The 130,129-nt window shown below is 41.2% G+C and overlaps 7 protein-coding genes across 10 annotated transcripts; 5 read left to right on the forward strand and 2 right to left on the reverse strand.

Annotated features, from left to right (window-relative positions):
• The first annotated feature begins 64,557 nt into the window (after positions 1–64,557).
• Positions 64,558–72,127, forward strand: psip1a (PC4 and SFRS1 interacting protein 1a). 2 transcript variants are annotated; one of them, XM_068322515.1, is made up of 17 exons: positions 64,558–64,697; positions 65,046–65,118; positions 65,732–65,808; positions 66,018–66,156; positions 66,262–66,351; positions 66,672–66,764; positions 67,942–68,001; positions 68,094–68,154; positions 68,286–68,379; positions 68,606–68,786; positions 68,868–68,947; positions 69,084–69,139; positions 69,603–69,673; positions 69,942–70,043; positions 70,133–70,334; positions 71,393–71,489; positions 71,580–72,127. In XM_068322515.1, exons 2-17 carry the CDS (start codon positions 65,047–65,049, stop codon positions 71,608–71,610), a joined length of 1,506 nt encoding a protein of 501 aa, XP_068178616.1. In that variant the 5' UTR covers positions 64,558–64,697; position 65,046; the 3' UTR covers positions 71,611–72,127. The 2 variants fall into 2 exon arrangements, with proteins under 2 accessions (XP_068178616.1, XP_068178617.1); XM_068322516.1 differs by lacking the exon at positions 66,672–66,764.
• Positions 72,128–72,579: 452 nt separating this feature from the next.
• Positions 72,580–76,811, reverse strand: snapc3 (small nuclear RNA activating complex, polypeptide 3). Of its 3 annotated transcripts, none has more exons than XM_068322107.1 (9): positions 76,579–76,811; positions 75,707–75,790; positions 75,528–75,606; positions 75,295–75,399; positions 75,045–75,194; positions 74,720–74,802; positions 74,160–74,318; positions 72,970–73,077; positions 72,580–72,891 (listed from the first exon to the last, which is right to left on the reverse strand). In XM_068322107.1, the coding sequence occupies exons 1-9, from the start codon at positions 76,809–76,811 to the stop codon at positions 72,744–72,746; spliced, it is 1,149 nt and encodes a 382-aa protein (XP_068178208.1). In that variant the 3' UTR covers positions 72,580–72,743. The 3 variants fall into 3 exon arrangements, 2 of the variants coding, with proteins under 2 accessions (XP_068178208.1, XP_068178209.1); XR_011036938.1 differs by having other exon boundaries at positions 72,854–72,891; positions 72,970–73,292; XM_068322108.1 differs by lacking the exon at positions 72,580–72,891 and adding an exon at positions 73,242–73,292 and having other exon boundaries at positions 72,984–73,077.
• A 1,767-nt stretch (positions 76,812–78,578) lies between these two features.
• On the forward strand, positions 78,579–84,260 carry LOC137600459 (tetratricopeptide repeat protein 39B-like). The gene is made up of 18 exons (XM_068322106.1): positions 78,579–78,739; positions 78,948–78,979; positions 80,196–80,300; positions 80,387–80,518; positions 80,640–80,716; positions 80,906–81,035; positions 81,129–81,234; positions 81,408–81,473; positions 81,586–81,694; positions 81,819–81,886; positions 82,032–82,091; positions 82,205–82,366; positions 82,437–82,528; positions 82,618–82,738; positions 82,830–82,938; positions 83,028–83,145; positions 83,406–83,522; positions 83,715–84,260. Exons 1-18 carry the CDS (start codon positions 78,710–78,712, stop codon positions 83,824–83,826), a joined length of 1,746 nt encoding a protein of 581 aa, XP_068178207.1. The 5' UTR covers positions 78,579–78,709; the 3' UTR covers positions 83,827–84,260.
• Positions 84,261–86,835: 2,575 nt separating this feature from the next.
• dnajb14 (DnaJ heat shock protein family (Hsp40) member B14) lies at positions 86,836–94,998 on the forward strand. Its single transcript, XM_068321589.1, has 8 exons — positions 86,836–86,996; positions 89,785–89,959; positions 92,535–92,680; positions 92,856–93,044; positions 93,346–93,431; positions 93,544–93,653; positions 93,803–93,975; positions 94,093–94,998. Exons 1-8 carry the CDS (start codon positions 86,864–86,866, stop codon positions 94,215–94,217), a joined length of 1,137 nt encoding a protein of 378 aa, XP_068177690.1. The 5' UTR covers positions 86,836–86,863; the 3' UTR covers positions 94,218–94,998.
• A 991-nt stretch (positions 94,999–95,989) lies between these two features.
• Positions 95,990–98,574, forward strand: pla2g12a (phospholipase A2, group XIIA). Its single transcript, XM_068322137.1, has 4 exons — positions 95,990–96,370; positions 96,522–96,598; positions 97,205–97,370; positions 98,011–98,574. Exons 1-4 carry the CDS (start codon positions 96,148–96,150, stop codon positions 98,127–98,129), a joined length of 585 nt encoding a protein of 194 aa, XP_068178238.1. The 5' UTR covers positions 95,990–96,147; the 3' UTR covers positions 98,130–98,574.
• A 771-nt stretch (positions 98,575–99,345) lies between these two features.
• On the forward strand, positions 99,346–104,631 carry LOC137600255 (caspase-6-like). The gene is made up of 8 exons (XM_068321774.1): positions 99,346–99,412; positions 99,705–99,749; positions 100,625–100,667; positions 100,745–100,894; positions 101,020–101,096; positions 101,208–101,383; positions 101,472–101,622; positions 101,761–104,631. Exons 1-8 carry the CDS (start codon positions 99,382–99,384, stop codon positions 101,994–101,996), a joined length of 909 nt encoding a protein of 302 aa, XP_068177875.1. The 5' UTR covers positions 99,346–99,381; the 3' UTR covers positions 101,997–104,631.
• Positions 104,481–117,204, reverse strand: LOC137600254 (calcium uniporter protein, mitochondrial-like). The gene is made up of 8 exons (XM_068321773.1): positions 116,878–117,204; positions 107,622–107,691; positions 107,287–107,454; positions 105,926–106,030; positions 105,645–105,805; positions 105,350–105,553; positions 105,108–105,224; positions 104,481–104,758 (listed from the first exon to the last, which is right to left on the reverse strand). The coding sequence occupies exons 1-8, from the start codon at positions 116,971–116,973 to the stop codon at positions 104,681–104,683; spliced, it is 999 nt and encodes a 332-aa protein (XP_068177874.1). The 5' UTR covers positions 116,974–117,204; the 3' UTR covers positions 104,481–104,680.
• Positions 117,205–130,129: the final 12,925 nt, after the last annotated feature.

Genomic DNA, 130,129 nt, shown 5'->3' on the forward strand with positions numbered 1-130,129 from the left:
CTTCCCTCTTGCTTAAAGAGGATTAAAACTAACTTTGTGAAGTATCCTTACACAGATGAGCGTTTGTTCTTTCATAAAATCTAGATACAGTATATGAAGGCTACAGCTAAGGGCAGACAACTTTCTGCATTACTGTGGATTCGCATTTTTGATTCACTGCAACGCAGTCGCTCTCCGTTCCCCACTCAATTCAAACATGTTAATTTAACGTGAGTGCCGTACGGCCACCACACTGTTGTAAAAGTTTAGACTGTCTTGTCAGCTCTTTAGCAGCATCACTTGTGCCTCGCCATGCCATCCAAAATCAATACAATATTTCTCTCCCAATAAATAATGTAGGCCTGAAAAGGTTCAAAAGCACGCATCGACAGTTGGCTGCAATTAGGGGGTGGCTTCAGCAGTAACTGATGACAGTCCCTCCCTCCCTCTGGCTCACACAGGATCAGCAGAAAATGAAGACACGGAGACCACTTTGTCACCGGCGAGGGTGGACCTGGAAATGACTCCTAATGAAAAAAGGGCTCCCTGAGCCGCCACTGCAACTGCTGCTCCAAGCACTTTCTCCGGGCCGATGGGCCAGCCCCAACCAGTTTCCAGCTCCCTTTATCCAAGCCTTTAATATGCTCTGGGTAGTCAGCAGCGACCACAAGCTGAGGTCAGGAGGCATCAGTTACTGGGTTTAAGTGAGTGTCCGGTCTCTATACGTGTGTGTGATGTAAGAATGGATGATGGCAGAAATTGCAACACAAATGAAAAAGGCACATGTGAGATATAGGAGATCAATTAAAGACCACAATGCTCCAGAAAACAAAAGAGCAACTTCATTTTCTTACAGCTTCATGACTTCTGGAGCAACAAATGAAGTTTAAGAAAAATCAGAGTTTAGAGTGGTTATCCTCTGTTGCGTACTAATAATTGGTAATTTCTGCTTCACGTTGAGACTTTCAAATGCAGCAGGAATTTAATCTGAACCAATGGTCCATCCACTTAGGGTAAATACAGATTGATGATCCGATAGGTAGTTGAGGCCAGGTCAAAATCTGTCATCTAAATGTTAGAGGATGAGACAAAATCCTTTTCTGTCATTCAGTCATATTTCTATAAATTTTCAGCTTCCAATTTATAGATCTACATTCCCATCCCTCAACCAATGCCAATAATGTGGCTAAAAATGAAGGTAAGCTCTCGCCAGTTGGGATAGTTTTTTTTTCCACTTCTCGAAGAAGGTATTTTATCGTAGTCTAACTCTGAAGCATGGTGCACTCAGACAGAGTTTGAGCTCTTCAATTACTTCAGGAAATTCAGCAAGAGATAAAAGTAAGCACCAAAGCAGTTTCAGATTATGAGCTGGACTTGCAGCACGCTTGGTGCGACATTCTGTGATTTCCTAAACGGGCTGCTCTGAGAGGGCGACAGACATGGAATAGAGCGTCTCCTGTGTCACTGTGCCCCCGCCTGCAGGTGTCACAAAGTGATGGAGAGGGATCTGGGAAACATTTATATCTCAAATCCACTTTATCGACCGAGCTTCTGTCAGAGCGGGGCTAGCGGTAGTGGGAGGGCTGCAGGAGAGCAAGTGGCTCTTAGCACACACTGACAGCGGAGGAGCCTCCAGCACTCACTCCTCAGGTCTGACTCTGGAACTCTTTATGGTGATTGTTTTATCAGCGTTCCTGTCCATCCCCCTGGAGGCTGGGGGCCCAAGGAGGATGACCCTCATTTTCTGAAAGCAAAGTGTTCAGTATTGATCAGTAGGAATGAGCAGCCCGTGACATGGGTTAATTTACTGGACCTGGGTAGGTTCATCGTTTCCTGTCATTCCTGAACTCAAAACACTGACCTTTACCACCCTGTCCTGCTACGAACACACACACTTACACACACACACGCGCACACACACACACACACACACACACACACACACACACACACACACACACACACACACACACACACATCCGCAAGTACACAATATTCAAATTTCCCCTAGTGTTCTTTACCTAAACACAGTCAGAGAAAACATGAGAGGGACACATTGACAAACCGATGGGTAGATGAACAAGAACAGTTGTGCAAAAGTAAGTGAATCAAAGACAGTGTCACTGAAGGGTTTTATAACTGCCAACCACAGACATGCAATCTGTTATTACGTTGTTGTTATGGTGCTATTAAATTGTTATTACAGATTTATTACAATGTTGTTTCACTGTTACTAATACAGGCAAAACTCTTTATTTAACAAACCCTTAATATGAATGTTTCTCATATTATGAGTAATGATTTTTTAAATAAGTGAGTCTGATGCCATTTAATGTACCTTTATAAAGGAAAAACAAAATGGAAATGTATGTCAGAGATAATCCATTGTATATGTTATCACCTTTCAATCAATTGCAAACTGAAAAAAGCTCGATATCTTGAACATCTTTGAGGCACGATATAATCAATAGACAATTCATAACCTATGTATGAGTATTAAGAATGACAGAGGTCAAAGGTGAATGTCTGTGGGTGAAAAGATCGGTTTAGTTACATCGAAAGGTCAGAGCCTTAATGTGAGGCTCAATTGCAAAACTTATTAGGGGCATGGCCTGACAACATTGCGTGGGGTAAAATCACTTAGGATGATAAACAACAGGACAAAAGAGGAAGAATTTTAGAGCCCCAAGGCTGTAACAAACAGGATCATGTGAGCTCCATTCAGAATCCAAATTTAGTTTTATATAAATTTGGATTATTGTCATATGAAATTTTATCTGATGATAATTAACAAGATTTATAAGTAATTACTTTTGTATGTCAGTACACATAATTAAAAAATCATAAAGTAAATATTTTGCAGAACTTGTGAAAAAATTGTGTGTTAACTGACTAATTTATCAGATAATTAGTAGCTATTTTCCTAATCATTCATTCATTCATCTTCTGCCACTTCATCCGCCGTAGCGGGTCAGATAGATAGATAGATACTTTAATAATCCCGGAGGAAATTGCACTACACAGAAACATGGAAAAAAACGCAAAATTAAGCATAACAAACTCGCTCAGAGCAGAGGAAACTGCAGCCTGTTCATGCATGCGCAGAAAAAGAAGGTCACGGGGAGCTGGAGCCTAACTCAGCTGAAGCGGCAGGGGTCAGGTGATAGAGTAGGTCATCCAATGATCTCAGGATTGGTGGTTCGAATCCCGCTCCCCTAGTCATCTGTCATTGTGTCCTTACCATTATAACATACCTTCTTTGCCTCCAGTGAGGCAGTGTGAATGTGTGTGAGTGTGTGTGAATGTTCCAGCAGTGGTCGGAGAGGTCCCTGGCACAGATTAGCTGCATTTCGGTCAGTCTGCCCCGGGGCAGCTGTAGCTACACGTGTAGTCGACCATCACCAAGTATGAATGAGAAGTGAATAAATAATGGGACCACTGTGAAGCGCTTTGTGTGTCTAGAAAAGTGCTATATAAATATAATCCATTATTATTACCATTATTATGGGGCAGCAGTCGCTCAATCCACCAGATCTTGGGCTGCGGGTCGAGGGGTGGCCCTCCCCTTATATATGTGTGCGTGTATGTGTACGTGTGTGTGTGTGTGTGTGTGTGTGTGTGTGTGTGTGTGTGTGTGTGTGTGTGTGTGTGTGTGTGTGTGTGTGTGTGTGTGTGTGTGTGTGTGTGTGTGTGTGTGTGTGTGCATGCGAGTGTGTGTGTGTATATTACGGGCCTGTATACTGTATATCTACATGTCTGACGAATAACAAAAAATATGATTAATGTGGAGAAATAATTTCCCCTGCAGGGGATCAATAAAGTTCAGTTCTTAATATTGAAAAGTATTCCCTGCTTCTCAGTTGCTTTTATAGGTCTTTCATTAACAGAACTGAGAAATATTGGATTACTATTATGTATTAATATTTAAATGAATTCCATAGCATAAAGATTTACAGTGAGAAGTTTAAAAAAATATATGATTTGCTAAAATTTTATGGATAATACATCCAATCGTTTTATTATGATAAGATGCTAATTGCCCACCATTGAAAAAAATCATTATTTGCTGTCTGTTTTTTAAGCTCCACATATTTTCATTGTGCACACAGAATATACAGCAAACTAACTCTAAACGGTAAAGAAACAGTAACACTAAATTGAGGATAAATATAGTATTTCATCTATGCAAAGCAGCCGAATACAAACAGCTTCAGCACAAAGGCCAGAACTCAAGACGTGGATTCAAAATTTCCATGATCACATTTGCCATGTTTGGTTAACACGGCGTTTAACTTAATTTATTTTGCCCAGTTCATGTGAGATTCTCCCAGTTCAGAATGGAGATTGGGGGGTAATAAATCCATGTGGTGTCATCTTGCTCCCCTTCCCTTTGCCTGGCATCTGCTGCTGCTACGCCACTTCTGATTAGTGCCGCCTTTTCTCCCCAGAAAGCCAGCAGACAGGAACAAACTGATTACTGTCCATCTTCAGGGGATTGGAGACACCTAACAGGAGGATTACATTAACATATTAACGGACGCCTCTCACCTGCAACGCTACTAATATCACTTCCTTGCTCCTTTATATTTTAGGGGAGGGGTGTAATGTACGTGTGGTGTATTTCATCTTCAGATGGGGAGCAAATAAATAGAGAAGGATAGTGATTCCTTCTCTCTCCCAGGGTGCACAATCTGTCATCGATGATAGGTGAAGAGGAGACGGGAGCCTTTGAAGTTTTTTGACATAAAAGGTGCAAATAAACGCAAACACATCCTTTCAGCTACTCACATGAAATTAGGACCTGCTGAAGACGGGGGGTAGGAAGCTGGCCTCCGCAGCCAGACATAATCACTCTGACAGGAGCAAGTACTTCAGTCTCTGCTCTACCGGGAACATCAGAATGAAGAATTAGAAGGGGAAAAAAAAGACCAAAAAGGAGTGCTTTAATCTTCCTCAGCTACTTCGCCACTATTTTTAACATTGTTCTGTTGAAACAAAACAACAAACAAGCAGCAATAAATGAGAAAAGTTTTTGCCGCCCTCTGAAATGAATATGGGATAACTTGGAGTAGGTTGACAGAAGTGTGGATAAAGTTGAGTCTCGCAGTGATATCTTAGATCTTTGATATTTTTACACTGCAAAAAAAAAAATCCTTGCATGAGCCAATGAATCAATTGCAAGGTGGCCGGGATGGTCCCTGCGATTAACTACTTCAGACGGCGCTACTTATCAACACCATATGAGCGAAGGGGGGGGTTCTTTTCGTGATATGATTCGAAGCGCTACTCCTGATAAAATGAGCCAAGTGTCAAAGGAGATGAAGGGATTCAGATATTCAAAAGAATAGAGATTTAAAAATTAATGGTGGAAAGGATTCGCCTTCATATTTCTACATCTTGTAAGCAGAACATGACTTATAAAGAGTCAGGGAGACAAATTGCTTTTTAGAATAAAGTGATGGTGAGAGGGAAAAACAAGCAGTGAATATTTAATGGGCACCACAGCCTCTTCACAAACAAATCAATATGGTGATAGAAAACATAAGGGGAGTCATACCGCGGCACTCCGGCCTGGAGAGGAGGGAGGACAGGTGTCAGAAGGAACAGCCACAGAGTTTAGGTTCATTTTGACATTTCTGAAGGTTAAGAGATTGTAAGTGTCTATCTGTGTCAATCACCTCACTGAAAGGTCACAGCAAGTCTATTTTTCATTAATTATACCCTCAGATGTCTTCAGACACCCAACAAACCAGACTCCCTAAACAACGCCCACCAAAAGGTTGTAAGAGGGGAATGCATACATAAATGTTTTATTCAACATCTGCATTGAAGGGTTTTGTCAGATTTGATTTCAGGCAATTATTCATATTTGCGTAACATCTCAGAACAAATTCCTCACTACTATTGTTATATTATTAGCCTTTATTAACATGATTAATCAATAAGAATGGCTTGATCACAAACAGACCAGCATGAACTTAACAAATCTGTGTCCCTCCCCGCAATGATAAAAGGTGCATTTTTCATTCCTGATTTTCTTGCAATGGTTCAGGATGTTAAAGTAGTATTTCATTCAGCTTAATTCTATTTTACATTTTTTTACATTTTACATTATTCTTATACATCTAGTTGAATTTTCACTTGAAGGAAATGCTAGAAGCTGAAACCTGATGTTGGATGTTTAATGACGTGAAGTCTATCATCTGCTATGAGACATTATCCCTAATGAGTGATCTGCAGTAAAGTAGGACTCCCCAGTCATTCCTATTATTCAATTACAAGGATGGTTTAATGATCAGTCTGGCTTCAGACCATAACATTCAAGTAAACGGGAAACTGCATTCAAACTTTTGACAGGGACTTTAGTTTGAAGGCTATACTATAGTTCCTTTAAACCATGCTTCTTCAAACTGTACTAAAAAAGTATTTATTGTAGAGTTGTCAGCGGATTAAATTGTGGGACTCGTTGCAAGCATTCACTTAACCGATCGCCTCATGCTAGGATTTGATGACTGCCTAAATACCTCAAAGGACTTTGGAAAAAGCAACACATATTTGACCACCAAAATGAAACAGGCGTCAAACTTCGATTGATTGAGTTCAACCATTGGATAGAATGTAACTGAACTGGATCAATAAATCTTGTTTAGGAAGCCGAGGCCAAAGGCAAGAATCCACTGTAAGTACTCCACTTGCCTGTGTATTATGACTTAGGTTGTGAGACAAACTGAACTGGATTTCTACTAGCTACAAAGAAAGCGTAAAGGATGTACCAACTCTATTCAGTCCAGACGGACAATCAGAAAGTTCATCCAGACGCAAAGGCCAATAGTTCCCTCAACATCTCCTCTCAATCATCATTTTTGAACCACAGAAAGTGTGTATCTGCACAGACCCCATGTGTCTAATTTCTTCTCATTGTATTATTACTATTATTTGGATTGTTGCAGAAGTTTCTGAGTATCAGCCTTTGGGTATTGGGCTTGTAGCCCAGAGCCAATAAGTGTCCAGAGTGAGGTCAGACTGTGGGTTAAAACAGGTTTCTGCTTCTCCCCCATGTCTTAGTAATGATGTATGAAGAGATGCAGGTGAGTGCATACAGTAAGTAAGTACAGTACAGTAAGTTTTACTGAGAAGTAATCAGTAAATAATGTTTTATTTCTCTGATTCTCTGCCTCTTTGCTGACACTCTCTCTCCTCATTCTCTGTCTATCTCGTTTGCCCACTACTGCTCCCTCAATAGACCGATCTCCAAAGAAACCCTAACCCTCATTGAGAGAGAAAAATAATACGTGCATCTGGGCTGCCATTTCCGATTCTCTCCTAAATTTAATGAGTTCATCCTTGGCCAATGTTATCGCCCTTCCAACACGTTTCATGAATATCGGGTCAATATTTGTTCTGTAATTCTGAAGAAAAACAGACAAACATATAAACAAAATGGACATAAAGCATGACCTCCTTGCTGGCAATAATCATCATTCTCCAGTGTATTTGAATTTTGGTTTTTTTTTGTATGTGTGCAACGCTCAGCAGAGGTAACCGAAGTGGTTGTCTGCAGGATTGTGTGTGCCCTCCCCTTTCCCCCCACAACAACATAAAAAACTCAATGCTGATCTTGATCATAAAATGAATAGTGTAATATATATATATATATATATATATATATATATATATATATACACACACACATATATATACTGTATGTATTACACTATTGTTTTTACACTATATATACACTGTGTGTGTGTGTGTGCGTGTGTGTGTGTGTGTGTGTGTGTGTGTGTGTGTGTGTGTGTGTGTGTGTGTGTGTGTGTGTGTGTGTGTGTGTGTGTGTGTGTGTGTGTGTGTGTGTGTGTGTGTATATATATATATGCAAAACATGTCAAGGACAGAGTTGAACGTTAGCTTCCCCTTTTAAAAGAAAAGCCTGTTGGCATCTTGCTATTTAGTTGCCTTATTTAGAGGCATGTTATACTATTCATTTTGAATTGCCGTATTGAGTCAGCTTTAGTATTCATTTTGATTGAGAGTCTGCTTATGTGCCTATTTGAGACTCAGCCTTATTTTATTTCAGAATTTTATTTAACTGTATTCGTATTGCATTTTTGAGAAATGCACCAGGCCTAATTGGTTTGCTGATGTGCTTGGCCTTTTTTATTTTGAATTTCATTTATAAAGCACACTTAACCAATAAAAATGTGGATTTAAAATCTTGTCTTCTTGGTGCATTCTATTGATTAGTCATGCACTACAATTTTGCAATTTCCTAGAATTCAAATTCCTTATTTGGGGGCCTTTAGCAGGTATTAGATTAAAATGTGATTAATTATATTAATTAATTACAAATCCAGTAATTAATTAATTAGATTATTTTTAATTAGATTATTTTAATGTGTATATATATATATATATACAGTGTAAACATATACAGTTTATATGTATATACTGTATATATAAAAAAGATAAAAAAGATGGTTTTTGTTAGACTCACCTTCAATGAGTTAAAAAAAGAATATATATATACTATATATATATATTATATATATATATATATATATATATATATATATATATATATATATATATGTATATTCTTTTTTTTTTAATGAAGGTAAGTCTAACAAAATGATCTTTTTTGTTTCAATGTGCTTTACTGTATTTGCCACCTTTGACCTCTTGTGAAGCGTTAAATGCTTTTCTTGTCATACCATGCGAAACAAGCCTGACATAACAACGCGTCTCTTCCACTCGGGGGGCATGTAAGAAAGTGGCACACAACCTGAAGTGAACAATAGTGTGTGCACTCAGAGCATCTCTCAGAGCGTTCCCCAAGCAGGATGCTGCACCGCTGTGACCAAGCCCTAAAGTGAGCGCTGGACTCTTCTGAGGCATTAAATAATAATAACATCCCATTTCCGTCTCCCTGCTAGAGAAGTGGGGAAGAGTATATGAGGGCCTTCTATTGTCACCATTCACTAGAGAGATACAAGTATCCCTGAGACTTTAATGGGGAAGACAATAGGGCTGGCCTGAAAAGGCTTGCCATTAAAATTTAATCAGAGACTTTTGTCTCTGACTAAATGTAATGATGTGTGTGTGTGTGTGTGTGTGTGTGTGTGTGTGTGTGTGTGTGTGTGTGTGTGTGTGTGTGTGTGTATGTGTGTGTGTGTGTGTGTGTGTGTGTGTGTGTGTGTGTGTGTGTGTGTGTGTGTGTGTGTGTGTGTGTGTGTGTGTGTGGCCGTAAACGACTACAGGGACAGGTAACTGCACGCATAGCCCATCTTCATCCCCTCTCGTGTTGTTTGTTTCAAGTTCATCCTTTTTTCGTACCTTGGGAGAGTTATTTGATTTTCTCCCAGGTGTGTCACTATCCTCCTTTAACCACCCAACCACATGGCAACTGCTCAAAAAAATGTTATTGGCAAATTGGATTAACACCACGGTCTATGGTCTGGGCACTTAACAAACACAGATGCACTTAAGGGAGCCCACAGAATGATTTGTGACTGAACAAAGAACTGGAGAGATGACGCCTAGGCATGACCACAGCATTGGTGTAATATGTCATGTACCGGAAGAGCTATCAGCTCAGTCTACTGGAAAAGGAGTGAACTCCCAAGTGCTGGAGGTAACTTATATAGTGTCAGGAGCTTCTGTCCTACTTCAGAGGCTTAGACAACAATTGTTGTCATGAATCCATGAGGATTTTGCCTAGTTAGAACAAATTTGTTTGTAGCTTCAATGGAAGATTTTTCAATTTACTTATATAGCTACACTTATGTGGAAACTTCCTATTGTTTGAGCAGCAAAAGTTCCTTCTGAATCCAGGTTTTTGTGTTTTCTCAGTTCTTTGATGACCACTAGTTAAAAGAATATTTCCACTTTATGTTTTCAATCGTTCATCGTCCTGCAAAAAAAATCAATAGTGGAGGTTAAAGCATTATGATGATGAACATGTTGGCTTACAGCAGGGAGGTCATACTGCAATAAACCTCAAATAAATCCTAACATTACACATTACGCAGCATTGGCCTGTTGCACAGCAGAGCCTCCAGCTCTCCCTGCTTATCTATCCAGTTGTAGGTGTGAAGGAACGATGATTGTGTATCATCTAATTCTGCTATCAATTTAATGGTTGAAATCGGTCATTGTAACTAACACAACAAGGTTAAAGAGCAAACACTGAAGGGTTGCAAAAAATCATCTGCTAAAGTGAATTGGTGATCCTTTAAATGACATTCCGCGCCTGCCAAATGAGTTTACATACTTCTATACATCCAGCTTATAAAGTGCCATCTTTACTGCCTCCTGTGCTGTCCTAAATTGCATTTTATTTCTGTCAAACTGTGGGAAACAGCCATTAATAAATGCTAATACTACAGGGCCACATCAGTTTCGGCCGGTGACATTTCATGGCGAGGTTCAGCCATTGATTACCCCCCTATGCTTTGTAATTGTTTCTTCAAGGTGTTGTGATCCCGAGAGCAAGTGAAGTTCCACGTATGGATTTCTTTCCAATTAAGGTTGGAATTATTCACAGGGGGTTCACCCTTGACGGCCTGCAAACAATGACATAACATTGGAAAAACATTTTTGAACCAATCGATGAGAAACAACCAAATGATGTTGGCTGAATGATAAACAGCTCTACTCCCTAGACCTGCACCATCAGGCTCTTAAGAGGTCTGACATCAAGTGGAGTGACGCACGCACACACACACACACACGCACACACACACACACACACACACACACACACACACACACACACACACACACACACACTTCTGTCCGGCCTGATCTTGCAGTCTCGGCGGCACCTCATTGTGGAAGGATCCTGCATCACCTGGAGAAGGTGAATAAGCAGGTAGGGAGTTTAGACCGATGGGAAACGCTGTTCCAAAGGAATGGCTTTATGGAAATGAAGGTTAAAGGGAGCATCGTTCACCCTCTGATAGGGAGTCTTTGAAACACCGACACCCCCACCACCACCACACCACCCCACCCCGTCACTCTCCAATATGAAACCATGTTATATGAGAGGGGGTCACCGTTCACCCTAATCACTGCCATGACATGACATGCTGTAGGTTGCCCCTCAGTGTTAAATATTTATGTCAGCACCAGTGTATTGCCTTGATGGCTGTCAAGACTTTGACACATGTTCTCTCTCTTTTACTATCTCTCTCTCTCTCTCTCTCTCTCTCTCTCTCTCTCTCTCTCTCTCTCTCTCTCTCTCTCTCTCTCTCTCTCTCTCTCTCTCACTCTCTCTCATTAAAATTCAACAAAAACAAAAAACAGCAGAAAAACACAAAAACACAACTCCAAAGACTTTCCTGTATTTACAACAGTGATTGGTTGTAAGAATTGGAGATACTCTAAATCCAAGGTATGAACTACATTCAGCTAAAACATGCAAACAAGCAACATAACATATGTTGGTTAAGTTAATATTTCAACCCTCTTTGTTAGGTTAGAAATGATTTCACTCACGTGTCCCAGTCTAAATGGTTTTTGGGGGTGACTGAAAACACTGGAGACCGTGTTCACCTCCTCCAGCACTGCGGGTTCCCCCCATGATAGGTGTCAAAGATATTCTAATGAATGTCAGAGTACATTTCAGGGGGCCATGCTCCGTACAAACCATTGGAGTGGTCCATCTTATGGGGCTGCCAAACTCCGAGCTCCCCACCACTCTCGTTCAAGGGTTAAGAAGATTAATCAATGTCAATGTCTTTTCCCTTTTGAAGCCAATAAGGTGCACACTGTTTGGCCATGCCCAACAGAACATCACTTTGTCCTGTCGCACCGCCGCTCCTTCGCTGCCCTCTCTGACCCCCCGGCAGTCCCACTTGTCAAAGTCAAGGGGGCGTTTGGCGTTTGGTAGAGACTGGCCTTCCGCATAGCGCTCAGCTCCGCCCTGGTTGACCTATTCTCTGATATTTGACCACTCGGTTGCAAGACACTTGCTCTTTCGAGCTGAAATGTCACTGGGGCATCTTGTCAGCTCATAGACACCTCAGCCTGACAAGCGATTTTACTTTGGTGTGCTACAAGGCAGAAAATACAGGGCCATGGCCTTGACGCACACAAACTGTCAGCTAGCCAGCAGGGCTACTTCATACCGACTTACTGGCCCTTTGTTAAGACACAGAAATGTTTAGAAAATGTAAAGGGAGGGCGATGTGGCAATATTTGGGGGGGAAATGGTGATCATGCATGAGAGATGAAAGCTGCAGTCATGTGTTCTCCCTGAGTGACAGAATGAGAAAGTATGCAATCCTAATTAAGCGTTTGGTAATTTAATATGATGACATTATACTCAAAGTCGGAGCTGCAGTCAGACACCTGGCACAAAGGTCAACTGATAACCTTTGACTTCATCTGCAGCGAGCTTTACCTCCTTTAACCTCTCGTTCTTCCATCCCCCCCCCCCCCATCCCGTCTTTTATTGTTTTCCAGACCACCTTCAGTCTATTCAGCATTTTCCTAAATCAGCATGCACTTCAGTTAAATGAGGAAAATCACACCCATCTTCTCTTTCTTTGACCGCCAGTGGCATCGCAGCATGAAAGAGAAGGATGGGGATTGGAAGTAGCAGTCACATCATTTCTGGTTTGTGCAACCTGCTCAAAGTTTGCAACTAAATGCTTGTCTTCAGTCGAGCTGACAGGGGAGAAGTGGGCGCTCAGTGAACCATGGCCAGGCTGCCATGAAATGACAGGAATCATTGGCATACATTTCAAACAGCCGTGCGCTATCCTATTAAAGTGCCACATTCCCACTTTAAAACAGACAAGAAGGAATCCGCTTTGATAGATAGAGACTAAAATGGCTTATTGATTTTCTTACTCCTCTTTCTTTGTAAAGAACTTAAAAAAAACCCACAAACTTATCTTTTTTTAATTGCATTTGAAAATAGGAAAAGTGATTTTGTGCAAAGTCACAACTTCCGTCAGGTGACGTTCACTAAATGGTTTACAAAATGATATAATGAAAAAACTACCACAGTGCCATTTGGTGATGCAGAATTGCATATATTCTATTTAATGTTAGTGGAATGAAGAAATTTAGTAGAAGCTTTTTAATATTGATAATTTGACATTAAATTATTACAGCTTAAATACTTCAATTATTTAAACTTTAACATGAATTGGGATTTGGTATAGTTTGATTTAAGTAATGCTTTGATTTTTTGTTACGGATATCTAGATATGATGATGATGATAATAATAATAATAATAATAATAATAATAATAATAATAATAATAATAATAATAATAATAATAATAATAATAATAATAAATATATAGATAAATGGCAAATGAGAGTAAACCCAATCAGGTATTAATGAGCTTCATTATAAAGTCCATGCACAGCACACATGGCTGGATCCATATAGATTTTACACACTGACATGAATTTACCTATTGATAATGCTGATTTATATTTGATTCTATGAATTGCTGGTTTAAAACTGATTAAAACATTGAACAGACAATAAAAAGTCATTTATATCAGAGGCACTGTCTCTGCCTGGACTGCGTTTTAACTTAGCGGCTTAACTTAACTCCTTATAGTACATTTAACCCATTTTGACAGAGGAAATAAAGACATAATGGTACTATAAGCAGTTTACAAAGCTGTTAGTAGCAGAGCAGGGTTCACAAAGAAGAATTAGACAGGAGGCGGACATTTGGACAATGGTATAAATGATTGAGGAATTAGATTTTCTGGCTGTATCTGAGTGCATTAACCTGATGCTCAGGTTTTAGGTGATACGAGTGAGGTCAAAGCTATGAGGATAACTACAGCTTACATGAAATGCTCAGTGAGTGCAAAAATTATCCATCGAAGTTCATCCAACTGTTTCTGTTTCAAATATTATTTTTGAGGATCATTCTTGCTTTTAAATTTCTCCTTTGTAGTTCGGTGAGATGTGTTGCCTCATAAATATTATACTGTTATCAGGATAATCAAATCAACATAATTATTTTAGAGCAGCCTGAGGCGAGCGTTGGTTTACTCAGTGTCAAAGGGCTTGTGTCTAGCTGCAGGGTTGGATCTGATCAGTAATATCCCAAATACCCTCAGCACATTTACACTGAAATGAAACACCTACATTTTGATTTTATTAAAAAAACATTGAATTCATGAATTAACATCACATTTATGAATTAACATTTTTGTCTCAATGAAAAAAGAATTACCTTGACACAAAGCGTACAGATTTAAACTTGGGGGAATAGAGCTGAGTTTCCATTACATGCTGCTGCACTACTTGATACAAACACAAATCCGCATGATTATCCTAATCGGTGAAAGTGGCTGGACAAAGTCCTAACAGCCTTGTCAAATGCTTTGTGCCTTTCAGAATAGAGACTGTGTTCTGGCCCATCAGTTTCATAAGGCCTACATTATGGATCGTTGAGTATGTTGAGACACCCGTTGCAGGGGATCTGCTGCCATGGCTGATTCCCACACTGCTCAGCGCAAATATTACCCACATGGACATAACATGATGTAAAACACAATGATCTAAGGGCCGAAGCCATATTCCTCTCATCATCCATCATTCAATCTTCTCTAATTAGGGTCTTTTTTTGTCGTACTGTGAAAGGGGCACGGAGTAGTGCTTCTGGGGATGTGAACAGTAGAAAAGAGGGGGTCTCATTTCCATCTGACAGTGTGATGGAGATTGAATGTGAGTTGTAGGAAGATAAATGGGCATTCAGCAAACCTCCGACATTATCTGCAAAAGCCGCTCTCTAATGCTCTGTGGGTGATCCCCAAACTGTGAATATTTAGGGCCTCTTTCATTTAGTTCTGCTTAGGTTTGTCAATAATCTGTCAGGTCCCCGCTCATCGGCTTTAAATTAGTGATTCGACTGAGAGAAGTCAGTGAATATGGGAATAATAGTCACAATATGTAGACTATCAAAATCAGAGTTTTAGATTTTAATGTGTTTTTTTATAAATACAGGTGTATGCTGTCAGTTTGTCACAGATACTTTTTTTTTAAAGACAGAATGAGACTTTTTTATTACAGACATCATAATAATTTAACAAAAACATGGTGATACGATTATTCACGTTCCTATTTATTAATTGATGTTTAATGGTTCTAAGCCCGTTTGTACCAATTGTAGATTTTTTACATATAAATGCACACTTGAATTATAAAAAAAAATAGTGGCTCAAAAACCAATTATCACCCTAACTAACCCTAACTATGACTTTATTATCACAGCAAATTACAATACCATTTAAGTTGATTCATTCTTGAACAAAAATAAAAGGTTATTATTTAACCCTCCCTAAAATACTATCTATTTGTGACTGTGGGTATGCGCCAGAGGGGACTACCGAATGTAATTGGGTGTATGTGTAATACATGCAATGTGTGTGTGTGTGTGTGTGTGTGTGTGTGTGTGTGTGTGTGTGTGTGTGTGTGTGTGTGCGCGCGTGCATGTGTGTGTGTGTGTGTGCAGAGAAGGGTCGTCTCTCTCCCTAACAGCCCCAGCGGCCCTGCTTTAGGCCCGGTGACAGGGCTCTGTCTCTCAGCCACACTTGACTGGGTCCCACTGACACTCAACTGTCAAGTCGGCGAGCCCTCAACCACCGCCCTAACATGCTCTACAGCTTCACCCAATTAACTTGCTTTCACTTGACATCGAGGCAAAGAGCTTCATAATAGGTGGTCAAGGTGCAGTGTGTCTGCTTTCACCCCTCTCTGACGACTAGCAGTGCGCATACACACACATTCAAGAGTAGCAAGCCAGTCATCCACCCCTCACCCCCATCCACCACCTCTCAATGCTTTTGTGCCTCTGTGGGTCTAGCAGGCCTCCCTTGGATGCTTCTGCCTGCTCACTGCACTGTGACAGCGGGAGAGCATTGATCCAAGAGAGGGGCTGCAGCGAGTACAAACCTACACTAATCCTACTGGACACAAGTCTTCTCACTACAAAAAAAAATACATAAACCTACAGTACATATGCAGATGCACATCTGTGTGCATCATGCTCGCATGAACGCTCCTGAGGACATGTTAGCATGCATCCATGCATACTTTCCAATTTGGTAGGCATTTGTGCATGATAGCAGTGTGCATTTCCAATGTGACTGTGTAATTCTGCGTGTGACGCATTGTGTGGCTTCTCCCGGCTCTTTCTCCGCTCGGCACTCAGTAAGTTGGACACCAAGCGAAGGAAAACGATTTGACCCCTGACTGCACGTTTGGGGTAGAGGGTCTTGAAGCATGTCAGCTCCGCTCAGGCTCCACTTCCCCTGTGTGTCCTTCCTATTTTTTCCCTAGTGCCAGGCCCAAACTTTGAAAACATCCACCTTAATAGGACCTAGTCAGCAAGAGCTACTCTTCCGTCTATCAAACTGTGATCCGAGGTGTCAGCCCGGGCCGGCTTTGACAGAATGTCTCCAAACGAACAGTACAATGGTGTTTCCCTCTTCAGCACTCGGCTACTCTAGTGTAGCCCCTTGGCTGCCAGGCCTCTCCATCTCACTACACCACCTCACCCCTAGTTCGCCTGCAAGATTTCACCTCATAGAACACCTTGCAACAGTGGGTTGACTGACAGCCACAAGCCAGCCTTATTGCTTTCTTCCCCAATTTACAGCACATTGGAACGCTTTAGTTTTATGTCCCTTCTTACGAAAATGAACTTTTCTTCCCAATGAGGGAGGAAATTCTGAAGCAGCTCATCATTATTTAATCACAATACCTTATCAAACATTTACTGTAGTTGCGCCAGAAAGTGCAACGATAAAAGCGATGAAAACTCACATTGCATTGTATATTTTCCAAATCTTATGTGGAGTTGTTATAGGATGTAGTAGCTAAAGTTTTATGTGCCTGCAGTGATTTTACACAAAACAAATGCCTCATGCTGCAAACCGTAAATGTGCAGAAAAATAAATATTGGGCTTAAATTCCCACAACATAAAAACCATATTCCATCCATTTCTCACTCTGCCCAAAATAACACAAATCAAACTGTCAGACCCTATGGCATCCCAAATTTGAAGAGAATCGATCAGGATATTGACCATTCACTAGATGCAACTCCCTGTTTCTTAACAGCACAGTGTGCTCAAATCGTATCGGCCCTTCCTATTAAGCAATAGGCTCCCCAGTGGTTCGTATGACTGAATGATAAGTAAAAACAAATATGAGAGGTCAAAATTAAATCAGTAACTATGAGATGTGAATAAATTTGAACTGCTTTGAGCACCCAAATGGAAATTAGTGAAATGTTAATGAAGGTAAGTATTCCATGCAATTGCACCACCTCATTTTGTATGAATTTTATAACACTTAATACTCTTGAACCTTTACACCTTCAGTGATGTGCCTCGAGGCATCCTGTTCACTGCAGACATCCACTGATAATAAAAGACTCAAGAGGGACGACTGTTGGTAAGATCTAAATCTTGTTTGGTTTGGTGATACGGCCGCGTTGTCGAGTTTTAACTATTAATACAAAGTTTGGGCTACATGAGAGCAAGCGAGAATCTCTCCAGTGACTTCCAGGGCAGAGGCTTTGTCCGATAAATTAAAAATAACACAACCAGCTATGTGTGAATCTGTGTTTCTTTAGCACCCCAGACCATTTTAGGTAAGGAAAAATAAAGTCCTTTCTCAGAGCCCCCAGTTGAGGATCAGGCATCCATAGTTTCACAGCACACCTGAGCTGCAGCATACAGCTGGTCCCAGAGTTACTTCTCACCTCGGCCTTTTAGCTGCCAGTGCTGTTTGTCATTCAAATTGTATGAAACTGCCATGGATTACCATGAAGAGAAGGCAAACTGCATTCAAGCTACAGACTCTTGAAAGAAGTCCCACTTGATGATGGTTTGTGTGTCTGTGTGTGTGTGTATGCATGTGTGTTTGTGCTGTGCTGGTGCTAGGATGGCAACACTTGCCCCTCTAACCATCACTGAGTCAACAAATGACTCCACACTAGGTACTACTAGAAACCTGTGGTTTCCCAAGTTCCAGCCAGAGTTTGTGGAGACACACTTACACATACTACACATGCATGCACACGCAAAACACACAAATCGAAGGATTTAACAGACAACTGACTAACAAGAACGCCTGTGCGGTTTCAGTCAGGCACCAAAACGTTTCGCTGCAGCATCTTGATAGAGAAGAATGGTGATATGTTATTATAGTTAATGATTTCCTCTTGTGTAACGATTTCTTTACGACTCTGTGGAAACATCAGCCGGAGTCATGAATTTGGTTTTAATCTGGATGAATGTCAAATGTGTCTTCTGTGAGCACGATGCACATGCATGAACACATTTGCACGCATGCACATGCAATGGCATAAACAGGGGTCTCATCATAGAATACATTTTTTTATGGGCCATTAGTTTAGCCTGCATTCCCTCTATTTTTTCTAACATGACAAAAACTTCCTCAATCATACATTTATATTAATACTGAAACTTGCTGCAAATATTTCTGCATCACCCCTTCAAGTACTTCTGCCTGTTTTATGTTTTATGCTTCAAATTTTTTCACGGCTGCTTCCTTAAGTGAATTTTCAATTCATATCAGGATAAGCGGTCTGTTCTCAGGAGTACCATTAGAATAAGATAAGTATTTAGCTTCAAGGAAAAAGCCTTTGAAATGAAGTCCTCGCTGTTATGGTAGAAGTAGTAACATATTTGAGAGGGAAAGACTCATTATTTGATAGAGCACGATGTGGCTAAGGGCAAATTCAGGACAGATATTAAATTCAACGGCCATATTTGACCATCGTCCCAGTCCTTCATATGAATCACGTTGTTCTTTGTTCAGTGCATTTGATACAATTGTGGTCCAGTTGCTGTAATTACTCATCCCTACGCTGACGAAACGCTTAACTCTGACTTGGCTGTAACCTTGTTTTCAGGAAAGAAATAGTCTGGAAAAGAATTACGCAAGAAAGGGGATAAAAAATGAGACGGGGTGAGCAGGAAAAGGAGGGGGTGGCAGTATTTAATGCCTGTTGTCACCACGTAATGTCTTTACTACGACAAAATGCTGAACCAGAGAAACCGGAGAGGACTTTTAGAAAATCCCCCTGCAGCCTCCAACATATCTCTGGGATATTCCACGAGCAAAATATATAAATCTGGGTCTTTCCACATCCAAGTCTCATTCCTGGACACTGAACACACACAAACTGCAAGAAAGAAAGTCCCCTAGGACCTATGACCCTTGTTGGAGTCAACCTCGGCTAGGTTATACTGAGACTATAATAACATGCTTTCATTGAAATGCGGTGTTGGTCACCTTTAAATTGTCCTGTTGCCAAGTTAACGTAGGAATATCGAGTCGTCTAACTTCTACAGTGAAGCTCAGCAGAAAGAATCACATTTACATTGTGTGCAAGAGAGTTCAAGTAATGTTTGACACAGACAGGGAGGTGGGTAATGGGGGGAAGTGAATCCCATCGCCATTGTTTAGTGAGACGTCTCCAACGTTCACCAGTTGCATTCCGTGGTCTTGCCATGATTTGTTTTTAATTTACTTGCTCTTCCCACAGTTTACATTTTCTCTCCGTTCCTCATCTTGTTTTGTGCTTACGAGGTGTGCACGGGCTGCTTGTGAATGAATGCGTGTTCTTGTGGATTTATTTATGTGTTTTGGTCAACCACAAGACGGCAGGCTGAGAAGAACCCATCATTTTGCATGTGCAGTCGTGAAAGGAGGGGAGCGAGGAGAAGACAGAGGGATGGGGAGGGAATAGCTTGAAGGAATAAAGGGGAAGATGCAAGTGGAATGTGTTCGAAAAAGACAGTCACTCTCCTGTGGGGTCCCCAGGGGTACGGCTACAGCAAATGTGGCTCAATTCCCACCTGGATCTTTGTCAGTCGGAATTTAATGGCAGCTTTAACATCTGAACCTTACAGCAGGAAAGGAGGAGGAGGAAGTAGTGGCAAAGGAAATACACACCCCACCTTCTTCGTGTCAAACACAAGTCTGTGTGTGACTGTTCTGTAGCTGCCACCTCTGGGACACATTAACATCCTCTCCCCACAAAGCTCCTTCCCTTCCTCAAGTCACACTTGTACTCATACAGAAACACTGTTAGAAAAATACATAGTCTTGTTCACGTACTCACTGGCTGTCTTTGTTGCATGCCCCTGGAGTCAATTAGGCTGCAGGACCAGGCCTGTCCCCATATGGAGACTCCTGGTCCCTCACCTCTTTGATTTCCTCCTCTGCCTTGCAGATTGAATCAAGCTGGACATTTCTGTGGAGGTGGGAGACAAGGAGGAAGAAAAATGAGGGAGGGAAAGAGAAGCTATTGCTAAACTCAAGGCAAGCTGTGACATACTGTTCCAGTCAAGACAAACTTGTCGTCCTCTTTTTCCATTTAATCTTTCCCTGATTTCCCTCTTTCTATCTTTTATTTCTTCACTACATTCCATGTTTGAGACATGAATCATTGTATATACTGTGTGACTCAGAAACGCGAAACATCTTCTGTAAAAAGAGGGAAAAGGCCACGTCTTTAAAAAAGTCATAAATCTAAATTAGCCCAAAGGACTTGGTGAAAGGAATCAGCAGTTGCTAACACATTCATGGTCACCAAGCTGGGTGACTCAGCAGGGGAGCAGGAATGTGGAACTAAATCTGCCAGCTGGCTGCAGGCTGCAGGACATTCAGCAAAGTCTGCGTCCACTTCAATATTCGCTTGTCCTTCTAGGCATGTTTTTTTTTTTAGACAGAGTTAATTTTGCACTTATTTCTACATTCTGCCACAAAGCTTAAGAACTTGACAATCAATATAAGCAACAGCAAAAGGGATCTATCGATCTAGATTTGTTTGTCTATACAACCCATCACACAAGACTAATGTAATGGTAGAGAGTGATCTGTCAGAAAAATGTGGTTTGTGTGGACATGTAGAAAACAACAGCAGGCTGGGTGTTGCGTGTCTCAGGATGATGACATCACGATATGGGGATTAGGAGGTAAAAAGAGCAGAGCAATAACCATTCATCCCCATCAAACTCTGACTCTGTTATGCAAACCCTCATTGATCCTCCTCGCCACTCTCTGACAACCACAGTGTAATAACATCAAAATGATATTGTTAATGCACACATCCCTAAACAATTAAAATGTCCTGTAAAGCATGCAAAGATCAAGAACAGTACAATTCACAAGACAAAGAAATGGCTAGGTGACATTTCAGTGCATGCATTGGCATTTATATGCATACGAATGTCCATGTGTACGCTCGGAGAGAGAAGATGAAACTCCAAACAGCCTACCATTGTCTGGCCCTTTTTTTTTTTTTTTTTTTTTACTCTGGAGGTCTTAAACTAATTTACACACCAACTCCTTCCACCTCCTCGCATACAGCCCCATGATGTTTAAATTAAAGAGGGAGAGAGGGGCGGCGGAGCGGGGAGCAGCGTAAAGGAGACCAAGAAAAAAGTTTCCTGAACATAGTAGAAAATTATTTTCTCTGGACAGTTTTAAGAGTCGACATCCTGTGCTGGAGTTCTCTAATCATCACCAGAGCAATTTACAATCAGAACACACAGCAAGCCAGTTCAGACCAGCTCATCTGTTGACTTTGGCCCAAGCTGAGCTCTGCGTCCTGCTGCGTGTGTGTGTGTGTGTGTGTGTGTGTGTGTGTGTGTGTGTGTGTGTGTGTGTGTGTGTGTGTGTGTGTGTGTGTGTGTGTGTGTGTGTGTGTGTGTGGGCCTGTCTGTGTGCTGTTGCCATTTGAGACTTGGGTGACTCGGCACTGGGCCTTGACAAGGGTGGGGTGAACCTCTGTGAGGCTGAGGCGACCGCACACATGCATATGCTCCCTCTCTCTCACATACACATTTTCATGCTGGTCTTTTTTTGTGCAAAGGCACACACCGTAAAAAGTCCACTGTACAAACATGGAAATGCACTTGAGCACACATGCGTGCTAAGATTTTGGGTATAATTGAGCACTTGATAAACAGATATGAATGCCACCGAGGGAACTGTTGTAACACACACAGCCTCCAACACGGTTTAAACAGATGTACCGCAGGAAAAAAAAACAGTATCACACCATGCATACATGCAGAGAGAAAGTGCACGCCTCTGCATATCTATAATCATTTGGTGTGGCCTTGACTCATAACACACGGTCCTTGTGCACGTGAATGTAGATGTGCATGCATGTACTGTATGTGTCACACTCAGGATGCTCTCCCACCCACAGTTCCTTTGGCAGGCCTCCACTGAACTCAAGCCCAGTGCGGTGCTGCTGCCTAGCCGCAGGGCTGAACACAGCTCACTGTGTGTCTGCCCCCCCCCCCCCCCCCCGCCCCCCAACAGCCCCACACTGTCCCAACCAATGTGCTTCTGATTAGGTGGCTTAATTACAGCTGTAAAAACAATGTTGATATAAGCCTCAGAATTGCAGTGTGTCAGATACTATTAGCCAACTTTGGACTCCAGCCATTGCGATCCAGCTCCTCCGGTGACCCTCCCCGTTTTTCCCCGGCTCATTCCCTACCATACTTTCTCTGACCAATATTATTTTTTCCTCTCACCTATGCATTTTCTTCACTCTTTCATGTTCCGGTGTTGTATCTTGTGTCACAAAACGCAACACTGGCAAACCAGGAAGCCAGACAGGCGGCAAAATACACTGTAGTGACATGACCGCTGGTCTGGTAACCAGGAGAGTCAGAGGAAGCTTTTGAATACAATCATGTTGGGAAAAATAAGACAATGGAAATATAACAATTGGAAAGGAAAGAAAAGAAAAGGAATGAAGAAAAAGATTACCACTCCCTTCAGCAGATCAGGTGTGAATTACACTTGATTTGTTTAATTGGCTTTTCAGTTTAGGTTGCTTGACCTTATTTAGTGGTCTGTGGTCATTCAAAATAAGGGCTCTGGCTCTGCTGCCGAGTAAGAGGATATTCTATTAGAAAACATTGAGAGGCAGTGAAGGCTTCCAGAGAGGGGAGGTCAGACAGTCTGGGACAGGACAGAAGGCTGTGTGTTGGGCTCTTTGTGTTTCAGTGACAGTGACTAAGGAGCTGAGTATGCCAGAAGTCCAGTCCAGGGAAAACTCAGCAACACCACTGAGTGGAGGCAAGGAAGAAAAGCAAAGTAAAAACCTCAAATATGCAAATCCTGGGTGGTCCGATCTGTAGACTGGTCTGAGAGAAAGTCCCCTTTTTTCGTCTGTCTCCATCTTCAAGGCAACTTCAACATTGATTCTCCTGAGAACCAGGTGTTGCGGATGAACTGTGGACATTTATCAGGCTCACTTACACCTAATGAGCGGTATTAAGACAATGGCCAGCCGGGAGACAAACAGGAATGGGTCAAATTTGACATGAAGGCAATGCAGTACACTGCAGGACTTGCCAAAGGGCTTCTTTCCAAACCTTGCAAACCTCCATGGTGGCCCTGCTGTAGCCCAGTGGCCTCCTCAGCAGCTGGCTGATGTTTCCTTAATGTAAGTGCCAGGATCACCATTGAAATTGGTATAAAGAGCAAGACTACTGTAACGAAAGTGCTGAAGTGAACTACCCAGGCCTGTATTGATTCTTTCGGACCGGGCAGGGTGTGTCTCTGCACTTCCCAGCCTTGAAAGGCTGTCTTGTCACTAAAGGTAGAGGCAATACTGTATGCCATCATTTGAATAATTGATGACTGATTTCTAAGTAATCAGTGTCTTCATAAGACAATGCATTCTGTCTCTCCCTGGTGAAGAGAAAGAGCTCGGCCTGTTTTTGTCCCGATGCCTTTAGAAGCAAAAGGTAAAAGCTTTAATGCACTGAAGCCACTGGAAGTGCTGGCTCTGAAGGACTCCCAGTGGAATCAGCTGGGATGGTGTGTCTCTCCTTGAGGGGGCCTATCAGAGTGGCCTTCCAGTAAAGGGAGTGGGAGAGAAAGGAAGAGAGAGACAAAGTGGTAGAAGATGATAGATTGAGTGAAAGAGTGTGTCGGAGCAGAAAGGCATTCGTTCGAATGTGTGAGTGTACACTCACAAAGTTTGCATTGTAGAATGTATCCTATGGATGAAGTTTGTTTAGGTGTTCACATTAAAGCATTTGTGCTCGTGTACACAAAAGTCTTCACATGTGCCCGTGTGTGAGTGTGTCCTGGAATGTACTGCCCCTTCCTCTAAACAGGAAAGGAGTATAGTTAATAGCATCACCACCCTTTCCCCTCAAACAGAACGGTGGCCAGACCAGATGAACTTTAACTGGAAGCCAATCTGATCCCAGTCTGAACCCTTCTTCAGGGCGAAATCCAACACATCTGATCCATCCGATCAAGAGATTTCCCTCTATTTTCCTGTCTACAAAGACACTGTAGGAGACGTCAAGATAACCCTGTCGATCTCACTGCAGATGATCTGCTACCGATGATGGAACAGAAAACAATGAGAATGAGCCAATAGCTCTATGACCTCTAATCTTGACAAAAGAAAGAAATCAGTGAGTTAGTGCATTGTTTCCTCGGTAGTGGGTCGGGCTGTGTCGGAGCTGTTGGACTGGGACTCTCACTGGGCTTGTGTGCTTTCAGCATGTGGGCCCCACATGGACCATCTCATAGAAAAACCCTGAACATCTTACAACACAGTGTCCCGAAAAGAAAAGGCTGTGACTCCCCAGGACCCATGCTGTTACATGAACATTTCAATCGCTATATTTGTCTTGTTTTAGTATAAATCCACCCAAGATATGTTATGGGAAAAAAATATTCAATAAATCCCCCAGTGGAAATGGTGGAAATGATTTCCACAAGACAGTAAGAGACATCAGTGTCATAAACATCATCAGACAATGATAAAGAAAGTAAAAGTATGCAGTTCTATCCCGTTATCCAGATCCACAATTCTGAACACTACAGCCTCTTAGCCACTTGAAACAATGCGTTTATTCTGATATTTTGATTTACTGTGAATTAATTTTAAATGTTTCACAAATAAAGTAAATTGTGTTATTCTGTTTAGCTTCATTCATAACTAAGATATATTTTGTTCTGACAACCGTAGCATGAACTCTGGGTCAAAACCAAGCTCTTGATCGTGCTGAGGTAAATGTAACTTGCAGCGAGGAAGTTCGCTCACGTTCCTTTTCATCTGCCGGGGTTGTTTGCAGGAAAGCTGCAAGATTATTTCAATATCAAAGGCAGCGCACATTGGCTAAATTTGCATTAAGGAGGGGAGGGTGAAAGCATTTGCAGCAAAGAAGGGGGTCCTTATCCCAATAAATCAAGACGCGTTGCTTCTGCAAAATCACGTAATTAAAAAATGCACAAATATCATAACGTTTCAAAAATATCCAATTATGATTTCTTTTTATCACTTAGCATATGCCTCCCCTGTTTTCATTATGTTGTGACAGTAAAGTGAAACATCATTTAATATTTAGTGATGAAACGGGCAAGAAACTCTCTCCTCCAACGAAACAAAATTGAGGAGACAGTTAGACTCTGAGAGAAGTATGCTGAAAATGTCAATGTTGCATCTTGAATATGGCAAAATTGCTTATTTTAAGATTCAGCCACATCAAGCAGGTTTTTTTTTTTTTTTTCCTGGCTGTTTGTGGAGGAGCTTGCATATTCATGGCCTGTATGTTTTGAGAACCTGTCACTGAGCCTGTTATATAGCTCTCCCTGCCTATCTGTTCAGGATGGCGTTAGATGCGGGGGGGAAAAAAACCCCACTCCTTCAGACGTAACACCGTCAGACAGTAAAACTGACAGCCAAAGGAATCTCGTTCAGACAATGAACTGGACATAATAAACCGCAGACACGGGGGTCACCTTCTGTCACTGCCTATATATGAACTCACTTATAGACACACATAGAAAAAACACACGAAAGGACAATGAGCCTCACATCCTATTGCTATTAAACACTCATGCACTCTCACACACAGGCGTGGAACATCGCTTGCATCCTCCCACTTCTCTGCTTTGGCGGGGTTAAATCCAACAAAACCCCAGCCTTGTGTTTGACCTGCCTCCCTTCTGAGCTGTGTAAAGGCTAGCGCAGGCAGGAGGAGCTGGTGAGCACTGGGGTGCCCACTTCTCAGATGAGGGCAACTATGGATTTATGACTTAAACTTGGCTAGTTATAAGGTCAATACGATATCGAAATGCATGGGAATAATTCCTCTTTTGCATGGACAGCTGCCTACATAAGTCTGAAGGATTAATAAAAACAACTCGCCGAGTGTTTCTGCTGCTATGAAAGTTCTCATTGACAGTGTATCCCCCACCCCACCCCACTCATCACCAATCCCATCACCACCACCCCATCCCTCTTGAGGCACTGAGAAACAGAAAAGGTGTTCAATGGGAGATATAACAGCACGGCTAACACTTGGGTCAGGATTCTTTAATGTCGAAACCAATGCACTGACAGTATTTTATGTGCATATGTGTATACATTTCTGTGCACTTACTGTAGGTATATATTTGTTTTCCATGTGATGACAGTGTTGTGTAAGTGGTGTGTGTGGTATCAATCCAGCTTCTTCCGCCCACGCCATATGACTGCTGCGTTCCCCCTCCTCCCAACCTTTGCTGCACAGCCTCTGTGCACGGAAAAGCTCCGTGAGTCCCCGTGGAATCTCTTGTGTCAGTACATTACCTTATAAGTGGAGGCATTGACTGTGGGGACTCTTTGATACACATTCACATACAGTACAAACACAATTGATCTTGAGCGGAGCATTGAGAGGAGGGGGATGCTGGAGAAAGATCTACACACGTATAGCAGATCACAGGCCTTCTTGCGGAATGAGAACTGTGTGTGCAAGAAGTAACAAAACGCTCCTTTGATAAGGATGTGACAAGGAGCAATCTTTCCCAAGAGTCGGCAGCTGAGCACGGAATGCTATCAGCAGGCTGGTAAATGCTCAGTGTATCACAGTGAAAAATGAACTATTATGCTATCTGTGCAGCTTCACATTGGGCATAATGTGACTGCCTGTATTAATTATACTTTTTTTTTTTTTTTTTGCTTTAGCAGATATTCCCTGTAGGGACTCTTACAATAATGAATCAATCTTTTGACAACATTTGCAGCTCAATTAAAAAGAGTTTATGTCAATCTTCCCTCACGTGGGCGGTGTTCAACACGTACTCGGCAGTAGTAGTGGGATGTTGTCATCAACTAGCCATGGAGTGAAGTAGACCTAAGGTTGTCATGCAAATACACAGGGGTCAAACTCCAGCGCTGACTTTTCTCTCAAGGCAAAAATAAATATTCCATCCATTCCATCCCCGCACTTTTTAGCAAAAGGAATTATTTCTTGTTTTATGTTTTTGTCAGAGATTGGGAAAAAAAACATGAAAACAAAATCAACAAGGGACTAATCGATCCCTCCTCCATTTATATTTAAAATTGTTGAAGAGAGAGGCTTTTGTTAGGTTGGAATAATTAAATTCTCTTAGATGTAGATGCGAGCTCAGACACCAGTCAATGATGTTTGCAATAACAATAAATGAATCGGAGTGATATTTTTTTTGCTCTCAGTGAGAAGAGAGTTAATGAGAGTGATCACAAGCCCAAACGCTTCAAACAAAGACACAGAGGCAGCTTGTTCTTTCATACGGGAACAAAAAACACACTTTAAATATATTCTCTTTAAAGAAAAACCAAACAAAGAGAGTGACAGAAAAAAAAAGATATTGGAATTATATTGTCTGGCAAGGAAAATCTGAACTGGAGTCTCAAAAGCTATTTGCTATTTTCTGGGAAAATAGTCATAATTACATAATTTGTAAAGGACTTTAGGAAATTATGAAAAAAAGTTGCTGTAATTATGACTCTCCCTTCGTGCTACTTACTCTGCACCCTCGCAGTGCTGCATGCGATGCACACTATATTCCACACGCTGTCCATATTTAGATGAGTTGTGCATATAAACAAGTGAGCGAGTGAAAAGTCCTCCTTGGTCTATTTAAACCCTCCCCCGCAGGCAACAGTATTTACAAGGAAACGGTTATCATTTAGTCTCTGTTTCGGATCAAAATGTCAAGCTCCACAGAGATTCTGAACAGAGCTGTTAGGGCCAAGAGCGCAGTTTTAGAGCCCCAGGATCTGAGAGAAAAAGATGATTTGCAAATGCCCAAATATGTCTAATTGACCTGAAATATAGCCTGTGTGCAGGAACTGTTTCAAATCAATGTGAAAAGCAAAAAAAAAGTGTATCCTTAAAGGAAAATTTCTGAAGATCACATCATCCATCATTGCGGCGTTATCAAGTATGTGAGGATTGTGAAAACAATCAAGAAGTCATGAAAGATCATGTGAGCTAAAATCACAGCAGTTGCAGCACATTAAGAGAGTGCAGAACCAACGTATTTCACCTAGCAGAACAATAAAATAGAAGTATACTGAATGCAACAGTTTGATGATATGAATATGCTGTGAAGTGAAAGCCGGGAGGGGATTCACACATGAAGTATTCCCACTGTATTTATGTATTGTGTGTGTTTAGTTGGGTGAATCAATAAACAGCATTCTCAGCCTTGATTGGATTCACCATTAGCTCTTCAAGCGACTCCCCGACAGATTCAGCACAGACAACCGACCCCATTGGCTTTTCTTCACGTCAACTGAAGCTCCACGCCATGGCGCCCAGGTGTCTTGCAGGTAACGGCGAGGAGTTTAAGGAAGTTCCTCCCAAGTGGCAGGTCGGCCGTGACAGCTCTGAGATGCTCTTTGACCTGAGAGGAAGGGAAAACAACATCAATGGTAATTCCCCTTCAAACACATTAACTGGGATGAACTGGGTCCCACTGAGCCCTTCTGAGTGGACTCGCATTGATCGCAGAAATCCATGAATAAATTTAGCACTAATTGATTTTTTTTCCTCCTCAGAAAATAAATCTCTAATTCTGAGCTGAATGAATTGAGCCGACTGTGCAGCCACCGTCCGTTTCTTTTTAATCTGCAGGAAATACATTTTGAGAACTATTTCAGCGACCTGCAGACATATTCATAATAAATCGTCTGATCCAGGATGCCTGCTTTTGCCCGGTGTGGTCATAAAGTGTTATGTATTGTGACTTGTTGAGAGCGAAGTTGTTCAAAAAAACAAATGGAATTTCTTTCTTAGAATTGCAGAAGCAACAAGCCCAGAATTATCACATTAGAATTGGTTTCTCTGGATCTTAGCCACCATTTAATTGCTTTCAGTGGGGATTGAAACAATAGTTTGAGGGGAAATGGTGTCACATATGCATTTTCATGCACCCTCTATCCCTTCACCCAGACAGTTGGAAGAGTTGATACCATCAATATCAGAAGAAAGCAGCTGCGAGATTCAAAGAATTAGGAATACATTTTTATACCGTTGTTAAAAAAGTGGAAAAAGATGTTGAAAAAGTGTTTTCATGAAAGCAAACTGCCAAAGCAGTTTTATTCAGATTGACCGAAGTAACACGGTTCAAGATAAGTGAGAATTTCTGAATATCTACAAAGCCTGCAAACATTTCCTAACTGTTTTTGACCAAAAAAGAAAAAAAAACAAAAACAAAATATCTCAATCAAAAGGATTTTTCGACAGTTGTGGTGTTACTGTGACTGAATCAAGAAAATCAAGAATGGTGGTGTAATATTTTTTCCTGTCTGAACTCTAATTCATTTAATTCTCTCAAGGACTGTTGTGATTTTTCATTAGAAACAATGTGGGGTGTGTCCTTCACAAATTATTATTAAGCCTTACTTTGCTGCAGCACTAATCTTATTCAGTATATATTTTCTGTATTGCTTCAATCACTTCACAGTAAAATGCCACCGCTGTGGATACATGCTTTAATTTGGAAATGCTAAATAGTGAATGAATAGGAATGTTAGTTCTGTAATAACATAAAATAATGATTAAATAGACCCATTTTTGTATATGTGCTGCAGATTTTATTGTATATTTCAAGTTGTCAATTGAAATAGTCAGTGTGCTTATTCTTTGTAATGATTGAGGAACCTTGAGTTAGGAAGTGGTGCAGTCAGGTATCATACTGCCACCTACTGGTGGAGATGTTTCTGCAAGACGTGCAGCCTGTCAGACGGAACTCAAATGAGTTCTTCCTGATTTAAAAAAAAAAAAAAAAAGCAGTAATTTTAGAGAGAGTAACACCTACGTCAATGGCATGTGTGGAAATTTGATATAACGTTGAGTTTTACTTCAAATGTTTGGTAATATCCGCAGACATCTGCATTTACTTGGAGAGGAAATGTCCCTCGGGTTCCCTGAATAAACATCGTGGCCCGGGCCCTTTTAAAGCACATGTAGCTGAAGATGTGGTTATGGTCTATCAAGATTCCCTTCGCTGACAAATCTCAATTGCTCATTCGTGCAAAGAAAAAAGCGTTCCTGAAATGCTCCCTTTGTTTGATGGATGACTTGTACATATAATGGCTGGGCATTACCTCTGCAAATAAACCAGACTTGACATTGCCCTGCATTGGAACATCTGGGACGCCCCAGAGACACGATCAAAGGCCCTGTGCGTCCTTGGTCTCTATCTGTGCCAAACACGCACAGCAAGCTGAAGAACGACTATCCAGCACATTCCAGCCATCATCATTTGCATTAGCTGTGTTTGTTAGTCATCAGCTTTTTATGCTTAATTTGTAACAGTCATATTCCTCCGTGTTTCCGTCATGATAACAGCAGGGCTGAGTATGGTGCAGCTAGACAGCACACTAAATCAATTTATGAAGCTGTTATTCCAGAATAAAATTATACCTTCAGCTAAGTGGAAACATGAATGTGAGGTTGAAAACTGAGGGCTAAACCGACTGATCTTTTAACTCTTTTACAACTCACAAGTCAGAGCGAACAGCGCATCAGCTCCACTCTCATCTGCGCTGTGCTGTGGGAGCATCGCTGCAACATAATTCACATTACAGAGGATTTGTTTGGGAGATGCCAGCCAACTGCATAACCTTAATTAGTCAAGCTGTAGTCATTCAAGTGATTACAATGCATTGCACAGTAGTGAAGAGAAGCATCTGTCACTTCAATCAAATGATTTCTCAATCTTTCCTCTCAGTGGAGGAAATTTATCATGTTCCAGTCTGTGTGTTGTACTTCCTGATGATGCTTTTGTCACACACAAAAAAAATAAAATTTGGCCTTAAACAATTATTGCCAGAACAAATTAGTTTGTAAATAATTTTATTTTCACATTGAATTTAATTTAGTTTCCATGATTTTAGAATGCAGTGAAAAAGTGGCAGTTCTTGTCCCAAATCCTCTTAAAACAAAAGATTTTTAAGAAAAAAATATAATTACCGCAACATAAAACCGATAAAAGCATCAAATCATCACAATTACAAAATGTCATTGTGATGACGTTTTGTAATTGTAATCAAATCATCACAATTACAAAACGTCATTGCGAAAATATAAAAAAAAATGTTCACTTGTTAAATTACGAATTCTCTTCAAAATGTTTATGCTAATTAACTATACTTAAAATCATTAACTCAGGGATAAAATGTGTTAATTCAACAGGCCTGCATAAGGAATGAAAACAAAAAAAATGATACTACTGAATATGTAACAACAAATGTGAAGCACAAGCATAAGATATAGAAACAGCAATAAGATTAAAATAGAGCACTGGTCTCACAGCCTGATGTGAAAGGTTCACTCAAAATACAAAAAAGGTACATTTGGAGCATTATGTTAATTCTATAGAGGCCAAACGGACCAAATGAGGTTAATCTGGGATCACTTTTTTCACAGGTTCTTGAGTTTCATTATGTTTGCCATTTCTAAATCTCCCTAAGGCTATGCATCTGCTGTTCTCCAACGTGCACAACAGGATGTCATTTTTGTGAACCAGCCCTGTTGGAAAGGAGGGAAAATGACGCAATCGTCAGAAAAGTGGTTTTGGTCGTGAATCGAGGGCCTTACACGAGGGCCAGGTTGCAGCGATCGCCCGCACCTCGGCAGATGTGCCTCGGTGTCACTCCACATCCGTAACCGAATGAATCATCCAGCAGATGTTCAACGTCAAGGCCAGGCTGTCACGCCAGCCAAGCACACAAACACACATGCACACACAGATCTGCATACACATTGGACAATTTATTACAACATCGGGAAAGAGCGGCTCCACAAGAGCTCAGACCAAGGCGCTGATGTTCACCTTGATGTGACTTTCTCCAAAAAAAAACAAAAAACTGATTTGGCTGAAACAAAAGAGAAATGTTTGCAGGCCAGGAGGGGAAAAAGTAGAATCTATAATCAACATGCACAACACACAAGCAAGTGCTCTGCTCCAACATGCTGAGTCTCACAAAGTGTTTCCGTAGCAGACGGTGTTTCAGACTTTCCTTTAGATGTCAGGATCCTCTGAGAGTGACACGTCGATACTGAATGACAAATAAACAAAAAAAATGAAAGATATCTTTAGTAGCTTCAAAATAAAAGAAATGATAATATTTCAATAGCCATTTCCACCAAAAGCCAATGTAGCTTTTTACTACAGATGTATTTTTTTATCACCTCTTTGTTTCAGGGGTTTTTTAAAAGCTGTTTCTGGGCGGGGGATGACGAAATGCAACACGACTACAATAAACAAAACAGATGTGAAAGCTTTTTATTGCCACACTACCATACTGAAAACACTACATTTCCACATGTGAGACTTTACTTTACTTTGCTGACAGGAGGAAAATCATGATTGAGAAGAAAGGAAGGAATTTCATTGCATTTGCATTTTTATTTTTTCTTGGTCCAGAGGAGGTCCTGAACAATTAAGCTGAGCCGACACTCAAGGACTTGAACTTTTTTTTAAAATGTATTTAAAGTGTGCCATGGTACCACTGTGTTGAGGGGGAAAAAAGAGCAATTGAAGGTAAGGAGTTTCTTTAAAAAAAAAAAAAACACACAAAAAAAAACAGAGTTGCTGGATCTTTGAGAACGTTCTTGAGGGCCTTTTTGCCTCTTTTGGAGAAACCCAGGCAGATAAAAGGAAACACTCGGGTGGATTAAAGTGTTCAGAATGTATCAGCATCAAACCACTGGAGTTTTTGCCCTCTACATTTTTCAAACACAGTCAATAGATCTAAATATTTTACTGTGCCCTGGCCAATTTATTGTTTGATGTTTAAAAACTTGTGTGGAATGAAAGAAAATTCATTAAAGAAGACGATCCCTGAACGAGGCCCTGCGATCAGCTTTGAAAGTCTAGTTTAACTGGGATATTGATCATTCTCTTTCTTCTGTGACAAAGGCCACCAGGGATGCTGGAGGTGTCGGTGGATGAAGGCATGCTGCCAATAATGCCAGACATGTGTGTGAGTGTATGCACTGTAGGTGAGGCTGGGAATTGCACTACTGACACTGAAAAATCCAATAACTCAAATACGACCAAACAAACATCACATTCTTGATTTCATGCCGGTCAAAAAATGGAAAAAAAGGAAAAAAAAGATTCCATGTTCGCTCTGGTTTAGATGATGCAACATGCATGTGGGGGTTTTGTATTTTGAAAAGCGTGACAGATTATCGTTGCAGCTTTGCATGGACATTGGAAGTAGTGATGTAAAGTCACCTGTGTGTCTGCTTCATCACAATTCCAGATTTTAATTTGAAAATGTCCCCTCCTTGTGAGTGGAGTTTATCTATTCCTGAATAAAGGTTGTTCTGTTTTAAGAAAAAAACTGACTTCAATCTGCAAACGGTAGCAATCACAGAAGCCACTTACTGGCTTGGGTTTTATTTCAGTGGATTTTCCACTTTAGCTGCACAATGCCTGAGGGTAAACTTTAAAACATTCAAGTCCTTCTTCAGGTGTAGCTACACCCTTCATTGGGTTGCAAAATTCTCTCTACACCGTACCATAAACTGTCTGATGGACAAGCTTGAAACACAAAAGGAAGTTCCCGACACAGGAGGAAACACTATCATGGATTTTTCTGAATTATTTGAGTATAAAGTGAAAAATAATCTACTTTAGATTTTCAAGTTTAGATGACCACCAAAGATAATTCTATTTCTGTGCCTATTTCTATATTTCAGGCGAATTCCTTGAAATCATGAGATAGAAAAACCACTGCAAAATTAATGAGCACGAATCTGTGGAATATGCATGAGTTCTTCCCTGATCAGTGACACAAACATGACTTGATGAAATGGAAATAAGACAAAGTTACAAGTTTGGAGAGAATTTTAATAGGCGTCTGTTTTTATTTTAGATTACATCATCTGCCTTTGGAAATCCTACCATCATGTTATCAGGCCAAAAAAATTTAAAACAATGTAGAAAATACATTTTTAATGCATTCAAATTAATGAGTTTATTCCAGACTACAAGTTACAGTGTAAATACAACAGAACTGCAGTATTGACATAAAGTCCTCATGAAACTTAATACCTGCACTTCAAAACATTCTTGGTTCTCAATGCAGAAATCTGTTTCTCTTGTCGTTTTTAAAGAAAAATGAATGAACGGTTGTGATCACCTGACTTGTTTTTCCAGTTGTCTATATTTTTTTTCCGGGTACTTTCTCGCTCCATGTGGCCGTGACCAAAACTACTGTGTGTTTTGATGTGACAACAGCAGAAATAAGTCTCATCAAATCATCAGAGGTGAACTGGATCAAATGTCTGGTCGACACTTAATGGATAAATTCTCCTGTCTGTATCTATCAAAATCCTCGTTCCACTACATATTAATCTTCTTCTGTCTCTATCTGGTCCTCTGCCTCCTCAACCACTAAGGAACCAGCATCCTGCAGCTGAATGAAAGATGGAATAACTATGGAGTAAATAAATCAAGTGAGTAGACACATCTTCATGCTTTATTTTTTATCATCATTTAATCTTTTACATTTCTGGTCTTTTTTTTACTTTTTGTTCTGCTTCACTCAAAAAGTCTTTTTTAAAGAACCCCGGTCGGTCAGACACTTTGTTATTGAATTTGCTTTTTTTTCATCCTCGCTGCCGTGCTGAGAATGTCTATTTCTAGGTGTATAAGTCTCCTTTAGAAAAGACAGGCGGGACACAGCAGGAGGGGAGGTGTGATGTTCTCTCTTTTCATTGACTGACACGGCTGATGGGGGCCCCGTCCTGCACTTTGGCACGAGTGTAGGCCGGCATGCGGAGGTGGCGCTCACCGGGGTATGAGGAGAGGATGACATAGTTGTCCTTCATAGATATTCCATGCGTGGCTTTACCCCGAGCCGCCCTGTCAAGGTCTGCCCGTGCCCCTCTGAGGGGAGACGAGACGGGGTCATGGATGATACCCGCCCCTGCGCCAGACGTGACAGCACAGCTGGACCGCTTAATGACAGAGGGGCCTGGTCCAGCACACACCTGCCCATCGTGGAATAGGGCGGGCGACCTCACAGGGGGGGCGAGAGAAAGGAGCCAACGCCACGTTTCGATGGACAGATGTTCAGGAGGGGTGACGGCAGAGACAGCTGCACTACAGGGACCCCTCCGTTTCTCTTCTCTCTCCAGTAATTGAAAATTATGTAAAAGGTCAATTTTGTGACACACACAAAAAACACACACACACACACACACGTGAGTTGTTCCTTTCAGCTGGTACATGACAAAAACAACACGGACTGGATGACAGCTTTTTGCCTCAATTACTGCCTATTTAACCGCGGATGTCCGTGTAATGACAATATCTGTAAACATTCCCAGCGAATAAATCTGCATACACTAAAGACGTGTGGGGGCCATCTGGAGGACGCCAGCAGAGGTCCCTGAGAGAAACCTAATCATTGGGTACATTACACAGACACTGTTATGACATTTGGACTCCAAATGATGGAGGACTGAAGGAGGGGAGGAGGGTGTGTACAGCACTAATGTACTAAAATTCGATCAACATTTGCTGGATAGCAGGGCCTGTCGGGGATGGGGTCAGCGCCTGTCCCGAATCCCAACAGAAAACGATCCTCCAGTTTGATGAGAAGGTTCTAACCTCCTCAGAATTGCTCTCAGTTTGTGGTGTTTTTAAGCAGAACCAGCTACACAACTGTCACACAACGTCAGCGTCTCTGGAAGGCAGCAGAGGTTTCTGGACCTTGGTAGATACATTAACAATCAAAATATACAACCAGGACTTGTTGAGTAACATCAAACAGTGGAATGACTATCGCGCACCAGAACCGTAACGGTGTGTTACAGTTGTTTTCTCCAGATCCGGGTAAATGTAAGTTTAATGTGAATTGATGAGGTTACGAAAGGTTTGAATGTTTGAACTGCAGCATTTAAAGACATTGTGTCACTAATGACGGATTGACCTATGTAAATGTCCTCACACATTTATTTCAGGAACATAAAAGTTTGAAAAAAGCTGTTACTCTTAATGAGGAACATCTTAGGGCTCCCCGCAACATGTGGTTTGGAAGGAGCGCTTTAAAATTCTAACAAAAACAAGTGCTGTGACTCCAGTACCAGCACAAACAGGAAGGAAACTATATATTCCATAAACTCCCCCCAAATGAGAATGTTATCAATTACGTTTGTGTCTGCAGGAAAAACAAAATGGAGCTCGTCAAGATGCGTGTTTCTGGTTTGACCGACCGTGGTTCCTTTGCCAATAACAATGTTACCGCAATCACGATCCAAACCACACACTCTTGGCACGACGCGCTGTCACAAATTATGTTTTGATTCTGACCAAATGTAACAGCTTCCTGTCTGGTGCTGGTTTCTCTCGCTGTCTGTTGCGTCGCCTCCAACCAACAGCAAACCAAGGGCTGCATTTTCACAGAGGAAATTAAGTGACAAATCAAAATTAATGGAAGACAAACTTTGACTATAAACGAACCGACACACACTGCACTCATTAAACCCACTGAAATGCTTCAGGCATTGCTCTTCAATCATTGACTCTAACTCAAATTGCCCCTCATGTCTACAAAAACTTTGAATCTTGTCCTTAAATGACTGATCATCTTGAATATATATATATATATATATATATATATATATATATATATATATATATATATATATATATATATATATATATATATATATATATATATATGCAAGAAGAATTGTGATTTTCGTATGCCCCTCGTATGCAAGTGTAACTTTGAAACCACATGTGTGTAATGCACCAGAATGCACATTTCAAAGGCAAGACAGCTCCTGGGCTTGCTGAACTTTTTCCTTGTTATCAGGAGCTGAGAGTGAAATGGAGAGAATTGATCTTTTGTCTACTGGAAGTGCACTCCCTTGGGCCGGGCCGCTTGCTTGCTCACTTGCTTGGCTGCGATGCAGAGGGATCTCTTTCTCATCGTACCCCCCAACCACAGTCTTTCTCTTTCTCTCTCTGCCTCTTCTCCAGCTGACACTTGTCCTGCCGTTACTGGGAAAGATGTGCACTGAGCTGCTGACACCGGGATTGATCTCACCCCTTTTCCTCATAAACTCCATGTCAAGCTCCTGGAGACTATAAGGCAGAGGGATGGGGATAAAAAGTCGAGGGGGCGACCGGAGAGGGAGAGGGAGAGGGAGAGGAGGAGGAAGAATATTGTCAACTCAAATCACCTCTTCAAACTAACAATGGTGGTTTGGTGCCGCAGAGAAATAAGGAACACATGGCTGACAGTTTTATTGGTGGTTGTCGAGGGAAGTTAAAGGAAGATACCAATAACTAGACACATTTCTAATGCTTTAAGAAATATAAAAAATTAGGCCTTGCTGCCACTGTGGTCATAGAGGGTAAAATATTTTGGAGGTTGATTCACGGGTGACAGAAATAAAAAAAATGTTGAGATGTTAACCAAACGTTAAATTGTTTAGTCCAGAATGAAGAAGACTTTAGTGTTTCTTCACAGCAACATCCTTTCAAACAAGAAATCACAGCGTCGTCCCCGTAGCGAAGAATAAAACATAGCACATTGGTGAACTCTGTAGTCTTGCTTACATTATGTATTGTTTTTCTGAATAGACTCCAAGGAGGGAGTGTTGTTTATTGCATGAGTTGGGTGGCCTTCGTTTGCAGAAGAAAAAGCACATCGCTGCTTTGTGTTTATTTACGAGCAGCTTCCTGCTAAACTACCTGGGCATCTCACATGTCTCTGGAACTGGAGATGAAGTTCGTGCTGGGTCGGGTCCAAAGATTATCTGCTCTTTGATTAAAAATCAACCCATGAAGATTGAGGTCATGAATAAATTTGTAAAAAGTGCAAAAAAGGAATTTGCACAATTTAGGAAACTTTTGACTGGTTTGGATCAGTTTATCGCAACTGTATGACTTTATGATTGCATTGCAGTATTATATCTTACATTGATTCTGTAAAACATGTGTGTTTTTATTGGGATGACCTTGAAAATAGAGATTCCTCCCAGTCAACCTTTCCTGCTTTATTTTAGGGTAAGACAAGACTTGACATGTCATAATTTACACCACAACACGGCAGACTGAGAGTTTTACATTTAACATTTCTATTCCTATGATTGAGTTTGACTTTCCCCAAAGTTTTACTTTAGCAAGACATCATTACTTTCATTAAAATACAACAATTACAACACTCTATTTTCTGAATATCACACATCAGACCTGAAAGAGAAAACACAGACCACCTGAAAGAAAAAAAACACCACAACCCCTTTGGCAGATTAGAGTAACTATGACTGAACTGACCTTCTTATGTATTTATTTCCTGCATTTCTATTTCATTTTGTTGTAATTTATCTGTGCGAGAGAATGAACAATAAAACAGTAGAGTCAAGGATCAAGACTCGAATATCTTCATCACACGATATGTGTTCTCACACAGTAAAGGATGGAGTCTCAGTGGCTCCTGAGGACTTTGTTGTGATTGTAACTCCAGGCATCTGAGTGGATTTGACTGGGGATCTTTACAGTTATTACGGTGCGTTATTGGCATCAAGAGGAGAGCAGACCTGGGAGGAAGGGTTAAGGGTGTGTGTGCATGTGTGTGTTGGTGGTGGTGGTTATGGTGGAGGAGAAGGGTGGATGGGGGGGGGCGTTGAGCAGCAAACATTATAATTTGCAGGTTAGCCAATTTCAAGAAGCCGGATGGCCCGATACCCTTGGTAAGCATCGGAGAGCAGCGGAGACCGGAGAGGAGCAGGGCAGAGCCGTGCCGGAGGAGGATGAATCAAGTTTAATAACAAAGGGTTCTAATTGCCCCCCCCCTCACCCCTCACCCCACCACCACCACCACCACTTCAGAACTGAACTCTAATTACGATGAGAACCCAGCACACTGTCACCCAATATTAAGTTGTTGAAGACCAGAGCGAGATAATCGATAAACACTTTCGTTGTGGAGGGCGGGAGGCAAACGAGCAGAGAGGGGGGGAGAAGGGGAAAAAAAACTAGTGAGTTGCCCCTTCCATTCAGTGGGAACCGACAGCACCCAAAGCCCTCCTGGCTCATGAGAACACCGCTGGGATAGTCTAGGAATGATTGCAGAGCAATAATCCTGAGCGTTCCCCCCCCACACACTCACACACACCACACCACCCCTACACACATACACATACACACACGACACAACAACCCACCATAAGAACACGCACACACACACATACACGTCCATGTAAGCATCCAGCACAATCTAGAGCTCCAGCTTCCCCATGGGCCGCCTGAGCACCCGTGCATCTGAGAGGAAAGGTGAACACGGTCACCCTAATTACAGGGGCCCCAGCTCTCACACACGAACACACACTCACCAGGCATAACTAAAGACAGACCAATTAGGACGAGAGGGAGATAAGGGAAGTTTTATTTGTATACTAATTAAGCCCCTGATGAAATTCAAAAGGGAGGTGGTGAAGGAGATTGGGGGAGGGAGCCAGTGGGTAATTGTGTGTTTGAGAAGAGGTTGCTTTAGGTGCGGTTATCTGAGAAACGCAGCCTTGAGATAGTTGCCCCCCTAATCCCACGCTGAGCCCCCAGCACTGCACTGCAAGGTCTCTCGTAATTTTATGTGGTACATATGAAATGACAGGTGCTAACAGCGAGATCATCATCAGCGTTTACTGTCTGGTTGGTCATCGTTGCAGCTAAACATACAAAAGTCTTCATGAGGTCTCACCTCATTTTTTAAGCAATATTGTACTTTGGAAATATTTCAGGCTAAAACCTCTGGACAAGCATAGCTAATGCATTACTAACATATCAATATTTACAATCGAGTGTTCTAGTGTTCTACTAAACAGTTATGGTGAACCAACTCATACAAAACGGGGCCTCACCGAAATAGAACGCAGTCATTGTTAAAGTTATTATCAACACTTGTGCTTATCCTGCTACAAAGAGAAAAAAAATCTAATTAAATACACTATATTTTGCTCAGCGGGTCGTCTGATCATTATTGAATCTCGGTAATGAAGTGTGGTAAATATCAGCAGCCCATTAACGAAAGGTGTTGAAAATGTGTGGTTCTTTGTAACTGTTTAAAAAGCAGACTACTCACAACTCTTTCATCACAGGTGGGGCGCGTTGCTGTTTTTGATGTAAGGAATTTCACACAAAGAGATCTGATTTTTTTTTTCTTTCTCTTATTCTCATTTCCTAACTCAGCTTTGGCTCATGGGTCCACGGTTTGCTCCCTGCAAGGATAGGGCCCACGTAAAACATTCTAACCAGTACGATATCAAACTGAACAGCAGGCTGAAATTCTGAAGTCTTACTCTAGGTGCTGCTAATGAGTCAAAACGTGGAATATAATGGGAGCAAATGAATGACGGTGTAGCAAGGCCCCGATCCATTAGGGCAATTGTACTGCATTGCTCTTTTGTTTTTCCACAAAGAACTTCTTTGCTACTATATACAACCTTTAACGTCGAAATAAAGAAATACTATGAGAAAAAAAAAAGATCAGCTACTACATCAGCAGCTACATCTCATGTTCACATGAGATCCTTCTACTTTTAGTATTTTTTCACAACACTTTCATATAAAAAAAATTCCCAATAACAGCCTGGTTGATAATTTAAGAAGTTTGTGTTTGTAACACGAAAGTCTCAGAATGTGTTAACCAGTGTAACAGTTGTTGATGTGAGGCATGTTTGGAGTGACATCCGCTGTACAAACAAATTTCAGTGCTCAAAGTCGTGACAAGCTAAGGTCTGCCCAGTGATGCTATTTGGCGATCCTAGGGCTGCAAGTTCACCAAATGTTGCTGGCTGTCTGTACACCTAAAAAATCTAGATTCAGACAGTTTGCAAGAAGTCAAGTCAGATTTTTAACCTAAATGATTCCTCATATATCAATGATACTTAACGTGACAACATGAGAGATGAAAATGTCCCTTGTTTTCATTTGTAGCCATAAAGGGTCAATATATGTCCAGACAGGTTTATGGAATCAACTCTTTACATATTCTAGTGCTCAGTCGCAAGGCAACTTCTCATGAGCTCTTTCCTGTCCCCTTCATATCAAAGATAACAATTCTCATGAGACACCTGGAGACAAATTCTAAACAAATTCATAACATATGTGGTATTTGTCATTATTTGCTTAATTATTTTTTTAATAATAATTGTGGCTTATTATTATTATTATTATTTATCTGATTTCTTTGAAATTATTGATCATAAATATAACAGTTGGACACATTTGTTTTAGCATGTAAGGGAACAAAAACTGTAAATAAATGAATGTAATATATAAGACTCCATGATCAGATTGAGGAGAGGAGGGTTCATCATTAACGGTCCTGAATGAACCAGTTTTAAATATAATCATTAACAGTCAATCTTCAATCACTTCTGCAGAGATCGCCCTGGCATCCAGTGGGTTCATCACATGTCGTTTCATCCCTTATTAGAGATTAGCTTCACAGAGACCCCCTGTGATGTCTTGTCACAATAAGCCATGTTGGGTAGCGTATCAAAGTGGGCGCCCCCGCCGAGCATTAGCCAGGCAGCCTCCTTACTGCCCTGGAAGACCAGACCTCACGAGGCGCGATCCTGAAAAATTCAAGCCATCTATGCTGTTCCTCATTCCTTCAACCCATTCTTCTCTGAGTAGCCACCAGTTTGCAGAGATTTTTTTTTGTTTTATATTCTCCACCAGCAGATAAAAATATAGATGATATAATGATTCCACCCCAAATTCTTATCTTGTGCCATGTGAAGTTGAGTGATGAAGGAGAATATGATATTAATGTGATCAGCGAATAGAAGACACATGGATAAATTCACTAGTCCATATTTTACACTTGTAGCTTAAATTTGTGTTACCCACACGAGTAAATTTGAGAGATTTTAGACACGGTATCAACTGTGATTAGTATCCACATAGTAAATGTGTTTTCAGAAGATCTTTAATTATTCTGGTATCCATCCATCAAGAGGAGCACACATTTCATTTTAAAGTATCATCTAGTATTATGTATTGTATATTATTATTTGATATATTAAGTGAATATTGATTCAATGCAAGTTCACACAAGGAATTTCTTTTGGTTCTCAATATTCCAATTAATTTGCATCAACTTGTAGTAATCAGAGTGCGCAGTGATAACATTTAGCTATGACTATTTGTGCATTGTGTATTCACTTGCCAGAGAGAAGCACTGGGGGAAGATTTGAATAATTCATCCAAGTTGAACCCATTAAGAATATCCATGTGGACACTTTTTTTTGATGTTAAAGACAGTGTATGATCTCAGGGTGCTTTCAAACTACATCTGGCCTCGCTTGTGGTGCCTGTTTTCCCCTGAAGCGACAAAGATCAACTGGCTCCTGTGTTAATTCTGTAGAAGTGTACTGTACAGAGGTCTCTCTACAAAGTTGGCAGCGTAGCTCTGCATTTACAGCTCTGCTTTCAGCCTGAGTGGTGTACATTTTTTGCAAAATATATTTTATGCTTGCCTTTAAATGACTTTGAGTCATCAGCTCAAAACTTTGACCGATATCCTTCTTTTACCTCAAAAGTTTGAAAACTTCATAAGATAATCAAAAAAGTTCATTTAAGCATCGCCACTTCCTGCTTTCTTAATGATTCATATGAAATTAATGTTGTTTACTGATTTTCTACCAACACATCAGTCCAATCTTCATCCATCTGATAGGTTTTTCCCCCTTGAATTTCACACACATATTTGGAGGTGATGCAAACTCAGGCAACAACCACAGGGTCAAAACAGGGTTGTGAGATCTCATAAATCATCAAAAATCTCTCACAGTGCTCTGCTGGACTACCAGACAAAGACCGAAGCAAGTGAGCATTTGAATGAAAGGTAATTCGACAACTTGCTTGTCATGGATTGCAAAGAAAAGCTGGTTTCTTCCAGCTCTCTGAGCCTTTTGGGTTTCACCCAGTGGTCACCTTGTTTTTCCAGGCAGACGGCTCGTCTAAGAGAATTGGAGCGTAGGAGGTTTGGTGTACGAAGCAGGTGAGGCAGAGGCCCCCCTTTGGGGCCTGACTGTTCCATCCAACCAAGACATCATGCTTTGTTCTCAGGCAGGACCTCTAAAGGCCTAAGGCATATCTTGAATGCACATTTTGGACATTCCTCTTCCAGCATGAACCTCAACAAACTCTCCAAAAGACTATGAGCTACAAACTACGGCTTGTCGGGCAAGTAGTGGAGCGATGGAATCAGGCCTTGTTCACATATTCCTTGCCGTGCGATGAATCCAAAGGGAAACGAAACATGACAGAGCCGAGAATTGTGACCTGGTAGCGATTCCTTCAGCATTTATTAGCGAGGGGCCACTAAGGAGGGCTCTGGAGAGCTTTCAACACAAGAGCCAGCGACAAGCCCTGCAAAGGAAAACTGCCAGGGAAGCACAATAAAGATAATTAGCAATGAGACCACAAGCCGCCCCGTAGCCCCACCACCACCAGCCCGTATCCCCTGGACATCTCACCCCCTTCATCCTTGAACTGTGCTTAACTCATTGTCTCCATCTCCTCACCACCATGTAACCATGTTCTGTACGATATCTGTCAGACCAACAAGGAGCGGGCTAATGTCTTCAACTAGTGGAGCAGCTAACACGTTACTGTCACAAAATTAATCTGAGGACGTTTTGGGAAACGAGCAAAGAGTTGAGATGGGAGGATGGATATATCTATATGTTCATAATATCTTATTTGTCATCGTAAACAGAACTTAATGTAGCACATAAAGAGGTTTCAACTGCACAAGTGATGCTTTAACACCGATCCCTCCCATTAGACTTTGTGAGGTAAGAAAACACAAGGTCGTTTGGTATTAAGCAACCCATTACCAGACTGACGACACTCCACCGTTACCCCAGCCCTTCATCCATGTTACTTCTGTCTAAAAGCAAGGTAGTGTAATTTACAATGCATTTCAGAGCAATTAAAATTTCTCTGGCACAATTACTTATTCCCCCAGTGGGGCTGCCTCAATCAGTCTATGTGTGTAATGGGTTTATGGCCTTGACGCGGCAAACATGTCCTGCCTATCTGCGTCGTGCACTTCTCAAGGCTGCGGTTATTAATTGTGGCTAAAGTTGATAAATAAAATCACCAGTGCTCTTAATGCTAATTAGTGCTTGAGATAATATTTATGATTTCATAAGCGCATATTTCTCCAAAGGCTCAAGCATTGTGCCCCCTATCAATCGGTCATAGGCTGTCTTGGATGTAATCTATCTTTGGGGGAGAGGAGAGGCCAAAAGAGGGGCTAGAGGAAACACAGGCAGTAAATACTAATAGTACTTAGTGGGTACTTTGGGAGCAGGAGTATTTCAGGCAATTTATTGAGCTGGGCTACTAAAACAAAGATACAGGTTTTTATGGAGGGAAATATGCAATAAATAAGATTGTCCTTAAAAATGGGAAACGTGTACCACTAATAACAAATACGAGGTGCCACGAGTTCACAAGACGGGCCTGTAGGCCTAATAATAGCCAGACAGGGAGAGTTGAATGCTGGGAAATGTACTTTAAAACAGAGAGCAGATAAATATTCTGGATGTAGATCAAACCTGCTGCTGCTGGGTGGGGAAATTTTCATGGGTGCTCTAGGTTTTGGGTTTTTTTTTTCTTTTGCAGCAATCATTTACCTTTGTTGAAACTCTGAAGACAACGGCTGCAGTAGCAGGGGTAGGATGTGGATTTGAGATTCTGGTGATGTATTCATAGCTGATGCTTGGACTAGTTTTTTCCTTGGTTTAATTTTAATTTATTCATTCATTCCTACTTTGTTTTATGTTGCCCACCTTTGTTCGTTTTGTTTCCTCACCTCCTGCCCTTGTGTGATTCTACCCTGTGTGATTACCTCCTGATCAGTTTCACCCATCCCTCATTATCCTTCATTCGACCGTTTTCTTTCTACTTCTGCTTTCTGCACGTTGACTGTCTTATTTTTTTTTGCCTGCGAGATGCAAGCAGAGACATAAAGTTATGACTTTGACTCTTTCTTAATTCTAATGTCTCTGTATCTGTATGTACAAAGAGGATGCAATGTCTACTTCAAAATTTTTGCAAATGTGTCTTAAAGTTGTCTTGTGTGCTCGTCTTTATCATTTTCATCCATTTACAGTGCAGTTTTGTAAGATTCGGTCCGTCGTGACTCTTCTTTGTGGCCTGCTGTGTGCTCCTGAGATGGTCTTGACAGCAGTCACTTCCTCTCACTTGCCAAGTGCGCAGACATTGAGAAGCGTTTCAACTACTTTTTTTTTTTATATCATCACAACATGCTGGTGCTAGTGGCTCACTGGTTTGGACTATTGATTCAAGTCACCACATCAAGGTGAGCATCCGTGCTGCGGAGTTCATTGTGGGACCTCATCCTGAAAGAGAGAGCCGTCCACAGCTCTAGGCGATGCCCGAAAAAGTGGCAAGTGCTGAAACAACTTCAAGAGGGCTAACAGTGCCCTCAGCCCTTTCTAGTCCCTGCTTCAAAGCCGGGAGCAGCCTCTGGCAGTTCACCCCCTCTTCTTTCTGCCCCCCTTACCCACCCCCCACCCCCCATTGGTCCTCTGGGGTAGCTGGTCCTATTTTACTCTCCCAGGGCCGTCAATGTCAAAGCATGAGTGAGTCCAGTCAAAGTTAGTCCCCCCCATCCTTCAATGGAGACACACACACACACACACACACACACACACACACACACACACACACACACACACACACACTTGTTGTTTTTTTTTCTCTCTGCCTTTAAGTTTTCTCTTTCCCTCTGATGCACAGGTTCCATCTCCTCTGCATGACTGGCCCTCGCTGACAAGTGGAAATCACAGAGATCCTACTGGCAAAAGACAGAGAGTGAAGAAGACTTCAGAAACATGTACCCTACAGCTATCAGTGTCCTGAAATCACAAATGAAGACGCCAAGTGCATCTCTGCGAAATACTACAAAAACTAGTGAGATCATGTTGGCAAAAAAAAAAAAAATTAAAGAGGGCTTAGAAAAGACAGAAGGTGACTTTTTTTAAACTTTCTAAGATGAATAAGTGAGAGAAAACAGGGAAGAGAAGGAGCTTTACTTTGCCAAAAGGGACCTTGGGTTTTTTGCCCTGTGGGCATGACAACTTTCATTCTCTTCTTTCCGCCGTTCATATTCCCAGCCGGTTTCCAGAGTTATGATTGAGTTTCTCATATTGGAGTTATATCTAGCAGCCAGACTTGTTTATCGGCTGGAGCTGATAACTGCACTGCGTTTGAATCGGAAATCAAGCAGATGGAGAACGAGAGAGAGAGAGAATAGCAGAGAGATACCAACAGACCAGACATATATTCTCATCATCCTCCAGTCTTCTCTCATTGATTTAGCATGTCTTCATCAACAGCCTGACCCGGGTATGACTTTTTGTCTTTATCTCACGCTTCAGTTTAGACCTCTGTTATGGACTTGACAGGAGCACCTGCTGGGTGTGTGTCAGTCAAAGCAGCCGAACATCGACTTAACACATCCAGGAACATCATTTATGGGAGCGTATGGGTTTGTATGTTAAAGGGTTTTGACACATTTTCATTTAAAAAAAATGTAATTTAGTCATTCCAGAAAATTAACAGTTCAACTTTAAGGTTTATTATATATTCTTAACATAAATCTGGTCTTACAGATCCAAAGTAAGCAGTTAGATGTAGATGAACTCTCAACTGATGCCAGGTATCTTTGGGGGTTGTTTTTAGCACAATGGGTTAAATGAACAAAAATCATCCCAATTAGAATTTACCTGAAACCTCACGTCACAAGGCTTTCCAGATAAGTCTCAAGGACCGGCAGCTGAGTACGGTTAAAAGGAAACTAAGACAACAAGACTTAGGAAAGGTTGAGGGATGGGGAGGAAGATGAAGGAGGACTGAGGGAAAGCGAAAGAGAGACAGCAAGCAGTGCTTGCTGGACCCTGACTGCGTCGAGGCCTCAATTATTCATGCGGCAGTGCACATGTCAAGAGCCCACAGACAAGCACAACAGCAAAGCAGAGCGTAAATCAAACAACGCATCCGTGGGCAATGCCCACAATGCACCTGGAGGAACACACCTCGGCCCATTTCTCTGTTGTTCTCGGATAAACAGAGAACAAGGCTACCTGAGCACTGCCTGATTCTCCTCAAGAGCCAAGTGTTGCAGGAATAGTCTTTGTTTGTCCAGGCCCCCCTCTTTTATTTACCTGCTCTGTTTTTTTGTGTGTTTTTTTTGGGGGGAGAGGATGCTGGCACCTGTGAGTTCCATCTTTTCATGGCTCATCAGCCCACCGTTTCATTCACTTTATTTCTGTGAACTAGCTGTCATGCCCTGAGCGTTGTTCATACCGCCGCTTCTCTTCGCCTGTCCCCAACTGGCTGCTCCATTCTTGTCTCAGTTTGTCGCCCGCTGGGACTCTGTCAACTCGTTTCTCTTCTTTTAAGACTCCACGTACACCCGGGCCTCCTCCCAGGCCCCCATACGGGCTGTTTCACGCAGAATCAGAAAGCACTGCCACTCATTTATGAAACAACACAGGAATTTTTGCCCTGACCTGAGTTTTGATGCTGATGTTTGTTTAATGGTTTACATATCTATATATAATCTGATGCTGCTGTGCTCATTTGAGCTGTTTTGTGTTTGTTCGTGGCTTATCATGCCATAACCAATCAGTAGGTGCTGATATATCCACACTATCTTTGTTTTCTTTTAAAATAGAAGCGACCGTTTTAATGTTAGTATTTTATGTAAGGTATAAATGAATGTACTGTAAATCATTCAGGAGTTATCATTGCTGACTGTTTATTTAGAACGTCTCTCAACCAAGCCACAGTTTTAGTTTGTTCATGATGAAAAATTCCGTTACTCAACGAGTTTTTTCAATAGTTTGAAGCATGAGGATGAAAATTTGTGGCACGTGTGTGTGTGAGTGTGTGTGTGTGTGTGTGTGTGTGTGTGTGTGTGTGTGTGTGTGTGTGTGTGTGTGTGTGTGTGTGTGTGTGTGTGTGTCCATGTCCGACTAACATTAACCTCAGACTAAAAAATAAGGCTTGTGTCAGTGAGTGTGTGCATAAAGAAGTTTTCCTCCCTCTCTAGGTAAAAATTTTATCTAATCGGTTCTAAAACCAGGCTATTAAAGGCAATTTTAATTTATTTTTTTTTGGAAACATGACAGAATGCATAACATATGACCACTAAACAAAGTTCTCTGCATCCCAGGTCCCTCACTGGTTATATACAGTGCCTTCTTTCATTGACTCCCTCCTGTCGCTGACAGGCGCTACTGACCGGTCATCTCAGGTCTGCCCCAGGCCCACTGCATTCTGGGATGCTTGCCCAACATCCTGGAGTGTGACTGTGAAGTCACGCAGCCTGCAGTTTTCAGACGCTTCAGAGATGGGCTGTAACGCATGGACAGCTTTGACCAAACATGTTACGAGTTTGATGAAGACAGATCTCATTTCATCATCATCATCATCATCATCATCATCATCATCATCATCATCATCATCATCATCATCATCCTTTGTGGTATTTCAACCCATGTGACACGAAACGACGGAGCTTTTCTGTTGTCGGTTAAATGTAGTCCTCAGAATACTTCTGACAACAATTTTCCACAACATTTAAAGTCTCTTATCAACCCAATCCTCTGTGTTTGTAACCCGAAATGGATTTTCGCCGGCCTGACCGATGTGAAATGTGCATGGCACAGGTTTAACTGAGGAGCACAGTGGCTGTGGGAAAAGAAATCACTTTCTTGAGACTTCATTTTACCAGTCAGTAAATCTCATTTCTTCCCTCTTTGGTGATTCTATCTTGCAGTAATGCAATAATCTAACATGTATGCTCAACATCAATTTAGAAGTATTTTCAAGGGAAGGCACAAAGGTTCTGAGGGTAATTCTGATTTTACTGTGAATTTTCCTTCCTTGTTTACTCGGCCATTCAACATTAATGTATCTTTATGGGTGAAGTGGCCTTTTGTTTTTTGAGGGTTGGAGAAAGAAGACTGCGAAGATGTAAGCCCTTGTGCAAACATAACAGGGACCGTTTTTTTTTTTGTTCTATATCAGCCCACATATTTCAGAAGAAATTACTTATGATAGCGTTGCTTCACTTTGCATGTGCAATAAACTCTCTCCCTCCATTATTCCAGTGTGAATTGTTTGTTTAATAATGCAGCAAACTTCTGCAGCTGATGGTTTGTAATAGCTGAAGGCTATCCAATTGTCAAAATAATGCCTGATGGTTTTCCTGCTATGCCGTCAAAGATTACACACCTCCAGTGTTCTCATACAGGCTGAGGACTGCATCAACGAATGCAGGTATTCACTCTTCATTAAACAGCATAGGTCACACTTCACATTTACCTCCAAGAGTAGAAAAGCAGACGACACAAAGGCGAAATAAATACTAGCCCTAATATTTATTAGACTGGCTTCCGAGATTTATCGGCAGGTTGATTTTATCCTCTTAAACCCCGAGCTGAGCAGCCTTGGCGTTCTCCGAGGAGGCAAATCAGAAAATCAAATAACGTGAGCTGAATATTACTTTTGTCTTTGTGTTTCTTTTGACATCTTTTGTCAACACCTCTCCACATAGATCCTGACAAACCTGACAAAAAGTGTTTTAGTGGGTTCGCAAGTCCCCTAAATGAACACACAGGAGCAGATTGATTATTTATAGCACCGATGGTAATCTAGCTGAGCATCGAAATTCTGTTTTCTTTCATCCTGGACAGGTGAGATATGATACAAGCCTTGCTGTGTGTTGATGATCCCTAGCATAACCGTCAGGGTGGAGTCCATCCTCCAAAATGTTGATCTGTTCGCTTTCAGAAATCAGCAACACTTTCGATATGATTCGTATTTAAAATTACAGATACTTGCTTTACTATTCAATTAAAATAAATATCTAATCACAAATTTAAATACAAAAGAAAAATTGATGGATGATGAAGCCGGTGAATTTATTAAAATATGCAGAGCACTAATTAGCACAGCATCTGTGAACTGCCGGGCTCAAGTAAATCACAATCTCACTAAAGAGGCATTGGTCAGAAATAGATGAAGGTACACACACATACACAAACACACACACACACACACACACACACACGCACACGCACACACATGCACAACTGCTATTTCCCACATCTCTGCAAGCAAGCAAAGAAAAAAAAAAAGTCCCGCTCCACCATGTGAACACAGTTGGCTGTGTTGGTCTGCTGTGTGGACAAAGAGAGCCAGCGCAGCAGCGCGCTGCCCCGTGATGTCACCTGTGACTGCTTTATCAGCATCCCATCATTTATGTTGTGTTAATTAGGTCCCTGTGGCTGGCTGGTAGCAGTGGCTGGTCCCGTGAAGGGAGAATGGGAGGATGGAGAGAGGAAGGAAAAGGAAGGGGCGGTCACATTAACATGCTCTCAGCAATGGCACCAAACTGAGATACAGGCATGTCATAATTAATGCTAGTGAATTATTAATGCATCTGTCCTTGGTACACTCGCTCGCTTGTGATTTTGCATGTTTACCTGGAGCCTCTTGCGATTCGGAGAGAGCGAAACCTTTCGCTGCGAGCCGCCTCCTTGGCGTTCCCTCAGCCTTAGAGGACGAATGTCATCATTTGGAACCCGAAGCAGAACTCAGCTGCTGTAAGACCCCCCCAGCTCAGCCGTCCTATACCTGCTCATTAGCTCAGGCCGAGGTCAGCAGGTCAGGCAGGAGAGCGCCACAGCCTGCCGGCGCCGTGGTGCACGGGGGCCGGCTTACAGGGAGCCCTGCAGGCCCGCTGCTTCGTTATTAGCTCACGGTCATGCAGCCCAGGGCCGCTGCAGGTCGCACACCACGGTCCACTGCAGCTCCAATGAGGACCCTACACACACTCAAGTATTCAAACATGCATACACACACACTTTAAGCTGTGAACAGTAGAATACAAAATAGGAATACATTCTCAAAGAGAATACTTTCTGGAGAAGGGGGGGGGACTTCCCGGTGCACACACACTCACTGACACATATTGAGCCTACATAAAATGGAAGATCTGAGTGGTATTAAGATCCATATTGACAGAGTGGAATCCCATAAGCACCCCAGTTGTCTCCGTATGTCAAATATTCCTCCAGGTGCAGATCATTCAGTTTTATTACCTTGCTTTATAATTCAATAGCAGAAGATATTTAAGTCCTTTGGTGGAATGAAGCAAACACACACAGACACTCAGACATTCTCTGGAGGTGTTATTGCTGACAATGTGAAATACAGGCTAAAAGAGCAATCCTTAATTTTTGCCACCTTATAAATTTTATCACATTCACATGATCATTTCATCGTTTCAGATTGTTTTAGTGTGCTTTAAGGGCTTTGTGCATTTGTTGTAATCAATCCAGGGTTAATATCGAATTCTTATCAGTGGAGGAAAAAACAAAAACAAATTACAGTTGAATGTATGATAAAACCTTAAAAACTGTACAAGCTAATGTTCATACATTCAATATTCTCATGTTCCTTTGATTTATGTAATTTCATTTCATCTTGCATTGCACTGTTGCAGCACTTGTGATGCACTTTTTTCTAAAAATGAAATGCATCCAGTCAACTACATAATTTATGTATCTGAAGCAATGAGGGAGTAAATATGCCTTTTGAACACATATTACAGAGGCATGGCCTGAGAAGTAGCAGTTTTATTTTTCCTTTTATATAGCCTATGTAGAACGTAATAACACTCCCACTCAATACATTTAAATTGCTAATCACCATATAGTTTTAATATCATAGAGACAATAAATAATTTAGACAAATGTCCACTTGGCATGATTCATTAACTCCTACTCAAATCCCTCTTTATATCCAATCTACCCAACCTTGAAACACTTTAATCCAGTGATGTTAAATGAGATAAAATCATAATTATGATAGTGGTGCCTGTTATTTAAACCAGATCAAGGACGACGAAGGCTGCAGGGATGCTGCGTGGATAGCCATGTAGACAGAGGAGGAGTAGAAGAGGGCTGTAAATGGGCCAAATTCTCAAAGACCCTCGGCACCTGGCGGAGGGTGAATTTAAATCACACACATACGAATGTCTTCATGAGCAGAAAACTCATCTTTAAACGCTCAGACGAGAAAAGTTTAAACATAAATTTAGATTCTCGTGACCCTTTCAAGTGAGTTCAAGCACGCAGTCGCTGATATTTTGAAAGCGTGTTGATTTGTGAGAGCATTTACAATAAATAAAAAAAAAAGCTTCCTCCTAAAAGATAACTCACACTGTGAGGATAAGATGCCATTTTTATTTACAGTAACGTCAAAATTTCTACAATTTGTTTGATGGAACCGCTGGAGCTCGACGCAACCCTAATGCAACACTGTTTACCATTTTGTGCATTGATATCTGGCATTGTCCGAGCATTGGAGCATTTTACATCACCGTTGCATCAGTGAGCTTTGAAAAAACAAGCAATGTTTGTCCTCTTTCTTGCACATGACTTGAGCTACAAGTTAAATAAGAAATAGGTGCGCTAATTATTCAGACTAAAAATAGTGAACCTTGAAAAATGTGACTGAGTGAACAGAACGCTGTTATTTGATCGCAAGTAAAAGTGTGTGTAAACGCATTCCCACCTTGTAGCTGCAACTGTTTTGGCCCTGCTCAGCCACCGTAGCTCCGCAGCAAAAAGCACAGGAAACCCACCCCAAGAATAACATCCAAGATGCTGGATGAAACCAAGTCTCTATCCACAAAAGTCTAGAATCAACATGGAGAATGCCAATGTTTGTGCAGAGGGGGAGAGAGAGAGAAAGACATCTTAAAATATACATTTATTCAGAGCCTGCGTGAGATCAAACAGCAACATTGATCTGCTCTTCCTTCAACCCTCGCTCCCTTCCCTTCTCTCCATTCCCCACTCTCACCAAGTATCGACTTTTACGCACTGGCCATTGCCATGACGATTCCAGCCAGGCCTGCTGTCGCCTCTGTTTGGAGCAAGAACCCCAACTATTATGGGAAAGGGGTTGATTTTGACTGCCTTGGGTTGAGGTGTGTTTGGAGGAGAACACAGAGCCTCGTTCACACACACACACACACACACACACACACACACACGCACGCACACACACACACACACACACACACACACACACACACACACACACACACACACACATCCTCTCTCTCTTTCACCCACACGCATCATCATAAACTTCTGAACTGAGCCTTCTTGTCTTGCAGTAGTTTCTCGGGGGCCTCCTCCAGACCACAAACTACTGTCTAATCAAGAATATGAACTAATGCTACAATTCTCCAGGTCCCTCTTACATCGATCCAACAGGAAATCAGATTACTCACTGTGACCCATCAAATTTAATTAATTTGTCTGTTGCTTTTAATTGCTTCTTTCTCAACACTATTTCGAGCAGGGGAATGTCGGGAAAATTGCAAAATGCTACTAAATGATGTTGAAATGCTATGAAATTAATACATAGTAGGAGGTGACCCAAATTTGAACTTCCTGCTCTGTAGTAACATTTCAATTCAATTGCTTCGGTATAAAATGTTTTCAGACTTTACTGCCAGAGAAAAGGAAGTAACAAGGATTAATATCAGGTACTTCAACCTTAATAGCGACAATATTTAGAAATAAAATACATGTAGACAACAAACAGAAAATTAGGAACGTAGGGGTGGTGGAGGATGATGCTCTGACATACATCTATTTGAAAAAACTAACATGATTCTTAATACTTTGACGTCCAAATCCTGCTTTCCCCCCTCCATCCTAAGACTCCAAGTCAATTCATTTGATACTTTTTAAAAAAGAAAGGAGAAAAGATAACAATGTGGTTGCTTAATGGTTTTTTTTGAAGATATTTTTTGCACAGAGGAAGAGATTCATTAGATTTAACACAGACATTTTTTTTTTTTAGTAGAATGAAATCACTTTCGGGGTTTGTTTTTTTTAGGGGGGGGGGTAGTTGCAGAAAAAAATAGAACACTTATCAGTATGTAACCTTAAGAATATATATAATAAAACGTAAATCAGAAATTACAGACTATCATGTGATTAGGATTAATATCAATTCAATTTCCTGACATGAACAAGGACATAAAACATTGCAGCTGAAGCAACATGAAAGTGATGAATGAACCTATTTATTAATTAACCATTTGTAACGTATAGTATTAAAACAGGAATAAAGAGTGTATGATTCGGAAAGTAAAATAACTGAGTTCAGTTTATTTAGAAATTCATCATAAATTTCAGACAAACACTGCCGGTTTCAAAATGCATTTTATTTTATTCCATAATTGAATCCATGCTTTTGTAGCAAGGAGATGCTAGTTTGGTTCAGTGGTGCAAATATGAATGCTGAGGCAGATGACAAATTGGTCGGGAGGGGGGGTGATCAATACCACCAGGAACAGATCAGGCATCTGACTGACGTAAATTATATTAGAAACTCAGGCACTGATTCTTAAACAAAGAAGTGGAGGAAAAAAAACAACTCTGAGGGAGTTTTTCCAGGATGCGTTGGTCTAAATTTATGGACACACTTTCAGAAATGTCAAATAAATGTATACATTAAATCTGAAGTTTCTACTGTTCTTATCTTAAAACAAAATAAAGACACAACTGAGTCAAGTTGAGTTTAAGTTGAATTGACACAAAGCAGAGTTAGAAATTAAAATCCCTACCATAGTGAACGTTCTTCTTTGAGCACTGGAAATATGTGCATGAGGCGTTCACAAGCCAGGTAAAGGTTAGTTGAACACAGACCACACATACACACACACACACACACACGTGTAATAATAACTACCCAGACCTGCAGCTCCTCCTCTGGCCAGAGCTCATCACCACTGGCTTTATTTCCTTTTCAATACCGTCTGCTGGTGATCGTGATCTGATTCGCTGCTCTCCATCAGTTCAGGCATCCTCGCCAGGCCTCTGGTGTTACGCGACAGCGTGGAAGTCGGTGGCCAGTGGGTGGCCCCCTTGAGATCCAGCCCGGAGGTCAGCCAGTCGCTGTGTCTACCAGGGAGCCCTATGGCGGGTCACCTGCTGCCCACTTTTGCCTCATTATTTATCTCTCCCTGACAGTTAATTCCTCTTCCTGTCAAAGCCCCTCCCCTTCCATCTCCTCATTTTTTTCCCTCTCTTATGCTTAGTTTGGCACCAGTCTTTGGATCCTTTTGCCAGTACCGGCTACCTTGGCCAAGACGTGCTGAGTTGACCCCTTTGCATCACCCCCGTCTAGGTCATATCCAGGGGATGCGTAACACCGGAGACTGGGCCATGGGCCCATAAGTGAGAGTCCACAGTGTGTGAGTTACTTTGGCCGGCTGTGAGGACTCCTCTCAGCGGTCCACTATAGGAGCAATTACTTTCCCAAGTTGGACTTGGAATCGGAACCTCCTGACCCCTCAAATCTCTCCGGACTGACCAGGAGGCAGCGCCTCCCCTTCGTTAGGGGAGCAGCTTATGGACGGGAAGCCTCAAAAACAGACAAGGTGAAGGCCCTCCTTCGGCCGGTGATAAATTGGCTTGCCTCACAGACTGGGCAGTGGGGTGGGGTGGAGAATGACACTCAGAGGACATGAAGGGGATGAGGAAGTCACAAATACAGTGCAGGAGCAAAGGGAATTTGTAGATAAAAATATCATAAGTTAAAGGAACGGATGAAATGCTTTTGTACCCCGTAGCAGTTTGGCCTCTCTTTTAGATGAATCAAGGACAACGCCAAAAAGGTCCACTCAAGTAGTTGGTCCTGCCATCAATGCACCACACGGTGATCACAGGAAAATAATTGCTCTCATCTTTGCTCGATTGCTTAGACACAATTTTCCCAAAGCCGGTTATGAGTTTTTGTACCTTCCACCACCTCCCAGTGATCACAGCCAGCGCGAGGCGACGCAGTCAGGAGCAGAGGAGCAACGCGAACATGTAATTAGCAAGTAGTTTCATATAAGTGCACTTTGATTTATAATTCAGCGTAGCGAGAACGCCTGCTAACCCAAGGCTAGTGCTCTTCTGAATTAGCCCTGCGACTGGGAGAGGCTGCAGCAGGGGTGGGGTTTGGGGGGGGGGGGCTGGCTAATTTGTGTTCTGTTTGAGGTGGGCTTTAAAAGGAAAGGAGACGTGAGTTCCATACCTACACCTGGTATCATAGAATATGGCATAAAGGTTTGAGGATCATGTTTTGTAGGCATCTCTCTCTCTCTCTCTCTCTGACACGATACAAATGTGACCCAGCAGCAGTGATCTTAGATTTCTCACTGATAATCCACAAATGCTCAGGAGAAACTTGTGTGTGTGAACTTATTTTTCATGGAAAATTGATCATTATTCCCTCTTTAGCTGCAACTTTTATAAGCAAAGCTTTCCTGCCAACAGTGGCCTAATTTTTCCTCAGCTCTGCTCGGTACATGCTGGATTCTCTTCGTGTTCCCATGGGTCCAATGATCCCTCGATCATCCTATATTCTGACGCCCTCATAAAGCTAATGTGCTGATTTTACGTTTTCAACCTGCCATGATCCCTTCCAATCCCCTCTGTTCCCTCCAGTTCCGCTTTCACACTCAAGTGAGGATCCGCTACTGCTTTGATCACAGTCCCCCGTTAAAGGTTTAAAACGTCTCAATTCCTGACGATTGTTGGGGCCTCTGTGGTTTACTTTAAGCATTTCCCTATGCCCCCTGTCCAAATTCACAACTCCTAAATGAGGTACCCTCTCTCCCAGCTTCCCATCGCAGCGCTGCTTTCAAGTTCCCCCGATTGGGTGCCGCAACTGTAAGCCCTAGATTTTGTCTCCTCCATCTTTGTCAAGCCCATTTGCCAAATACAAAAAAGACCCAATAAGCTGGGTCTTCATTGCTGCTCTCCAAAGTAATCCCCCGATCTCCCACTTGCTCAAAAATCAATGCAAAGGTTGAGATGAGGTGAAACTCCCTTCTTAACTCATCGGGCTGGGAAGTGATAAAGTCTTAGAATCACTTATTTTTTGTAGTCATTGTGGCTCCATGATGAAACTAATTGTCCTATTTCATGGAGCTGACTGGCTTTTCCAAATGTCCTTTACCGACAAACTGAGAAGCAGTGAAACCAAATGAAAGTTGCTCTTAAAGTTGAGTAAGTTAATATAAATTGAGGTCTGCCGCCTCATGCAGCGAAGGCATTGGCTTCTGTCAGCTTGTTTGCTGAAACTGATTCCCAAAATTCACGTGCAGACTTTTGTTAAATCAACATAGAACTATAACCCACAGGTAAACTGAACAGACACGTGAGTGGTAATTCCTGTGAGGTTTGCCCTTTTTTATTTCATACGAGCCACTTAGTTAATTAACATGTGTATTACCTGTATTATGAAATAAGATTTATTTATTCATTTATTTAGTTTATTTTCTTCAGACACGTTAATATAGCAGACTTCACACCTTCATCATATTTACAACATCAACAACAACATCCGAAAAAACAGGGCAGACGGATAGAAGCCAATAGGCTTGTGAAATTCCCCCAGAATCATCTCTCTCATTAGAATATGTAATCAACAAACTCAGACATTAAATGTTTTCAACCAGCTCATACATTGAATTTTGACAGACGTTCATACCCTTATCCACTTCCAGACATTAGCCTTTTTCCCTAGAGTATTACCATGTTTACATTCTTCCTAGGAACACAAGGTTTGTTAACATCGTGGATAGTCAAAACTAGAAGTTGATCTTGCCAGTGTTCTCCACAAGAATATAATGATCACCTTCACCTCTTTCAGCAGACAGTGTTCATACAAGAATTAACCAGTTTGTTGCAGACACTTTAACAGTTTTACATGGTATTATATTCTGAAAATATATCAGTACGCTCTTTAAAGTCTCAAAGTTAATGTTATCCCATGTTATCACAAATACATATTTTGTTTTGTTGTTTTGTTGTTGTTGGGGGTTTTTTTTGGGGGGGGGGGAGTTTGTTCATTAGTCCATGTTTCTGACATCAATGATGTTGATTTTTTTCAACTGTTCCATGAAATACTTGACGTGTCCAAAATCGTAGAGCTCCCAATATTGAAGTGACTCTGTTGTACTGATCTTTGGTGTAGTAACAATTCTTGTCCGTCTTTATTGCTCATATTTCACCAACTCCTCTGCACGACTGATCACCATTGTTTTCATCTGGTCCGGAGAAAGCCCCTTTGTTTTGATGAAGATCCTGCAGTTGTTTGTCCAGGTGTTGTCGATCAGCCCATTCTTCTTCAGTTGTCGAGCTTTTTTTAGCGATATCAGCATTCTTTTTAGTGAGATTTTCATTAATGTAGACATTTTTTCCTTTCAGTTTGAAGCCTTGTTTCAGAAGAGCTATCTTGTGTTTATGATTGTTTAATTTTATCAGCACTGCAGGTGGTCTCCCACCTCCAGATGGTAATGGATAACATGTCTCAATCTGGTCCAGATCTATAGGTATCTCCAGATCCCTCAGTTGAGAACTCACTTGTTGCTCCAGAGATTCGATGTCAGCACTAGCCACAGCATTTCTGTAATTCCTCGGCTTAATTTTGATTCCAGTGATGATCACATCATTTATGCGAATGCATTGTTCCAAATCATCCATTCTTTGATGTCCCTGTTCCAAGACAACAATTCTTCGGTCTTTTTCATCCATGTCTTTCTGCATTTTCTTCATTTTGACCCTAATTTCTTCCAAGGCGTCTAGCACCGGTTTTAGCTTTTCTTCCAACTTTTTATCGAAGTCCCTCCTTAACTTATCAAAGTTGCTCTTTAACTCACTCTTTAATTCTTTCATAGAGACCATCTGGTCTTTAGTATCCTCTGATTTTCCTTTTCCTTTCAGCATTTTCCGGAGAATAAGTGAGAGTCAGTCTGACGTTCTATTTATGGTCCTGTCTCAACCAATCCCTTTCAGTCCCATACCATGTCTAATAATGATGCTCCACTGAATTCATCCCTCTAACATGTGTAGGAAGCATATGAAAACTTTCATCGTAAGGCCTTCGCCTTCTTATTTTGGAAGGGGGGTATGTGCAAAGAATGGCAATGATATCAATGATGGTAAAACACGTGATCAAGTTTATAGATGTAGAAGTGAAAGCATCAAAGACTGTGTCGGTTGTCGGAAGTCATTGTTGAGAGGAAATACCGATACGGATTTGAAGACTTTGATTTCAGTTCAACACGAATGAAACTGTTGCGGATGTCAGCTTTCATTTAAGAGCCAGCTGTGCTTCAGCTAAAGTTCAAACCGCCACGTCTGCATCGGCGAGGTCTGGCTGGAGGAGCAGGCCGGTGCTGGGACGGCGCTACATCTGCCAGCTAGCTTTTCTAATGTCAGCCTGATGAAGGCTCCGAACCAGTGGGGTGGGATGTTCCTCTACAACCCTCTGCCCTACGGTGGACTGTCATAATTAATATGTTGTTGTATCAAAGTTGAAGCATTTGCCTCCAGAATGTCCCGTGCCCGGCCCCCTTATTGAAGACCTGACCTCCAAGCAGCTGAAGGTTGCGCTACAAACTTGGCACGTCCCCGAGTGAAAACATCTGCTTTCCTCGCAGGCGTGACTGCCACAGCCCCCGGGCCCCGGCTGCCTCCTGCAGCTCAGAGCGAGAGCCCTTCCCCTGTCCTCACACGCTGACCCCCACATTTATAACCCCCCCTGCCACGGCTGAGAACCCCTCAAGCCTTGGGTCCGGGTCTGGACCTCTCCATCACGTCCTTCTCTCCCCACTTGCGTGTAGCAACGTGCCAGTGTGGTCGCTCGACTGCTGAGAGGACTGCTCCTGTCTTGTTATCCCCACATCACACCCTGTCGAGAGGTAAGGAGGAGACGGAGGGGGAGAGGGGAGAGGAGGCATCTGCCCCTCGTTCAAAAAAAGTGGCGACTCTTGGAACGCTGACAGAAGCATCTGTCATCCTCTGCCTTCACACACTCACCTGCTGTCTGAGGGCCTGACTCCTTCTATCTTCCTGCACCTCCTTCTCTCCATGCTCCCGCTCCTCTGATTTTCCCCTGTGATGGTGTGAAGCTCTTTAGAAAGCCTTCATTGTCAGCGGATGGAAGCAAATGTGTCCATTTCCATTAAACACAACTGTTTCGGTTTTATTTCTCACCTTTTTCTTTTCTCTTTTCCTCTTTGACGATAAATAAAACGGCCTCTATGCAGATATGCGTGAGATCGCACTTTTCCAAGTCCTTGCCAAATAAGGCATTATTTATCAACTAATATGGCGATGGCGTTAATGGATGTGCTGACCTGTCTTTTGCGACTACTTTATCATTCTCCAGTGGCACCCCCGTCCATTCCCCAACACGCTGAGGGTTTGCCAGCAGTAAAGGGGAAAGATGCCAATCCGATGTGTATGACACACACACACACACATGAAAAACACACACAAGCTCAAGGACACCATCACTCATTCAAGTGCAGAAAAGGTGCCCTTTCGATGGTACCAGAAAGTAGTGTGAAAAACCCCAAATCCACCGGTTTAGATGGAATTTGATGTAGAAAAATTGGAATATCTGAAAAATGCTCAGATCATATTTCATAGTTTTCTTGATGTAATTATTTTTGAAAATTTACATTGCTTTTCCTATTTATCTGTAAGTATTTTACCATTCTACTCTAAAACAATAAACCAGCTGCAAAATACTTTGTGACTTCAGCTTCCAAATGAAAGTGGTGCCGTAAAAAAGGGATCATTTCCATTTAATATTCAATAGATGTATGAAGTGGCCTGAACTGGAAACGCTCAAGCAAAAAGCATCACCTAATAAATAATACAGTCAGAGACTGCAACATCCCGCGACAATTTTGCCCCCGAAAAATAGTAAGTTGACATTGACCTAATTTTCCCAAGGTGAAGGTCATCATCACATTTTTGTGCCTCTGGCTTCCTGAAAATGTTTCTTTTTGTTTTGCGATTATATCTCATGAGGTTTCAGAGATGTGTACCTACAAAGGTATAAAAGTAAAAACTTGACCGTGACCTATTTTCAAGGTCAAGGTTGTTATGTTATTTTCATCCCCTTGCCTCTTTGAATATAACGCTGTTTGTTTCTTCTTTCTATCTTATCCGGTTCCTGAGATATGTGCAAAAAATTGTACAAAAGTTGAAATTTGACCTTGGGATAATTTTCTCAAGGTCAAGGTCATCATCTCATTTTCATCCCCTTTGCTGCCCGAGTAACGTGCTTTTTCTTTCATCTTTGTATCTGCATCAGCTGATGAACCAGCAACTCTTTCTGCCTGTGATCTCTACTAAATGTTGCTGAACTTGTGAGGATGCCTTTCCTGAATTCTGATGCAGTGGATAGCTAAACACCAGTGATGCTCGTGTTCTTACGACTTATCTTCATGTCTCAGCTGTGCTAACTCGACTTGAATACACTCATCTAGGCCATACGATGAATGCAGTACAAAAACTGAGTCGTTGCTTAAGCTGCTTTTGCTCATATGACGCAAACGTGCCTCATCTCAAAGACACTCTTGTGAACTAGAATCTTGTGAGTCACGGTCAGGAGGCTTCTTTGCTTTTACATAAAGAGACATTTTGTGGGTTTGGGGGTGTTGCATCACAACTAATTTCATCGTGAGTAAATGTGCCTCTATAAAGTAAATGTGCTCTGTCTAATCGATTGTGGGCTCTCAGAGATCTGATGTCGGCACAGCTTTGTGCATGAGAAATAAGTTAATTCGCTCAGCTGACATTTTTTGACGTCATTTTTGAACAAAAATCCCACAACTTGGTGTCAGAGCTGGGATCGTTCCAGTGGATCAGTGCTGAGTCAGGATCAAAGGGACAAACTACGCACTGTCTAAGTCTCGATTCCCAGAGAACCCGACTTCCTCTGGCAAAAAGAGTGGAGTGGGGACTGAAGGGCTTTTCACTTTTTGACCAGACAAGCACTAAAGTAGGAAGTTAACACTGTTCGGATATATTGTGGCTTTTCCCAGTGTTTGTGTGTGTGTGTGTGTGTGTGTGTGTGTGTGTGTGTGTGTGTGTGTGTGTGTGTGTGTGTGTGTGTGTGTGTGTGTGTGTGTGTGTGTGTGTGTGTTTGTGTGTGTGTGTGTGTGTGTGTGTGTGTGTGTGTGCGCGTGTGAGTGTTTGTGTGTGTGTGTGTGTGCGTGCGCGCGCACACGCACACGTGTGCATGTGTGTGAGAAATGCTCCAAAGATGAGAGGCAGCTTAACAAATGAGCTGGGAAGGATAACAGGATTTTGTGGCCCTCTGAGAGTGTTTTGGGATGCTCTGCCAACACCTCATCTTCCGTGGTGAAGGATACACACTCACATCCACAGGCACACACACTGTCATTTCTCTATAGCTCCATCACTGGCCTCTGTTCCAGCAGTATGTTTGAGTAGGAACCCCACTAAGCTGGCTGGGGTCCAACACTGAAGGTCTCTCACCTCACGGGCGCGGCAGGGGGCCTGGTAGCACCTGTGAGTTATTCTTGGGCATGGACCTGGGTTCCACCTTACTTGTCTCCTTTTGTTTTATCCATTTTCCTCTCCTCTCTTCTCCCTCAGCCCCCTCTCTGGGACTCTGTGGCAGATGAGTCTGTCCTTCAACTATCAGTGTCTTCCATTGTCTTTAACACACAGGGTAGACTTGACTACATGAAAGTTTGCTTGCTCATCTGTGTGGCCACAAATGTTGAGGTCACCTTCATGCACCTCCACCATCTGTACTTTTTTATGAGAATAAAGGACCTCAGAACCAGGTGGTTTACTTAAGGAAATATTTGTCTTTTAAATTATTTCTTGTATTAACAGCTGTGAAGAGAACGTTTTGGTGTAGAGCTTGAAACTGAAACAATTAGATGATTAATTGATGAGATGACATACTATAAATAATAATGAACGGCTTATTTAATTTCAACTGTCTACTTCCAGTTTTTCCAGTGTGCAGTTTTGCTGGTTTCGAGCATTATAAGCCACTGAAAATTAAATTTCTTCAGTTTTAGGTGAGGTTCAGATTGTTGTTAATATGCATAAATGGCAATGTGCTTTTCAATAGAAATAAAAAATAAATACATTTTTAATCGAGGAAATAATTGAGCAATCAAACGTTAACTACAATAATACTCATTTCAAGTCTACAAATTAACAGATAAGACAGCATCAATAAATCCAAATACTTGATGAGAAACAATGATGACAGATCCTTAGGAGGGCTGACGCTAAATACCCTATTTTTTTATTAAATAAAATCCAGATAAAGCAGGTTGCAGTTATCTTTGTGGAAGATACATCAAACAAAACTAGACAGCAATCCATCACTTTTGCTGAAATTCCATGTGTTATGTCTCATCCTGCCACTAGAGGTCACTGGATAACCAGTTTAAGCACGGTGAAAAAAAGTCCATACTGTATTTTATACATGTGTTTGTCAATGCTACAACGTTGCAGACCAGTTATGACGCGCTAATCATGAGCAATATATTCTAATTTCATAAATGGACACGATTTATTTAAATTGAATTTGGGATTATAGTGTAACATCGCCAGCGAAGAAGATGTATTTCCGTGACAAGGATGTGCGTGATGTTCATAGTGTTTCAGAAAAGGACCAACATCGGTCCAGATATAAACCTGCATGCTTATGAGAACCGGATCCTACATCGGCCTCAGCATCAGCACCAAACCGATGAGAGGTGCAGCTGCAGACGTCCCACTCTGATCCCATTTTTAGGTGTGGAGGGTCTACGAGTTCCACACTGATAGAATATCCACGGACAGAATATCAAAATTCGGATTCCACGAGTCACATATTTTATAAAGAGAGTGTTACTGGAGGATTCATTCAACTAATGTATGAAACAAACACTGAAAAAATTGTTATTCTGAATGGTAAACAATATGACGAGAGCGCATGCGCAGAAGTCGACGCCCACTCATTCCGGAGAAGTCATCAGACAGAAAGTCTTGACGATCTTTGTAACAACCTGATGCTCTGCATGGTTCATTTTACAAACGCTTACTTTTACTAAATACTATTTTCCGGTTAGTGTTTGGCATAGCTATGAATGGTACTTGAACTTTGAAAAAAAAAAAAAAACATGTAAAATATAGTCCAGTGTTCGACACGTTTAATTCTATCCTTTGATATTAAAAACACAACCCATGGAATAATATGTTGTTAAAATGAACTCCCCCGTCGTTGCGTGAAGTGGTACATTCTGTTGACGTCCTGCGCGGGAGCGGAAAACGTGCATCCGACTCTGAAGGAAAGGACCGCCGTGTGTTCGTATTTGGAACAATAATACAACGATAACACCGAGTCGTCGGTGCCGTTCGGCCTTGTTCTACCCGTTCTCTAGCAGGAGGTGAGAGAAGCGAGTGGTCGCGGCTTCGCTCGTATTAAACAGCTACAGTCTAGCTAGCATGACTGTCAGGTAATTAGACGTCCTGCTAACAGGTTTGTTAACTAGCTATCAGCGACCCCCGTTATTATTGTAGTTAACTGGTTACTAGTCCACGTGGGTGTGGGTGTGGAGCTGGGTTGCTTTGTCAGGCCGATCGTGAGTCACGTTTGAATGAACCGTGGATGTTAACTTCAGGGGGGAGGGACACCGACACGTCCGTCTGTCTAGATGATGAACTCGATCGTTTGACGCGGTGGCAGGATGTGTGTATAAATGGTCGTTATTATTTTGATCGCTTGTCTTTTTCAGCATGGCTCGAGATTGGAAACCTGGAGATTTGATCTTTGCTAAAATGAAGGGCTATCCTCACTGGCCTGCGAGAGTAAGTCTGGACCTTTCACCACAGGCAAAGATGGGAAAACTAGAACCAATGCCGTCACAGACTGCAACATCCCGCGACACCCCCCGAGTTCAAAATTTTACCCTGACCTACTTGCATAGGTCAAAGATCAAAGCTAGTGCTCTGACCTACTGTTGTTGATCAAAGCACCAGCTTTGATCCATGGTCTTACTCACACTGGTCTTCTCCCTCATCTTTCCAATCTTATCCAGAGTGTACAAAAGTTGAAATTTGACCTTCACCTAGTTTTCTCAAGGTCAAGGTCATCACCTCATGTTCATCCCCTTTGCTGCCTGATGTGCTTTTTGTTACATCATTCTATCTGCAACGATTGCGAAGATATTTGGTGGACTAACGGACAAACACTGTCAATTACTATACATCACTACTTTGAAGCGGGATTTAAAAAAAAACAGCATTTCAGATTGTTTTAATTGAAATTGCAAATGCATGCACCCATCAATCAAAACACAACAACTAAACCACAGGCGCACACAACCGCTGATCTGAGGGAAATGATTGTTTACTTTTTGAATGAGTTTTTGTTGTTTTCTACTGTGAGTAAACAACACTTGTTTGTTCATTCCTCCTCCAGATCGATGAAGTCCCCGATGGCGCTGTGAAGCTGTCCAATATCAAGTTCCCCATCTTTTTTTTCGGCACCCATGAAACGTTTGTAACTTACAGCAAACAGACTTTATGTCCTTTGTCTGATGGTTTTGTGTGAAATAATCATTAGTGCTTCACTCAGAGGTTACTGCAGGTGAACTTCACCTGTTGATATGTGGTCAGCATGAACAGTTTTATCGTTGTATTTTTATTTAATTCCTGAGTTTGCCTTAGTCAGATGTATGAAACATGCATTGTTTTTATCCAAACAGTGCATTTCTTGGACCCAAAGATATTTATCCCTACCAGCCCAACAAAGAGAAGTATGCAAAGCCCAACAAGAGGAAAGGCTTCAATGAAGGATTGTGGGAGATTGAGAACAACCCGAAGGTTGATCTGACGGCACCAAAGGTAATTATTCAAATTTGATTCATGATAAGTCCTGTCCTATGTGCATAACTGCAGCTTAGTGGTTATCAGGTTTCATTAAAATCAGAATGTTTCCTCTGTTTAAAGCCGGTGGCCCCAGAGACTCTGACTGAAAAAGATACAGACGGCAGCCCAGAAGGGGAAGAGGAAACGGATGACAAAGGGATCAAATCCAAAGTAAGTTTTTGCCATCTATAGAAAATATGCACATAACCACTTCACTGCTTTGACATGCTACTGGTGTGTCTCTGTGTTGTCAGCTTCTTCCTTCTTTTGCTGTGTTTTCTCTGATCTGTAAAGTCATTTGTGATTAACGCTGAATTCGGCACAGACGATATCTGTCAGATCGATGGTGTCATCTTGTCTCGATCAGTTATTTACACTTGTGTACCAAGTGGCGCTTGTGGAACAGGAGGACACTCGCTAACTTTTTTCCTTTTCAAGACTCGTTTTACCCCACCACGCTGCGTCCTATGCTGTGTCTTGGGTGCATTCAGGTTCCAGGAAGTGAGGCTGAGCAGGAGGAGGAGGAGGAGGAGGAGGAGGATGAAGGGTCTCTGATCTCTGAGCAGGGTCCTCAGAACCAGGATGTACGTACTTTGCATGCTGGGATCCCATAAATAGGTGCAGGTCACCTCGTCCCATTTCCACTGGAAAGCATGCAAACACTGGTGTCTTTTTTTAATCGGTGGCTTGTTTCTGCGCTCTTCCTGGTGGCCAAAAACATGCTGGTACCGGATCAGGATCAGGGTGAGGTTTGCCATGATAATGTGGTGATGGCTGATTTAACAGATTGATTTGAGAAGGCTGTCCACGTGTGTCGCCATTAAAAATAATTTATTTACGAGGTATTGGGTAAGCACAGCTGGGTCTGGATCAAAGCGGTTGTATCAGTGACAGTGTGTGATGCTGGCTAAAATTAGAAAGCAAGTTTTCTTTTCCTCTGAGGCCATCCTGGGTTGGGTTAATGCTTTTCCTGTCTTTCCCTGTCTGTGCATCCAACAAAGCCCCGGTAGTTGATGTACTTTTATTTTTGCATGGCTGTCTGTGTGCTCTTGAGAAAGGTAAGTTTTACCTCAGTTTACGTCTAGAAAGAGTTTTTTATTATTTTATTTTTTTATGATTCCTCACTATGCGTATCCAAAGAATTGGTATAAATACCTGGAACCTTATGTTTCCATAAAGGAAATGGATGTGACTCGCAGCTTGTAAGGTAGTAACGTTAATTGTGAATGGCAAAGATTTCAGAAAAAAAAATCCAAAATGTATTAAATTATTAGTATTTATTGGTTTCCTGTGTCTTTTCAAGCACATTAAATTTTAATAAGCACACTTTTTTTTACATACAGTATAAGTTTCTTATGTCCTTAAATGGACCATTAAAAACCTCAGGTATAAGAAAGATAACAAACATGAAAGTAGGACTTTGTTTGCTAATTTTGGAGATCGCTCATTCTTCAAGTCATTGGTGTTTGTGTGTGTGTGGGTGTGTGTAATGCGGACACAGCTTTTTGATGTGATGGACAGAAAAAAATGCATAAATGCAAAAATACCTTTGTCCACTAGATGGTGCTATTTTACTTAAAAAGTAATATAGTAGTCTGGATTATAAAGTAACATACAATCATCCAATAACTTAATAAATGCATATTTGTCCACTTATATGTCTGCCTTCCAGTTTTGAGCAGCTGTGTGTTCATCTAAAGAGAATTCAACTAAAAGTCTTTATGTGAATTATAATGTAATTAACAAAATGTGTCAATTTAGGGCTCAGCACAGCAGGAATCAGCAGAAGTTTCCAAACCCAAGAGAGGAAGAAAGAAAAAGGTCAGTGGGATTCATTACTGCATTCATATTGAAGTCTTTTTTTTAATTGTATGAAATATTTTATGTCATCTTTTTTGGGGGGGGGGTTTAAGAGTGATGTTCAGCAAGAAACTGAAAAAGACAATGCTCCCACTAGTCCTGCCAGCCCCACAGGTAGGAAGTAATCATGAGATTCTTACCTAGATAACTTTCATTACTTTATTGTAAACCTGTTAAACATTTGATCTTTTATTGCATAAAGCTGTGAGTCTGATTGACAGTGTCTGTATTTTTGTGTATTTCAGCTGCAGAGGGTCCAAAACGGAGAGGCAGGAAACCCAAAAGCGAGAAGTTACTTTTGCTTCAGCAGCAGGAGCAGCAAGGCTCAGGAAGTGAAATGTAAATACATTGAAATGAGCACTACACACACACACGCATACGGATGGCATGTGTTTTGAAGCTATTTGCTGTAAATTAGGATGCTGGGAGAGCTAAATAAAGATTAACAGTATTTGAAAGATCCACTCACTGCCATGGAAGTATCATCAGGTTGAACCTACGTCCAGCTGGTTACTATTTGAACTCCATGCTGCAAGTTTGAACAGCCTACATTTCTCTCATTTAGGGACAGTGCGGAGTCCGACAGAAAGAGAAAGAGAACAGCGGAGGACAAGTCCAAGAGTGGAGAGGAGGAGAAGAGAAAGAAGGAGGACAGTAAAGGAAAGGACTCAGAGGCCAAGGAGCCTGAATCTAAGAAGAAGAAACAGTCCAAGGACGGTACCTCTTCAGGCTCTGACGATGAAGAGGCAGGTGTTCGGTCCTCGCAGGTGTCTCCACAGGTGGAATCCGGTGGTGTGGAACGTGATTTTTACTTCTGTTGTTCTCAGAAAAACAAAGGCAGAAAGAAACACCCAAACCCAGACGGGGACAAAGACATGCGGCGGCGGAAAGCAGATGAATTAAGGGAGTGAGTACACGTGATTTACAGCTCCAGAAAAATAAATAGTTTCATAATTAATAAATGTTAAACGTTAGGAATGTCAGAGGTTACAGAAGAGGAACTGATGTCTGTCTGACTTCTGGGGCTTTTTTTTGTTTTGTAGGTCAAACAAAGATGATGGGAAGAAAAATGAGGAGAGGACAGGAGTCAAGAAAAAGGGTGAGTGTTATTGGTGAACTGTGTGTGCTGTGTTGGAAATGACATCGCGTTATGTTTGTGGTGTGTCGCCATGGAGACCAGCTGCACCAGCTGATGAATCGTAGTCAGGGGGATAAAGCAGAGCTTTAAATCCTGCCTTGCCGCCGCCGGATGTGGATTTAAAACTTGCCTGCTTGTTGTTGTTTTTGTTTTTTAAAAACTGGTACAATCAAGCTTTAGTCAAACATGAGGTTCAGAGATTGGACAAGACTTCTATAAATACATATCATCCACACACAAGGGTCAGGGGTGAAAAAGTCAGAGAAACTTCTGTCAACAAACATTTCTTTCAGAGCAGCTTTTTTTCATGTCGGTTATTACTGAGTTGTAAAGATCCGTATCTTGAAACTGAAAAACCACATTTACTTCAAATTCAGTTAGGTAATTTTCTTTACAAAAATATGGCCGTATTTCCTCTCCTCAGAAGTATCCACCGACTTGAGGCTCCAGAGGCTCCACAGCGAAATCAAGATTTCACTGAAAATCGACAATGCTGTAAGTTGGGTTAATTCTCTTATTTCATACACATTCTCTCATGTTTGCTGATTTTCAAGCATTGGATTAAAAAAGCTGCTCGGATTCTGCATTGTGCTTGCACATTTCATCAAAATATTCATATTCTTCTAGCATCTCTGAATCTCCTCTTGCCAGGAGTCTTCATGATACGATTATATTGGAAAGTGACCGTAAATAATTGGCTGCCGAAACGTCACGCCTCACTTCCTTGATTGTTTTTCTGCCCTTGGTGTTCCCACCTGTTTAGGACATAAAGAAGTGTTTGGATGCGTTGGATGAGATCAGCACCCTCCAAGTCACCACCCAGCACCTCCAGAAGCACAGCGAGCTCATCGCCACGCTCAAAAAGGTAAACGGACTCCGTCAGAATCAAACCCCCCGAACTGCATCATGATGCGCTTCAAGCACAAATGTTTGTTTTTTTTCTCCATCTTCTAGATTCGCAGATTCAAGGCCAGCCAGGACATCATGGACAAGGCCACCATGTTGTATAACAAGTTTAAGAGCATGTTCCTGGTGGGAGAAGGCGACTGCGTGCTCAGCCAGGTGCTCAACAAGTCTTTGGCTGAGCAGCGGCAGCACGAGGAAGCCAAGAAAGGAGCGCTGAAGAGAGTGGAGCAAGCCAAGGAAAACAACTCAGGTGTCCTTCGTGTCGTTATTCGTGTTTGCCGCATCGTTTAAAATGAAGTGGACATTACTGGTTTGCTCAAATGGCCTCATTCTGGCTCCAACACAGATCTGCACACACAGGCAAATATTCTTCAAAACTGCAGCGAGCACAGAAAAATAAATTTGTACATAAAGTTAATCAGAAGCTGATTCTGCCCTGCTTTATAAAGATATTGCCTGTCATTGGATGTTCTGGTCATTTGCTCTGTGTTTTGGCAACGAGACAAGCTTGTAGTAGTTCTGTTTAAGACAGATATTTATTCCGACTTCTCTTTTTGTGCACAAATCATGACTATCATCCACGGTTTTTTGAATAACAAGTCACACACACCTCATTTTGGCGCCGCCTGATTGGTCTATTTCCGATTTTTTTAAGCTTCTTTCACATTAAGTTATTCGCTTCACCTGGAGTAGGCTGCAGATTATCATTTATACACGATAAAGATTATTACAATGTTTGAATGCAAACGTTAAATGAACGTCTCGAGACGTTTAAAGGATAAGTAATCCATAATAGTGTCCAGCCAACCTTTACTTCATTGATTCACTAAAACATAATATCTGCTGGTAGCTGAAATGCTGGTGCGGCCGATGATGAGGCTGTGTCATAAGACAGGTCTGCTGCTTGTTGCTAAATCAATTTGAACCAGCTGGGTCATATTTGAAACCTAATAAAAGGAAAAGAGACATTGAAGCCTTCAGTTTCTTCTGTCCTTTGGAGGAGGACCTCATAGAGTATCTGTGGTCGATGTTCTCAGTAGACGCTTTATGCTCTGTAATCAGACGTCTGCAGCCGGATATTTTCCCCACTGATTCTCTCAATCGATGTACTGATTTTGACCAATCTGTGAAAGGTCTGTTTGTAGAGCAAGGCATGCCAAATGAATGTAAAATTGTGTTAATGCCAGTAAGGCCTGGGCCCTGACATGTGTCATCACATGGTCCTGTGGGTTCTCCTCTGCGGTGGTTCAGGGTGTGGTGTGATGCTCCCTATGACTAGTTCTGTGTTTCTTTTTGTACCGCCTGAAGACAACCTGTCAAATGGTGAGATCAGCCCGGAGGAGAAGAACCAGGAACCTGAGAGAGAGAAGCTTCTTGAGGACACCTCAGCAGGAGAAAACTCCAGGTACTTCTCACCTATTAATCACCATTTGTTTGGCTGTGATGTAGATGATTTAACTCTTAAGTCACTCCTGCTGGTTCTTTTTGAATGAAGTGGCCCAAAACCTCAGGAAGAGTCGGCTTGAGAGTCCCAGCCGGAAGAAGAGACGATGTCTGCTGCTGTTCTCACACCTTTGTCCAACCCTGACTGACGAGTTCTCTCCAATCATTCCTTTATGTCTGGTAGCAATTAGAAGTTTGTCATTTGCTCAAGTTTCCATACGCAGGACCCTCCCCCTACTGATAACATGACTGCATATTTTATTTTTTTACTCTTAAAACTTCATCTTCAGGACTGCTTTGTCTCACAATTATGTCTCCACTACAAAAAGGCCAAGAATTGACAAATCTGGCTCACTGAATATAGGTGTTACACTTTTTTTTTTAATTAGTACTTTGCTCATACGTTTCTTCGGATGTGCAGTGATTTAGTTCTGGTTTGTGTTTATCACACTTCTGTAGAAGTTTGTTCACCCAGAGGAAAATCTAAGGATTAATAATAAACCATCTGTTTTAAAGTCCTTTTTAACATAGATGTAAATAAGAGTATTTTTGTGCCTGTGATGACATGTTTCAGAATAATAAAGTAGTACATAGACCAAAGTCATTCTTTTGTGTCTGTACGTGTTTATATTTTCATTCTTTAAATGCTAATTTTAAAGGTTATTACTGGTACTTCCATTAAAGAAGTTATGTCATCAGTTCGGCTTGATTGATCGCTGGATTATGCCAAAACTAGACTTCTGAACAAAATTCCTCAATCAGTCCTACTCACCAAAATGTACTCACCTCTTGGGTATTATATTATAAGGTCTATCCTTGGTGAAAAGTTATGCAAACCCATCCAATAGTTTTTTGCCATAAGTCTCAGAATTGAATTTTTCCCCCTGTACTGTATAATATTTGAATTTTTATTTTATTTTATCTTTTTTTGAGGTCCACTGAAGGTTCTGAACTACTTCACTGAAATCAGATCAGGAACATTAAATCATTTTGTTGCATTTTACCTTTTAGAAAATGAATAAGACGATACAGGGAAGTTAAATTATTTCCCATTACACATTTATTTCAAACAAAAGGATTAAACCAGAACAACTTCAAGAAAGATTGTAAGTAAAATGTTTCTCAAATGTAGAACATTTCTTACTGAAATATAAAACTTCACTGTATTATACAGCACTGAAATCTTCCAACTCAGCAGCTCACTGAACAAGAAGCATTAGTTAAATGCACCGTGGTCCACATACGGAAAGGCCAGGAAATCCCCCAGCTTGTTTCCATGACTGTCATAGTGGAGCATCCGGAAACACTTGTCACAGAACAGACACGGATCACTGGGAGCAAACCGGTCGTTGGTAGTGAACCATCTGGAGACAGAGAAGGGGACGCTCAGCTTCTGCTTGGCTTCATGTCAAACCAGCTGAAGCACTGCTGAGTCCACTCACCTTCCGATGAAGACGTGACAAACGGCACACTTCTGCGTGGATACCCGGTCCTTGTGTGTCATGAGTGGATACAGCTTCTTGTTCAAGCAGTCGTTCTCATGGGCCAGTCTGGAGACAATGAAGGAGAAGGATGAAAACAGAACCTCTGTCTGGCCTTCGTCATACGGGAAGCTGCAATCATGTGTGGTTACTCTTCACAGAGATAAATCGGCACTTAGGCTCATGCAACTACGTATTACGCATTTCAGGGGACGCCAAAATCAAATTAGCACCCGCGTCATCTGTGTGCAGCCAGTTCCTGTCTGACAATGGAATGCTTCATCCTGAAAGATTGTAGTACAAACGAAAAGTGCTGTTAAAAAGAGAAAATCACAGCTTGTGATCATTTGAACCACTGTTTATAATTGCACAGTAGTTTATTAAGGTACGTAGCGACAAGGACCTGAGTCAGTGAGATCAATCACATGAATGAAAACACCCACGAGCAGAAGCTACAACAGAGAATGTGATGATGCATGTGATTGTTCTCAATTGGGTCAATTAGTCCTTTGCCACTGCGAAGTTTTTACAAACGGAAAACATAGATAGATATATACTTTAATAATCCCGGAGGAAATTGCACTAACATGATCTTCAAGAAAAAACCACTGTCACGTAGATTCTTAGTTTGATCAGACGCAGACTTTTGTGAATTCTTATTTTGAATTTGGTGTTTAATGATCCAGATTTATTCATGTATTTGATACTGTGACTCGGCAGTGACCCATCAGAAACTTAAGCTTCATTTCTTTCAGTGTTAAAATAATATTCGTGATAAAAGACAATCGATTGGCTGTTTCCTCAGATCTGCCTTCAAAAATGTGTTCCGCTTGACCTTCTGACGAGACATTCTGAAAGCTTTGACATAATATTTTTTTTTCCTATTAGTTGTTGCAGCTTCGTAATTTTCCAAAAAAGATTGAAGGCGTGACGCGGCGTGCCAGCAGCAAACCCTTCCAAAAGATTTGTCTTTGCAAAATTGATTGATTACTATAGGAATTATGGAATCATACTCCCTGGTACTTCTAATTTGAGTTTTTCGGTGGGGATATTTTACTTCTATCTAGTTCGGTTGCATTCTTTGACGTTTAATCTACACTTTTGCAAATCCAGTTTTCTTTGTGAAATAAAAATAAACAAGTATCACTAACCTGATGTCTGTGATGATGACAAGATGTTCACAGTCTCCCTGATGACAGTAGAGGTATGGGAAACCCACTTTAACAGTCAGATCCGCAAACTTTGTGTGCTCCATGTCAGCCTGGCTGAAAGTCGGGAAGTTGCGGGTCTTCGCCCATTCGATGATGGTCCTGTATAATAAACACACAGAAGGTATGTCAACATAATGTCCTCTGGAATTCATGCATGTTCACTTTCAAGTTCTACATCAAAGTTTTCCCAGCAAAACTAAGGAGGAAGTAGGTGAGAAATCCACCATAATGATCATTATCCTCTTTCAATTTTTCATTTGTAATGATAAATATTAGCTAAAAAAGACTGAATGTGCCACTTTTCAGTTTGTCCAAGCAACAATGCTAAAAAAAAAAAGTAATGTTTTAAATTGATGGCTGAAGCATAATTGCTTAGCTTAGAATTAATGGCCTGCACTAAAATGTAACACCTGGATGTATGGTCTGATTGTGCATTAGACACACTGTGTGGAGAACTTAAAAAAAAAAAATACTGAAAATGAAGCCATGTAAAGACGTACATGCTGATGTCCCGACACTCTGGGAATCGCATGTCTCTGTAGAAAACGCCCTCGAAGAAAAAGAAAGCCGACTTGAAATGATCCTGAAATACAAAATATGAGATTATTTCATTTCGTACACTCGCAGAACATGACTGAACCGCAAAACACAGGATTCATCCATCCATGTTTTTGTAGACACGATGACTGTAAATGGATTCATTTAGGTGTGCAGTCACAGTAAATACACAGAACCCACATACTCATTGGGTGTGCAGTGACACAAAGCAAATATGTTCAGACCTCCTGGATCAGGGGATTTGTAAATCTCTGTACGTGTCCTTACTTTGCTGATGAAGTCTGGAACCATGTCTGGCGTATTGCTAAACTCTCCACACACTTGCAGGTCGCTGACACAACAGATGCCATCCCTAAGATCTGCCAAGCTGTGAGAGCCCGTCATTAGGAGAGTCATGTGGGGTCTGATGTGGATAAACTGGGGAGGGGGGGAATGGTAAGGAAATCTCAGCTGCACTGAAAACACTGTACTAATGGAAAAAACTTGTAGACTTTGAGGTTCTGGGCGAGAAGCTCACTTTCTCAATGATAGCTGGGTAGTAGACGTTGATCGATAAAATGATCTCTCCTTCAGGGATCATATCATCCTCTGACTCTGGTTTCCCAACAACAATCAGACGATCCTAGAGACCAAACACACACATACAGAGAAGAGATGCATGACAAATTACATGGGTTTTGCACATATTCATAAACACACGTAACTGTAGGCAACTAAACTATTCCAGCGGGTGGATCTTGAGTGACGCACCAGTTCATCTGCGTAGCGATCATGTCGACTCTTTTTGATTCTTTTTGAAGATTTGTAATCCTGTTTCTTTTTTCTTTGTCTGCACAGAAAAGAAAAAGGAGGGCATCGAACTTGTTCCCATGCTGCTGTTTTGTCCGTGGCACAACATTAATGATAGAAAGTGAAGGGAAGAGTCATACATTAGTGTTCTCAAAGTTGCATCTGGAGGTACAACATCGGGGTCAGGCTGCTGATCTTCAGGATGGCAAAGGAGCGAATCAGGACTTAAAAAAAGGAAACAGTCATGTCAGTAGTCGGCAAACATGTCAAAAACTGGAACGAGTCAACACAGTTTATACTTTATAGATATCTTTATAGATGTACTGTACTTTATAGATATCCTGCTCTGGAATCTTTATGGTTTTATAGTTTCTACAGTATTTTTATAAATCTATTATCTCATTTTACATACTTGTTTTCAAAGTGGTGATGTATTGTGATTGACAGTGTTCGTGTGTTTGTCCGTCCGTTAGTATGTCCACCAAATATCTTCAGATTCCAGATAGAAAGATTAAACAAAAAAGCATGTTACTCGGGCAGCAAAGGGGATGGAATTGAGATGATGATCTTGACCTTGAGAAAACTAGGTCAAGGTCAAATTTCAACTTTTGTTAGGAACTGGATATAGATAGAAAGACCAGAAAGACGAGGGAGAAGGCCAGTGTGAGTAAGACCATAGATCAAAGAAAGTGCTTTGCCCTACCCTATGCACAAGCTTTGATCTATGGGCAAGGCTAGTGTAAAGCTTTGACCTACCCAAAAAGGTCAAAGCTATACAGGTACTAGTTTTTGCACCAATATTGTGCTTGTATTACTGCTGCTCTAAGTACCTTCAATTACCCCTTGATGGACAAATTAAGTTTTTGGAAATTAATTGAATACACTGAAATTTTAAAATTCTATTGCAAAAATATCAGATAAAAGTGTCTTGGTTGGAGAAGCAGAATGTTGTGGAGGCTGAAACAAATAGCCTAGCAAACACAGCCTAGCAAACACACGATTAGCCGCGTACCTGCAGACGGCTTTCAGTTCGTTCATGGTCTCCTCACTGATGCCCATGTCGTTCGCAAAGTGAGCGTTAAACGTTTCGTCGTCCTCCCGCCGGTAGGAATAGTCGCTCGGCTCCAGCCTCTTCAGCCACTCGTCCCTGAAAGAACCGACATGAAACGGTTTGCTATTAACGCCAAGGTATTCGTAGTCGGGGATGTTAGCTTCGCTATCTGTTGACATACTGCTTTCCGCCATTTTTTTTGGTCTGACTTGCGCAGTGGATGATGGGTAATGTAGTTTTTACGACAAGCGACAAGGCTCATTCGGGGTAAAAACTTTTGTGGTTTTTCTTTGTTTTATTTTCCTAAATTGAATAAATATACTGTAGTGACGCTTTGATTTCTAGCATGACTGTAAGCCTCTTTTCTCAAAGTGTACAAAATGCTTATAAAATATTTGGACCTGTGATCCATATGATCAAAGCTAATGTGAAAAAGAAAAGACGTTTAGTAAATAAGTTAGATCGACTTGATGCTCATATTTCATGTGGAGAACAGGGATCAAACGAATTTATCATTTATTTATCAAACGTTCATTACGAAAAAGGGAAAAAACCAATTCTGCAGCAACAGGAGAAATAAAAAAAACCCCCACCATGAAGTAATTTGTTAGGGAAGGACGTCAGATGAAAGCGGAAAACCAAAGTGGCAACCCGGCATGAGAGAAGTCCGGCGTTGATCTGTTGGTGTGTAAGGAATTTAGACACTGTAATTAGTCACTATTGGGATGAGTTTCCCTTGTGCGTGACTGTTACCAAACATAATCAACTAAGGAGCATATAAAATAAAATTAATCATATTTCTGTGTATGAACGTTACAAGAAATTGATGCTCCATTCTAGTGAGACGTTAGGAATTATCAAAAAAGAGATTTATCCTCTAACCCTTCCAGATGATTTAAAGTAAACCGAATTACCATCTTAAAGCAAAGACCCTTTCTTAAATTATAGGAGAGAGGGAAATGTGCAACAAAATCTTTCCCCCCTGATCCATTGATCCTCATCATCTCATGATCCTCAGATGAATCGTGTGATCTCCATTGATTCTCTAGGTTAACTATCAATGGAAATTGTTTTTTAAAAATCTAGTACAATAGATGAGAATAATCAACAAAAGGGGTCATTTTAATTTTAAAAAGTAAACAATTTTTTATTCAAGGGGAGCAAAGCTAATTAAAAGTTCAATGGCTTTATTCAAACAGGCATTCTTGATCATGTCCTGATGCTACAAAATCTGTTTTAGCGATGGTGAAATTCAGTATACTAAGTTCCATTCATATTTTTTTGTGATGAATTATGTAGGCCAATCATGCTTTCATTGGAACAACATCTTAATTTTATTCATGGATTTAGATTACATAGTTCTATTATTGTATCTTCAAGTTGATTTCGGGGAACGACAGTTCTAGAACTGGGTGAACTACTTAAACCTTTTCACTACCGAGAGACTGACACACCTCATTGTCTATTCATCAGAGAGAGAGCAGACATGGAGAAAGTCCAAAAAAACAACAACTTCACATTAGTAAATAGACCGAGAAGCAGAAACCGATTCCAAAAATTCTATTTTTTTCTGCCTTACATCAACAGTTTGAGAATACTGTATTATTTTATTGTAAAGTAAAAATATAAGGATCTTGACCTACATTTTTTTTTAACTAATTTTAAACACACACCCGGTCTGTGTGTATGTAATTGGCTCACTGCGCGCCTAAATCGGTTATATCCATATCCACTCCCGATTACGTTACTTTTGAATTGAATGACGTTTTGACAGCCCGCATGGCCCTTTGGTGAATGCAGAAGAAAATGAGGTTCAACGTGTCATGAAAAAGTTGCTCACAGTGCAAGACTGTCAGCTGGAGAGGAGTAAACTATCTGTAAATAACCGTAGTGCGATAAAGATAAGGAGATATTTGTGGGCTGGTCCTGCGAACCTCGGCTCCTCCTGTCGCGTTTCATTATAAATTTCGTGAGATGCAGAATTAGTGTCGTACTTGGAAGACGGTAAAGTCCTGCAATAACACGGGCAGCATAGTACCTGAGAAGGAAAGACATCAGAGAGACATCAGTCTGCTTCAAAGTGACACTAAGAATGGGGACTGTTGAAAAATCACTACAACAGGTAAGTTTGGGGAACTTTTTTTTCTCTCTCTCTCTCTGCAGTTTCCTTTTGAATGAAATGAATGTGTGATTTTAAGTTTAAGGGCATTTCTAAATTTAGATGATTTGGACATGTTGATTTCGACTAAACTTAATGAGTTCTCCACTCAGTGGATGAATCAAGAAACGAAATCAGCTTCACCTGTTTTGTTTTTTCAACTCTCTTTCAGGTGGATCTCAGCAATTCCAGTGAGGATGCAATGTAAGTCTATTTGTCTGTTAATGCAGAGGTAACTGGCATGTGACAATAATTACAATATTGCATGCATTATATTCTTTTGGAGAACACTGGCAAGGTCAACTTCTTGTTTTGACTATCCATGATGTTAACAAACCTTGTGTTCCTAGGAAGAATACGAACATGGTTATGCTGTAGATTATATCAGGGACAAAGGCTAATACTGTATCTGGAAGTGGCTAAGGGTATGAACGCCGGTCAAAATGCCATGTATGAACTGGCTGAAAACATTTAATGTCTGAATTGGCTACAACATATTGTAATGAGAGAGATGTTTGTTGATTCTGGGGGAGGGGACTTTCACAAGCCTATTGGCTTCCACCCATCAGCCCTTTATTTTTTAGATGTTGTTGATGTTGTAAATGTGACGAAGGTGTGAAGTCTTTAATATTAGCATTTTATAAAAAATAAGAAAATTAAAATGTATGGTTTTCAATGCTTTCAAACAGCATTAATGTCAAGAATGCTTGAAACAAAGTCAGACTTTGTTATTTTGTTTGTTTGCTTGACCCATAAATACTAATAGTTACACAAGATTATGAAGCTGTAGGGCAAACTGAACTTCTTTGTTTTGACTTTCTTGAAATTTTCTTGGCTTGATATCTGACACGTGTTTTACATCTGCAATAGGCTTTCAGTGGCTCATATTGATGACACCGTGACAGAATGCTGCATCACAATCAGCCATTGCATGTCACTGCCAAAGAATCGAGAACAAAAGTCTAACCAGTCACATTTGTTCAAACAGCCATCGAGCAAGCTAAAAAGGCACTAAAATAAAAATAGCATAATTGGGTTGCAACACTTTTCATTCACAGTCAAGTTGCACAGTGGATAGAGCTGTTGCCTCACAGCATCCTTGGTTTGATTCCACCTGAGTTTGTATGTTTTCCTTGTGTTCCATCCAGGTCCTTTGGCTTCATGCCACCACCAAAAACATTTAATTTCAACACTTTTTGAAAATTTTGTTGTTCAGTTACCTAGTCCTTTGATTACACTACAAACGCTGGGCTAGCTAGCACTGTGTCAAAGAATGCACTAAACATGACCCAGACTGATTTATCTGATTAATTTTTAAAAAAATACTGTAACAATCAATAATTTGATTTGTTCCAGTACTACAGGAGATTCACTCACAATTCTGAAGGACTCAGGACAATGTTACCACTGTTTCATTCAGGTCACGTAGAACGGATTTGGAGAATGCATTGAAGGATTGCACTGCTGCCCTTGAACTCTTCCTGACCAACAAGTTTTCAGACGCTCTGACTCTCTTAAAACCCTGGTGAGTTACCAACCATTACATTCTCCACCACTCTGTCACTATTTAAAATACCATCACAGTTACGTAATTACATTTGTCCTACTCAGGAAAAGTGAGAGCATGTACCACGCGGTGGGCTACAGCAGTATCTTGGTGATGCAGGCTGGGATGACGTTTGATCCAAAGGACATGGAGGATGCGATGACATCGCTGGGTGAATCCCTGCAGACATGCCAAAGGTTTCAATAATTTGAAGTTTAAAATGTTTAAAACAATCAACAATGTGTGAATTCAATGACTACCTCTTCTTCAAGTGTTGAGTTGCAGTCCCTCTAAATTTATCACTATGTATAATCTTAGATTTCGCAAAAAAGTTGGAATAATTGAGACCATAACCAGCTTGTGGTATCGGACACCAGCTGAGAAGCCCACAGAGGGTAAGTGAGGCGCTGCTGCAGCCTCTCGACTTCACTTCAATGAGGAAATGTTGAGAAAATGATTAACAAATTAAAATGCAGCTGAACTTGTAAAATATTCAGTATTCAGATTGCCAGATTGCTGCTTCATATTTCTTTGTGATGTTTTTGTTTGTTTTTTAACCCTGTGTGCGATGTTCTTGTCAACAGTCGAGATGCATGCAGAGCTCTGCTACGCTGAAGCTCTCATGCAGAAAGCAGTACTTACATTCCTGGATGAGAGCATCATTAGCTTTATCAAAGGAGGGATGAGAATACGAAACAGCTACCTGATTTACAAGTAAGAACATAAAAGGATGTTGTTGAAGACATAATGCTGAGGGCAAATTGGAGAAACATTATATTTAATATGACATGTTGTCGCCCCTACCAGGGACTGTCAGGCTTTTGCAAATATGACAAAAGACATGGAGGAGCAGAGGCCCACATATGTTCATTTTAGGGGTGGCGTCAACATGGGCATTGGATCATTTAACTTGGTGAGATGTAAAAAAAAAAGAAAAAGCAATTACATCCCATTTTATAGCCAGGTTGTATGTACAGACTTTGACTTCTACTGCAGACATCTTGCTGTGGACATAAAAGGCCAATGAAACACCAGAATGAAAACATTTTTACCATTAATTATTATATTTTCCCTTTTCTTTTCCAGATGCTGTCTCTGTTTCCATCCAGAGTCCTCAGGCTGATGGAGTTTTTGGGCTTCTCTGGGGATAGGGTAGGCACAAATCAGTTTATTTACAAAGATGGAATCCATTTCCTCTTTCAATAAAACTCCTAATACTGGTTGTAGTAAGGCTGTTTTTTTTGTGACGTCACTGGTATGACAGGAAATCGGTTTGTCTGAGTTGAGATGGGGAGCATCCAGCAACAGCCTGCGCTCCATCCTCAGCACCATGACCCTGTTAATGTTTCATCTCTACATTACAGTGATTCTGGGTGAGAAAACTGCTGCTTGTCTTTCATTTAATTGCTTCTTTGTTTTTCAATAAACAACTGTTTAAACTCTGTGTAGGTATTTTCAATACTGTAGATATAAATTACTTCCATCTTCCTTTGGTAGGTACCGGTGAAGGGAACCTTGCTGAGGCTGAGGCGCTGCTGGAGCCTTACACTGAAAGATTCCCAAATGTAAACAGTGTTTCATTTTCATTTTTGTTGATACTGATGGAAAATGTTTATTTTTTGGGTTTTTTTTCCTGTTTTGTTTTTCCTCTTTTTTGGCACCCTTCAGTGAAGCTTAATTATTCTAAATTTGTTTTTATCTTATCCACAGGGGGCCCTCATGCTTTTCTATACTGCAAGAATTGCTTTGCTCAAGGGGAACTTCACATTCGTGAGTACTGTTCTAATAATCAGCCTACAGCAGCTTGGTGATTTACAGTCTCTGCTCTTTTATTGTTATTCTAAAAGAAAACTATAAATCTATTATATTCTGTCTCTCCACAGGCTCAGGAGAAGTTTCTGGTGTGTATTGCAGCGCAGCAGGAGTGGCGTCAGATTCACCACCTGTGTTACTGGGAGCTGATGTGGGCTTACTCCTTTGAGCTGAACTGGAAGGAGGCGTATCGATATGCTGACCTGCTCTGCAAAGAGAGCAAGTGGTCACAGGTAACTTGTGCAACATTTGTGTGTATGTGTGTGTTTACCTCTTGTGACTGATTACGCGGCCGTCTTGTAGGCCGTCTATGTTTTCCAGAAAGCTGCCATCTTGAGCATGCTACCAGAGGAAGAAGTGAATAAACTGGGAGAAAATGTGGTAGAATTATTCAGGTGTGCTCAAAAATATGACTGTCATTGCACACAGATTGTTACCAGTATGTTGTCACGATGGAGTAACTGTGCATCCTGTGGTTTTGAAGGCAAGTGGATGATCTCAGACTGAGGATCGCTGGAAAATCGATTCCGACAGAGAAGTTTGCAGCAAAGAAGGCTCAGCGTTACTTTTCCTCTAACCCTGTGAAGTTAGTTGTTCCTGCTTTGGTAAGAATATTTTCTGCTTTCAATTAAAAAAAAACTCAACATGTTATCAAACCAGTTTTCGTTTTTAAATAACCTATTTTCTCTTCCAAAGGAAATGATGTATGTGTGGAACGGTTTCACGGTAGTCGGTAAAAGACCTGAGTTGACTCAACTCATTTTGGCCACATTAGAGAAAGCGGAGGAGCAGCTCGAAAACGAGAGTGAGAAGAAACGGAATTTTAAAGTACCAACAAATATATACTTTTTTTTCCTTTTTAGTGCATGCATTAACTTTTTATTCCACACACAGATCCATCTGAGTATTACGTGGATGACCAGTGTGTTGTCCAGCTGCTAAAGGGGCTGTGTCTAAGGCACCTGGGTCATCTGGTCCAGGCTGAGCTCTGCTTCAATCATGTCATTGCCAGGTTGGTCTTAACAGTAACAGGATTATCAGTTCAGTATGCAGGTTCCCAAGTTAGGAAACACTGTCATAATGTTTCAACACTTTCGGTCATCATGTTGCACTAAATATTTTTTTCTTGCAATGTTTGTGGTTATAAAAGTTATATTGTTTTTGCATTTTAATTTTCTGTTTATAAGCTTAAATAGAAAATTTCAGAACTGAATCAGACTTTTGACATTAATTGAACGTACATCTTTAATAGTATGCATGTGATTCGTGCAGTGAAAATGATATAATGTTCGACAACTACCTGGTGCCATTTACCGTGTTTGAGTTGGGTCTGTTGCACAAGCAGAAAGGTGACATCAAGATGGCCATAACTGTGATAGAAAATGCCAAGTAAGTGTTTTTTCTAGTCCATAGGGCCCAGTGTTGGGTTACATTTGGTAACACATTTGTATGTTGTTTTCCATGAATGTTGTGTAGTTTTATTGGCAAAAGCAGAAATCTATGAACTGCATTGCAGCTCTTGTAATCTGCGTGACATGCACTACAATTTAACAAAGCGCTAACAAGTATTCTTATTTTTAGGATGAACTACAAAGATTACAACATGGAGTCAAGGCTTCACTTCCGCATCCATGCAGCACTCAACGCCATGAACTCTTCGATCAAACACACACCGTCCCGTACATCTGCTTGAAGATAACGTGTGGCTGGAAGCTTTTTTTTTTAAATGACATCTTCTCAATTCTATATGCTGTCCTCAGCTTTGTGCTTAAAATCCTCTAGATCAGCATCTTGCTGTCAGCCTTTTCATTATGGTATACATACTGTTACACACACACATCATTAAAATTGTAGAATTGTAAGGTGTAGCATTCCGTGCTTCTGTAAGAAATATGAAATTCTTTCAGCATGAACAGTGAAACACACTCTGCTGGCTATGTAACAAATTGATTGTGGAAGATTTAGTTTCTTTAAAGTCAAATTTCAAATATTGTGGTCAGAACAATGGCGATGTGAAACCAGGGAGTCTTGTGAATGAAATGGAATGTAAAAAATGTGCTTGGGCCAAGAATGAAACTTTTACTGTTTTCTGTGTCTTTTTCAGTAAGATAAAACATTTCTAAATAATGATGACTTATGTTGTGGTATTACTCAACCATGTCGTATTACTGGAAAAAACAACAACTGTAAATCTTCTCCTTTTGGCTTTTCTCTCCAGGGGTCGCCACAGCGAATCAGTTGCCCCCATCTAACCCTTTCTTCTACATTCTCTTCTCTCACACCAACTACCTTCATGTCCTCTTTCACTACATCCATAAACCTCCTCTTTGGTCTTCCTCTAGGCCTCCTGTCTGGCAGTTCAAAACTCAGCATCCTTCTACCAATATATTCACTATCTCTCCTCTGGACATGTCCAAACCATCTCAGTCTGGCCTCTCTGACTTTATCTCCAAAACCTCTAACATGTTCTGTCCCTCTGATGTACTCATTCCTGATCCTATCCTTCCTGGTCACTCCCAAAGAGAACCTCAGCATCTTTATCTCTGCTACCTCCAGCTCTGTCTCCTGTCTTTTCCTCAGTAACACTGTCTCTAGACCAAACAACATCGCTGGTCTCACCACAGTTTTGTACACCTTTCCTTTCATTTTAGCTGAAACTGTCTTACAGTCCTCATACATGCCCTGCACCGCTCTAACATACTTCTCTGCCACTCCAGACACTCCAGTTCCTCTCTGGGCACCCTGTCACAAGCTTTCTACAGAAAGACAATGCAGCTCTGTCTGGCCTTCTCTGTACTTCTTTATCAAAATCTTCAAAGCAAATAATTAATCCCGGAGGAAATTGCACATATCCACTGCTCAGGTGGATAAATACTGGATAAAAAAAAAACACCAAAGGACAAAACACAAGACATACACTACACTAGCAGACACATGTAGCATTAACAGGACATATACTAAATTATCACTAAAATATAAACAGTATAAAATTTAAATAACAAAAATAAAAAGTGAAAGTGAAAATTAGCAGCATGGGGGTAGGGTACACCCTTCTTACAATGTAAGGCATCACTAATATCAGATCATCTAATATCTATCTCACAATGGTGTAAGTGAAATACTGAATCTGTAGTACTTTTTTTTTTGGCATGAAACTGTACTGCTGCTCACAAATGCTCACTTCTGCCCTTTGTCTAGCTTCCACTACTCTCTCCCATAACTTCATTGTATGGCTCATCAGCTTTATTCCTCTCTAGTTGCTACAACTCTGCACATCTCCCTTGTTCTTAAAAATGGGCACCAGCACACTTCTCCTCAATTCCACGGGAATCTTCTTGCTATCTAAGATCCTGTTGAACAACCCAGAAACTCTACTGCCACCTCTCCTAGACACTTCCATACCTCCACAGGTATATCATCAGGACCAAGTGCCTTTCCACTCTTCAGCCTCTTCAATGCACTCCTCACTTCTTGACTAATCTTTGCTACATCCTGGTCCACAACAGCCACCTCTTCTAGTCTTCTCTATCATTTTCCTTGTTCATCAACTCTTCAAAGTACTCTTTCCATCTTCCCATTACAATACTGACACCTGTCAATACACTTCCATCCCTATCCTTAATCACCCTAACCTGCTGCACATCTCTCCGATCTGTCTTGCCAACCCCAAAAAAACAACTGTAAATAACTAACATATTACATTGAAAAAATGTATTATATATTTGTCTTGGTAAATTTTATTTACTGAAAATAGAAATATGCAAGGTATGAATGTGTTTCATCAAAGCCCATAAAATACAATATGCTCAAATAAACAATATTACAAATAAATATCACATGAAGTGGACATTCCTGCTGTCAGCATGCCAATTGTACTCTCCATCAAAACTTGTGATATCTGCAGCATTGTGCTGTGTGATACAACTGAACATTTCAGAGTGGCCTTTCATTGTGGTCAGTTTAAAGCATGCAATAATAATCATGCTGTATAATCAGCATCTTGTTGTGCCAAAGGTGGGATAGATTATTTAGGCAAAGGAGAAGTGCTGACGATCACGGATTTAGACAGATTTATTAGCGATGTTTGAGAGAAATGGTTATTTTGTGTGTATAGAAAATAATTTAGATGTTTGAGTTCATCTCATGAAAAATTGGAGCAAAAACAAAAGTGTTGCGTTCAGTATATGCCATGAACATTATATAGTTTTTAAAGTGATGCTAACATAGACATTATGCAGTATTTCTAGGTTTAGGAGGAGGTCATTATACACACTTTTAGAATACTGTAAATGTATTCTTAAGTCTAGTTCAAGCCTCATGGTTGACAAATGTCTAGACGTTTCGAAAGGTTTTAGAACCCAAGATTTCCCCTCAGAAAGGGTAAAAAAAAAATTTGGGGGGTCTAATTTTAAAATGAATGAATATGAATGTGAATCATTTACAGACTGGTGTTGTCAATTATCTGTCTCCACCATCTAACCACTAGATCAAGAGACACGAGGATATTGAATATAATTTGAGAATTTTTTTTTACTTTAGACTGATTTATGGAATCTCCCAGTGATGACAGTTACTCCGCGAGGTTTATTTTTTCTTACTTTATTTAAAACAAAACGACAACGCAACTACGAGTTTTTAAATGCGCCCCGCTGTCCCAGCTGTCAGTGCCGGTGACCACGTGTAGTCTGAGGCGATCAGCTGACTTTGCCGAGGGAGGAAGAGGAGTGAAGATGGAAGGGAACAGGGACGAAGCGGAAAAATGTATAAATATAGCGACGAAAGCTTTTGAAGCCGGAGATAAAGAGAAAGCTTTGAAGTTTCTTAATAAAGCGGAGAAGCTGTATCCGACTGACAGAGCCAGAGGTACATCCGCTCGAACTGTCCGGTTAGCATTCAGGGCTAACTTAGCCTTAACGTCAGCTAGCAGCTAGCGTTTGATAACATCACTAGCGGTTAGCACCTTAGCGGATACCGGATAACCAGTGCCGCTATTTGTATTATAGTCAACATTTGTCGAAAATAAAACTACTTAAAGAAGTAAAGCAGTTGACTTTACAGTCCGATTTCTGTCTCTTTAGTCTATCTTGGGCCTGGTGTTATCTGGGCTAACAGGGCTAGCTGGCTAAGCTAGTTTCCTAATGAGAAAGCTCCGCTTGTTGGATTTCTCTCCAGTCTGATGTAACTTGTTAATAATTGTTAACTATCAGTGAAGCATTAAAAAGTTCCAGAGGGACAAGTCTGATAACTGACACGTCAAACTATCAAACAGTCACTTATCATTGTCTGTTCCCTTTGACGATTGAGACAAATTTTGTAGTTATAATATGCTAGTTTAACCTTACCTCATTAATACTACTTTGAAAAGGCCGTGGATTTTTGGATTTAGGATTCGGGTGAGTAAATAACAGGTTAATGAAACCTGGGGATTGTGGAACTGGGGTTAACGTTAGCTGAAACTCTCCTAATCCAATATTTAAGTGCTTCGAGAGTCTTAATGCATTGGATGACTGAAAACTGGTGGTTAAAAACAGTAGAATCTTAATGATGAACTTGTTCACCACCTTTTCTGTAGATGACTTCAAACCTTGTCTTGTTGGAATGGTGCAGACTGCATCCATCCCTCACTGGGGCAAATTTAAAGATTAATGACAGTACATCAAACGCTTTAACATTCTGTCTGTGACAGTGAAGTGTGTTCTTGTTGTAGCGTTCACTCTAGAACTGTGAGGTTCTGTCTCTTTTACAGTGTAACATCCTCGCTGTCTCCAGCATCCTAACATTCTCTGTCTTATCTAGGGTGCACCCCGTTTTTTTTGCCTGTAGCTGTCTCTCACACACACACACACACACACACACACACACACACACACACACACACACACACACACACACACACACACACACACACACAAACTGTGCCACATCATTTCAATTTTGTCAGGCAAAAGCCACCATAAGTCCTGTCCCTAACAGCGATACGTTCCATCAGCATCTCCTCGGAATGAAGGGGATATGAGTGGACATACCTCTGCTTGGTGCTGATGCTGGAGATTTGTACCAATTGTTATAGTGGGTGGAAGGATATTTTAATATATAGGACAGTATGAACACTGAAAGGATATGTGTTGTGTTCTGTTTGGTTTCACCATGACAAACCTATTTGGGATAGGATGGTGGCTTGTGCACACGCAGCGGCTCCTCTCTCCCGCTAGAGCAGTTCTTTTGTGTGTTTTTTTACTGCCTGTGGGTCTGAGAGGACTGTAATTTCATTTGTGCTGTATGTTGTGCATATATGGTACATTTGACAATAAAGTTGACTATGACTATTAAAGGACTCAGTGGGGGAATTACCTCGGTTTTGAGCCTGGAAAGATTGTTCACAATCATTTGAGTGAATGGCTCTTGTAAGGGAAAATACATGCAGGTAGAAGGATTGTTTAAGTGTACTGTATTGTTCTTTACACATCCTGTTAAAAGGCTGGTATAATAACACAAAAAATCCTTTGGAATTAATTAATCATAAGGTTTCCTACTAAAATAAGGGTACTCGCTTATATTGCATGCGTAAATCAGCAGCTATGAAAGTAACTTCTGGCCTTTCTTAGTACCTTGCACCACTTCCTTTACAGTCATACTGTTCAGTGCACCATTGGCAATAAGTTCAATGGTTCTGTGAACTCTGTTTTGTGTTCAGTATGACTTAAAATCAGCCTTACGATTATTTTAACCTACTTTAAATGGCTGATTATTTGTCATAGTATTTTTTTTGTTTGTGCATGGCAATACAAGCATATTATCCCCCAACAATCACGATATACCAACTGGGATGTTTTTTTATTGTTCAACGTCATCAGCACTGAAACTAAAATATGCCCAAATGATACACACAGCTATTTCAGTCACAAGCTCTTCTAGTTGAGACCTACAGTATATATTATTATAATATATATTGTTTGTGCTTGTGTCATGCATGTTGCTTAGAATTCGACTTGGCATTCAGAGAAGACAGTTGCAGCATATAATCACAGGGGTATTACAGAAATGGAGGCCTTTGCCCAAGAGGAATGGGCCAATGTTTCTCAGGGACACCGTCAGCCACTGGTGATGCATCACGTTTGCAGCAGTACAAGTCATTAAAGGGCTGAATATTGTCTAGACCTTCCAAGTAAGAATTCTTGTTGTGGGTTGTCTCCCCATCGCATTGCAGCTTATGCCATGCCACAGTCACCTTTTTGTGGAAAGTTTTTCTCTGTCAGGCAGTGATCTTTTATTCAATCAGTAATCCTTACATCAAAATAAATTTAGAGTTCTGACCGGTGATCGTTCATCCTGGACCATATTTTGGGAAAAGTGCCTCTAACAACAAATCATGACATTGAGTGTCATTCTGATTGTTTATATACTCAAGTTTAAGGTATCAGTATGTGTACAACACAAAGCTGTGCATCATAATCATTACTAAACCATGACAAAAGTATTAGAATTGCATTGAACCAGGAACTTGAAATCCAAAGTCGCATCAAAACTGAAAATTGGCAGACATGACATTACTCCTTTTTCCAACATATTTCATTTAGTGACAATGGTTACTGATTTTGATCATTTAAAAAAACAATTTCTAACTTTTTTTTTTCCTATTTCACTTCCTTAGTTTTGTTGGATGCGCTGACAAAGAATGGCAGCTCAACGGCAAATGGCGCGTATCGTAGGAGGCCAGCAGAAAGCTCGGAAAGCAGCGAGTTTCAGCCAGAACGGGAACGTCAGGAGTCTGGAGGAGGTGACTCTGCTAAAGTCTTCACCCAAGACCAGGTGGACGGTGTACAAAGGTGAACATTTAAGCAATCTGTGTTGTATGTTTCATTCCGTATTTCTCTCTCCACTAATAAATGCCATCATTTGTCCCATTTCAGTCAGCTTTTTTGGTGTTTTCATGCGATTTTTTTTTTAACCAAAACAATGCTGTCAGTGTCGCACTTGGTTAGAACCTTTTCACTTCAAACTTATGCACACTCCACTAATGCCATGGGAACTTCTTCACCATGGTGTCTTGGTCGTGAGAGAACAAAGTGAGAGGTATATAGAGGTGTGTAGCTAATCATTACATGCTCCAGTTTTACATTAAGAGATAGGACTATGGAGAAGCAGATTGCTTTTTAGCTACATCATTCTGCCTCTAATTAGATCATAGAAAGTTATATATTACAACTTCAGTTCATGTCTAGTATTTATCATAATTTGAAATAGTGTGTGAGGTTGCTTTAACGGGAGCAGACGCATTTCTTCTGTCTCCTGTTTCTATAACTCAGTGATTCTCACCAACTCTCTGTAATAACAAAAATGACGAAAGGAAAAGTGGAGGAGAATGAAGACAAGAAGATGAAAACTTTACACCGTATCTCCTCTTCTATAGAAGAGTTAAAGAATGAACATAAGTAGATGAGGAATGCCATGGAAGAAATGAGAAGAAGCAAATTTGGAAAGATATGGAAGAAAAAAAACGCACATTGTTGTCTTGGAACAGGACAACAAAGACTGGATGATTTGGAGCAAAGAATTTGCATGAATGATGTGATCATCACTGGCATAAAAGCCAAGCCACGTACTTATGCACATGCTGTGGCCAGGGGAAGAGGACTAGGAATACATCGCTGACAGATTGCAAAGCAACAGGTGATTTCTCAACTCAGATCTGGAGATAACTAGATGTCCGGACCAGATTGAAACATGTTATCCACTACCATCTGGGGGTAGGAGACCACCTGCAATGTTGGCAAAATTCTACAACCGTAAGCACAAGATTGCTCTTCTGAAACAAATCTTCAAATTGAAAGGAAAAAATGTCTACATTAATGAGAATCTCACTAAAAAAATGCTGATATTGCCAAAAAGGCTCATCAACTGAAGAAGAATGGGTTGATCGACAAATACCTGCAGGATCGTCATCAAAATAAAAGGGGCTTTCTCCGGAGCAGATGAAAACAATGTGCCGAGGAGGTGGCGACATATGATCAATAACGTATAGCCAAAAATATAAACTAATTACAGCACAGCAAAAAATAGCTGTGTCTGTCTTAAGGATCTTAACCAGAGAACTGCTGAGCAAGATAGTTTGGAGTTGATAAATTTGTGGAAATGTCATGACTGACCTAAATGGAATTGTTGACCCTGACAACTTCTACAATAACGGGATGGACAACAGTTTTACTACACCATAGATCAGTACAACAGAATCACTTCAATAGCAGGAGCATGTAAACCAATTATGGACACATTAAGGATTACAAAGAACAATTGAAAAACCATTCAACCTCATCAGTGTCAGAAACATGGATTAATGAAAACAAAGTCATGGATTTCTGTTTTAAGGGACAACATCAAGTTTGAGGCTTTAAAGAGCATGTCAATATCTGTTGATAATAAAATGTGTAATGTGTAGCTGTTGAAGTGTCTGACAATCTGGTTAATTTTCTTGGATAAACACTGTTTCTGCTGAGGGAGGTTACCGGTAATATGATCAGTATATTCTTGTCGAGAATACTGGCAAGGTCAGCTTTTTGTTTTGACTTTGTGGTTTTAACAAACCTTGCCGTTCCTAGGAAAAATGTAAACATGGTTATGTTCGAGGTTATATCTGAGACAAAGGCTAATATCTGGAATTGCAGGAAATTGTTGCATGGATGTTATAGCTACACTGATAAGAGCATGAACGGTTGAAAAAACAATGTGTCATAATGAGTGTTAAAATTCACAGTATGACCTGGTTGAAAACATTTACTGTCTGAGTTGGCTGACAACATATTGGAACGAGAGAGGTGTTTAATTCTGGGGGACGGGCATTTCACAAACCAAATAGCTTCTACCCAGCAGCCCATTTTTTCAGATGGTGGTGTTGATGTTGCAAATGTGATGGAGGTGTGAAGTCTGTTGTCATAACATGTCCAAAATAAATAAAAAATAAATACCAGTGCATTGCAACTGTACTCTATTCCCTGGTGTTTTCAAATTGTACTCTGTTCTTTGAACAGACATCTTCTAAGAACAAATGAGTTGTGCACTATCGTATGCTTTACTCCACCATCGTTGTTGCCTGAAGTGATGAACAGTTGAAAAACAGGTATTGTTGAAGGTTAATTTATTTCTCCGCTTCTAGCAGAATCAAGGTAACCAAATAAAGTCTTTGATAAATTCAGGTCAAACATCCAATGATGGAAAACAACATTAAATAGCTGGCCCAGCTGTAGTAAACCAGAATTTCAACATCAGTAAGATTAGTCAAGCTATAGACTAATTTTCTCTGAGTTGTGAAGTTGAATGCCATTCACGTGTTACACTAAAGCCAGGAGCACGAACATGTTACCATCGTGTCAGTCAGCTGCTTCACTCTGTGTTCTCCTCTTTCAGAATAAAGCGATGTAAGGACTACTATGAAGTGCTGGGTGTCGGTAAAGAAGTGGGTGATGATGAGCTAAAGAGAGCCTACAGGAAACTAGCACTCAAGTTCCATCCCGATAAAAACCATGCACCTGGGGCAACTGAGGCCTTTAAAAGTAATTATGTCAAGATTCTATAATCAGCTCTTCTTTGTCTACATGTCGTATGTTGTTGCCGTAGGAGAAGGGGTGCTATTTCGATATAAAATGTATTTTGCATGATATAAAAATACGGCAAAAAAAACAAAACAGCTCTTCCCAACATTGATACATCTACTGTGTCCTGCTTCAGAGATTGGCAATGCATATGCAGTGCTGAGCAACCCAGACAAAAGACGGCAGTACGACCTAACAGGAGGAGAGGAGCCGAGCAGCCCGGGACACTCACACGGAGGAGGCTTTGAGTTCCACCGGGGCTTCGAGGCAGACATCACTCCAGAGGACCTCTTCAACATGTTCTTTGGCGGCGGCTTCCCCTCCTGTAAGACCCTGTACATTTATTAACAAGTTGCTGTCATTCATCATCCATCCTGTCCCATTTAAATGTCAAATATATTGGTTTCATTCTTACAAGGATCAGTTGATTAAGCAATGACCTTTTAATTTAGAAGGTGAATATATGACATGTTTTGAACGTTCTGTTGAATTCTGAGATTTTCCGGGCCTGATCTTCGCTATAATATACACTGAAAAAACGTGATTGAGTCTTGAACGCTGATCTTTTGGAGTTGGTAACATATTCCACAGCTTAGAGTCTGACCAACATCATATTTTATCTACAGCAAGCCCACACACTTTCAACAACGGCAGAACGAGCTACAGCCGTCAGACGGATCACCGACAAGAGAGAACAGAAGAGAGAGGAGATGTATGTAAATGTTTTTTAATGTTCCATCACACATTAGAATGTTAACTGATGTGTGCCTTAAAGAAACCAATCCTTTGACTGAAGGACTCATTGTATTTTTTTTTTTCAACAGGGTGGTTTCTCCATGTTTATCCAGCTGATGCCCATTTTGGTCCTGATTTTAGTGTCAATTCTCAGCCAGGTGATGGTGTCCCCTCCACCCTACAGCCTCTATTCTAGACCGTAAGTATGGACACTCTGCTGCCACTAGCATCCCACAGGATGAAACAGGCCTCCACTCACATTCCAGTTGACTGACAATTTGGTTTCAGGGAAATTGTGATGGTTCTCAGTCTTTTGACAAAAGCTTGTACTTCTGCCATCCCTTCCAGGTCTACGGGGCAGACAGTAAAACGGCAGACGGAAAACCTGCATGTTGACTACTATGTCACCAGAGATTTCAAGTCTGAGTTTAAGGGCTCAGCGCTGCAGCAGATTGAGAAAAATGTTGAGGAAGACTATATCTCTAATGTCAGAAATAACTGTTGGAAGGAAAGACAGACAAGTGAGTATGCACGGGTGGAGAACTAAGTGCTGCAAACCAGTAAGATTTTCTGCTTTGAACTGTTTGTCCTGACACTTGACTGATTGGCCATATTGTTTTTGTGTTTGTCTCATGCAGAAACAGACCTGCTTTATGCTGCTAAGGTATACAGGGATGACCGAATGCGTAAGAAGGCAGAACTTATGACCATGGATAACTGCAGGGAGCTGGACAGACTAAATAACATTTACAGAGGTGGATGAGAAGGACGCTTTTAGATAATGTATAATAGATGTTTATGTTCATGTTTTTTAAAGAAAGAATTTACACTAGGAGAAAAAACTCGCTGAAATAATTTAGTTCTATTGTTCAAGATTTTAAATGCCCCCCCCGCCCCCCCTTCCTCATGTCCACCTGCCAACTCTTTTCCTTCCTTACTCCTGCCTGATCCTGGGAGCCACCTTGTTACGTCTTAATGAACCAATCTACGTACTGTAGAAAGCCACAGAGCGTTTCTTGTTTTTGCTCTGCTTTTCTTCTGTTTTCCTGTCAACAAGGAGGATGAGGACACCTGATTGTAAAGGCATGTTCTTCAACGCGTAAGAACCTTGGGAGTTTTTCAATGTAAAGATCAACGAACACCTTTCAGCATCATCTGCTTAACATAAACTTAAGATGAGAAGTTGTAGGTCCATCTTGAGTTACATTCCTTCAGCCGATATCCATTTCTTGAACACTGGAAAAAGAAAAAAAAAAAAAGATAAAATTGAATAAAGCTTTGAGCTTTCTGTTCATGTCCACATGTGGGTGAAGATTACAGATTTTGAAGAGACCTGTGATTTTTGCTACAAGAGAACATGTTGTTCATTCAAAATGTGACGTTAATGGGGACTACACGAGAACATTGAGTTTTTCATAAATGGTTGTACATTTTCATTTTTGAATGTTTGAAGTTTATGCAGTTATTTAAGAAACTATAGAGGAAACAGTTTTTTCTTCAGTGCTCGCCTAATCATTTAAATAAAATAAAATTACCTAACACTGCGTGCATTTGTGTCACTGAGTCAGATGTCAGTTTGAAAGAAAAGTGTTGTATCTCAGCTAATGGAATGCAGCCGTGCAAATGGTTTGTTTTATCATTTCGGAGATTACTGCTGCCATCCCAAAACAGTGACGCACTTTTGGCTACAAATTTGTTCCTGTGAAGACCATTGAAAATGAGGTTTCAGTTATCTTGTATAACCAAGGAAAGTTGTTTGAACATCACCGACCCATTATTCGATGATGAAATGCTACTGAATGAAACCTATTGACTGTACAGTATATGTGAAGAGTATTTTGTAGAGATATTTCAGTGAGCTGGGATGATATCCTTCCTGTGTGTATTGCAGCGGAAGCAGAAATCTCATTGATAATTAGACTGATCAAATGAAACCAATGGGGACATGATGCAGTTTTTTTCTTCAGTGTGTACAATTTATTGTTATCTATTTTTTAAAGAGAAAGGGTTCAAATGGTCCTCAGCAGCTGACCCGGGGTATGAAGCTTTTCTACAACAAAGGGTTCCAAAGTGTTTCCTTATTTCCTTCTGCAATGATTCATATTTAATCATTCATTCATTGTCATGTAACGCCGCTGTATTCGCCATAGTGGGTCACGGAGAGCTGGAGCCTATCCCAGCTGGCATGGGGCGTGAGGCGGGGGACACTCCGGGCACGACGCCAGTGCACCGCGGCATATTTAATCAATGTGGCCAAATTTTCACTGTTATTCTTTCACTTGAATTGGAAAAGCAAGACAAGAACTCAATTGATGATATGTAAAATAAGAGCTGTTATTTTTTTAGTAGAACCACAAACCAAACAAGCAAATTTAATTTAAAAGTCTTTGGAGTCTATGTGGAAATGATGTTTTATGGCGCTGAATTTGCATTTTCGATAACTGACGTTCAAAGTTATGATGCCCTTGCCTATTGGTTTACTGGGGGTCACGTGACAATGTCAAATGCGGAAGCAGTTTCCACAACCGTGTCAAGAGGGGGAAGGCTTTGAGTCGCCGTGTCAGCTGGAGGCGAAATGAAAACAACCGGGACCGAAAGTTTAGACGCCAGAAACTTAAACGTTTTGAAGAAAAACGAAATTTAAATTAAACCAATGTTTGGTCACGTGTTGGGATCTGTCTATCAAGCGGACTATGCAGTGCAGCGTTTATTTGCATGTTTTTCTGCTGAGCAGTTTCCTTTGTGGACGTCTCCCTAATGCGTCAGCCTGCAGCAGACGTGAACCCGAGACTCCAGACTGGAGGATGACATTAAAAACTATCCGTAATGGAATACACAAGATTGACACCTACCTGAATGCAGCGCTGGACTTGTTTGGTGGCGATGACGGCCTGTGTCATTTTAAATGTAGTGATGGTGAGCTAGCTTCTAGCGTTCTGAAGTCACGTGTCAGTGATATCTGTAGTGGTGACTGCTTCTTCCTGTGAGTCATGCCTGATGACTTTGTGTTATCATGCTAGAGGGAACTCACAGAAGGATAATCTTCACCTTTGCTTTTCTGTCACAGGTTATAAGCCTTTGCCACGTCCTGGATACAAGAATCCACCTCCCAATGGATGTGGGTCCCCAATGTTTGGGTTTCAGGTAATGTGACAGGTTTAAGGAAGATGGAGGGTTCATATACAGTATTTTCCGCACTATAAAGCGCACCTAAAAAAAACTATAATTTTGTTAAACCTACAGTGTGCCTTATATACGAAATAAATTACACAAATAAGCAATTCGTTAAATGTGTGTCTAATAGTCCAGTGCGCCTCATAGTGTAGAAAATACTAGGTTAATCCAAACAATGGAACTTTCCTCATGTTTTAGTTTTATAGTGTGATGAGTTTTTTGTTGTTGTATTTGATTAAAAAAGAAGAGAGCGTTGCCCAGAGTAATAAAGTAAGTACCTGTTATAGGTGTACCTCTTATAAACATTATTTTAGCTGAGAAATAACTTGGAGGCACAAAAAAAAAAAAGAAGTCTAAAACATAGAGTAGACTATCTACAAGTATGTCTTTCAAAAATGAGTGCATACAGCATGACAGACGGTTTAAGTTGTCTCAGGGGAACACCTTTGGGTAAAAAACACAACCAGCAATTCAGTAGAGGAGATGGAGGACAGAGGTTGATCAGGGTGGCAGCATCCTCCTCTCAGATGCCAATACTGAATACAATACACTGATTAGCAAACTTCTCTTTTCCAGTTTGACATTGGCATTCCATCAATGACCAAATGCTGCAACCAACATGACCGCTGCTATGACACCTGTGGCCGAGAGAAGCACGACTGTGATGAACAGTTCCAAGACTGTCTAGAGACCATCTGCAGGAATGTGCAAAAGACTCTGGGGCTGACGCAGAGTGTTCAAGGTAGAGAAGTTGAACCTGGACTCATTCTGCCAATGAGTTATTCTCAGATGACACCCCACCAGACTTAACTCAAAAATTGTTCAGTAAAATTTTCGCAAAACCTTCTAATCACATCAGTCAGGGAACAGTTTAGATGACTTTTGCTGTCTGAAGTGAAATGCTCTGGTGGGGTGGATGCCGAGTATTTCATGCTAATTGTTTTTTATTTTAGAAATTGGTATGAAGGACATTTGTCCATGTGTTGTTGGAATATCACAAGTTGGATTAAAAAAGTCAATAATTAATTGAAGATGTGCTGATGGAAAGGAGTCACACACACACACGTATGACTTAATAGTTTTCTCATACTTTGTGGGTATACAGATAACTCATCACTTTTCTTTAGTGTATGGGCAGCCCAGAAGTGAAAGAGATGTTACAGCTGATCAGTAATGGAAAAATCAAAATCAAAAAAGAAGTCACGTTTCTTTAGCAAGCATTTAAACTGTTGTAAAACAACATGTCCAGCAGAGGGCAATGTGGAGTTAGTTTTAAAAAGAAAACCTGAGTGCTGCCATTTACACTGTATGTTACCTTCCTATCAAGCAATGTTTTTCTTGTTGTAGACTTCTCATGATCTTCTTGCTTCTCTTCATCCTAGCTTGTGAGTCAGCGATGACCCTGCTATTTGACGCTGTGATGCACTTGGGATGTAAGCCCTACCTGGACAGCCAGAGAGAGTCCTGTGTGTGTCAGTATGAAGTGAAGAAAGAACTGTAACCACGCCACAGGATCAAGGCTCGCAAAAGGACTGATTTTAAAATGCACTACACTGAAGACCACTGAGGGTTCCCAGCAATAATTTTTTTGTAGATTTTCTCAGAGGTATATTTTTAGTATTTAGTATCTAGTATTTAGAGAATTAATCTTTCACATCTTGTTAATTGTTTCTATTTTGATAGATTGATGTTTTTTAATGTTTGTCTAGTGATAACGTGGGAACAGGGTGTTTATCGATAACCCCAAGAGAACATTTTCATTTGGGTAATGCCAATGAAATGCTAACTTGGCTGAAAAGAGAGTTCTTATGTTGTGCAGCTCACCTGTCAAACATAAATTTTGTCCATACAGAAGCACACAGTTTAGCATGTCTGAAGAAAAAAATGTTTATATCGTTTTGTGAATGAGTAAATATTTTCTTGTTTGAATAAAGATTGGAGTTTCACTCAGAAAGAGCCAGTTCTTCAAACTCGGGTCAAATTAATTCTCCTGTTTTTAGTTACATTCCACCATTCTGTCCATTTTTATTTTCAAGCGCTTGACTCATTTGTCTTTGGTGAGGATTTCCAGGCAATTAGTCAAATACTAATATACACATCTCCCATATACTGGAGTGGTGATTTTTATTTATATGTCTCCATTTGGGGAATCAAGCTTTTCTCAGATATGCTGTTAGTTTAAATAACCCGTACTTAGCTGTATTTCTATAGTTACCCTCAAAAGAGCTGTTTTTCTTGTAATTAGCCCCAGATCTGATTAATTATTTCTACAAAAAAGTTTGCAGAAGCTATTTGGAGCTCATGGACCATACAATTAAAACTAAGTACAGGTACTGTACTGTATGTCTTGTAAGCAGCCTCAGGTTCTGGGTGAGGGGCTGGCATCTCTGAATGGGGTCCATTGACCTCGTCCCAAAGTCTTTCTATCGTGTATTTTAAGTTGGTATTATGGGTGAAAGGGAATTAAAATAATGACTGGATTTGTAGTTCGTCTTTTCTTTGGATATGCGCGTCCAAACTCATTCATTTCCGATTGTGATTTATTCAAAACCACCTTAAATATTTCATCGGTCTCTGTTACAATATGGCTAACACGGAAGTTGAGGCTAGCCTGACCTTTAACTGACACGTGTGAGAACTAATGGACGGCTTTCGGTTCTCACAGTCAGCCAATGAACGTAGGAGGGAGGGGCTAAAGCCACAATTGTAGAATTGACGAAACGCAAGTTGTGTGTCGGACTGGGAGCGTCAACATGTCTTCTGTAGGAGAGGACAGATGTGGAGGTAAGAAGTCATTTGTTTTTGCATTAAAGATAAGACATTTATCATAGTGATTAGGCACAAATTTCACCATATCGTGTAATAATTTAGTAAAAAATTAATGCAAATACTTTAAACGTGTGTAACTTGGGAAACACCGCTAAAGCTGCTCACAGTGGTTCACGATTCTTTCACTAGTGCGCTACAAGTCACTTTCCTTCATCGTCGGTCGGATCAGGAAAACCAGCTGAGTTTTCATTGTCATTAAACTGTTGTCAGTGTTGGGACTAGAACTGACTTTGTCTCACCTTCCCAGGAAGTGCTGTTGCCCAAGACAGCAGAAAAGCAACAAAATGGGCGGGTGAGTATTTCCATTCAATTATACTTTTTTCTTTGTTTTGTCATTACATCTTATGTGTGAATGATTGCTCTTATCAAAGGTTATATGAAACACAGTGGAAAGTCTTAAAGAAATGCATAAGTGCTACCTGTAGATAGTTCGAAAGATATAGGTTTCCTGTAATCCCTATCATTTCGAAACTGGATCAGAATGATCGTAAACGATTTATGACCCTAAAACAACCACCCCCCCACACACACACACAGTAAAATTATATTGGTAATCTCCAAATGAAATGCAAATAGAAAATACCCCTCAGGCCATCATGATAAAGATGAAATATAATTCAAGATCAATCCTGCATTTTTTTTGACATTGTTCTTTGCTCAGGTGCTACAGAATAAATTAACAACCAAGTGTGCGAACACACACAAAAAGGCCATTCTAGCAAAATAAGTGTGTATATGTACTTGACAGGCTGTCAGCGGTCCCTGATCTAGTGTGTTTAGCACATAAACCGGTAGATCTGTAGGGTGGAGTTTGGAGGTCTCACTTTTGGCCTCTGTTCTTTTAGCAGCCTTTGCCATCTTGCTCCACCTGTCACACAGCTATTGAAGTCCATGTGGACTCTAAGCTGAGGGAACAATAGCTGCTTGACCCCCCCTCCAACCAGCAGCAGGGAGTCAATTCATGCACCTGTAGTTGTAGTGATAAACAAAGCAGCAAATGCCTGAAAAGCTCAGTCCTCCTGCATTTTTTTAGGATTCTGATTCTGAAAAATAAAGGATTCAGATGTTTTTGGCAACTTGAATCAAATGGTTTGACTTTCAGTGTGTTGTTGCTCAGCGATCGTATTCTACATCATTACAGGGTGTATTTCTGTTTGTTTTCTACAGCATGCTCAGAGAATATAACAGAGACCGATTCCTTCTTCGGCAGGTAACCAGTTTCTTGTTTGTTTTGGAGTGGAGAGTTTAATTTCCAGTACTCCGTCTAAAATGGTCTTTGTTTAACAGTACTCTAGCTTTGGATCCTGCAGAGGAGTACAAGATGGACAACAATCGACGAGGCCTTGCCATCATCTTTAACCAGGAGCGATTCTTCTGGCGTCTGGGATTAAACGATAGACACGGAACCAACGCCGACTGCTACAACTTGGAGAGGAGGTAACTCTTCTCAGCCTTGTGTCTGACAGGGAATGTTGACGTTTCTTGTCTTGAACTTGAAGGTTCTCATGTGGTGACACATTACCAAAATTATATTTGTGTATTAATTTTCTCCTCTCTTTCAGTTTGAAAGACTTAAATTTTGAAGTGAAGACGTATCAAAACTACAAACAGATAGAAGTGTTGAATAAAATCTGTGAAGGTAAACACATGCAGGATCACTTGTGATACTATGATGATGTCAGGAAGCAGCGCTGCTGCCGTCTTTTCAAGATAGTTTAACAAGTCGCCAATGCCACCATCCCCGCCCCAGCTGCAGAGGCCGACCATTCAGACGTAGACTGCTTCCTGCTCGTCTTCCTGAGCCATGGCGAGTACGATCACATCTACACATACGATGGGAAGATCAAGATTCAAGATATGACGGCCCTGTTCAAAGGAGATAAATGCAGGAGCCTGGTAGGAAAGCCAAAGATCTTCGTGTTGCAGGTGATGAAAGATCCGATCGGTGGTATTTCCGTAAACTGAAACCGGAACCTGGTCAGATCCGTGAGAACGTGTTTGCTTCAATCCCTAGGCGTGCCGGGGAGACAGACACGACGATCCAGTGACTCCCTGCGACGCCGTGGACAGCGAGATAAAGACGAACGAGGTGGTGGTTGACGCCAGCGCCATACACACCCTCCCCGCCGGGGCGGATTTCATCATGTGCTACTCGGTAGCTGAAGGTGAGATTGGAAGGTCTTGTGGTGTGATGGGTAATTTTTTAGTTACTCAATACTTAAAGGATGAGACAGTAATCCCATTTAGCAGGGAATTCCCATTTGACCTTGTTTTTGTCCCCCCCCCCACCTGTGTTGTTTAAGGCTACTACTCCCACCGGGAGACCTTAAACGGCTCGTGGTACGTTCAGGATCTGTGCGAGCTGCTTCAGCAGTACGGGACCTCCCTCGAATTCACCGAGCTGCTCACGCTGGTCAACAGGAAGGTGTCGATGAGGAGCGTCGGGCGCAGCACCGACCCCAAGTCTATCGGGAAGAAGCAAGTACCCTGCTTTGCTTCAATGCTCACCAAGAAGCTCTATTTCCGAGCTAAAAAGTAAATTCCAGACTTCATGCTGGAAATGATTGTGTTTTGATGGTGCCTGATAAATAGGGAGGGGTTTTAAAGATTTATTTCTGTTTGATCAATTTAGTCCTATACTGTATGTTTCTCATGCACACTAGTCTTCACATATGCGGTGAGGTATGGGCTCATTTGGCAGCCTATCCTGAACCTAGTGGTAATAAAATAGCAGAAGCCACATGTATAGGCATGCACAAAAGGAACGGAGTAACCCTGGCCTCTGGCGATCCCTCAGCTCTAGAAACACAATGCCAGCTGAAACATTGCTTTTTATTTCTGATGTTTGTCCTGTAGGGGGGAAATGCAATTCTTCAAGTATCCAATTATATTACATTTACAAGTATCCAAGGTAACAATCAAATAGAAAGTGGAAGAGAAACTGATGACCGGCTGCTCAGATGTTTGTTAGAGTTCCAGATTTTCCTGTTTATCTGAGACTGGATTCTCACATCGCTCTGGTTTCTTGTGTGCATACATGCGAACATACAGTGGATGTCATACAGCCCCATTTCCAAAAGTTTTGGGACACTTTTCAGTGCTTTGTAGCAATCGATATCCTTTCCTCCGGCGCTCCGGACATTTATCTGTTTTCTTTCTGTTCTTGACCGATCACAAGATGCTTCGCTCAGAGCGACACCGTGTTCACTAGAGGGTGCCCAATGACATACGCAAAACTTTGTTGCAACATAAGGTGTTGCAACTTTTCCGTCTTCCTCTGATTCGTCATCGTCTGTTCCGTGATTGGATCAGTCGTCATGACGCCGAATTCCATGATTTTAAGAAGCCTGACTTTCACTGACAGGCTCCTCCAGGTAAGTCCCCCACAGACAAACATAATGTATGTCTGTTGACGTCACTGACAGTCAGTGAGTTAATATGCAAATAAAATCAATATGTGATGATTTGCAATGATTTGATATCAAATGTTGAAACTGGAAAAAAAGGGAATTGTTTTTAAAAATGATAACCTCATTAAGAATTTGAGTTCAACAACATGTTGCACAAATTCATGTAACAGTTTTGAACTGAGACCAACTATTGCAGTTGTAGAAGTGGAATGTTTTCCCATTCTTGCCTAATGCAGAATTTCAGCTGCTCAGAAGTTTTAATGTCCATCATCAAAGTTTCCTTTTTAGCTCCCAGACTGTTAACATCATGCTGTTGTAATGAGTTCAGGTTTGGCTAAAATAAACAAGGCTAGCCCTGAAATAATTTTCAAAACACAAACTTTGTATTTTCAACATTTGATGTTATTTTTGCATAATTTGCAATTCAAATTAGGTTTCAATGTTTTTGCAAATCTATCAGATTCTGTTTGTATTTTACACAGAATCCCAACTTTTGAGTTTTTAATCCATCTATAATATTGTAACCCATCTATGGTAAAGTTCATCCAGGCACTGACTGATACGGGAAAAACACTAAAGCTGTCGTTATTTTAATTTTTCTTGCAAACACTTGTTTCTGCTACATGTCACTCTCCTACCATGGGAGTGAATATTTCACTGTTCACTTGTTAAATATCCTGCCTCTAGTATCTTCAACTTGTCACAGTTGAAGATAATTCTGGAATCTTTTTTTGCAGGGTTTCTCTTACCTAGTCCAATCCCTGTAGAACCAACTCAGTTTGCACTTTCTAAAAAATTGATTTTAAACGGCAAGATTATGATGGACCACTTGGTTAGCTGATTTTTTTTTTCTTCGCCTGTTGTCACAGTTTTTGCTTGCTTGTTTATCGAAATACTGCAGTGGTTGACCACTTTGAATTTTTCTTAAATCATGTCAAGAAGACCGAACACTGTCTTACAGGAAGCTGGAAAATGTCACCAGTCTTGTTTTTCTGAACATTAAAGCTAATGCAGGACTGTATTCAAGCCAACCCGCTGTATCGTGTGAGGCAGAGGAGAAAGCATCGTGACAATTTTATCACATTTTGATGATCATGCCTCTAAGAACCCAGAGGAATACCTCTCAGATATTGCTCCGTGGTCACATGTGCATTCCGTTTGTCTTCACGCTCACTCCAGCAAAAAGGGAATTCATGTTTGTGCTGTTCTTTTGTCTTAGGATGTAGGGTACTAAACTTGATCATGCATATTTGCACCCAGAATAGCGACAAACATCGATGTATAAGGTTCCTCGGGGATTAGGTGTGTCATGTTTTTAAAGAACTGTACTTGAAACACGTCGAGCTGTGTCACTTGATCTACGACTCAGGAAAAACTAAGCTACCAGCGATAATCTGTGTTCTTATGGTCACACTGTTGATTCGCTGTATTAAATTTGTCTTACGCAACTTCACTTTTTGTTATGTTGGGGGGTTTTTTGTGGTTAAATGTATTTATGTGCCTTTATTTCACCTTCACACTAAAGATATTTGCAAATGTCCATCTTCTATACATCCAAAGAGTCCCCATGACAACACGTTCCGAGTTTTTCATTGAGAGAAGTCACACAAGGACCGAGGAAATCATTTGTATTTCAATAGCTCCTGGTTTCTGTATGTTTCTACAAGATATTGGAATCATTATCAAGGCTGTAAACAAAACACAGAATGCTATGGATTCTTTGTACAAAGGCACCATTATCAAAATAAATTTGTTTTTGCTTAAGTGTGTGTGTGTGTGTGTGTGTGTGTGAGAGAGAGAGAGAGACAACTATTCATGGTTTTGGCTGGATCTGTTCAAGCGGCAGTTGAAGTCGCGTTGGGTTTCTCAGTCGTCTCAAGTCGTCCTGCACCTGAAACACAAACCAGACGGAAATATGGATCATCGATTCAGGAGGTATTTTTGAAGAAAAGAAATTATTTATCCAGTCCTAAAGTCTGTGGTCAAATATCTGTTTAAGATATTTATTGCTTTTCTTAAATGTTACCCCTTTAAAATACGATGGCATACATCCATGTATGCATTAGCATGTTAATATAGTCGTGTGCAAAAGAGCATTTTTGCATTAACATTGTCCTCAACAAGACACTACACATAGCAGGATTGCAGCTTAGCATGGCTTTATACTTGCAGTCGTATTGTTAATACACAAAGAAGATAACAGGAGGAAAAACAAATCCAGAAAAAAAAAATCAACCAACCTGAGTGAGTTCATCCCTCAGCTGGTTGTATTTTGCCAGGTTAAATTTCTTCTTCCTGGCGCCCTTGTGGAAGTAATGGAGGAACTGTCTGTCTTGAGCGTCTGGGTAAACATAATCCTGTGGGAAAGATTTAGCATCAACTTTAGCATCAGGCATACTACCAGCACGTCTCAAGATCACTAACACCTCGTTTAATCTGGATTACAAAAAAAACTATGTCCTATCCCGACGCAGCCACTTGCCTGTTTGGTCAGGACGTAATAGGCGAACACTCCGATGCTGGTGCCGTAGGTGATGAAGTAAGTGACCGGCTCCATGACGTCCCATGAATATACCCACCAGGTGAGCCAGGCCAGAGCCCCGCCCTGTAAGGATAACAAGGCCATGCCAGCCCAGAGGACCCTGGAGGTGTGGAAGTCCGCCGTCTGGGACAGCTGTGCCTTCATCTGTCACACCGGGGGGGACGGACAAAAAAAACCCACACAATGTGAGAGAGAGAAGGGTTTGAATCCCGTGCAGACGAAATGACATCCCTACCGTCTCCAGGGGAGACAGCTCCTGTTTGAGGAGGTCCAGTTTCTCCAGCAGCTGCCTCTCTTTCAGCTGGTGGTGATCAGGAAGGTGGAGCGCCGTGTGCAGCAGGTGAACGACATACTTCATGTCCTCCAGCCCCATGGCGTGCTCGCTGGATTTAGAGCCTGCAACACAATGAGGTGGGTCACGCCTGGAGAGGAAGTAACCTTTGTATGCATACGATGGAATTACAAAATAGGACAAAAACAAGGAGCCTTTCTGACTGGAGAGAACCGGGTTTGTACCTTTTTCAGGAGCACTGACGTTATAAAGTGCGTTGTTGATGACGAGCTGGAAGTCCTTGTCCAGCAGCGCGTCGATCAGAGTGGTGTTAGCGACACGCTCCCCGTCTGGCAGGAGAAGACACGTCCGAATCAGTCAACACAAGCATGGGTAGAATGAGAGGGACTCAGTAACACACACACATAAACACGTGCTTGACAAGGACTGAGAGTTTCACAATTCCAACATGATTCCTGAAATGATAGAAATCTCTGATTTCAGGATACTATTTTCTTTCGATGCAGCTGTGTGTGTTACATTCAGGCGGCGCCGATTCATAGAACACTTGTCAAAGAAAAAAAAAACAACCAAAACTTGTTTCTCTAGTTTGGAGAATGTTCCAGTCCCACCCCCCTCCTCAGGCAGCTCCAGCTCCAATGTCACCGCCTTGGATACAAGGTAACATACCGGAACCTCTAGAAGACATTATTATTTTTCTAAATGCAATGGCGCACACAAAGACCTTTAAATACACTCTGAGAGGTGAAATGGGCGTTCCCTTGAAGGCTATAACTGGCGTTGAAGTTTGAAAAGTAAAAGTCCCTCACTTTTGAGAGCAAAGACAAATATATTAGTAAATATAGGCTATCATAATTATTAGGTTTAACTGTTCTGTTCTACTCAAATACATTACAACACTTAGGGGCAAGTGTGTCCAAAGTCTGGTCCGTGGGAATCATGGTCCACATGATTTTATATTTCTTGTGCCTTATGTCTAAAAATGTTGGCCCACCAGACAGAATGATAAATTGTGAGCATGCAGTTCCATTACTCAACTCATGGAGGCAGCGTTGTGCAACACGTCCGTCAACTGGTATAAACCTTCCCAGAAGAAGACCGAATGGGCCAATCACAGCGCTCACTGACGCTGGTACTCTGGCTTGGGCGGGGTCGTCACAACAGAGAGTTCTGCAGGCGTTTTCAGCCCTCACTCAGCCGTCTGAATGAACTTTGTTCTGACCCCTCAACTGAAAAGTTGACAATGAAGCTGCAGCTTCCAGAAAAAGTGGAAATTACTATATTTTAACACTGAAAGCTGCTTGATTTGCCATTGGAGTGTTTCCTTCTTAATACTAATGCTGTTAATACGAATACATGCTAAAACATAATAAATTGTCTGAGAGCGACCATGTTGAAATTATACATTAGGCTTTGAATCAAACTGGTCTGTGCCACTTCTCAGCTTTCTCTCCTCCTACCCCTCACCAGATTGCAAGAAAAAATTATAAAAAGAATGAAAGAAGAAAGTTAAACCAGCAGTTAGCGTCAGGGCACCTAAAGTAAAGTGTCTGGTGCATTGATAGCGATCACGCCTCTTTCTCACCCTTGGAGAAAACAGAGGCTATGGCTCCGGGGTCCTCTCTCTGCAGATCCGTGATCAGGTCTCCAACAGTCATCAACATGGGCCGAAGGTAGAACAGACACTTCTCGTTCCTGGACGGCAACGGGACCTCCAGAACCAAACGGCCATATTTGTACTTGAGGGACACGTCTGTAACACAATGACAGGAAACTCTGGTGAACTGAAGTTCTCCTACCGCACCTCTGGTGCAGAAGTGATGAATACAAGATTGTATAATTAATAAGAAGCGATTGTAAAGCCATAGCGCAGCAATGCGACACAGGTTACACAGTTTGGATGTAGTGAAGGCATCTTACCACTAGATGGCGGGGCTGTGCTGTAGAAAAGAGCGTGGGTACTTCCGAGCAGAGGGAGCCTCTGTTGGACCTGGATAAGAAGAGAAGCAAATGAGGAAGCAGAAAACAGGACCATTAACAGCCCTCCTTTGGTAAACTCAGCTGATGTCGGGGAGCAAACAGATCCTGAAAAGACGGAGATCTAAAAAACAAAAACAAACAAAAAAAACCTACTGAAAAACCATTCCGTCATCAAGCCACGTCAATTGAGTTATCTGGGCTTTGGCCTGCGCTCAGGGTGCTTTTAGGCTAATATGAATTCCCTCTCCAGCAACTGCTGGCTTCTGAATGGCCGGTGCTTTCTAAACAGCACGGTATCTTAGCGACGGATGGGACAGATGACAGATTCTCGACGGAAGCCTTTGCCACGACTTTTCATTAGGTTAATGGAATTCCAGGCTGCGCGGCCTTTAACACTTAATGTAACGTCAGCATCATCTCTCCATGGAAAAGCAGGATGGTCCTGATATTAAAAGGAGGCGTTCTTCAACAAAAGCTTGTTGGTCTAGTCACAAGGAGCAGGACTTGGTCTGTCTTTTGGTAATTTGGGTTTGAATCTATAAAACAGAATGCATCTACGAGATTTTTCTCCGAGAATCAAAGGAGTCCTGCTTCGGAGGATGTGACAGACACTTTGTCCTGCCCTTTTGTCCTTCAGTTGGAAAGTCGCTATCCATAAAGTATCAAAGAGGAACCAGGGTGGCTAGTCATTTTCATGGGATGAAAAAGCAAACAAGGCCTGAGGGACAGTGGTGGTGGAATGATAGCCAGATGTGCAGAAGTCCCTTAAACTCGATTAAATGGGAGATGGAGCCTTCACGGGGGAAGAAATATGACTCACATACAGCAATCAATAACCATCCACTTGACAAGCAGCATCTCACGTGATGATATGCATCATGAGGATGCCAGTAAATAACAACCAGAAGCCATACACGCAGGTTGAGAAAGCAATCACAACATAGAAATTTCTGTTACAAGGAACGAGTACACCATACTGGGATAGAAAGATTATTCATAAATAGTCCACATAAAGAAATTCCAATAAGGTTAGGTTTTAGCTCAACTCTGCAGCTGAAAGCCGTCACGGAGCTCGACGTGCGTCAGCACGCCGGCTCTCCCTGGACAAAAGGGGAAAACATGAAAAAAAATCAGTGAAGCATGTAGTGGAACTGGGTACGATCGCACAAACATGGTGGCATCCAAAACACAGAAAGGCAGAATTATCAGTTTTAAAAGAAATGTTTCATTGTGGCTAAAAACAACATAAAACATGTAGTATAGAATAAACCCTTCATCCAAATGTAGGTGTAGAATAATATGTTTGGTCTGATACAGTTCTGTAAATGAACTAGGAAAAATGGCAGAGCTGTCAAACCTGAGAAATGAAAGATTGAATAGAAAATACTTTGACTTGTGAAATTACTTTTGTAAAATAATGAATGGAAATCCTTCAATCCAAGGAGGGGGAAACTAGAAACTAGGAACGAAAAACGCCGCCATAATACCAGAACAAGAGTAATCTGGAGACAAATCCTTTTGACATCCCAATTATACGCAAAGTTCAGTCAGGTGAAGCAAACACCGTCAACCAGCTAAAATATACTGTATATATCGAAGCTTCCAAATTGCAATCGTGCTCCAGAATCTAGTAGTCCACAAGGTTGTGTTTGGCTACACAATCTCCAAGATTAACATCTATTTGTACACCTCAAAAGACACCTGCAAGATCAGTTACTATCCATTAATGTCTGATTATCCTTTGCAATGCACTCGTTCTATGGCTATGATGATAAAACCTGGACACCGGACACGACAATCGTTTATTTTACAGTCGTGATGTGGATTTGTAAAAGCCACTCATATAACAACACTTGATTACACTGAGTGCAGGCGTTGACTGCTAACACTCATGCGAATAAGATGTCAAAAGTATCGTCAATCTCATTAGAAAACCCTCCACGTCCAAGCGTGTTAACAAGGCGCTCAGCCGGGCTACATCTGTGCTCCAGTCATTGGTTCTCTGTTAATGTGAAAACAGCAGCTCTGCAGAGAAGCATGAAGGGCGAGACTGGACTATTTGTCTCTTTCAGGAGAGGAGTGTGTGCTTGTGTGTGTACAAGATCTCAGAAATATTTGGGCGACGGTAGCTCAGTCCACTGTGTCTCGTGCTGGGGACCGGTGGGTGGCCGGTTCAAGGCCCATGTGGACCATTCACCTCCTGAGCACTGCTGAGGTGCCCTTGAGCAAAGCACAGACCCCTACAAGTTACTCAGTTCCCACGAGGGAACTGCCTGCCACTCTACCTCCCAGTATTTGCGCGTTTACATGCCCCTTGTGTGTGTGTGTGTGTGTGTGTGTGTGTGTGTGTCACAGGTATATATTTGTACACACTTAAAAACACGTGTGACAAATACTAATAACTGGAGTGGAAAAATAATCTCCCCTATGGGAATCAATAAAATTCGATCGTTCCTTCCCCCATCCCCAACGGTTGCTAATATGCCACGTGCACGGTTTCATTCAGGAACAACACAAAGTGTCAGAAAATGCATGTTGGAAGCTGCATGATGAGTAGGAACCCATCGCCAAAGCCACGCTCCTGTGTTGTGTTTTTGTGTGTGTGTGTGTGTGTGTGTGTATCTTGCACACAACCGCCTTCTAAGTGCAGGTGAAGATCCTGAAAGCAAACATTTTAATGACTTTGGGACAGCTCCGGTTCAGGAAACACACTGAAATTTTATAAGAGTTTGTAAAAAAAAATAAAAAAAAGCGAACAAGCCCATACACGCCAAAACAAATAAAAGACACCAAACCGGCAGCCACACCCATGCTAACCACCAGACACACAGCTTTGCAGGAAGGGGGCTCTTTGAGTTTTGAAAAACAGTTTGCATCTAGAGAGCTCAGACTATTTTTATTGATCCAGACTGAGAATTTTCAATTAGAGTACTACGTATATGGTTTGGCTGTAGCAGCCCCCATTGCTAGAGGGCTCAGGGTATCAGAACACTAAGTACACGAGAACAAACTCATTCCATTGAAGTCATTTAAAACTCCTTTACTGTTAAAGGTTTTGTTCTCAGCTCTTTAGTGTCAGTGAAATCAGCATACTATTCCCATACTGCTTTGTTTAGCATTTCAAGACAAAAACCTCACAACTACATTTGTGCAATGTGTTTTCTTTAAATTATAGCTAACCAACAGTCCTTCAGCTTTCCTTCCCGTGCAGGTGAAAAACAAACGAGAATGCAGGAATCCGATTCTGTGTCGTCTCATCATCGATATAATTTTTGCGCCGCATGTTGTCATGAGATTTAATAAATCGACAAAAAACAGGAAATCTATGTTGTTAGAGATCGTCTGATGAAGATCACACTGTCTTAGATGAACAAACATATTGTTTACTGTTATTCTTTTGATATTTTTTATCGAAAAACTGGTTTGAGGACGGCTTAACGTTGTGGAATATCACTACGTACAGCGGTTAAGGCTAAATTTAGATTTTGGTACCAAAGCAAGTGCAAATGCAAAATTTAAAAGTCTAAAAGGACGAAATATGACAATTTAAAGTCAATAAACTATATTACTCCTGTTGTTTCTCAAAAAACATTTGAGGGTACATTTATACCTCGAGATACAGGTTTTTAAACTATGCCATTCCAGCAGGGGGGCAGAGAGGGAGGAGATGAGCCATGAAAATGAACGCGGTGAAGAAACTTCATGTCTCCGCTCTGCAGGCCTGGTCTTCCCACTCGAGCGTGGAGCAGAGGGTTATCACCGAGACGAGCGGCATCTTTTCGCCGTTGTCTCCCAGCAGGTTATTACGATCCTGTCAACGCTGAGCTATGGGCTGTTCTCCCAGAGCCACTATAGGTTTCTCCTCCGACGCTCATCGAGGGTTTGGTACCCCTAAACAAAGCAAAGTGACTTTCAGCACACACAACTGACATAACATGATGACTTGCGTCGCCATGCAGCCATGGCTGGAAGCAAGATGGGAAAGAAAATCTATGAGCGACAGCCTGAAGACCGAGGAGGAAAACAGGCTGCCAAAATGAGAAATGGAACTGGTCCCATTTGTGGTGATGAAAAAGAGTCAGCGCTGTGCCATGAAAATGATTTGCATTTCTCTTTTTGTATCCAATTAATGACCTTGTCAGAGTAAAAAGCACTACATCCTGCAGGCTGCATGCAGGTGGTGGGAAGAACAGCTTTGTGTCTGTGCAGCACCGACATGTTTGGCTTCAAATTCAATTAAATGGAACGGACTCATTAAATTTATTTAATGCATGCTGGGAATGTAAAGATAGACTCGCAGAGATTTTCTGTGGTGGCTTTTGAAAAAGTTAAAAGAGCAGGTGTTTGATAGTTATTTTATAGTTTCATTTTATAGTTAATCACAACCCTGCAAAAAAAATATATTCTGGTGTTAAATCACTGAACCTTAACAACACAGTGAGACGCCATGAGCTTAAACAATCCTTTACCTTATTGCTTAGCATAGCACAATGGAAGTTCTCTTCCAATGCAGAAAATAACTACAATATAGTCCAGTGCACTGTGAGGTGCACTCACTGGATTATAAGGTGCATCTGATTACAATGTGCACCTTCAATGAATGGCCTATTTTAAAACTGTTTTCACCAGAACAGAGCACACCACATTATAAGGCGCATAGAATAGAATGCATCCACTAGACTGAGCTGCGCTTAAGGGCTTACATTCACGACTGTAGCCTTTTCTCAAATTTCATGAGCCATCTCACTGCTAGCCAAAGGTGCCGGGCTTGCAATCGATTCGCAAATGTGGTTGACACCTGAAACAGCGGGTAAACTGTGTGTGGGGGGCAGCTTCGACTTATGTATTCTATCTGGGCTGCTGACCAGATAGGCAATAGGGCGTTTAAGGCTACAGCTGAGAGCCGAGAACTCATCTGAGAACTCATCTTCAATGAATGGCCTATTTCAAAAAATTTTTCATACATAAGGCACATTGGATTGTAAGGCACACTGTCAGTTTTTGAGAAAATTAAAGGCTTTTAGGTGTGCCTAATAGAGCAGAAAATACTGTATACTTCACAAATTTAGTTTTAATTGCTGCAAACAAATATTCTTTTTTAGAAACCTAAAGCCAGGAGAGTATGACGATGGAGATGCTGTACAGGCTTTAAACAAACCTGAAAATTGGTAAAGATTGGACTCCAGCAGCATCTTCAGCTGTAAGTTAAACATTTTACAGCTTAGCGTCGGTGAACAATTTTAAAATATCTCCATGTGTGTAGCGATGCACAGAAAACACACACATTTACCTGCATGCAACACATGGATGTAAGAGTTCTAGACATCCTCTGTCTATTTCATGTGACCCAGGCAGAGGTCACATGACTATCAATGTGGTACTAATGGATGGTGTAATTGATTCAACATGTAATCTGCAGATAGACTTGAAATTGTGAGTGAACACAACAGGTAAGCAAACGTAGTGTGTGAAGGAAAGGGACGCCGCTATTGGATTGATTCTACTTATTGATTGGGCCAAACCCGCCAGCATGACGAATGGGGTCATCCGTAACAGACTACATGAGGAACTGGGTAATAAAAGTAGCACTTCAACCTACATCCTCGGGGTATTTTCATTGGCTACTGAGATTTTAAAACGGATTGGCGAAGCTTTTTTCTAGCACAGCATCTGGAGACGACGCGCCAACAAACCTGTCGTCCTTCTTAACAGATATTTTTCATTATTGTAATTATTAAGCGTGTCGGGAAAAAACAGTCACTTAATGTATTTCACATAATATCAGTTACCCAAATTGATTATTGAAAATCTAAGCATGTATATTTATAACTAGCAGTTCTAACAAGCTAAATGAAAACAGCTCATTAAAAAAGAAAAAAAAAATTGTGTTAAATTAAGTTTTAAACGTTTTCTATGCTCTACTAAATCTTGGAGAAGGCATCCTTAGATTTGCTAGTCGTTCTCTACAGCTGCTGTTTTCAGTTTGTGTTGAGGCCCACATTATTGCTGTGTAGAACAGGATGAGATATCAATCAGGTCTCCATGCGGCCTCGAGGGAGACCGAGCAGTAAAAGCATCCCAAATAACAATTAGAGTGATGAAACGCTCGCTACAGACTCACAGCGACTATAGAGACAGATAAAAGAGCAGCGGGTGAAAAGGGATCATTAAAATAGTTATAATTACAACTCAATTCAAGTGGGTGGTATTACTGCTGCCTCATCAATTAGTTTCCTTTAATTCTAACTCAGCATAACTTGATCGCAACATTTACTAACGCTACCTTTTCCTTTTTGCAGAGAATAGTTTTACCTGCAGCTTTTTTTTTTTTTGCTGCTCCTGTTTGAGTCGGGACCAAGAGGCAGACTGTGGTTTCAAACATATCGATCGCATTTACACTCGCCTCAGATACAATTACGTCAGGAGCCAAACCACATCCACACCTGCCAATGCATGCATTGTCTTAGCAAGCGTTTTTCTTTTACACTCCAGATCACACGTTAATACTGGATGGAAATGGAGTTGCACACTGTTGTATTAGAAGACGTCTCCTTATTGAGCAGCGCTGATCCAATTCAAGTCCTTGACCGGGTGAAACACAACTCTACCAGACTCCCTCAGGGTAAAGACCACAGGACTATTCCACAACTTCTGTCTTCTTCTATTACCGTGGCTGCCGCCCTAAAGAACAGATCTATGCCTGGTATGACCAGCCTCCACACTGGCAACAGGCGGTCAGGATTTGCTGGCATGTAGCGTAATGCCACTCCAGGGGATGGAAGCTGCAGACTGACACTTGGAGTCATCTGCTGGGGTTGGTGATTCCTGTGTGAGAGGTTCTGTGGACACTCAGTCATTTTTAAAATGTGCTTCAATGCTCAAAAGAAGAGAATCTAACCGACGGTCAAAAGCAGAAAAAACAACATGACTGACAGGTTGTCACCCCCCTCACCTAAAAATCACAGGGGGAGTTCTCAAAGGGCGGGGGTTATGACTGCTGTCACCACTGTGAGAACAGGCCTTCCAGTCAGCTCGTAATTCTAATGCCAGCCCTTGAACTCAGTCGTTCACCGCTGCCGACCTACAGCACCGTAAATCTGTCTCCAGTCGCTCACGGCCATCCAGACAAGAAGTTCTAACACACTCTTCTGTGAGAGATGAAACACAACTGGAACATTCCTGCAGGACAAGAATGAAGAGCCCACATACACAGGACCATGGCTTCAGCTTCGCCATGCAAAGGAAGATGGATTCCATCAAGGGTCAGGAGATCCTAGCTGAAGATTCCTCGCCATCTGTGAGGAAGCTGAAGCTCTGGAACCGCTGGATGTTCCCAAATGGAAACGATCCCACACAGATCTCAAAGCCAGGAGAAGTGAACGTCACCGTCTCCTGACATGAGACCCAATAGAATTATGAAGAAGGTGGTTGCAGCGTGTTAACCTTGGAATATCACTGAGCTGGAGAACTTCTTTTCTAAGGAATGGGTTAAGATTCTTCAGGAATACAACCAGAAGCTGGAGTTAGAAACCTGGATGTGCAACAATGTCATGAAAGATAACCACCTCAAGCATCTCATAGAAAAATGGAAGCATCTGCCTTGATACCATTTTACAAAAGAAAACTTTTAGCTTCAGGCCGGCCAAAAACGAGGACATATGTCTGAGTGGTTTCATCCCCTGTGAAAATAATCACTGACCCTCTAATTAAAGGGACTTTTTTTTTTTTTTTTTTTTACAATTATTCAAACAGGATCTGTCCTACACAGCTTCTGCTGGACATTTATGGTCAAAAAAAGAGGAAAAAAACCCAACATGGAGGCGGTGACGTCAAACATGAGATCACTAAGTCTTCTGTTTCCCACTAATGGCCGCTTCCATTGTACTTTTACCCCTAAAGCTTTCCATGTGACTTCCTCAAGCAACACTTTTCTGACAGTATGTCACATAAAAGGAGGAAAACTGCAGCTCAAACGTTATATACGGCTCACAACAAAAATAGAATCCATCTCAGTCATGCTGGTATGAGGGAATGACTCATGACAGCTCGTCCATGCTACTGAAAGAATAGCTTTTTTTTCCTGTCTTCCCTCTATCTGTCAATATTCACTCAGTATGCAGAGCATCGCAGCACGAGGAGCCCTAACAGTACTTCCTGTTCATCCTGCACAGACAGCTTCCTCCTGGGCTACTGGTGTGTGAATCTCCCTGCAATGGGAAGATAAAAATGAACAATAACATCTGATGCAAATTCCATTTTAACGCCTCATTAATAACCCTGTGAGTAAAATAACACCACAGAAACCTCTGAGCTGTTTGCTCTGATGCGATGAGGGCCTGTTTTTTGCTTCCTGCAGCAGGTCCCACCTACACTTCACTGGCAATGCATGCATTCAGTAATTTGTGCAGACAGATGTTCACCCTGCAGTGGCAAACAGGCATCCTATGATGCACAAGAAGAATGTATTCATCCCCATGCTGAACATAACCCAAACTGTAGGATATTGTAAATGTCAGGGAAGACCATTTTAATTATATACCCCCCAAATCCCAGATTACAATCCCTCAGTGCGCTGTATAATTTACACCAGCTGTTTAGACATTAGTGACGTCACTGGGGATTGGACAGAGTGAAGCGCGTCTTTCATGGTAGTTAAGAAGCGCATTTAGAGGAGTACTAATGTTTCCAACCGGACGGCGCATCAATATCTTCTGAGGAGCGATTAAATAAGAGGGGTGTGATGTTGATGAGAAGTACAGTCATAAACTCTCCTAGTCCACACCCGTGGAGCTGCGTAATGTACATACTTGAATTATTTATCTACTGTTGGATCATGAGTGAAAAAAAATCCAGCTCTTAGAAATAAGGAGCAGGAAGAGAGAGAGAGAGGGTGTGTGTGTGTGTTAGTGTGTATGAAAACATTCAAATCCTAAAGTTTACGTCACGCATGACACACGTTATTTAAGTTAAGTTGTTTTTTTACTCAAACAAACCAGTAGAATCGGTCTTCCTTCGGGGCAGAGGTCCCACACAAACCGGATCACACTGTCCACATTCCACCGAAGTGTCGTGGTGCGTTTAAAGACCAGGAAACCGGCGCATCGACAACACACCCTGGTGAATTCACACCACTTATTTCTATATTTTTGCAGCACTAAAGATTGAATAAACGTTATTTACCCACAATTTTAATTACCTGGTGCAGAAAAACGACCGGGCGAGTAGTTTTGACGCCGCCGGGACTTCCCAGAAGTCTCGCCGCAACTTTGCCGACTATGCGCAACGAAGCCATCGTCCTGTCCGTGAACGCTGTTAGCTTTGTCTCCGCTGCTGGGGCATTCCCGGGACAAATCCCTCTACCGAATGAGGCCCCCGGTGTCCGGTGTTCCCAATCAAAAGCAACTGACGACGTATGCGCAAAATAAAAAAAATTAAAAAAAAGAAGCAAAGAGGAGCCGATCGGAACGCAGTTCAGCCTGAGCCGCGTTCCATTTCCTACCACACAAGCAGACCGTGACGCGTCCGCGTCCAATCCTCTCTCCTCCTCTTTTTTTTTTTTTTTTTGGCGCTTTAGAGTTTTGCAATCCAAACCGTGGGCGCAGTCCCAACCCAAAGCCAGCGAACACACCACACCCCTTCCACACAGATTCAGCTGCTTGGACCTATAGGCAGTGTTTATTTATTTATTTATATGTCAGATTATTCACACGCACAACGGGGAAGTGAGTGTTCTGTACAAAAACAACATGGAAAGTGAAACGTGTTGAATCACCTTCAACAGACAGTTGTGAATTAGCTAATGGCACATTTTTTTAATTATTATTTTTTAAATAATTGTTTGCAGCATATCTCAAACAGATGACAACAGATTTTGATTAAATTCAGTTTAGGGAGTGTTCTTGGTTCAATGAAGAGTCTTTTACATTTCTAAGTGGATCCAGGTAAAGACGTGGGTTCTGGATCACTTGTTACTTTCTTGTCCAATCAAAAGAAAACCTTCCACGTCTCATATTGGTTCATCATTCAAATGTGTGGGATTAAAACATATACATGGCATAACATTATGAGTACTTGCCTAATATCGTGTAAGTCTCCTTATTGCTGCCTTAACTGCCCTGACCTGTCATGGACTCCACCAGACCTCTGATGGGGTGCTGTAAGTTTTCAGGTGGGGCCTCTTTGGACTGGACTTGTTTGTCCAGCATGTCCCACTGATCATGACTGGATTGGAATCTTGTGAATTTGGAGACAAAGCCTCCACCTCAAAGTCTTTTTGTTCCTGAAACAATCAAACCCAGCTGGAAGAGGCCGCTGCCATCAGGGAATATTGTTTCCATGAAAAGGCGGTATAAGGTCTGCAGTAACGTCCTGGTACGTGGTGGTGGACTGGGGTCAGGGTCATTCAAATGGACTCTGAGAAAGATGAGAAGATAAGCAGGAATGTGTTTCCAGGTTCAGTGCATGAGGTGGTGTCACTTCATTTCATTTTTATGTCTTTTTTTCCCCACGTCATCTACTCAGGAAACCATTTCTGTAGCGTTTTTCTATATAGAGAAAACACTGCAATAAGATCCTCTATGTGGTTTGCTGTGATGGGCAGCCGCTGTTTGTGGAACTGTATTTAATTTAATACCCCGGGGTCACAAAATAAGTTAAGAGATGGTTGAAAACCGAGATAATAATTCTGTCTCTGAGCCTCCCTGCCTGCAGCAATCACCTTCTCCAATATAAGATATCAAATACACAAGAGGGAGAGGTATTCTTAACACAGTAAACCTGACTTTCTCTACTGTGCTCTACACATCTGTTCTGTTGGGCTGCTTAAAATCTTCAAAAACTTTCCACAAGAAAACAAAGTGATAAAAAGACTTAAGTCAACCAGCATGCAGGGATAGTTTTTAAAAAAAAGAATTTAAAATTTTGTGTCACAATAAAAATCTGGTGAATCATTAAAAAAGTCATTTTGTGTGAGCTTTTACACAGACAATAATAATAATATTAAAGATCAATTTCTCTGCATAGTTGTTAGTCTTCTTTTGTTTTTGCCAGTTTTGATTCATCATTCACAGCTGAGTTCATGTCTACCATTAAGTATGATTTATAGGAAGTGAGCTACATTTCTTTCGCTTTATGAGTTTGATAGTGTGCTTTAATTTATGCAAAGAATTGTACTTCTTGAACAGAGATTTCACAATATATTTGTGATTGTGATTACATTATGGCAAAATCTGTCCCACTAGTCTTACATTGGATGGCTTTGATCATGGAATAACGTGGAGTTGGAGAACCGACTCGACTGGATGTGTGGGCTACGTCCCATCTTTTCGATAGACGTGGCTGCCCCCTGGTGTTTTTAAGGTGGCATTACAAGATCCTGGTGCACAATGGATAAAAGACTCATCTCCTTGGGATACACTGACTAGAACTTATTACTTTATAAACAGAATTGCTGTACTCTGTAAAATACTAAAATACTAAGTAATCTAAGTGCTTGTAACAGAGTATATGGTTTTACTTTGAACAGATTTGCCAAAATACATTACATCTCAAGGATCACGATGACAACAATTTCAACATGTGCTGTAAAAAAGATGGTGTATTGTCAATCCAATTAAATTACTTGATTATAAGAAAGAAGAGCATTAACAATGTTCAGAAAAGATTCCTGCAGTTCTGTCTGCATAGCACATCAAATCCAAACCCCTGTGTTGGGAGACACACAGAGGCACACAGGCCTAGAGAGAAGTTAATACTGAATATTTAATAAATGCAGACTGACTATCAAAGGCCTGTGGAAAAATATAGATGAACCAGAACAAATCAAATCCATTTGAGTTAATTAGACAGAAAAATAGGAGAGAGATCTGGATCTACTGTAGATTTGTAACTATTATTCACGTACGAGTTTACTGTTCCTATAATTATGTCATGCACTGAGACATGTTAATAGTTAACCTATGAAATGGTTGCGTAATGTACAGGATGTCTGTGCTATCATCCTTTTTTTTTCCATACAGTGCATAAGTTCACTTCGATGGTACACGTCTCTTGTTCGGAACATTTGGATCAGGGCTTTATAGAGTGTACTTGCTTAAAAATGGATTGCTCATGTTGTGAACGCTAAAGTGTGTACATTTCGTGCTTCAGTAGAAGAAAATGCTGTCAAGAATTTGTCTCCTCTGTAAAAAATCCATGTACTGTTCAGGTGTTAATGTCACTTGTGCTGGCAGAGGTACTGCATCAGCCCTCTGAGGGCTTTCTAGTTTAATATATGTTGTCCATAAAAAAGATTCCCCTACCTTTTGCCACAGGGGTGGATCTAGGATGCCTCACTCTAGAACTTTAAAGGAGCAATATTTTACACAGTGGAGCCAAGTATATGTCCAGCATTTATGCACAGTTTTTTATTCAGTAAGATTTGTATAGATATCATTCCCTGTTTGACAGCGGCTTCAGGAAAAACACAACAACTCTGTATATTTGTCAAATTGCACCTCATTCAAATTGTGTATGAAAAAAAATTTTCAGGCAAAGACAAAGTCTACTTTTCACTCTAAACAAAATCCAGACACCAAACTCATTGCTGTCCTTTCAAAATAAATCAATCAACTTTTATTTTTTAAGTGCTTAATCACATCAACAGACATTTCATTGCTTTTACAGGCAGAGAAGCCCAACAGAATAGAGCAATTTTGTGGATTAATGACATGAACTCCTCAATGTCTCACAACTGAACAGCTTTTCTCACCTGAAGCGCTGCTGACAGGTATTGAAATAGAAACCCTTTTCTGAACTAAAAAGCTTCTGGAGCTTTTGCTTTCATCAGTAATTATAGGGAAGACTTGCTTTTCATAAATAGTATATTGAAGTTCATTTTCTCTATGATAATATGTTGTCCTTATTATTATGCCATTATATTTGAAATGGCAATAATACAATAAAGCTTTTGTTTTCTCTCTCTCATTCTTCTTACAGAAGAGCAGCAGGGCCACATGATTTTCTTTTGCATGATGATTATTTGTTTATACTTTGAGGGAAACAAGCAGTAACTTCAAAATTATGCACAGACTTCTTTGTTCTCAGAATTTTAACTTAATTCTCAAAGTGCTAACCTCATTATCATATTTAATTTTTTCCCCTCAGAATTCTGACATTATTCCATGAATTCAGGCTTTATTGTCAAAGTTTTGACCCTACTGTAAGAATCCTAACTTTATTCTCTTAATGATGGTTTTATTCTCAGAATTCATCTTCAAATTTCCAAACCTATTGTTAAAAATCTGACTTTATTTTCAGAATTTGGATTTTGCTCTTAGAATTCATACATTATGATTATGATTATGATTATTAATGGCATACTTAATTCAACTCAGGACTCAGTTCCATTATACTTCTTCAAGCATTACTTTGTGATGATTGTGGCACGACTGAAGCATTATTTCATTAATCAGAAACACCGCAAGATGCATTGTTGGCTTCTCAATGGTTCAGCGTTCAGATCACATCAGAAAAAAACGTGTTACCTATAAAGAAAATTTTCATGTGATCTGATCCCAGACTCACCTCCCATGTGACCTTCAGCTTCCAGATACAGATTCCAGATTCATTCATTCATTCATCGTCTAACCCGCTTAATCCGCAAACGCAGGTCGCGGAGATTCCAGATCTTTTGTATAATTTGTACTAGTGTTTTTTTTAATGTAGTACAGTATAGCAGTATTTTGTTATCTAGATAACTTATAGATGTAATGATCACATGTACGCTTTTTTCATGGTACTCGTATTGGTAAAAAAAAGAGAAAAAAAAGGCAAATATTTAATATTAATTATTCTATTGTGGACATGTTACAATAATAATAATCGATATCCAGCTGGTGCTGTGGGAGTTCTGTGGGTGTGTTGGCTGATCAGGGGTAGAATGTTCTCAGAGTCAGGGTCAGCCTGATGTTTGAAGAGCTGCAGAGCTCTGAGCTGAGATAATCATATCTGACTACTGGCAGTAATGTTGGCAGATCAGATCAGATCTGCCACCTCCGATCGCCCCATCCCCCACTACCACCCCCTCAGCTTGCCTTCACCTTTCCCTTCTCTCCTAATCGACCGTGCCACGTCTCCCCCTGAGCCCCTTTGTTATTATTTATTAATAATTCATCACTAAATAATTCACACCCTGGGACCTGGAGTGTTAATTGAGGAGGATGAGGCAGCTGCACTGGATATGTGGAGAATAGATGTTGGAGGGGGAGTAGAGAGGCAACGTTAAGTGGGACTTCCTCAACTGGTAGAGCAACTAAAAAGGAAAAGTTGTTGTTTTTTTGTCTTGACCATAGGGACATGATGGTGTCTTTGTGTTAGGAGGTGAATCAATACAGGCCTTTCTGATCAGAAGTAAGGGCTGATGTGCTCTCACGTCTGAGCTTGTACATCATCTACATCAAGGTAGGACGGTAGCTGGAACTGAGGCTGAAGAAGCCTCCTGGATGACAAGAGAAAGGTCTTCAAGAATTTTTTTTCAAGTCCAGTACATTTAAACATGTGACCAACAAGAAGCCCCACCCTGCTAAGAGCCCCTCATCTCACACTGGGGGTCTTGATCATTTTGGAGTTCATAGATAGTGTAATGGAAACAAATTATTACAGTTGTATTGATATTTTCAGTCAATAGATGTGATAAATTAGGGTTTTTAAAAAAAATAATTTTTGCTTTAATTGTTTTTAAAAAGACTTGGTATTTGATAAATGATGAAAGGTATATGGTGTTAGTAGGATAGAAGGTTTCATGAAGGAAGGTTGGGTTTTGGAAAACTGTGTGGGGTACTTTACATTACTTTAATACAATTAATACATTAACCAGGAAAATCATCCGTTGGTTAATCAGCAGTGAAAATAACCAGAAGCTGCAGGTCAACTAGAATCGTCGACCAGTAGAAACTGAAAAGTGACTAAAAAACATTAATTCAAAGAGAAACAATTTGTTAAAGGTTTCATTTACTATTATATAATCAAAGCACACTGCAATCTCTTTCACTTTGTGTGTGGACTGAGTTGCTTCCTCCAGCCTGAGCGTTCGTGTTCAGCTCAGCATCCAGCAGAGGTCAGCATCACACCACATCACATCACCACCACGTCCACAGTGGAGCAGCCGCATCCTCCACAGAACAGCAGTGGGTTTGGAATCACAAGGTTTTCTTTTGCTAAATTATTCATAGTTTCAACTTTTTAACATCGTGAACAAATATAGATCGGACATTGGATATTATGTTAGAAAGTAATTCATCCTCACCAAAAACCCACTGGCTTGATTTTTTTTTCTTCAGGCTCAGCAGTAAGAATTCACTTTTAAAGCAACATTAAATTGGTAGCTATAACGTAATGGTAGCCAAAAGTAGATTTTTCTATTTCCACTTTAGCAAAACAAAAAAAGTTTTCAAAAATAAAACACCAGATACATTTTAAGGTGGAAGCGCTACACAGGATTGAGCAGAGCTGTAGAAACGAATCATGTAAGACGTGACGTCATCCAGAAACCAAAGAAAGAAGAAAATCAGTACAGCGCTGAATCAATACAAAAAGAAAGACAGGATGGATGATGATTAATAAACAGAAGAGGGCAGCAATAAACCACAGCTTCTGAGAATCTGTTACCTAAAGAAGGAGAGAACCCACCAGCTTCACCTGCTACTTCACTCAGTGTTTGCATTCCCTAACATTTTTAACAGAATTCGCTGAATTTATGACTGATTTCATAATAATGATTTGGACATTAATCTCACATGTTTTAATGTAGTACACAACAGGACACACACTTCAGTTTTCTGGTCATGGCCGCACTGTGTGATAAGTGTTATCTGTTTAAAGTTATGAATTAAAAATGAAGTAAAAGTAGTGAAAGTAAGTCTTTAACTTTTTTTTTCATCAATATTGTGTTTTGAAGTTAAGTTTCTCACTAGTATAAAAGTGTGGATGTAATTCAGTTGATACTGGTTAAACTACTCAGGTCAGTGTTCAAACCTTTTGTTAACAGGTTTGTAAATGAGTGGAGTACATGAAAAAAAAGCAAGTGCTTCTCTGGCACCACTGCAAAACATGTCAAACCCACTCTTTTTCCAATAAATAATACATATCAATAAAATGCACTAACAAGTTACAAGCCACCCTATCTGCCGTCCATCCTCCTCTGCCTCACACACAAACACCGGCGCTGGGGAGTCGCTGGGGCGATGCTCCTCTTCAGAGCATTGCCGAGTTGCTAAATCTCTTTTAAAAAGCAGAGCAACATATCACTAAAAGAAATCAAAGCAACTGTGTGGACCCAGTCTTTTTGAAAGTTTAGATTTCTTTTTGTTGGGGGAAAAATGTCTGAGTTGGGGATAAAAAAAACAACAAGTTTGTTGGGGGAGAAAAAAAAAAATCTCTTCACTTTGTGTTTCTTTGGGGAATGGTTCATCTGAAGCTGTCGACAAGGTCCGTACCCGTCTCCTGCTGCCACGGAGCTGCAGACTGTCTTTCATGTCATGCTGGTTTGGGACCAGAGAGGAAGGGCCAGCAGAGACGAATCTATCTGGCTGAGCATGGTTGTGTACGCTAAGTGTATTTTTGTAGACATCGCCATAGACTTCACTTAATCTAAGAGTACATCAAAGCATCCTCTGCTCCTCTTCTTCAGCTAAATCCTTCTCTGGTCCTTATTACCAAAGTGCTCATAAATGCCTACGGGGAGCTGAGGAAAGGGAAAAAACACAAACAAAAAACAAACATGTTTGCTTTTATCTCTCATATAACTATTTATGCTGGTACAAATGAGCATTCTGAGAGGGGATCGTAATCTATCATAGAGGATGAAGATGTAAAGATCCATGCTGTGTGTGCAGCCCTTTGTTTGTTTCTCCAATGTCTGGCTTGAATGTCATCATCGCTGATTTCTCAAGAAATGACACTTGAACTCAGCAAGTGGTTTCGAAAAAGTGCCAGCGAACATGAGATGAACAAATGGCTTGCGCCGGGGCTATTTTTTGATTTATTTTTTATGGCTCTGATACATGTGGAGCTGAAGGGACTGCTTGTACACTCCATTGGATGGCAGGGCTGGGGAGTAAACAGGTTCTCAGCGGCGCAGGAGTCTTTCCATCAGGATAGAGAGTGTACCCCCATGGAGATCCTAGAGAGTTCTGAAGCCAGAGATGGTGAATAATAGAACAAAGTGAGGATGAGTCTGCTGAGCTTCCACTGCTCTTCAACATCCCTCCATCACATGGAGAAAGGTTTGTGTGTGTGTGTGTGTGTGTGTGTGTGTGTGTGTGTGTGTGTGTGTGTGTGTGTGTGTGTGTGTGTGTGTGTGTGTGTGTGTGAGCGCTGATGGCTGCAATGGCTCGTCCATCCTCGCTAGACTATGAAGAAACCTTACCTAACAGGCTTTTTTTTCCCTCTCTTGCCAAGTAAACCAACAGCAAAACCAGTGTGTTGATAAACTGGCACACATAATGACCTTCACACGAAGCATCCAGACCCAATCCCACCGGACCGTCGGCCCCCTTTGCCTTTTCTTATTCCTCTTTTCGCTTATGAAAAATTCACTACAATCACCCCCCTTACGTCTTTCTTCTGCTCGTCTCCGACACTGAGAACTGACATGCGGTAAATGGAGAAATATTCAAAGGCAAGTTGGGGCTGCCTGTCTCCCACAGGGGTCTGTTTTTTAGCCCCCTCGCCACTGCGAGAGAAATCAAAACTCTGTGGACGTCACACGGGCCGATTGAAGTTGGGTGTCTGCTCTGAAGCGGTCCCTTGCCTGATGATGGCAAGATTCATTAGAGCTGTCAGTCAGACCGTGGTGATGGGGCAGCGCCTCGGGGCACCCTCAGGGCCCAATCAATGCTGGGGTCCCCAGGAAAGGGGCATCAAACAACCCTGTAAGACGATGCTGTAACCCTGCATCGTCGGGCTTCACGCTCATCCCCATTGATCACATGATTAATAGCACAGCTCCGCACTTTCAGCCCCCGATTTTTGAACTTTATAGCAAAGCTACGGTCTTGTATTTTTAATCATTGACTTCCCTTTGGCTCGGCTATGGAAGTGTGCACCCAGAGTCCGCATAAGGAACAGACTTATTGGAAACTCTAATGATGAAGGAGAATGAAACTTTTCTCAAAAACACGTCCCCAGCAGCAGCGAGAGTGGGAAAAAAGGAGCCAGTTGTTATTTTATTTTGCATCATTTTAGTCTGTTTTTCCCAGTGTGTCGCAATTACAATGAGTCACATGATGCAACCAAAATAAATGAAGCAGTGGGTGATTCTCTGTCCAACAATCTCAAATCCTGAAACAATGAGATATCCCCGAAATCACGGTACACAATTCAAATACAGGAGCAAACAAAGCCTAAACAAAACAAAGCAACCATCTTTGAAGGGAGAAACACTCAGACTGCCGAAGTTCCTTTCAACAATATACAGAGTGCAGCGCTCTGAATGCCGGCATGTTATTCAGAACGTTCCTCCAAATATTTGGAGAGAAGGAGGAGAGATGAAACAGAGATAGAACAATGGGACTAGGGCTGTGTTATGGCGTTCGTGCACCTCGCCCCGCCAGCCCTTTGTAATGTGTGTGTGTGTGTGTGTGTGTGTGTGTGCGTGCGTGCATGTGCGTGTGTTTGTGTGTGTGTGTCCGGTCTGTCCAGGTGGGGTCTCCCCCACGACTCCCACTCCCACCCCCACTTGCCTATCTAGCACACACCTGCTATATCAGTTTCACACACATGTGCAGACAGAACAGGAAAGGGACGTTATAGGTTTGTAATATTTGAAGATATTAGTCATTAAAAGCGTCTCACAACTGGATTTATGTTTAGCTGATTGATTTATATCTGACATGAAAATATGCTTCATATGTGTGAATGTACATTTGAGGATTTCACAAACTTTCTTTTCAGAGAAGATGAATGCAACTGGGCTATATATATATATAAAACATATACATATTAATTGGATCATATATTATTGATAACCATGTGATCACTGCTGTCTAAGTGCTGTGGATGGACGAGGAAGGATAAAGGAAGGCTCCTGATTCCTAGTGTACACACACATTTAAAATATCACTTTCCTTTTTATTTCACGCTGACATCACCTTCACCTTTTATTCTCACCGTATGTAGTACCCCAAACACACCAGCGGGCAGAGATGTGTGCTGCACGAAAAGGAAGTTATTCAGTTTGGAACAAAGAAAAAAGAAAATTAATTAATGACTTCCCTTTCAGATGTTTGGCTTTGGACACACAATGTTGCTGCTGCTCTTAGTAAAGTCTGATCATTAGCAAGTAACGGACTGCGGATTTCCTTTATCCAACAATCAAAGACGATTAACCAAAATGAAGCCTGACCTATATTCTCTCTGCAGCATCCCCAGAGGACGCCAGGTACCCGGGAATCGCAGGGATGTGAAGAATTATTAAAGCAAATATGATCAACTTTGGACTGATATCAGCTATTTCTGATTCAATTTAAATCTGGCCCCTTCCTCTCCCTATGGGGGAGTCGAGGGGGTGTCTGTGGTCAGCGTGTAGAGGCTGTGTCTGGTTGAGGTAATCCGTGGTGATCTCCCCTAATCTGTCACAGATAGGCAGCTGAAGTGGGAGAAGCTGTTAAAGGAGAACGGCAAGAAGGGGATGAGAGTCAGAAGAGGGGTGGGGGGTGGGGGGGCAAACTGGATTACGGCAGTATGTCTGCATTAACTCACTGGCCTTATCTCTTAAATGCTCTGCAAAAACAGCTTTGGCTTGCACACAGGCAATGGTGCAGCGCAAGTGTGTGTGTGTGTGTGTGTGTGTGTGTGTGTGTGTGTGTGTGTGTGTGTGTGTGTGTGTGTGTGTGTGTGTGTGTGTGTGTGTGTGTGTGTGTGTGTGTGTGTTATATGCAGGCCTGTATGTGTGTGTGTGTGTGTGTGTGTGTCCCGTGAGCTGAGCATGTTTCATGTCAGTCATGCAGGCCTGAGGAGTAGGAGGCCGTATGAGAGAAAGGAGCACGCCCGGCGCCACCCGCGGTGGTTCACGTCCCAGCATTCCCTGCTGCCTGAAAACCCAACATCGGTTCACAAGCAGATCACTTTCGGTTGTTCCTGGATTATGATGAAATTCAGATTATTTTTAACCCCGACATTTGTGTATGTGGCCTGTGTTTGACATCGATGTGAACCGATCTGTTCCAAGGTCCCAGATGGACCAAAAAAAAAAAAAGGATGCTGATGAACTAGAATGTCTTTGTAATACAAATTCCTTGTGGTAGTGTCACAGTGATGCAGTGTTCCTTTCATGTAAGGGAAAGACAGAAAACACAGGATCGGATTTGAGCATTTTCACTTTTACCTGTTAAATTTGAAATACAGGTACGACATCTGGTAATCTGGTTCAGAGCCCGAAGCGGAACTGAAAAGATTCACGTGATTTGCGGTTTTCACACTGCCAAACCACACACAGACACACACACACAGACACACAGACACACACACAGACTGTGTCTGAGCTTTGTGTGCTTTTGCCATAATTTCTCCTGTTGAAATCGAATGCAATTACAGTTTACGTTGTTCTTGTGGAAAAGGAACTAATTGCCGGTTGTTATGGATGAAACTGTCTCACATGTCAAGTGGCGCCCTGGTTTAGAGCCTGATTCACCCGGCAGCCCAGGAACACGCACATTTCTCTTTCTCGCAGTCCTCCCACCCTAAAAAAAAAATCTCACAAAACTCACAAACAATTGTAATAAAACCGATGTTGTTTGAAACAGTCGGTGCAATGCTCCCTAACACAAGCACGCAGCCAGACACATGCACAGTCCTAATACAGTCCCTCATCTCCAGTCATGTGGGGGGGGGGGTGGAGGGTCATGGGGGTGGGGGTGGGGTCACCGACTGGCTCTGAGAGAGAGACGCTGCGTGGATGCGCTCATGTTTATGTTGCGGAGATTAGTAATGATGAAAGAATGCCTTTTCAAGTCTGGGCTCGAGGGGCTTCTGTTCAATGCTCCACCCTTTTCACCGTACACAAACACACACTAACCCTAACCCTGCACGCACACGTGAACACACACACAGACCCACAGCAAACAGACCCACAGAGTTCCGTCATCCATCCCCACATCTTGTTCTCTACAGCCACCATATGCTCATCCAAACATCTGCAAGGTTGCAGAAACATTCCATTCATCCATGACCGGCGGTGATTCAGTCATTCCTCGGAATCCGGGGTTGTAGATCTCAGACGCTACGCTGACACTTCAACCTCATGTGTCTTTGTCCTTCTCATTTTCATCGTTGATTCCCAATGTTAAACCTCCTGTTCGACTCTAATCGTCAGCATTCTCTCCCTCTTCTCTCTGATTCCCCTTATCTGAGTTTCTCAGACGCAGTTTGCCCTTCCCTCGTTATTTCTTCCTCATCTCATCTTCTCATGGACTATAATGAGACTCGTGGTTTTTGGGGTTTAGATGCCAGTACCGGGTAACACGATTCCCGATTAGACATTATTATAATTATACGAAAACGAAACAGAAGACGTTAGGAGATCGAAAGCTGTCTTTCTTCCTGTTTGTCTCCCTCATTTGTGAATTTCAATTTGAGACTCTGTCAGTTTTAGGTCATAAAATGCAAAAACCAATTAGTTTCCCATTAGTCATGTAATGAATCAGGGTTTTCCAAGCAAAACGTGGTGAAGCATTTACCGCATTGAAGCCCCTCCCAGACAAAAATGATCACTTGGTCTCAGTCCCATGATCGTATTCGCTCTTGAACTTTTACATTGTCTGAAAAGCATCAATCACAGGTTTGTTTTACCAGGTATTACGAGTCTTATTGTGTAACTTCTCTGCTTTTCATGCAAAAGCGATTCTGTTTTCTTTGGCACGTTGACAAGGCCACACATGACAGATTCACTCACTGCAGACGTTCAGACATGGGGAGCAGCTCGTGCTTTTTAAAAAAAAATTTTTATGTCAGAGTTCATGCTTGTCTTTAAAAGAGACTAAAAGCCTTGATATTCCTGGGTTTCATTGCACACCATGATGACTGTGTGCAGCCACCTCCTTTGTTGTCTCAGCAAGCAAATCTTTCATTCATCAAACGGTTGGACCAAACGATGTAATTGAAGTTTTTAGCATGATCTCTGATTCTGGGAGGCCCTAGTTGTTGAAAGACAAAACTCCCTCAGGTCTTACCTAACAAACAGTGGAAAGCACCTTTTTTTCAGGTGAAGTTAGTTTTGTGGTGGAGGATTGAAGATTGAGGGAAACAGAGCTATGTTGTTATAACATACTGGAAACTACTTAATTAAGCATCCAGACGATAGTAATCATCTCCTGATGGGCTTGATAATCCGTTAGCACCGGGAGCCAATGGACCCTTCCAAAACCAATACAGATTTAGACATATCAAGGAGGTATAAAGAAAGCAAAAGATGA

The sequence above is a fragment of the Antennarius striatus genome, chromosome 8, assembly GCF_040054535.1.
Source record: "Antennarius striatus isolate MH-2024 chromosome 8, ASM4005453v1, whole genome shotgun sequence".
NCBI lineage: Eukaryota > Metazoa > Chordata > Actinopteri > Lophiiformes > Antennariidae > Antennarius > Antennarius striatus.

Excerpts from the sequence above, each read along its gene's own strand:
- pla2g12a (XM_068322137.1), top strand. The coding sequence starts at position 96,148 with ATGCAGTGCAGCGTTTATTTGCATGTTTTTCTGCTGAGCAGTTTCCTT. Across the intron at positions 96,371-96,521 it reads TCATTTTAAATGTAGTGATG|GTTATAAGCCTTTGCCACGT; the intron begins GTGAGCTAGCTT and ends TTTCTGTCACAG. Across the intron at positions 97,371-98,010 it reads GCTGACGCAGAGTGTTCAAG|CTTGTGAGTCAGCGATGACC; the intron begins GTAGAGAAGTTG and ends TCTTCATCCTAG.
- LOC137600254 (XM_068321773.1), bottom strand. The coding sequence starts at position 116,973 with ATGGCTTCGTTGCGCATAGTCGGCAAAGTTGCGGCGAGACTTCTGGGA. Across the intron at positions 106,031-107,286 it reads AGCCTCTGTTTTCTCCAAGG|ACGGGGAGCGTGTCGCTAAC; the intron begins GTGAGAAAGAGG and ends TTCTCCTGCCAG. Across the intron at positions 105,806-105,925 it reads CGTCAGTGCTCCTGAAAAAG|GCTCTAAATCCAGCGAGCAC; the intron begins GTACAAACCCGG and ends ATTGTGTTGCAG.
- psip1a (XM_068322515.1), top strand. The coding sequence starts at position 65,047 with ATGGCTCGAGATTGGAAACCTGGAGATTTGATCTTTGCTAAAATGAAG. Across the intron at positions 70,044-70,132 it reads TCATCGCCACGCTCAAAAAG|ATTCGCAGATTCAAGGCCAG; the intron begins GTAAACGGACTC and ends TCCATCTTCTAG. Across the intron at positions 71,490-71,579 it reads TCAGCAGGAGAAAACTCCAG|TGGCCCAAAACCTCAGGAAG; the intron begins GTACTTCTCACC and ends TTTTGAATGAAG.
- snapc3 (XM_068322107.1), bottom strand. The coding sequence starts at position 76,811 with ATGGCGGAAAGCAGTATGTCAACAGATAGCGAAGCTAACATCCCCGAC. Across the intron at positions 73,078-74,159 it reads GTCATCATCACAGACATCAG|ACTGGCCCATGAGAACGACT; the intron begins GTTAGTGATACT and ends CATTGTCTCCAG. Across the intron at positions 72,892-72,969 it reads TGTCACGTCTTCATCGGAAG|ATGGTTCACTACCAACGACC; the intron begins GTGAGTGGACTC and ends CTCTGTCTCCAG.
- LOC137600459 (XM_068322106.1), top strand. The coding sequence starts at position 78,710 with ATGGGGACTGTTGAAAAATCACTACAACAG. Across the intron at positions 81,235-81,407 it reads GCATTGGATCATTTAACTTG|ATGCTGTCTCTGTTTCCATC; the intron begins GTGAGATGTAAA and ends TTTCTTTTCCAG. Across the intron at positions 81,695-81,818 it reads CTACATTACAGTGATTCTGG|GTACCGGTGAAGGGAACCTT; the intron begins GTGAGAAAACTG and ends TTCCTTTGGTAG.
- LOC137600255 (XM_068321774.1), top strand. The coding sequence starts at position 99,382 with ATGTCTTCTGTAGGAGAGGACAGATGTGGAG. Across the intron at positions 100,895-101,019 it reads TGCTACAACTTGGAGAGGAG|TTTGAAAGACTTAAATTTTG; the intron begins GTAACTCTTCTC and ends CCTCTCTTTCAG. Across the intron at positions 101,623-101,760 it reads GTGCTACTCGGTAGCTGAAG|GCTACTACTCCCACCGGGAG; the intron begins GTGAGATTGGAA and ends GTGTTGTTTAAG.
- dnajb14 (XM_068321589.1), top strand. The coding sequence starts at position 86,864 with ATGGAAGGGAACAGGGACGAAGCGGAAAAATGTATAAATATAGCGACG. Across the intron at positions 89,960-92,534 it reads CAGGTGGACGGTGTACAAAG|AATAAAGCGATGTAAGGACT; the intron begins GTGAACATTTAA and ends CTCCTCTTTCAG. Across the intron at positions 92,681-92,855 it reads GGCAACTGAGGCCTTTAAAA|AGATTGGCAATGCATATGCA; the intron begins GTAATTATGTCA and ends GTCCTGCTTCAG.